A 130,694-nucleotide genomic window follows, 5' to 3' on the forward strand; every position below is an offset into this window, starting at 1 on the left:
GGGTCGAGAAAAGTCAGTTGTCGGTCCCTTTAAGCATCGCTTTAGGTTGCAGTGGCCGGTGATTTAAGATGAAATGTTTAGGCCTTGAGCGGTCTGGTTCTTGCGCACCAGAAATTCGAGGTTAGAAGAAATAAGCTCTGTGCACAACTGGTTATAATGGTCGTCTTCACTTTCCCCACCTTTATCGTGGATTGTGAAATGAAAACCACCATTCTAGCGCAATACGGGCGCTTTGTAGAAGGTAGTAGCGGACGCTCTGCCCACCCGGCGCCGGCACTCAAAGACAATGAAACGCTGCGCGCGCCGAAAGCGTGTGGCATTCCGTCGCCGCCGTCGAAGGTCCCCGCCGCATCACCGCTCGCATCCCTCTCCCACCTGTCTCCCTCTCTCTGCGCAGCGCCCGCCACCAAGCGCAGCAGACGCTCTCCCCACCCGCTTCCCACCCTACCGCCTTCATGAAAGCCAGCAGCGAGATCAGGCGCATAGTCGTTTGCGTCCCATTTCTTAGGAGCTTCGTTCATCGGTTGTATTCGTACTCGGAACGACAGCTCGTTTTGTTGTTGCACTTATTTGGAACACATGATTTCGGTTTGACGGTTATTTTTGGGACATAACTTTTTGGCGTGGCATTTGTTTTGGGAGATGAAAAATGAAACAGTAAATCCTTCGAATACGGGGTGTGCCTGCCTCGAGCGCCACCCCGTGTTCGAAAGAATTTTTCATCTCCTCAAGATTCCATCTTCCCCTGAACACTTAACCTATTTGGATTTATTTTGGGAGGCACCTTTCAGGTGCGACAGATATTTGGGGACGCACGTTTTTGTCCGTATGTCTGACTCTCATTTTCGGAGGCTAAAGTGCATACGTGGTTACGTTAGTAAAGTAAAGCTCTTGATTATAGGAGATCGCTTCACCACGTCTGTGCTTGATGTCCCGTACAGTACAGGCTCATTGTACAGGTGCGTGACATTTTACATACGGTTCTTGCTATATCTCAAGCTTACATCAGGTCTTCTATCAAAGCGCTGGAGCCTGTGAGATACATTACAACGGTGGCCACTGTGAAACTTGGCGAAGATAGAGCAGACCACATACTCCTAAGGACTATGCATGCTGTGCAGATAACGTGTTGCAGATTTATGTTGTGCGGACGTCGTGAAGATAAAAATATTCGACAGTGTTGCCATGAACCTCGTTAAATAGTGGCGATGTCTCCAAAGATGTAGATGTAATCTGAGGTTATTAATTTCATGAAAGCGCTAAGTTGCTCTTGATTGGTAGCATAAAAGATATTTCCATACTAGGCGGTTTTGGAATGCGGGAGACGGGACCGTTATATGCTTTCAGAGCATACGTTCGTCACACCAACTTTGTCTCTTTTTGCATTTTTTTTTCTTTTCAGACTCTCCAAGCTAGCAGCTGCGTGCATGTAAATTAACACAGAACCCGGGCAAAGGCTCCGCAGGACGGATACGCAACGTGTTCGCCATCGGCCGATGCGCTGAAAGAGTACAAACACATCAAGTATGCACACAAAAATCTCACGAGCACTCTACACAAGTATAACACGCGCCACACGTAACAAGCACGACTCCACGGACCACGAGACAAAATAAAAACACGATCGTAAAGCATGTCTTGCAAGTTACTACACCGTGCGTGTATTAACTGACCATGACTAAGCATTATTTTGCAATGCTAAAAATTCGTAAAATTTATAAAAGTTACGGTGTGTACTCGTGAACATTTCCGGGACGACTGCTGTAAGCGCTTGACGGGACACTGCGCATGCGCACCTTGAAGCTTCCATTCTTGCAGCGGGAGCAGCGCCATGTGTGTGTTCGTGTGTATTACTCGTGTCACCTTCGATAAGCACTACAACGTTATTCCAAGATGTCAAGCTAACAGGCCCGCATTGCGGAACTAATTGGAACAGCGAGTTGCTGAAGGGACGACTCTCTGTCGAGTCTGTTATGAGTGACGCCCTTAATGGACTAGTCTTCGGAAACATCCGCATCTCTGCAGAGTTGTCTAGGACCAGTGGTATAGGCAGAAATTTATTTCAGTGGGGTCACGCTCTTAAACCGAAGTGGAGACCGCGCAGGCAAGTGTGGTCGAGTGTCATGTTGTGCACTGTGTCCCACCAGATCAGATGAAAGAACTTTATTGAATGCCCTGCGAATTGGTGGGATGGGCCCCAGAGTTGTTGCTCCAGGTCCGCGCTGAGCAACGCAATCTCCCAGCGCGAGCGGAGGCTGTCGCTGTTTGAGGCTGCATCACGGTTATTGTTTAGTATGCCTGGAAACCCCCGTAGGATATGCTCTAGGGTGGCTCTATATACGCAATGTCTGCGCTTGTCTGTCGTGTATAAAATCTGGGTGCATTATGTACATAAGAGCTGAACTCGGGTAGGATCAGCTTTGTAGCTGCCACCATTCGGCAGACTGTTTCTTGCTTAATTTTGGGTGAGGCAGAAAGAAATTTCGGGAGGGGCACGTGACCGGTGGGCCACCCCGTGACGGCGCCACTGCCTAGGACTAAAGCTTGTTTAGTTTTTTTTATTGACCGGGAAGGGACCTGCAAATCTAGCAACAATCTCACGGATGCGTACGCGCAACTTGTTAGAACTATCCTTCAAGGTTGAACGGGTATACTATCACACTGTTTATAGCAGGTCATGCTGGAGTGCACGTGTCACGCACACGCTATACTATCACTACAAAAATGCGTATGGCAACGCATCAGCAAAAAAAAAAAAAAATGAAGAAGAAGGAAAGAAACATTGTCCCTAAGTTCCAGACGTGAATAATTTTGTCTTTTCAGAATGTCACGTGACACGTCAAGCGTGCTTCTCAATCCACAGGTATCACATCGGCTTTACTGCCACACCTTGTTTTTTTTTAATTTATTGGGCACATTACTCTGCGCACGAAGGGCGCATGGAAGACCGTCTGTCGCCTTACTTGGGCCGCTCTTCGTGCGACACTACACGCGGGTACAGCGAGAAGGAACACAGAAATAGGCAATGTACAGTACACAAAAATATACTTCATGTTCATTTTCATGAAAATGCCGAGAACATGCTCTTCTCAACCGTGCCACTCGCATAGGTGGAGCCTGGCGCTGCGGCACGCTCTCACATGCACCGACTGCCGAGTGCGTCAAGACTTAGTACTGGAACAAGAGTCCGGCGTGTATAACGGAAAGTGAGCGGCGCTTCGCAATCTGCGAGGGCATCGCGCCTTCTCTCTCGCCTTCCTTCGGCCAGCGGTCAGTTCCTGGGCGTGGCCAGGTGAGACAGAAACCGAAGGCGCGCGGCCTTGTTGCCGGTATGCGCGCAGTCCCTGGCCTTTTTGTTTTCATTTATTTGTTATTTTTTAATGAACGGCGTCCGCTGGGTACCTTGGCTGGCGACAGCCAACGCGCTGGCCCCGATTGCGGACGTCGACAACGAGGCGGCAGTACGCGTGTTCTGGCACGTAGGGTATACAGGCAACCACAGCGAGGTCCTTATATGCCGAGACTGTTTCTTCGGTTCCTGTAGATATCTGCTCGTCGAACGTATGAGCCCCGGGCGACTATACGGACGGAGCTCAAGGAGAATTATGCGACCACGCCACTGATAATGTATGTCCCTCTATGCACCCCCCCTTTTCTTTTCGTTTCTGTACCCCAACTTTCTTTCTTCCGATTCGACAACTTTGGCTGAGCAACGTGCGGTACATGATAGACAAGATCTAACGTAAACACCTCAGTAGTCTACAAGACGGTGAAACTAGAAGTTTTATCTTCTAGTTGACGAGGGGAATGTCCATTATGTAAGATCTAATTGTGGTGTCAATAAACGCAATAATAAAGTTTCAGATTATGCGTTAAACATCAATTTCTATTTTTTGAATATTAATGAGGTGTTCACCTTAAATCTGGATGACCTTGTACAAGAAGCCCAGAGTATAGGTTGGCTTGCGTGGCACTTACGTCACTCGTTACGCGTGCTGGTCCACTAAACCTGGGAATAATATGTGCGGCTGCGAGGTTTTCTGCATGTTTTGCGAGAAATCTCGAGGCCTTCGTGAGCCGGGGTCTTGCATAATTAACGCACGTTGCGTGACTGTTACCAAATCCCCGAAGGATAGCCATCCTTCGAGGCACCTAGAATTCTGCACGTGCTACGTGGATGTCGTCACGGATGTCGTTATTTATGGAATATGACGTCAGTGGAGTCTTACGTTGACAAATAAGCCCGCGTTCCTGCTGTGATGTATCTCTATACAGATAACGAAAGAGGGAATGCGTCAACGGCTCGTTTATTTGTTCGACACAACATAATTAAACCAACGGACAATGAAGCCCAAGGGAGGCATAGTGGACATTATTTGTAGCTTTTAACTGTACGGGAGTAATTGTGACAAAAATTGAAAGGAATTATAGCACCACCCAAAACTGTCGCCTGCCTCCCCCCTCTCCCCCCCCCCCCCCCCCATCAAATAAGACTCCTGGCGCCACCACTGTCTATCGTAACAAAGCAGACTGTGGATGCAGACCAGTTGGTGATCAAGATTAGGTAAAGTAACCGCAAAAACACATGTGGCATACGTGTTCCGTGTGGTTCTTGCAGTTACGTTTCCTAATCATCAATCACCAACTGTGTCGCGTGTGCTTTTGCGCTTGGCTTTCCTAATGGCGAATCACCAAGTCGCCTACACCGGCAGTCTTCTAAGTTACACTACTTCAAATGTACGCTCTTTTATGTGTACTCCTTCTTGGTGTCTCTTTCTGTGTCCCTTGTATTTTCGCCGTTACTTTTCCTATCGTCGTCAAATTTGTTCCCTCGCCCTCTCTCCTTCTCTCTCTCTCTTAAGCATCGCCCCTTATTGACACCAGATGGCGACACTTAACAGAGTAAATCAGTCACCTTTGGTCTTCCCTCTCCTATGTCTCTCCTTCCTGCTCGAATTATTTTTTCTCCCTCCTCCGTTCGCTCTTGTTTTGCAAGATGCGGGAGCAGCAGCCGCGGCGGCGAGTCGGGGCTCGTGCGAAGGCCATCGCAGGCGGCAATCAGCTGCTCCGCAAACCTCGTGTGTTCGAGTTGGAGCGAGAGAGCGAGTCGGTGCGCCGTTCTTTGCGCGAGCGATTAATCCGCCCTCCAGCTGGGTACGATCCGGGCGACCTACTCCCAGGAAAACCTTCGCTGTGATAAATGTATGCATTAAGATAATCCCCCTCCCCCCAACTCCAATCTCCTCGTGCGTCGGGAACCCTGCAGTTCCAGCCGCCATAAATAAGAGCTGCGCACAAAACAAGCCTGTGTTTGAAGTAACTCGCGCTGGTTATTATTGCAGTCGCATATATTGTGCTTTGAAAATTCGAGCCGTTGTATATGCGGGAAAAAGACAAGCATTCATTGTTTTTATTCAGTTCGGCTGTATATCGCTCCGCAACTCTTGTGCACACTCGGCGTTAAAAGTTTACAGACCACTAGGTCTGAGAAAACTAAATTTCTCAGCAATTTTTTTACTGTGTCCGGTCGAACTGCACAGTACGTGTGGTTAGCGCGTTTTAGAAGAAGCTAGAAGTCTGAGTTCAAGTCTGCCTGCCGAAGAAGTAGGAATGTTCATCTTTTTCTTACGCCTCGTGTGCCTTAAAATTTTGACGCCGACTGTACATCCGGCAGCAGAAGCCTATAGGACATGTGCTTTAGGCAAGTGAGAATTTCTAGTAGCACTTCTAATTTAATGGTCAACTGAGTAAAGGAGGCAAGAACTACTAGAGGATGAAACATGTCCGCCGCGGTGGTACAGTGGTTACGGTGCTTGACTGCTTATCCGAAGTTCGCGGGATCGAACGCAGGCCGCGGCGGTCGCATTTCCATGGAGGCGAGATGCTAGAGATGCCCGTGTACCTAAATTTAGGTGTACGGTAAAGAACCCAAGGTGGTCGAAATTTCCGGAGCCCTCCCCTACGGCGTCCCTCATGATATCGTGGGTATGGGTCGTAAAACCCCGACAATCACGATTTAGTTGCTGGGCTGGTTGATTCATAATAGGAAACTGCAGAGCCCAGATTAGGTACGGTATGTACAAGAAGACACAGGACAGCACAGGACAGCATTTTTCCTGTGCTTTGCGTGTTCTTCTATGTCATGTACCTAATTAGCACTCTCCAGTTACCGAAGCTGTATATTGCAATGGCAAAACCAAAATTCGCCCGTTCTGTGCACGCAAGCAAACTCCTAGCGCGTATGTGCCGAAGAAATTGGGCAAACCCCATTACTCACCGCTGGTCCACTAACATTTAGAACGAAACACACGGGCAGCAACCACCAATTAAGGTTTCTGGACAGAAGTGACCAATAACTGCGAACGACTTTAATGAACCGTCGGGATTAAACCAGTGATCAACACTGGGGCCGCACGTTTCAGCATCGTTGGCTTATCGTCTGCACAGAGTGCTTGGGCGGTAATAATTTGTTGATTACGATAGAGAAAGAAAAAAGTTAAGAGAGGACACTCCGCGAAATCTGGCCTCAGGAAGTACGTCACGACTACGTAACGAACTAGTGCTCTCACCAAACGCCAAAGGACGCAAGCGCGAAAAAAGAAGTAAGTTGTCATCAATCCAACAGAATTGTTTTTACAAAATAATAATTTTACGCCCAAAGTTGGCAGGTTCTTTAAACATAAAAACAATTTACTCAACACACCTTACTTGGTTATTTTCATTCAGCCGTACTGTCATAAACACCATCTCAAAGCGACAAACCCATGCATGACAGCGGGAAGGTTTCGTCCGCGTCGGCTGCGTCGGTGTTTTCGTGTGTGAGGCAACAGGTGAGGCACGTTTGCAAGAGAAGCTTGTAGAATGAGATGTTGTTGGGATAGTTGGGTCATTCATTCAGAAAGAGGTTACAACTGCGCGAATAAGACACCACGTAAGTAACATAGAAGCCCGCACACACACACACGTTGCTCTTCGTGTGTGTGCGTGTTTCTGACCTGGTGTCTTATTCGCGCAGTTATAACCTTTTTCTGAAGGTTGTAAGGACGGCGAGGTTCGCTAAAAAAAAAATCGCAGCATATCCACGGAGTGAATGATGATGAGTGGGCGAAGCTGCGGAGGTTCATCGGTAAACCGTGAATCTTCCGTGAATTCTGCCCAGTACATCATCACCGACGTGAGATCGGGCGAGTTTATACTAAAGGTTCGATGAGTTATGACGACTTGCAGCTTACTTTAATTTTACATGTACGCTGTGAATTTTCATTGTTTAGAAAACCATTGCTTTAGAAAACATCTGGCGTCTTTCGTTAAGCAGCTGGCGTCTTTTCGTTTTGCTTTAGAAACATCTGGCGTTCTTTCGTTTTGCTTTTACAAAACATCTGGCGTCTTTCGTTGGTTTATTTCATCAATCAACGGCGTTTTGAACAAAATTTTTATTGTTTAATCACGCACAGGAGAAATCTCACCAGGCACTACCTTGGAGGTAAACAATGGCTTCTAATGGGAATGAGAGACAGAAGAAGTCGGCTTTTAACTAACACTTACACTTCTACTAACGTTTCCTACTGGAACATGCCAATGGCTGCTAATGGGGAATGAGAGACAGAAGAATTCGGCTTTTAGTTAACGCGCACGCTGCGAATTTTTTATTGTTCAACAACGCACAGGAAAAATCTCCCACCGGCACCACCTTGGAGGTCAAAGCGTAAGACTGGTTACGCACTACGACTACGACTACGAGGGACGAATGGGTGCCGCCTTAAGGAGCTTCGCCCCTAAAAACAGTTTGCGGCTCTATGCGGCAGCTAGACGTGAACATTGTGCAACGTATGCGTCAAGCCAAGGCGACGCGTGCTGCATGCGTCTGCCACCGATGCGAGCGTCTCTGCGCTGAGCTCGGTGCGAAACATTGAGGAGCGTTCGCTGGTCCTCGCATGCTTCACGGCGCGTTTCCCGAAGCCTCGGACCACGAATAAATCCTGGCTTTTCTGGTATATTGTGTCCTGTGGTTTCTGTACCCTCTTTTTTTTCAGTGCTATATTTCGGTGAAACGCAGTCGTGACTCGCGACTTGATTGTTATGTGTATTTGACTTCTTCCTTCTTCAACTTTGTGCGCTGGGTTTTTGCCAGAGATCCTTACGGCCCAGTGTGTCATACTTCACCAGCTTCTGCCAACTCTAGCGATGTGTGCGTTGTCTGTGTTCTCTCTGTATTTGTTACAATTTATTTGTAAGCCGAGATGCATTTGTTGTCTGCCTTGCATTTCTGTGCGGTGCTGTTCTCATTTTGTGCTTTTTATATGCTCAGCGTCTACCTTGCCTTCTAATAAAAACACTGCGGATACGCTGTGTCTTTGACTGATATATAGATTGACCGCTTGTTCCAAAAGAAAAACACAAGCGCGATAAATGAAGCCGTAGTGAATTATGATTTCCTGCATCTCTTTCTATTATAACTTAAATGAAATAAAAATTACGTCACGACATCAATTCGCACGAACAATTGAACTATACAAAATAGGGAATCGCTAATTGAAAACGACAAACAATAGCTTTGCCATTTGGGCGAAGAAATAAGTAACTTTCGCCATAGCCAAACGTCAGTTACGCAGAGTAATTCAAAATTCGCGCCAGTGAAACCGAAACAGGAAGCGCAGGCCACTTGCTCTCACCAACCACCAGGTGCGCTAGGGTCGATTGGGTCGCTGGGGTCTATGGGAGTGTCCACTCTTAACTTTTTTTTCTTTCTCTATGACGATAGTGTGAACGCACCGGGACGGCTTATTGCCCTCCTATAGTAGAGTTTATATGTAGTACTCTAAAGCATTCACAATTTGTTATAAACCTTAGCGCCGGATATTCGAGCGACAGCAGCCCGCAACTCCCTCATTGAGTAACACAGAGTACTCTAAATCACATTGCCAGGATTCGGGGACGTATGTACGCGGCGTGATCTCTCGGCGGCATCGACGGCGTCCTGCCGTAACTGAATGGGAACTAGGCGAAAAAAAAATATCTGAGGAAAAAAGCTGGTTACCAAGAAGGACTCGCGGTTTTATACGGAAGAGACCCACTGGAATGTTTTGGCGAAATTGCCGTATCGCTCTACAAGGCTTGTGGCTTCCCAAGACAGTTGAACACCGCCCATTAGAAACACATGGTGCCGCACTGTAGAGTATTACACGTTCAGGGAAGCCACGCGATTTTTAGTGCGACACTGCAATTTTACCAGAATGTTCCAGTGGTCCTCTGCTGTACAAAACCAGAAGTCCTTTTTTGGTAACTAGCTTTTTCGTCAGATATGATTTTTTCCCCTCATATTTCTCCTTCAGCTACGGCCAGCCGCCGCTTCCACCGGTGAGAGATGTCACTATGTGCACATGTCCCCAAATCTTATTCTTTTATTCCTCAAAACATATTCTATTAAAAATTGCTAAATTGGCGGTTAGCTGCGTACGGAAAGCAATGAGTACTGCATGATTTCTTACAGAGTCTATGTTCTCAGGCTAAGCAGGAACTCAGATTTTTCGCGTGTGTTGTCCCGACAACTTTTGTAGCTGGCCCTACGCAATAATCGCATAAAGCACACTGTGAACTTCGGATTCTGTAACGCAGTGGCAACGACTAACGAAATAATCACAAGACAACACAAAATCTCCCTGTCGCTATCTCGGCGGAGCTTGGCACGTCGATTACACATCGACACCAATATAGAATGATTAGCACGCAGTTTCCAGGAATACTCGATTGAATAGTAAGTACAATGCAAGCAGAAAGTAAGTGAGTGAGTTATCAGTGTCCGTTATGCGAGTATGTAAGCCTGACTGAAGCCTGTGTTGATAGTGGAGAGCACTTATATTTTGTAACCAGAGTATTTCGCAACTTCAGCTTGTCCAGTTTCACGCGAAGGTGGCTACGTTCCGTGACCTCGGACGAGTTGCCGACGATCTCGCGTGCTCCGTTTTCTTCGAGTCTCAAGGACTGGACGCAGAACAAGCTGCTGTGCTATTTGGATTGTATCCAGTTTGGCACCTAGCGTTGCATTAGCACCACAAGTTAGAAGCCTGTGCTAGGAGACGCGATTTTTCGCATTCAGACATCACGCCTGAGAATGAGACGAAGATTGGTGAGCTTAAGTGCAGATGCGGTAAAACCAATCTAGTACCTCTAAAATAAGTGGGACGAACTAAGACAAACACAAAGAACGAAGACGGACGAGCCGTTCGTCTAGCCTCTTCGATTGAACTACAGACGCTTAAATCTAAGATTATTATGAACACAAACTCCACCAACAGCCGTCACTGCCCTCCCCCCCCCCCCCCCCTCCAGAGACAATTTATGTAGATCTGCCATCTATCTGAAGCGCTTCCCCAACTATTATCGGGAGAGCTTTTCGCGTGCTACAGGTAGTTGGTGTTCCCATACAGACGCATGTTCGTGTCGCTTGCTTTAAAGCGAAAACTTGAACGCCCTGGCAAATTTCATCAGAGATTCTGACATCACAGCCAAACGTCATATTTCAGGTATTATATACACAACTAATGAAACCGACGGACAGTTAAGCCAAGGAGCGCATAGGGGGTATTATTTGTGGTTTCTTAGCTGTATTGTTGTGATTCTCACTTAAACTGAAAGAAATTAAAGCGGGCGAAAAATCACCCTTTCCGTCGGTGGCATCGGAACCCACAACTTTCGAATTGCCCGTCCAGGGAGCACCATCCGTTGTAGCTCAAGTGGTAGAGCATCGGACGTGTATTCGACATGTAATTCGATGGAGAAATAATTAGCGGGACGACAGAATGGTGCGCTCTGTCAGCTGATTCTTGTAGTCCATCAGGCCATCAGAGCACCATCCTGTTGTTCCCTTTTCTTCCTATCTCCTTCATCTGTGCTGCTTATTTAATAATGTCATCACAACACTCGTGATAAAGTTCGTTTTTCATCCATCCATCCCAACAACTCGCCAAGGTGTCCCTACTTGTACGACAGCTCTCACCGCTCCGGGGTATTCAGTCATTTTTCTTGAATTGTGACCTAAATGCACCCCACCGTGACAGGTCTACTTGAACCTTAGCTAACATAAATATGTATACATTAACAATTTCATTGACATCTTGAGAAAGTACAATGCGTTTGCCAAACGCTCGGGCCAAACGTTAGGAATCTCACTGCATCGTGGTTGCCTGACTGCAGCTAGTGGGTGACTGAAGATAGCGCTGGGTGACAGGTGCAAAAAATAGCTATCGCCAACCTCCTTGCAAGTTAAGCCACCTAATAGTGGCGTCTAAAGTGCATGCGTTGATCTTGGCGGTAACAGTGATGTAGCAACAGCAAGCAAAATGATGAGTCACCTAAAGGTATAGTTAGTAATGTTTCTGACTACGCCGAAAGAATCTTTTTTTCTGTAATCCTCCCTCGTCATGTCGACTTGTACTCAGTCGCGCATACCGTCACTATCCAAGTGTTAAACGCCTAAAAGTGCTGCCACATTTTACTTATATATATAGTCTATTTTACGGACGGGTTTCGGTGCCTCCATATTGGGCTGTTAACCTTGCCGTTTTGTATCTTGAACAACTAAACAAACAGTGCTAAGGTGGACCTATACACATGTAAACGTTTGTGTTGGGGCATTCGACGTCTCCTGACCTCATAAATTCACGGCACAATGTACAAAAATAAGAAAACGTTCGTTTAACAACCCTAGGTGGTGGCGCCCATACTTTTTACGTAAAGTCATCTATAGAAAGAAAAGCGTAACCACACTGGTTACGCCACCGCACTTCAAGTTGACTCTTTGAACTATAAGTTTGTGGTTACACAAAACAATGTCACCTCCTCGCAATAGTGATCCCGATGCTCGCATTCCTGCGGAAGTCGTAAGCTCCGGATGTTCCATGACGAAGCGCAGTTTTCTACTTTTTTTCGGTTTGTGCATGTGACTAAGGCATTAATAAAATGTTTTTTTTTTAATTTTAAATCTGCCTCCTAGGATGGCTAAGGCAAGCCTTAACAATAGAAAAAAACAAGTTGCGTGCAGCGCAGATAGGCTCGGCCTTTAGCAGTCGAAGTGACACTCCTGGGATCTCTTGTTCTGGTTGTACCGGTTGTGCGGCGGGCTTCGCCACGGGACCCACACACCGCCGAACAGTCCCGGGTCGGCATCCGAGTCTCCCATCTTTTCGTTCTCCCAGGGAACGTAGCTGTCGCCGTATATTATGGTCTGCTTCATCTTCATCAAGATCTGCGCAAGTGAGAGGGGTCGGAAGGTCATGTCGTAGTTTTTTTTTATGGGCTAACAACATTGCTGCGTAACTGGCATGGCCAAATTCCGAATGGGCGGATCCACCTACCGTTGAGATGCCATGTACAGTCGGCAACAAATTAATACGGACAACGCGGGCGCGAGCTCCATAATATTTTGTGGCCCCACTGTACCTTAACAAAGCTATGGGAAGGACTATTGAACAGGGTTGTAAGGTCGACAATGTGGAAAGTACCTGAACAATATCGAAAAGTAACAAGAAAAGTAGCCAGATTTCACCAGAGGCAGGAACGTAGCCAACAGACGAGTCACATTCCAGGAATGGATTGAATCTGCTTTGTTGTTTTCCTGTGAGGACGTTATCACACGGAAAGCTGCGTTTAGTAAGTTCTGGAAGTTAGCAAAAAAAAAAAAAAACATTATAGAACACGTACACATGACGTAAACCTGAATGAAAGCAAACAGCGCTTTAAATGACAAGCTACATGACCAAATTTTCGCCATTCACGAAGACATCATCCCAGAATTAGAATCACAGCTGCAGTTCAGGCACAGATGTTTCAGTACATTTTTTTGCAATAATTTCTGGAGGGAGATCAAGGCTGAAGCTGGTAAAGTTCCTCAGCCGCACTTGTGAACATTATCCTTAGAAGCAATACTGGGAGGTCATCAGATATTCTGTGTCAAAGGTTAGTTACGGCGAAGCTTGTCACTGAGGAAACTTGCTTAGCCTCTGCGTGTGACTCGGCAGAACAAGCATCTTCATTTCCCTCACGGTATTTCAAAAAGTAGCCAAGAACCAGCCAATTAGCGCAGGCAAAATTTTTCCCTCCAACAACCTGAAAAAGTAGCCGATATACTGGACAAGGGTGTCAATGCAGGCTAGTTGGTATTTCATTGCAGGTTTTTGGGTGTAGCGCCTGTCATCTTCTTTCTTACCAATTCGTACGCGGCGCTACACCCAAAAACCTGCAAAGTAGCCGAATTGGCGCAAAATAGCCACATCTGGCAACCCTGCCACTGAGGCGTGCAGTAAAAATAAACGATACCGTACGATAAGATAACACGCTAGAGTTTCGTAGCTGCAGTAGCACTACTGTCTCAGAAGTGCGCCGTATCACGTGATCTGGCAAAATTTTCTACTTTCGCATGAGATGCCTCAGGTGAGATGATGTGCTGCGACTCCCTTGTATGCTTACGACGTCCAATGTGTGACCAACATGTAAAACGTTGAAAGCTTCTTTTTTTCTGGTTACGTTTGCCGAGTGTAAAAGGTGCACATGCTTACAGCGGGATGTTTGTCGACGATATTATCTTGCTCGCAAGGGTCCTTGGCCAAATCAAACAGGCACGGTCCTCGTCCCACGTGACAGCCAAAGGGCTTCGCGATGGGTGTGCAGTTTAGCAACGAGCCCCGTCGTGTGGGGTCTGTCAATTTGAAGCCGCTGCCATGAAAGCGTTGAAGGGCCTGCGTATGACAGTTTCTGCTTTATGTGGATCACTGCAAATTTCGCGGTTTATTTTTTTATAACAAAACTATCGCAATGGGTACACTACAGTAGTTAGAACGAAACAAAGCACCCCAATGCGATGGCCAGACACAGGTAAAAAATGAAAAATACAGGATGTGGATTCCGTCCTTTGAGAAACCACAGGCATAGGCGTGCGCATAGGAGGGGGGGGGGGGGAAGGGGCAACCGCCCTGCCAACTTACCCAAGGGGCGGGTGGGGGGGGGGGGCGAAATCTGCTCTATACTTTCACTCAATCTGACCTGTTCTGGCATTGTTTAAAGAGAATGGTTATGGTCACGCAGGTTTTTGACGAAAATGGCAGCCGATGGCCCTCTATATGTTGCATTCCAGCAGCTATTTGCTTCCCATCTTTACTCCTGGAAAGTCAAGGACCAAAGGCAGGCGCACGTCATCGTTTCAATTTCACTTTTAGGGGCGAAGCTCCTTAAGGCGGCACCCGTTCGTCCCTCGTAGTCGTCGTGGTCGTAGTAGTGAGTAACAAGTCTTACGCTTTGACCTCCAAGGTGGTGCCGGTGGGAGATTTCTCCTGTGCGTTGTTGAACAATAAAAAATTCGCAGCGTGCGCGTTAACTAAAAGCCGAATTCTTCTGTCTCTCATTCCCCATTAGCAGCCATTGGCATGTTCCAGTAGGAAACGTTAGTAGAAGTAGAAGTGTAAGTGTTAGCTAAAAGCCGACTTCTTCTGTCTCTCATTGCCATTAGCAGCCATTGTTTACCTCCAAGGTAGTGCCTGGTGAGATTTCTCCTGTGCGTGATTAAACAATAAAAATTTTGTTCAAAACGCCGTTGATTGATGAAATAAACCAACGAAAGACGCCAGATGTTTTGTAAAAGCAGAACGAAAGAACGCCATATGTTTTTCTTAAAGTGTAGTAGTAGTAGTTCTATGTAGCCACCTCGCCCGATCGTCAACGGGCGAGGTGGACCGGCAACGGCGCGAGGACCCTGCCGTACGAGAGTTAAATCACACTAAAAGACATACTTTGCGGGCGATACACTCTAGTGAGCTTTCAACTTTTCGTCTTAATGTACATGATAAAGAAATTATTTCTACGAAAAACGCAAGGCACACCTTGAGCAATATGTTTGGTTTTGGGATGCTAAATGGAACCATGAGGCGATGCGAAGCCGGAGCACTTGCACGATCGCGTTCCGTTGGCTTTCGTTGGGCATGCTACCGACCTCGCGTCGTGGAACGCGCGTCCTGTCTTCCCTCTAGCCTTGCCTTTAATTCGCACAGGGCGAGCGGGGAATGCGGTCGCTCTTGGCGCTCTTTCGCTCGGTAGCGGACTTCTTCCTTGCATTTCACCGATCACAAGTGATAATGAAGGGACCACGTAAACCAACAGTACAATAAAAGTTTGATGTTTAATATATACACGATGTTTCACACTCTTTATATTATGTACTAGACGCATTTCACGGAAGAGTTTCACGGTTTACAGATGATTCCCTCCGTAGCTTCGCCCCACTCATCATCATTCACCCCGTGGATATGCTGTGATTTTTTTTTCATCGATAGTTAAGTATGTTGCCGTTTGGACTCGACAACGCCCCTGATGGGGAACCTTGCGCGCGCCTATGACCACAGGGACGTAACTGTAGCCGGATACAACATTAGGAGACCGCGGCATTTTCTCTGCAAAGGTGTATGCAAACAGGCGCGCACTAATGGACGCGTGCTCCAGACTGACGTCATGAGTCGGACGGCCGGTGACCCCGCCTACGGAGAACATTGCCAAGTGCATGAGCGGGACTAATTCCTTAGTCACAAAGGCGATCGGCTCCGCACTGCGGGCTCCTGGGCGAGGCCTTTCCGGGCTTCTTAAGTTGCATCCGACTACAGTGGTGCTGGTGCTACCTGTTGTGAAACACAGGCAAGGGAGACAGCGCGATGTGTTTAGGTAGGCCCGAAGCACGGGCAATAGTCAAGATGGCGACCAGCTGCACTCGGCGTTCGGACATCGGGCCATTTTTGTCTTCCTTTGCCCCTTTGTCATTGCGGGTGTGTCTCCAGGGTATATTGTATTGAAACACTATACTCAGTGGCAGAAGCAAAGTTTCGGGTGCCGATAAATACACCTGGCGAGCGGACAGAAGCAGGACTTGAGCCTGGCGTCGCTGCGCGACGTTGCGCGTTGCCTGGCGCGCGAGATCAGGGAACGTCGACTTCTTTCATGCTAACTCGTTATCTTCGGTAGCGCTTCGCAGCAAAACATTTAAGTGCCTGTCACGGAGGATGACCTCGAAAATACGCCTCCGTGCAAAACCAGTGGGTCGAGACGATCGGCGCGTTTTCAACACGCTGGCGGAGGGCCGTCAAGCAGTAGTTGTTCCATAAGTGTTTACAATGATAACTGACACCAATCAAATAAGGTGTGTGACCGGGCTAGTTGGTATTCCATATTGACGTGAACAGCGCGTGTAATACACAAGGACGAAGAAACGACGAGCGCTAGTCCTCGTCGTTTCTTCGTCCTTGTGTATTACACGCGCTGTTCACGTCAATACCAATCAAATAGTGTCATTAATAAATGAAGATTGTATTAAATGAAGCTCGACTGCTAACCCGAAGGTCGCGGGATCGAATCCCAGCCGCGGCGGTCGCATTTCGATGGAGACGAAATGCTAGAGGCCCGTGTGTTGGATGATGTGAGTGCACGTTAAACAAGACCAGATAGTCAATATTGCCGGAGCTCTCCACTACGGCGTCCCTCATAATTATATCGTAGTTTTGGGAAGTTAAACCCCATAAATGAAATTACTACCTTGTAGGCCTCGCTGGCAGAGATGCGTTTCTCGAAATCTGACGATTGCTTCGGCTCGAGTCCCACAACGGGGAACCACGTCGACTTTCTCTCCCAGCTGAGGCTGCTATGCTTGGCGATGAAGCCCTTGTAGTCGCCGAGGTGGATCACGAAATTTTGGCGCGCTAGGTCGAACCTGTGCGTGATGCACTTCCTGGGCGAGGCGAGGTTTTTGCTGATGGTCGGCCACTGGTTGTACGAGTCGAAGTTGGCCACTTCTCCTAATGTCTTGGCATCTCCGCCTGCCCGAGATGGAGTCAGTCAGTCAGTCAGTCAGTCAGTCAGTCAGTCAGTCAGTCAGTCAGTCAGTCAGTCAGTCAGTCAGTCAGTCAGTCAGTCAGTCAGTCAGTCAGTCAGTCAGTCAGTCAGTCAGTCAGTCAGTCAGTCAGTCAGTCAGTCAGTCAGTCAGTCAGTCAGTCAGTCAGTCAGTCAGTCAGTCAGTCAGTCAGTCAGTCAGTCAGCAGTCAGTCAGTCAGTCAGTCAGTCAGTCAGTCAGTCAGTCAGTCAGTCAGTCAGTCAGTCATCAGTCAGTCAGTCAGTCAGTCAGTCAGTCAGTCAGTCAGTCAGTCAGTCAGTCAGTCAGTCAGTCAGTCAGTCAGTCAGTCAGTCAGTCAGTCAGTCAGTCAGTCAGTCAGTCAGTCAGTCAGTCAGTCAGTCAGTCAGTCAGTCAGTCAGTCAGTCAGTCAGTCAGTCAGTCAGTCAGTCAGTCAGTCAGTCAGTCAGTCAGTCAGTCAGTCAGTCAGTCAGTCAGTCATCAGTCAGTCAGTCAGTCAGTCAGTCAGTCAGTCAGTCAGTCAGTCAGTCAGTCAGTCAGTCAGTCAGTCAGTCAGTCAGTCAGTCAGTCAGTCAGTCAGAGTCAGTCAGTCAGTCAGTCAGTCAGTCATCAGTCAGTCAGTCAGTCAGTCAGTCAGTCAGTCAGTCAGTCAGTCAGTCAGTCAGTCAGTCAGTCAGTCAGTCAGTCAGTCAGTCAGTCAGTCAGTCAGTCAGTCAGTCAGTCAGTCAGTCAGTCAGTCAGTCAGTCAGTCAGTCAGTCAGTCAGTCAGTCAGTCAGTCAGTCAGTCAGTCAGTCAGTCAGTCAGTCAGTCAGTCAGTCAGTCTCAGTCAGCCAGCCCAGCCAGCCAGCCAGCCAGCCAGCCAGCCAGCCAGCCAGCCACCAGCCAGCCAGTCAGTCAGTCAGTCAGTCAGTCAGTCAGTCAGTCAGTCAATCAATCAATCAATCATCATCAATCTCATGATTATTCAGTCAGTAAGTCTGTCGCGCAGCCAACCAGTCGAACGATAATAATTAATTAACCACATCATCCCAACGTGAAAAGGAAAGATGCAAGCACTCGCGGTAGTGTTGCTCTGGGGTAAAAGCAAAACGCTGCTATTCTCCCTGCAGGCCTCGAAGGAAAAACAAAAGACTGCTTTTTTGTTAAATGCAGCTTTTTAATAAAGTGCAATGAAAGCGACGGCATCTTCTTTAAACCACTCAATGAATATGAATAACATATTAATATTGTTTAAGGGCAATTTTGTATATACATGTACCTCAAAACAAATCCATTTAAATCGATCCTGCAAGTTCGAATAAAATATCTTAAGCATGCGGTAAGTTCCCTCATTTCACGGTGATTCACAGTGTTCTTACGTAAGCATTACTTTGTGTTACCGGAGAGCTGCTTTCCGAGTATCCTAGTTAATAAGTCGCAGAATTTCGGTTAGATTTCACGTTCAGAGATATAATTATCTAATACAGTTTCCGTACGTGCAATAAAGTTGACAAAACTCACTGAATAGTTTAAATTTCTTGATGTATTTTTCTGCTTCGCATACGCAACGCTTCTCAATTAAGTTGGTCAACGGGAACCGCCGTTTGCGTTTTGTAATAGCCAAAAATCACAAGCACTGCTCGAAGGTATGCGTTGCACACGACGATGGTCAAAATCGACAAAGAAGCAGCAACATTCCAGAGCGTGACCGACATTGCCCGTTGTATTATGTTGACTGCTGGGGAGCTATGGTGGAACTGTATATCTAGTGGACATAGCCACTTCGGACTGGCGTCATCAGGGCGCGTACAGTTGCAGTAAAAGAAGTCGCAAATCGTGACGTAATCGCGCAGGTTCGTTAAACGGGAGGCCGCGTTAAGTCTAAATCGAAGGGCTAGCGCGATCACACAGTCAGAGTAAGTGCACGGCCTCCGAAATTTGCGCGGCTAAGAAGAACGAATCTCAGGAGGCTGCGTTCGCCGCATTGAAGAGCATTCTGTTTCTCTCAGTAGTGTCGAGAGTTGTGGAAACTCTGCGACGTCAAAATCACGTTGCGGAAGAAGAACCGGAAACAGGGGGCGCGCTGATCGCCCAGCTCCGGCCAATCGACGGGCGCCGTAAGGGACAGTTCACTAAATGGACAGTCAGCTGCCCTTATAAGGAGCAAAGTTATCTGCGGTAGCGCGAACTGCGAAAACCAGGGGCGTAACCAGAAATATTTTTTGGGGGGCGGGGGGCGGGGAGGGGGGTTCAACCATACTTTATGTTCGTGTGTGGGTTTGTATGTGTGCGTGTACATATACGCAAGAAAAATTCAAGATTTTCGGTGAGGTTTGAACCCCCCCCCCCTTGGCTACGCCCCAGGCGAAAACCTATATGCCTGCTATTATACCACCGTACTCTCAGACAAGCCTCGGCTGGTAGTTCGTCCTTCCGAAACGAGTAAAGCGTCCCAGCCCAACAGAAAATGACGCAGCGCTGCTCAAGAGCTGCTGCCGATTATATCTACTAACAAGCGACCACTTCTACTATAGGGCGGCGCTACAAGATCCAACTTTCCCGATTCGAAGTGGAGCGTTGCGTGGAGGGACGTTTCAGAATATGCTCTACATGGGCCCCAATACGTATACTTGATCAGACGACATTAGGCAGTTTTCGAATAGCGTACGCTAAGTTACCGTTAGCGTTTGCGGCCCGCTATTTCCGTTACTTACCGGGAGCCCGCAAGCGGTCAGCGCATGACGCATGCAATGTTGCGCGAAAAGCCAACGCAAAGGTTTGTGTACGCTGTTCTAAAACTGACTATTATTACTAGTTTTATGGCGAGGCTGCCTTAGTCAACCCTGTGTTGTTGAAGTCGTTGGCGTATCGCCGGTCAGGTGACCTGAGGGACGAGAGTGTGGCTCGGCAAAAAAAGCAGCGCTGCGGCGAAAGGGGCCTGGCGGAAAGGAGGAAAGACTGTGCCTCGCCGAGAGGAGTAGGTCACCTAGGAACTCTGTGAAGTATACAGAAAGGAACCAGTGGAACTGGCGGTAGCTCTTGCTTCAATGTCTCGCCTACATAGTTGACGCGGGGGCATTCACAAATACCGTACTGCAAGTTCCCCGCCTTGAAAAGCATCGACCGATAACCACATGCCTAGTTTAGCAGGAACAAAAGAATCATCAAAGTAGTAACTTATAGAAATCTTAACAATAAAGGCGGAACTGCGAAGGTCCGAGTGAAAGGGGGCAACATCTTCGCTATTCGACTGTTTTCCCGGTGTGAAACTGGCAGTACTTTTTTCTAAATCATCATACTGTTCCCTATTGATATCGGCGCTACCGCAAGGAGCAGCGATGACGCAGCGAAAAACGACGAGTCACTGGCGGCCGATTCTTTTATATACTCGAGCCCGTGTCGGGCAGCGATGAGTGACTTGCCGCCGACAATTGTTTCAGCTTTTTTATAGTGCACACGTACTGTCGCGATGTAAAGGAGCGCGAACAGCGGAAAGCGTGGCTTTCGGCCCAAATCAACTCCTCCATGCCTTGGCTGTCGGTAGGCGAATCTGTGCTTTCAGCCGGCTTCACCATAGCGCTAGAATCTTGGCCCGGCTGGCGGCGCTATCACAGTGTGTGCGTTCCGAGTGGCAGGCATGACTGGCAGATCACGAGCACACGCGGTTCTAGCGCTGCGGTGACGCCGGCTGAAAGCACAGATTCATTTAGCGACAGCCAAGGCATGGGGAAGTTGAACTGTGCCGAAAGCCGTGCTCTCCGCTGTTAGCGCTTCTTTTCATCGCGATAGTGCTCTCCGACGTGATCACCAAGAGGCCCGCGCATTTCAACCGCTGCTCCGACCGCGTACCGGCAACGTGCACGAGCGTGGGCAGCCAGTCGGTGACGTGCATCAGTTGCGTGGACACCCGCGGCGTCCTGTCCTTCATGACGGGGCTCCATATGAACGCGGGCACCCGGATGCCGCCTTCGAAGTACGTTCCCCGGGTTCCACGCAGGGGCCAGTTGAAGGACCAGTTGCTGCCGTCGTCGTCCCCGTCCGGAAGACCACCGCTAGACGACATAAAGACGAGCACCGTGTCGTTGAGCATGGTGCGATTCTGGAGCGCGGCAAATACTTTGCCCACGGAGGTGTCGACTTCGGCCAGGGCCCCTGTTTAGCCACGAAACCCGCACATGAGCTGAGGTACGCATTGCACGATGCAACACCACTTCTTAATTAGCGATAAACACTGGCGAAGGTGGGTGCTTGAATGATATTGTTGATAAGGGGACAACGTCATAAAGTGGCACGACCATTGAAGAGTATGTGTGAGCTAGAGGAAAGCATTGCGCTTACGCGTGGTGTTCTAGCACGTTATTCTCTTTCGTGTGAATTTTTACAGGAAAACTGTGTTTGCCTAACACGTGTCGTGGCAGTATAGTAGGCGCCCGCTGACACGCCAATGGCTGAGCCCGCAGGTTACACGATCTCGCTTCGACCAATCAGGTGTAATAATATTATCGGGGATTTTAAATGCCAAAACCACGATATGATTATGAGGCACGGCGTATTGGAGGGCTCCGGAAATTTCGCCCATTTTGTGTTCTTCAAGGGACACAAAAGAGTAAAACAATTTTTGTCATTTTAGTAAACTGCTCTTTCACTATACCAAAAACACCACGCTTACTGCGAGAAGACGCTTAGTAAGCGAGAAAACGCGCAAAAACAAAATGTGGATGGCGGCGCCACCTTGAAGTTTCCGCACCATTCGCCGTGACGTCACATGTTTTGACGGCGCCTACTGTGAACCACGTTGTCCCTAATCGGTAAAAATGAAGTACACTGTCCTCTGATGGGGACATAGACTTAACATACCAAGTTTGGGGTAATTTTGTTGAGCCGATGGCGCCAAAACACGATAAATACACTTTGAAATCCGTGACGTCACGCGGGGAGGTTTCGGCGCGAAATTTAAAAATGAAACTATGAACCTGATTTTCTCCTCTATCAATGTCGTTAATTTTCTCCTCTATTAATGTCGTCTAATGTCGTTAATTTCGCCACCTATGGTGGCGAAGTTGACATTAGAGTTCTCAGAGCACAATTTATCGATCTAAACCGATTCATTGTTTCTTTTAGTGTCCCTTTAACGTGCACTGACATCGCACAGTACACGGGCTCTTGGCATCTCGCCTGCATCGAAATTCGACAACGGCGGCCGAGATCGAAACCGCGACTTTAGGGTCAGCAGCCGAGCACTGTAATCACTTCATCACCGAGGCGGACAAAGCAGGACAATTGTAGTGTATGTGTGAGCCAGATGGAGGCATTCCGCTTAGGCGTGATATTACAAGCACGTTATCCTCATTCGTTGTGAATTTTCAGTAGTGAGATTCATTTGCGGGTAACTGTCTTCTGCTGTTGAGTAGAGTTAAAGCGGAAAATTGAAAACAGAAGGACACCGATGCAAACACGTAGAAGTACATTTTTTACGTTGCTTTGCGCGCTTTTCCGCGTCCGTATCTCTCTCCCGAGCCGTCGGGAGCTTATATCTGTGGCCGCGCAATCGCCAGAGTAATGCTTTCGACAGCAGACAGTTCGCCACTAGACGGCGCAGACGGCATTTTCTTCACGCGCTGGTGTGGTCTGTATCATTTGTGGCCGACTGTACTGTGCTCAGCAATTGTACTAGGATAGTGCGCCCGTGTAGCGCTGTGATCAAACGATAACCTAGAGGCAAAGATTGATCGAATACGACGCGATAGCACGAACATGAAAGCTATTGTTTTTCAGCGTGCCATGTGTCTTATTAGAAGGAAGTGAAGTTTCGCGCTTTCCGCGCTTTATTTCCCGTCCCCAAACAGAGGATCGCGTCGGCCACACTTCGCAGTAATTAAGGAGATTGTTACTCAACAGGTTTCGACCGTCGCCCAAGCACTGCCGAGATGCTTGCCGTCATTGCTCGACCTTTCTTTCATGATGATTGGGCATGATCTCGAAATCACCGAACGCCGACACTGCGGACACAACTGCTTGGTAAGTGTGCGTCTGCATTACGTTTACTTTGATCTAACAGCAGTCTTGCTGCGCTACTTTTAGGCGCCCCCCCCCCCCCCTCACACCCCCCAACGCCTCAAGGGAGGTGCCAAATCTACCCCGTGCCTTCACTCACTTGCGTCCTTTCCGTCATTGCTTAAAGTGCCGGCTCACGGCCATGCTTTGGTCTTGATGACAATGGCGGTCGAGGGCCCCTGATGTCGCATCTTAAGAAATGTTTAGTTCCTGACTTTACCCCTGGAAAACCATGGTCTAAAGGCAGGACGCTGCGAGAAGCAGATCATCGCTTCATTTTCATTGTTTCATCTATTACGGAGCTCGTTTTCTTTCGGACTCTACCACTGGTGGGATAAAAGGGGGAAGGAGCTCTGCTCAATCTTTCCTCCACCTCCCCCCCCCCCCCGCCCTTCCTCCGCTCTCCCCCAGCTGGAAACCCTGCGCACGCCCATGTATATAGTATAGTAAAGAAGAAATCAAATCCCTTAAGTTATCTTTCGCGTAGACCCCGACGCTTGCCGGATTGATAGGTTCGCCTATTACCTGGGCATGCGCAGATAAGTTTTCGTGCCTTCTTTCTTTTCCGCCGTTGTGCGCTTCTTCAGTTGTTTGTCGGCGCTAGTGGTGTCTTGACTTCTTTCTTGTGTCTGTGTTTGCACGCCCTGTCTTGTAGAATGAATACTTACCAACAAGCTCAGCTCTAGGTTATTCTAAAGTATAGTATGTGCTTGCACGAACATATCAGGGCGCAGGAACTCCTACGAAATAAAATTCTAGCTACGCCTCTGCGCCTTGTGGTCAATTGCCGTGGGCAAAGTGCTGCAAGGGAAGAGCTCCCTTACCGGCCAGCAGGACTCTTTTTCGGTGTGCAATGCTCGCAAATGTTTCGAGGTGCTCAGGCGGGCATTGAACAGAGCCGTAGTCGTTGGCCGCCTGGACGCCTTGGTGGGCGATGAGCATAAACAAGGGCTGTAACAAAAAAAAATACAAATTTAAGCTCGTGTCGATGGCAGAGAAAAAAAAAACACAGCAAAATGGGCGAAAAAATAGTGGAAAGAAAACGGTAGAAGACATTTCAGATATTAGCATTGTTGGAATGGAAATGCTTTATCATTGTAAAACTGAAAGTTGGGCGAGTTCATTCAAATTCATCGCGACATTTCAGCGCACACAAAAAACAAGGACGTAGTGTACGCACTTATGAGCGAGCGCTTACAAGCGTTCCACCAAGGCGTTTGACTGGGGCTAGTTGGTACATTGTCAAAATGGATAAAAAAAATCAGCGGGAAACACAAGGCGCAATGGAAAGAAAACGACGAGACAGACTGGCACACACAACTGTTCAAAAGCACGCTTTAAAGGCCGACGTACGCCCGCCGGCAACCACCTTGCGCATGCGCGAACAACCATGCGTCGCATAATACGAAATCTTAAGTAGCTATCACAGCGTTTGCAAAACTAATTTCTTTACCAGACCGGTGCAACGACGTGTCGTTGACGCAGTTGCTTCCCCGCTTCTTAATGTATAACGCTTCCAAAATTTCCCTGTGGGCCTTTGTCAATTCCCGACCTAAAATGCTAGTGCTCTCAAACGCAGGAGTGTGCACCCACACTGCCTACAAAATGGCTTAGCAGATGAGCACCGTCGTTCGCGGGAAGGGGGGCCTTGTGTTCCCTGACACGATCATCAAGACAAAGGCCCGTTTCCTTTGTACCCTACACTGTGTCCTATTCTTTCGTGCGCGCCGAAATTTCGCGATGTTATAGCGCAAGCCTTCGTCGCAATCTTGGAAGTCAAATAACAAAAACGGTCTGACAGGTGATTAGACACGCGACGTATACATCGAGAGGCAATTTATACATTTTATAATTTGTTTATATTTACCGCATAATACAAGCCCTAGAGGGGCCCACAAGTGGTAGGCGAAAAGAGAACGAAGAAAGTAAACATAGGAGTAGACACTGTACAGATATGCGGTAAGGTGCGCAATTTTGTACAGTTTGTATTGCACAAAAATCCGCCCCTGTGCGCACGCCTGTGGGTATAAACATCACACCGCCTGTCACACGGAGTGATGACCACGGGAGTGGAAGACGGTGCCATGGACCCGGCCTGTTTTCGATAAAGCTCACCTTCGTCTTGTCGTGTTGAGCAATGATTTCCGTGGCCCTTTCGGTGAACACGCGGGTCGCGTACGTTCCCGTCTTGTTCCACAGCACCTCTCGATTGAGGCGCAGGTCGTAGCCGTGAAAGTTTTTGTACTTACGCTGGCAAAAAAAAAAAATCCATAGAAAGCTCTATTGACGAATAGATCTGTGCTCGCCACGAATCAAATGCGTTTGATTTAGAAACATTTATTCTAGAGACATGCAGTGATCTGCGAAAATGAACCCTATGTAAGTGAAGTTGGAATTTTGATCACAGCAATGATTTATTTCGTGTGCCTCCTTCAATACACAGACCATTTTGAAGCGTGACGAGAGACCCTACGCGCTTGATCACATGTGGTACATCCTTAAAGGTGTTCTATTACACCTGAGGAACAGGTCAATAAAATGTATTCGCGATTCGTGCGATGTTAGGGCCAATCAGATGTAAGTTACAGCCGCACTTCTCGAAGCAAGATGTGAGACTGCGCTAGTACGGTGATCCGTTTGCAAGAACGAGCGCATCAGCGAACAACGGACGAACAAGAAAGAGGATGAAAACGCATGTCCTTCCTAGCTCCCTTTTTATTCGTTGTGCGTTGCGGTGTACAGTGGTCACGGATGGAAACGCGAGATTAAAATCTTCAGTATAACGACAGATATGTGCCATTTCTCGAGCTAACGTTGGCTCTGATGCAGCGGTTCGAACCAAAATTACGCCGCTATGATACGAACTGTTGAGGATGGAAACGAAAGCGTGAGAATTGGTTAGCCCTCAGTTGTCACGTTTCGATCCGTGGGTACTGTAGAGTCCCATAGTATCGCAATGAAGTGTCAGGTGATGCGTAGTTAGCTGTGTATCACTAGTTTATTTTAGCCGTAGAGTCGCACGTATTTGTCTATGGGATAAACGAATCGACGGTACTCACATCCGATGACACGTGCGTCCAATAGTCCCCCGGTCCGCTCCACTTTGCGAAGGCCGTGTCGAAACCTCGATTTTCGGGCGTGAACTCGTCCTTGAAGAAGCCCAGGCTCCACTGTTCCAGCGCATTACGAACGAAAAAAAAAAGGCATCGATGACAACCTAATCATTACTTCAAGTTGGAAGATTTCTGTCGAAGATTCTATAAATTCGATGCTATACCAATTGAGCCTCAATTTGTAGAGCACCGGACTTGTCATCCGAAGGTTGTAGGTTTGGTCCCTAGCGACGGCAAGTTGTCTTTTCGTCGGCTCTAATTTCTTTACATTTATATCGTCATTACAACTCTACAATTAAGACTACAAATAATGTCACCTGTACCTTCTTTCCCTTCATTGTCTGTTCGATTAAATGACATGTCATTGTGTTTTAAATTAGTCGGAGTGTTCATTGTTCCCATTCCGGCTATTGTCTACCCTACAGGAGTAGCTTAAAGTTAAAGCTTTGAATGTACTGGGAAAAGATGTGTATGATCACTCATAGCTGAAACTATACGAAGCTCATAACAACACATACTCATCAGTGGCATTCCTGCGTATATACAAAATGTAGTTTTCTGGGGGACCGAACGTTGTAAATTGGCGAAAAAGAGAAGTTACTGATTTCACAGGGACCGGCATCAATTACGCAAGTTGTAACTCGTGCTCGAACCCCGGCAGCTGGAAATTCAAACGTTCAGACCATAGCCCAATCTTACTTGCTCACGGGCTGCTGTCTCGGTACTACCTCACAATCTGTGACGTTTACCGAAGAAAAATGTGCGTCGCGGTGTAGGGTTGCTCTTTGTATATGAATTGCGCCATTTTGTTGAAGATTTATACGTGACTGGGCGCGTGTACACCAAGAATGGCCGAGCTGCACAGCGCTGGGACCAAAGGGAAACGTGAGGGAAGTTTCCGTCGTACGTTCAACTAAACGTGACACAATAATACGGACTCACGACTCCGACGAAGTGCGTAGCGTAGCCCAATTTTTTCAGAAAGATCGGGAGAGTGGTGAACAGTGTGGGGAGAGCCGTCGGTTGAGAGGGATGTATCGTTTTTGTTATACCTGCGGGGACAAAAAAAAAATCAGCCAATTCCACGCCGCGAGAACCGTTGTATATAGCAAGGCAGTAATGATGGCGATTATGATGATGATGGCTTTCTATACAAAAAGTCATTATCATCACCATTTCGAACATCAAGATCATCATTCTGTTTTATTGATTTTAAGAAAAATCATCATTATCATCATCATCATCAGAAGAAGAACAATGAAAGCATCGTAACCATTATCATCATCATAAGTTTGAGCATCGTCACCATCTCCAGCACCGTTTCATTTTACTTACTGGAATAAAATTATCATCATCGCTTTGTATTCTTTATTTCCTTATTCACTGTCCCCTCTGTCACCTAACCTGCGTGACACGTACTACTGCTGCTGCTGCTGCTGCTACTACTACTACGACTACTACTACTACAACTACTACTACTACTACTACTACTACTACGACGACGACAGCACAGGGTAGGCTAAGGCATCTTCGCTGTAAAAACGTATTTTGCAAATTGTGGTCCTCACAACCATCGCAACGAAATGGCTTAAATGTAAAAACAATATCGCGCTATTCAACAACGTTTACAGTCCGAGTAGCGCAGACGAAAAATAGTGCTCAACATAGACTGAACGTATCGGCAAGGTGAACTAAATACTAAGTACACGTGTTTGTCAGCGCGAAGAAGGTTAAAGACAAGACCGCCTCTGAACTCATAGGCTCAAGGTTGAGCCGGTCTAGGGTGCTTGTTATACGAAGCATGCTTCGTATCATGGCTTAGTAGCGCAAATACATCGGCCAAGCTCGTACATAATTGGAAGTGCGTCGAGCCGCTAAATAACACAAGGCCTACAGTAAACATGAACGAGCTAGCCCCTTCCAGGCTATTGTGAAAGTCCCCATGCAGCATGGAGCCGACGTTTCAAAAAGTCGTCTTGGTCATCATAAAAACCATAGCCGTGCGCACACGGGGTAGAGTGGGAGCAGCTCGGTCGCCTAATTACATCTGATTGGTCAAAACGGTATCACATGACCTGCCGGCTCAGCCATTAGCGTTTCAGCGAATGCCTACCACTACTACAACGTCTTCTACTACTACTACTACTACTACGGCACATGTTAGGCAAAGACAGCTTCACTGCAAGACAGCAGTATTGCGAAAGTCGAAATTGGGATGGCGCGTTTCGCCTTTATGACTACATGATGACATCAATCAATCAACGGCGGATAGCATGGCGGAACTAGCGTTGCATACCTGCTCGGAAAGGGTACACCCCGGTGAGAAGACCAATCCTCGATGCCGTGCCAGATGGGAGGGTGTAGTACTTGTTCAGGATGACACCGTCCGCCGCCAAAGCATCTAGGTTGGGTGTTCGCATCTGGCGCGAACCATGGAAGCCGACATCAGCCCAACCCTAAACGAGGCAATTCAGCGTAAATGCGACAGAATGACATATTAATTATATTGCGTCTGAAAAACAAAACAAAACAACACCGTGATTCACTCCCCTTCATTTTGTACTTACAATGACGTACTGTTACTTCAGTACTCGTGTTACTAAAACGTAAAAACGGGCGAGGCATCTGACTTCCCCACTCTGCAATTACTAACCACGAAATTTCCAACGGTCGGATCCGCATGGGCGCTAAGCGCGACGGCGTGCAACTGATTCCATTTCCACTGCGTCGTTGAGTTCAATCTAATCATTGACCAATGTCAGCCTTCGTGCGTCTACGCAGGTTTTCAGACTTCAAGAGCATCTCTAAAATCTGCCTAACGTTTACAGTAGAGCTGCAACACATTTTTGAAGCTTGAAGTACTTCTGCGCAACGAATTCAGCATAGTAGTCTAGGACACTCCTCCGAGTGCTTGCTACTTGGGCCTGACATGTAAGTTCATGGGAATTATTAGTGCATTATTTCAACCATCATCGATCTCATCTATGGAGTTGCATGACAGGCGAACAGCTCTGGCTGTCATTACAGAAACCTTATCTTTATACATTTGTGGAGGGAACACCGTCATAAGCACACGCATTTCTCGATAGTCTCGCTCGTGCGTTGCCTGCAGTGCAAGTATTGATTAAAGACGTGACGGCTATACCCACGGTCACTTACTACATGGCATAGAAGAAAGTCTTCTCGCAAACTCACCAAACCTTCTGCCATGATGACCACAATGTGCGGCTTCGGCTGTGCCACGGCCAGCAGAGGCCAAGGCAGCACGAACAGCGCCAACGCGACGCATATGTTCAGCACCATGGTCGTCTCTTCGCGGGCAAACCTCTGTTATAGATGCGTTACAGCCTGTTCACGTGTCTTTCGCAGTCGGCGGCACCACCGCACATCATCACTGGGACACTGAGTACTTGAAGCCGCAGTGGGACATGGCCCATCACACTCGTGACACCCGTGGCAGGTCTTTTCCTACGCTGGCCTTGCGATACTTGCTTCCGTGTCCTTCTTGATAGGAGGCATACTTGGGAGATTTTGGGCAGGTGCGTTACGTCAACCGATTTGAACGGGAAGGTACGCGGCAATTTAGTCTTACAACACAATTTCTCATATTTGGTCTTGTCGTCTTGTGACGCCACGCTACGCCATGTTGACTTTGGTTGCTACCCGACAATGATGATAACGTCACAGATTGTGGCACGTACCCTCTAAGAGCGTTGGCATAAAAACTTCATTTCGTGCGCCACGCGTTATCGAAACACACTTTTAGAATGCAATAAATAAAACAAAAAGATTAAATAAGAGTGGTTGCAAAATTAGAGATGACTGACCTTTAGTCTATTTCAATGTAAGTCAGAGGAAGCTGGAGCGTAAATCTTTCTTATTTTCAGGGAATGTATACTGTCTGGTGAGTGAGCCCTTCAAGGTAATCCATTCAATAAGTGAGGTATTGGGATTGCTGGTTTTGCGTGATAAGAAAATTGCGCTACAGTTACAGGCACAACAGAAGTTAGGGAGGACACGAGTTACGAAGTGGACACAAGAGCAATCGTGTCTTGCGCTTGTCGTGTAGACTTCGTAACGAGTGTCCTCCATAAATTCTTTTACCCCTTTAACTGTTATCGCAGTTTTTTAACTATTCAATAACAGCTTGGGATTAGTTCGTCCTGAAGAATATTTTAATGCGCGGTCATGTTTCTGAAGGAGTATAAACGGTGTCAAGTATAGGCAAACAACGATACTACATACAGATCACACCACTTACGCAGCTTCGCAAATTTTACTCCGCTTGTGTTTAACTATATGCTGTATGAAAGCGCGTATGTTGTCAAGAAATATCGGCTCTAATTGGACCTCCTGGCAAGAGTTTCCACACATTCGACAGAAAAAAATTGTAGTGTTCCAAAGGAAAGCAGTGCTGCCTTGAAATCATAGTAATTGAACAATGACTATAAGAATAGATATTTCAGCAATATAATTGCAAACAAACACTCATGGAGTGCAAAAATAAAGTTAACGGTTGAGCAAACACATGATTACTGTTTTTGAAAGCGTGAGGCCTCAAAGGAACATTCTTAGAAATGGTGAAAGGACCATGTCCTTGGGCATATCGATATCAACGCGGAAAGAGATGGCCTTCTTCGCGTCGGCCGATAAACTGTAGTCACCATCGGCAAAAGCACGCGAAAATCCGAAAAAGTAAAAACGTTATTCAGGATTGAGCCTTATACTCGTCTAAGTCCCTTAAGTGTCGGCTCCTTTTAACAGCAGAGCTGCTTATGCTCGGTTTACCACAGTATAGCGTTCGCAAAAACTATCGTGCTGCTGCGCTGTCTCTTCGTCCTCTTCTTCATCTTCTACTTCGCTCCCAGAACACGTGCGCCCGGCGCGCGCTCCCAAAAATAGAGATAGAAAAAGAAAAACAGATGAAGACAGAAAAAGATGGATAGAAAGGAAGCGAGAAGTAGAAATAGAGAGAGAAAGAAATAAAAAGGAAGTGGAGTGGAACGTGACGTGAGATCACGTAACAGTACACACGTGACATGTTCCCGCCAAAATCACATAACATTAGTCACGTGACATGTTCCCGCAAAGCCCATGTCGTTTAAGCGGGCCAAAGACACGGTCTTGGGAGGGCCGCTTCTACCACGGGAGAACGAACACTAGCTCCATTGTTGCCTACAGCCTTGCGCCACTAGTCCATAGTCCGCCAATTAGTTTTTCAGAAGAAACTGCGTCTATCGGTCAGTAAGCGCTACGGTTGACTAATGTACTCCGCCTGAATCCGCACGTGGAGCGTCCCACGTCAATATCACGTGTCCTACGCATCTGCAGTCTCCTCGTAAGACGCATGCGCATAATGCAGAGGGAGGAATCACCATCAGAAGAAACTTGCCACCGCATGAAGTTTCATGTAGAACCACGCTATCATTTGCTAATTTTTTTTACATACAACTTCGTTTTATCGGCCATCCGCACTGCGAGGAACGGGATGTTCCCGAGGCAACAGAACACGGCCAGTGTGTCTGTCCACGACGGGCTTAGCGAGACAATCACAGGCACACTATTTGTCGCAACTTATCCGTCAACATTTATCTTAAAAGGTTCTATTTCGACCTTCGTCAGACCCTTGCCGTCGGGATTATATCGTCAAGGTTCTCGTGAAATCCTTGCACGACAGCGGTCCGGATATGGCACATTGAAAAGTCGGCGACAGCTTAAATCTATTGTACTATCTTCAGCTCGATCATAGTATTCTCCTTGTCTCTCTACCTGTTTACACATACTTTTCCCCAACGCCTAACAGCAGGTCAGAAGTTTGTAGCAGGCCAGCAACTAAGCTTTTCTAACTAATCTTTTCTAATAATACCGTGGCTTGTGCTTGTAGTTTCATACCCGGAGAAATGTAGCCCGACTTTGACGAAGACGGGGCACACATAGACACAGACGAGACGCAGGTGGCACTCGTTAGTGTCCATCTGTGTCTTCTGTCTTCGTGTAGGTCGCGCAGCGTGAGAGCGAGTAAACTTTACTGCAATTACAAATGCCTCCCCTACTTATAACTTCTACTGTAACCCTTACTCAATCTTTTACTCATCTACAAACTTCTACTCTAACCTCTACTTACTTCTAATACGCCTGCCATCCACTGAAGTCAAATGTCAGCTTTCCAGAACAAAAAGAAAAAGAAAAAACGCCAGGCCTGCTCTGAAACCACAGCACAGTCACCGCGAAAGCTGGAAGAGTGGCGTTTCTAGAGCCCGTTAAGCTCTCTTGGGGCTACAATACAAGTACACTAGAAAGGTACCCACTACGCCATAAATCACAATTTTTGTGAAGTTGGGAAGCACCTACTATGCCATTATTCGTCATTCTGCGGAGAAGCGAGGCACAGCTACACGTCTGTAAGGCATTATGTGCACTTTGTTGACGCGACGACTGATGACGATGAAGAATTATGGCTCAGCCCTTAGTAATGGGTTGGAATCTTTAAACGGCCCACCAGTTATGTAATTTGCATTGGGTGACGCCCGGTCGCTATTTCCCTATCCCATCATGCTGTATAACATACGTTGACGTGGGAGAGAGAGGGGGTGTCGAAGAACTTTACTGAGACCCCGAGGAAATGGATCATCCGCTTATGGGCTTCCTTGGCAACCAATACAAGTGCACTTGCGAGGAACCCACTACGCTATAAATCGTAGTTTTTGAGAAGTAGGGCAGCAGGCACTGTGCCATTTTTCGTCGTTCTACGGAGAGCGTTGGTACCTGCTAAACGCATGTAAGGCATTATGCGCACTTTGTTGATGTTGTGCCTGATGACGATGAAGAATTATGGCAGAGCCCTTTGTAATGGGTTGGAAGCATTCAACAACCTACTCGTTGCGCAATTCGCATTGTGTGACGCCTGGTTACAGAATTCACGTTGTGCGACTCTTGGTGCTTATTTTACTCTTCTACCACGCTATATTATATATGTTAATGTGGTTTCTTCCCGACATGAAGCCTGTATAGGACCTTTTCGCTAAGCTGTTTCAAGCACCGGCATTGCTCAGAGGTTGAATACTGGGTTCCCACGCAGAGGGCCCAGGTTCGAACCTCACTCCATCCTGGAATTTTTTTCTTATTTCGTTTTTTTTTTCTTATTTCCAGCGATACTGGTTACGGACACCGGCGGCGGCGGCGGCGGCGGACAACTACGGCGCCAAAAACGGCCGGTGAAATAATCTCATAACAGCTTTCGCTGTAAAACTTGCAGGGTCCCTTGCGCATTCGCCTAAGACAACTCGAAGGCGAATGCCATCTTTTGCATTTCAGTTGATTTACTAATCGCACCAATCTCGCAGAGCTTTCTGCGCCTAACGTGGTTTTGCACTGCCTCCACGATCGGTGGCACTGCAGGCTTTCTGCACCTCACCTGGTTTTGCACTGCCTCCGGGATCTAACCACCTTTGAACGACCGCGACGATTTCATCTCATGACGGCATCATGTGACGTGATGGAAACGTCGTCGCATGACAATTTTTTTGCATCACTCGTGCTGACACCGATGGTCCGTTTTCGCGTTTGATGAGGCATCGGAGGATTTCGCCGCAGAAAGCCGATTTTTTATTAGAAAGGACAACATACAGCAATATTCTGCGGCTGCACTATGAAATGATTACGATACGCAATTCAAGATCAAACTGCCACATATACTGACTACGTTTTGTAAGAAATTCAGAAAAAGATTTGGTGAATAGATTTGCGCGCTAATTATCTTAAACGGCGTTATACGGCTACTTGTTTGAAGTTTGAACATAAGGTATACCTGCCTTTATGAAAACCTCGTGCTTTTCACAACTTTCAACATATGAGAAAGCATGGATTCTAAATATGCCGTGATATGAATTGCTTACAATCTTTGCCGTACTGCTTTTTCAAACTGCATGATAAACATATCTGCTTCTTACGTAATTAATTTTATTGCATATTTCGAATACGTGCTGCTTTAAATTGGTGTAAGAGGCGGCGTACTTGTACAAAATTTTATCAGCATCAATTTATGGGGATTATTGGAGTGTTGTGAATCGAATGCATTTTTCACAAGTACTGCAGCACAGTGAACACATGTGCTGTGTGCCTTGTTTTAAAGAAACGCAATGTACTGGGAAATATTCATAATAACAGTGTCATTGCCATGTTTTACGTAGCGAACATTAGACTCCAAACCAGTTAGTATGTCATAGACATTGGGCTTTCTAGGCCTGGACTCACTCGTCGAAGGAATGCAACCGTGATTAGGCAGTTGTTCTTGGAAAGATGGAAGCTTAAAGATGAAAAATCCTTCAACAAGTCACGTCACAGGAGCCAACGTTTGGACAAGCAGACTTGTATCTGTCATGGCAGCAAACTCTTTTGTCAGGCTACTGTAAAGCAGTCTCAGCACCTCACGGGGTGTTGCACTTCCTCTGGAATCGGCCCACCTTTGACCAGGCCGCGATGTCGTGTGATGACGCCATCATGCTACGCCATGCGTTGTAAAAGCAGCAACTATCAAGCGGTTGCTGACTTGGCAAAGACAAGTCTTGTTTCTCTATATTACATGTACTTTTTACGCTTACCTAACTTGAGAATTTCCTGAAGCCGTAGTCGCAAAGCACTGCATTTGTAATAGATATTTTTGTTTTATTTCCCCTCCGCCATCGCTTGGGGGAAATCGCCGCGGAGGATGGTTATGCTTATACGGGCCCTGGCATTTTTAGAATGTTCTGCGTTTGTTTGACAAAAAACAAATAGCCGCCTACGTTTCGGTTTTTGCAAACCAAAAATTTATTGTCCATCTGTACAACTTTATTTCCCTTCAAACAACATCCTCACGTAACAAATATATTAGTCTTCAAGAAGCACCACAAGAAAAGCGCCGCTCACTTCTTCTTCCTCCTGCGAAGCAGCTCAATGTACTTCACCTCCCAGCCAGGCTCCTCGTCCAGGCCGTTGCCGTAAGCGATGGTCTGACCCAGACCGAGACCGGAAGCGAAGAGCTTCTTGTAACTGAGATCGAGCGACAGCGGGTCGACGACAGCCGCGGCTGGAGCAGCATGGTGGTAAACGGCTGTAGCCGGGGCAGCGTGATGGAACACTGCCGGTGCGGCATGATGGACGGCAACGGTGGCCGGCGCCGCGTGATGGACCACAGCGGGCTGCTCCTGGACTACGGTCACGGGGGCGGCCTGCTGCACGACGGCCGCCGGGGCGTGGTGAACGAGAGTCTTCACGTGGGGAACGGAGGCGGGGGCCTGCAGCAGGGCGGGTGCCCCCAGGGTGTGTCCCAAGCCAAAGCCGGCTCCGAACGTGGACACTGGAGCCGACACGGCGGCCGTCTTGTAGGCGACGACCTGAGGAGCGGCGGCGGCGACGTGCTGCACAACAGCTGGTGCCGGAGCGTGGGCTACAGGAACGGCGGGCGCTGCTGGAGCGGCGAATGCCGGAGTAGCGGGGATGATGTGCTTAACGTGATGGACGGCGGGAGCGGCTTGGTGGAGCACGGCGGCTGCAGCAGGGGCGGCGAAAGTGTGGCCGAACCCGAGACCCGCCCCAAACGTGGCCAGCGGAGCCGCGAGAGCGGCTTGGCGGTAGGCGACTACACTGGGCGCTGCATGGAGGACGGGAGCCTGCTGGACAAATGTCGCTGGAGCAGCGGCGTGCACTTGCTGGACCACTGGAGCGTGGTGAACGACCGCGGCAGGTGCGGCCGCCGGAGCGGAGATGATGTGCTTGATGTGAGGTACCGCGGGAGCGGCTAGTGTGTGGCCCAAACCAAGACCCGCGCCGTAGGTGGCGAGCGGAGCACCCAGGGCAGCGGTGCGGTAGGCGACTAGGTTCGCTGCCGGAGCGGCGTGGACTAGAGCGGGCGCTGCAGCGAATGCTGGAGCAGCGGCGGCGACTGCCGGAGCGGACACGAAATGTTTCACGTGGTGGACGACGGGAGCGGGCTGCACAACGGCTGGAGCTGAAGCCACTGCCGGCGCAGCGTAGACGGCTGGTGCAGGCGCTGGAGCGGATACGATGTGCTTAACATGAGGCACGGCGGCTGTCAAGGCGGGAGCGTGGTGGACTACAGCTGGCGCGGGGGCGAACGTGTGCCCGAATCCGAGACCTGCCCCGAAGGTAGCTAGTGGAGCGGACAGGGCGGCAGTACGGTACGCGACAGCTGGACCTGCATGCTGAACTACAGCTGGAGCTGCGTGGTGAATGACTGCAGGTGCAGCGGCAACCGTGACGCGGGGCGCAGAGAATACAGGTGCGTGCTGAACGAAAGTGGCGGCTGGTGCTGGAGCCGACACGAACTGCTTTACGTGTACGGCAGCAGGTGCTGCCGCAAAGGCAGGTGCGGCAAGCGTGTGGCCGAAACCGAGACCCGCTCCGAATGTTGCCAAAGGTGCTGCCAGAGCAGCGGCACGGTATGCGACGGCGGGAGCGGCGTGGTGTACAACAGCCGGAGCAGGAGCGGCTACACGCGGAACACTGAACACGGGTGCCGCGGGGGCGTGGTGAACAACGGCAGCTGGCGCGGGAGCGACCACGACTTGCCTCACGGGTGGAGCCTGGTGATATACAGCCGCGGCCGGGGCGGGAGCGCTCACGAATTGCTTAACGTGAACAGGACCCTGCGCGAAGAGTGGCGCGGCAGGTGCAGCTAGGGTGTGGCCCAGACCGAGCCCAGCCCCGAACGTCGCCATTGGAGCACCAAGAGCGGCCGCCCTGTAGGCGAAGGTAGGAGCTGCGTGGTGGACAATAGTTGGAGCTGGCGCAGCAACAGTTACACGTGGTGCAGCGAATACAGGTGCGGCTGGGGCTGCGAATGTGGGAGCTGCGTGGTGAACAACCGCGGGCGCGGGAGCAGACACGAACTGCTTAACATGCACGGGCGCTGGGGCTGCGAACGCTGGAGCAGCGAGGGTGTGACCGAAGCCGAGACCCGCTCCAAACGTCGCTACAGGAGCGGCAAGTGCAGCAGTACGGTAAGCGACGGCAGGAGCAGCGTGATGGACAACCGCTGGCGCTGGCGCGGCGACAGTTACACGCGGCGCAGCGAATACAGGTGCTGCTGGGGCTGCGAATGTGGGTGCTGCGTGGTGAACAACCGCGGGGGTGGGAGCAGATACGAACTGCTTTACATGCACGGCAGCAGGGGCGGCAAACGATGGAGCAGCGAGTGTGTGGCCGAAGCCGAGACCCGCTCCAAACATCGCCAAAGGAGCGGCAAGTGCAGCAGTACGGTAGGCGACGGCAGGGGCAGCGTGATGGACAACAGCTGGCGCTGGCGCGGCGACAGTTACGCGTGGTGCAGCAAATACAGGTGCGGAAGGGGCTGTGAATGTGGGTGCTGCGTGGTGAACAACCGCAGGCGCGGGAGCAGACACGAACTGCTTAACATGCACGGGTGCAGGGGCGGCGAAGGATGGAGCAGCGAGTGTGTGGCCGAAGCCAAGACCCGCTCCAAACGTCGCTACAGGAGCGGCAAGTGCAGCAGTGCGGTAAGCGACGGCGGGGGCAGCGTGGTGGACAACCGCTGGCGCTGGCGCGGCGACAGTTACGCGTGGTGCAGCAAATACAGGTGCGGCAGGGACTGTGAATGTGGGTGCTGCGTGGTGAACAACCGCTGGCGCCGGCGCGGTGACAGTAACACGTGGTGCAGCGAATACTGGTGCGGCTGGGGCTGCAAATGCGGGCGCTGCGTGGTGAACAACCGCAGGCGCGGGAGCAGACACGAACTGCTTAACATGCACGGGTGCAGGGGCGGCAAAGGATGGAGCAGCGAGTGTGTGACCGAAGCCAAGACCCGCTCCAAACGTCGCTACAGGTGCGGCAAGTGCAGCAGTGCGGTAAGCGACGGCGGGGGCAGCGTGATGGACAACCGCTGGCGCTGGAGCGGAGACAGTTACACGCGGTGCGGCGAACACAGGTGCAGCTGGGGCTGCGAATGTGGGTGCTGCGTGGTGAACTACCGCGGGAGTGGGAGCAGACACGAACTGCTTAACATGCACGGGCGCCGGGGCGGCGAATGATGGAGCGGCGAGTGTGTGGCCGAAGCCGAGACCTGCTCCAAACATCGCCAAAGGAGCGGCAAGTGCAGCAGTACGGTAAGCGACGGCAGGGGCAGCGTGATGAACAACTGCTGGCGCTGGCGCGGCGACAGTTACGCGTGGTGCAGCAAATATAGGTGCGGCAGGGGCTGTGAATGTGGGTGCTGCGTGGTGAACAACCGCAGGCGCGGGAGCAGACACGAACTGCTTAACATGCACGGGCGCAGGGGCGGCAAAGGATGGAGCAGCGAGTGTGTGGCCGAAGCCGAGACCCGCTCCAAACGTCGCTACAGGAGCGGCAAGTGCAGCAGTACGGTAGGCGATGGCGGGGGCAGCGTGATGGACAACCGCTGGCGCTGGAGCGGCGAAAGTTACACGCGGCGCAGCGAATACAGGTGCGGCTGGGGCTGCGAATGTGGGTGCTGCGTGGTGAACAACCGCGGGCGCGGGAGCAGACACGAACTGCTTAACATGCACGGGCGCTGGGGCGGCGAATGATGGAGCGGCGAGTGTGTGGCCGAAGCCGAGACCTGCTCCAAACGTCGCTGCAGGAGCGGCAAGTGCAGCAGTACGGTAGGCGACGGCCGGGGCAGCGTGATGGACAACCGCTGGTGCTGGCGCGGCGACAGTTACACGCGGAGCCGCGAATACAGGTGCGGCTGGGGCTGCGAATGTGGGTGCTGCGTGGTGAACAACCGCCGGCGCGGGAGCAGACACGAACTGCTTAACATGCACGGGCGCCGGGGCGGCGAATGATGGAGCGGCGAGTGTGTGGCCGAAGCCGAGACCTGCTCCAAACGTCGCTACAGGAGCGGCAAGTGCAGCAGTACGGTAAGCGACGGCGGGGGCAACGTGGTGGGCAACCGCTGGCGCTGGAGCGGCGAAAGTTACACGCGGTGCAGCGAATACAGGTGCGGCTGGGGCTGCGAATGTGGGTGCTGCATGGTGAACTACCGCGGGCGCGGGAGCAGACACGAACTGCTTAACATGCACGGGCGCAGGGGCGGCAAAGGATGGAGCAGCGAGTGTGTGGCCGAAGCCGAGACCCGCTCCAAACGTCGCTACAGGAGCGGCAAGTGCAGCAGTACGGTAGGCGACGGCGGGGGCAGCGTGATGGACAACCGCTGGCGCTGGAGCGGCGAAAGTTACACGCGGCGCAGCGAATACAGGTGCGGCTGGGGCTGCGAATGTGGGTGCTGCGTGGTGAACAACCGCGGGCGCGGGAGCAGACACGAACTGCTTAACATGCACGGGCGCTGGGGCGGCGAATGATGGAGCGGCGAGTGTGTGGCCGAAGCCGAGACCTGCTCCAAACGTCGCTACAGGAGCGGCAAGTGCAGCAGTACGGTAGGCGACGGCCGGGGCAGCGTGATGGACAACCGCTGGTGCTGGCGCGGCGACAGTTACACGCGGAGCCGCGAATACAGGTGCGGCTGGGGCTGCGAATGTGGGTGCTGCGTGGTGAACAACCGCCGGCGCGGGAGCAGACACGAACTGCTTAACATGCACGGGCGCCGGGGCGGCGAATGATGGAGCGGCGAGTGTGTGGCCGAAGCCGAGACCTGCTCCAAACGTCGCTACAGGAGCGGCAAGTGCAGCAGTACGGTAAGCGACGGCGGGGGCAGCGTGGTGGGCAACCGCTGGCGCTGGAGCGGCGAAAGTTACACGCGGTGCAGCGAATACAGGTGCGGCTGGGGCTGCGAATGTGGGTGCTGCATGGTGAACTACCGCGGGCGCGGGAGCAGACACGAACTGCTTAACATGCACGGGCGCAGGGGCGGCAAAGGATGGAGCAGCGAGTGTGTGGCCGAAGCCGAGACCCGCTCCAAACGTTGCTACAGGAGCGGCCAGTGCAGCAGTACGGTAAGTGACTGCGGGGGCAGCGTGATGGACAACGGCTGGCGCGGGTGCGGCGAGAGTTACACGCGGTGCAGCGAATACAGGTGCAGCGTGGTGAACAATCGCGGGCGCGGGAGCAGGCACGAACTGCTTAACATGCACGGGCGCAGGGGCGGCAAAGGATGGAGCAGCGAGTGTGTGGCCGAAGCCGAGACCCGCTCCAAACGTTGCTACAGGAGCGGCCAGTGCAGCAGTACGGTAAGTGACTGCGGGGGCCGCGTGATGGACAACTGCTGGCGCTGGCGCGGCGACAGTTACACGCGGCGCGGCGAATACAGGTGCGGCTGGGGCTGCGAATGTGGGTGCTGCGTGGTGAACAACCGCTCGCGCTGGCGCGGCGACGGTTACACGTGGTGCAGCGAATACAGGCGCGGCTGGGGCTGCGAATGTTGGTGCTGCATGGTGGACAACCGCTGGGGCGGGAGCAGATACGAACTGCTTAAAATGCACGGGTGCTGCGGCGGTGAATGATGGAGCGGCTAGTGTGTGACCGAAGCCAAGACCTGCTCCAAACGTCGCTACAGGAGCGGCAAGTGCAGCAGCACGGTAAGCGATGGCGGGGGCCGCGTGATGGACAACTGCTGGCGCTGGCGCAGCGAGAGTTACACGCGGCGCAGCAAATACAGGTGCGGCTGGGGCTGCGAATGTGGGTGCTGCGTGGTGAACAACCGCTCGCGCTGGCGCGGCGACGGTTACACGTGGTGCAGCAAATACAGGCGCGGCTGGGGCTGCGAATGTTGGTGCTGCACGGTGGACAACCGCTGGGGCGGGAGCAGACACGAACTGCTTAAAATGCACGGGTGCTGCAGCGGTGAATGATGGAGCGGCTAGTGTGTGACCGAAGCCAAGACCTGCTCCAAACGTCGCTACAGGAGCGGCAATTGCAGCAGTACGGTAAGCGATGGCGGGGGCCGCGTGATGGACAACTGCTGGCGCTGGAGCGGCGACAGTTACACGCGGCGCAGCGAATACAGGTGCGGCTGGGGCTGCGAATATGGGTGCTGCGTGGTGAACAACCGCGGGTGCGGGAGCAGACACGAACTGCTTAACATGCACGGGCGCAGGGGCGGCAAAAGATGGAGCAGCGAGTGTGTGGCCGAAGCCGAGACCTGCTCCAAACGTCGCTACAGGAGCGGCAAGTGCAGCAGTACGGTAAGCGACGGCGGGGGCAGCGTGATGGACAACCGCTGGCGCGGGGACAGTTACACGCGGTGCAGCGAATACAGGTGCCGCTGGGGCTGGGAAAGTTGGTGCTGCGTGGTGAACAACCGCAGGCGCGGGAGCAGACACGAACTGTTTAACATGCACGGGCGCTGGGGCGGCAAAAGATGGAGCAGCGAGTGTGTGTCCGAAACCGAGACCCGCTCCAAAGGTCGCCACTGGAGCTGCGAGGGCAGCACTGCGGTAAGCAACAGCGGGAGCAGCGTGGTGGAACACAGCTGGTGTTGGTGCGGCCACTGTGACACGCGGAGTGGCAAATACAGGCGCGGCCGGTGCGGCTACTGTGAAACGAGGAGCAGTGAATGCGGGAGCTGCGTGGTGAACAACTGCTGGCGTGGGCGTGGGCACGAATTGTTTAACGTGTACGGGCGCTGGCGCGGCGAAAGCTGGAGCAGCGAGTGTGTGACCGAAGCCAAGACCCGCTCCAAAGGTCGCTACTGGAGCGGCAAGGGCAGCACTGCGGTAAGCGACAGCGGGAGCATGGTGATGCACAACAGCCGGTGCTGGTGCAGCTACTGTGACGCGCGGTGCAGCGAATACCGGAGCAGCTTGTTGAACAACGGTGGGGGCTGGAGCAGCTACCGAAAATCTGGGAACGGCGAACGCTGGGGCTGTGTGATGGACAACAGTCGGCGCTGGGGCCGACACGAACTGCTTAACATGCACTTGCGCCGGAGCGGCAACTGCAGGAGCAGCTAGTGTGTGACCGAAACCGAGGCCAGCGCCGAAGGTTGCTAGAGGAGCGGCAACAGCAGCGGTGCGGTACGCAACAGCGGGAGCGGCGTGCTGCACTACAGTGGGTGTGGGAAGGGCAAGTGGACGGAAAGTGGGTGGGGCCGGAGCCGCAACACTAACAGCTGGCGCAGCTTGTTGAAGGACTGCAGGAGCGGCGAGTGTGTGACCGAAACCGAGGCCAGCTCCAAAGGTTGCCACTGGGGCTGCAACCGCTGCGGTGCGATAGGCGACCGCTGGTGCAGCGTGCTGAACAACGGTCGCAGCGGGTGCGGGTGCAGATACAAACTGTTTATAGTGAACAGGCGCATGCGCAGCCACGGTTACGCGAGGAGCAGCGAATGCTTGAACAGCTGGCTGGACTAGTGCGGGCGCTGGTGCCGCGACCGTTACTCTAGGAGCAGCGTGAACGAACGCAGGCGCCGTTTGAGCAGCCACTGCGAAAGGCCTCACGCTAACGGCCGGAGCTTGCTGTACGAAAGTTGTGGCTGCTGGAGCCACTGCAGTCGCCGACAAGAGCTGCTTGACGTGCACCTGTGCCGGAGCTGCGGCGATAGTGTGGCCGAATCCAAGTCCCGCTCCGAAAGTGGCCACAGGAGCAGCTACAGCAGCAGCGCGATAGGAAACTGCCGGACCAGCGACGGCTACTTGGCGGAAACCGAACGCCGGTTGTTGAGCTGCCGCAAGGGTCACGCGAGGAGCGCTAAACACTGGCGCAGCGTGTTGAACGACGGCAGGAGCTGGCGCTTGGACGATATGCTTGATGTGGACGGGCGCTTGCTGAACGACGGCAGGAGCTGGCGCTTGGACGATATGCTTGATGTGGACGGGCGCTTGCTGAACGACGGCAGGAGCTGGCGCTTGGACGATATGCTTGATGTGGACGGGCGCTTGCTGAACCACAGCCGGAGCTGGTGCCTGCACGGCAAACTGTCTGACGAGCGGTGCCGATTGAACGAAGGTCGCAGGAGCTGGCGCCGGAGCCGAGAATATTTGCTTGACGTGTACCGGAGCCTGATGCACGACAGCCGGAGCAGGCACAGCTACCTGTCGGAGGACTGGAGCTTGTTGAACAAATGTTGGCGCTGGTGCAGCGAAAGTGACCTGTCTCACGGGTGCCTGTTGCACGAAAGTGGGCGCCGGAGCCGATACGATGTGCTTGACGTGTACGGGTGCCTGCTGGACAACTGCCGGGGCAGGAGCAGCAGCTACGAACTGCCTGAGTGGCAGCTGCGCCGCGGCCGCTGGAACGATGTGCTTCACGTGGACGCCACCTCCTGGCGCGGGTCCGATCAGGGTCTGTCCCACGGCCGGGAAGGGAGCTTGTGCCGCGTAGGAGACCGGCTGCGCTACGCTGACTCTAACAGGAGCCTGCTGCACGAAAGCCGGTCGCACCTGAGTCACGGCTGGCGCATGGCTGAAGAACGTGGCCGCCGGTGCCGCGCCTCCCAGGAGACTGCGGAAGGCGACATGTGCCGGCTGTTGGTAAGTGACGGCTGCAGCCGGGGCAGCGGCTACGGACACTGCAGGTCTCGCTACTGCGACGGGCGCTGCTTGTTGCACGTACGTGGCAGCGGGAGCGGGCCTGTATGCGAGGTTAGCCGGATACGCTGTTCCGACGGCTACTCCGGTGGGTTCGGCAGGCTGGAGAATGGCGGCGCCGCCACCGTGCAGGAAGCCCGCGAAGGCACTGCTGGCCAGGCCCAAAAGTATGGCGATGCACTGCGTAGATGATTGCACGGTTAGCGTTCCCTGTAATGGACCGCAGCAGTTCTGGGAAACCGACGGCTATCGCACGTATAGTCTAGAGTATAAGTTTAGAGACCAGCTGGTTCCATAAATATTTTTTTCTCCGCAGCCTGAGCATGTTTAGTTGAATTTGTGTGGTGGAAACGCTTTGTAAATGTAATCCATTAAAGCAATCCTGCACTGTGGATCTTTGCTAGGAAAAATTTGTATTGTTCGCTGGTGGCAAGGTCCCTAATCTTTCGCTCGCGACATTACAACCCGCTAAAATGCTCCAGACCTTAGGATCATCCATTCTTCTCATTCCTACTATATCAACGGCAACTATTGTGAGGTACCTGTGCAATAAATACGCATCAAATAACAGAGAGACGAGGTAGTTGGTAAGTAATCATTCTAAAGCATGCAAACACGGACACAAGAAAGAAGTGACGACGCCAATAAGTCGCGGCCAAGTGGTTTTGCGGCTTCTTTCTTGTGTCCGTGTTTGCACGCCCTGTCATTTTAGAGGTACGTATCATTTCAGAAGATTGTTATATATTCATAAATGCCTATTAAAGAAGTGTAAACAGAGAACTATGCATAACAAAGACTGAGGACATTTCTGTACATTAGCCTACCGATTTCAAAGACGGCCATACCATCTTTGGCGTGTTAACTTTAAATTGTTGGTATATGATGCCACGTGGTGAAGAAAGCAGCTGCCAGCCGCGTCAGCACATGATGGCACTTACTATCCACTTAAAACAAACATGTCAAGAGGTTTGGTTGTGTGGCGATTGGTAAATGGACAGTCAGGGTGAACGTTAGCAAATGGGGGAAAGGAGAACATCAAGAGGCAGAAAGAGCTAAATCGACATGAAGGTGATCGGTTTCGCTTTCGTTGTTTCTGTTTCTTGGTTATTCTTTTTCCCCGTTGGCTCGTGTATTGTTCTAGCATAAACAAGCCAAGGATGAAGAGGTCGCTTTTAACAAAGACAGAACCACCTGTCGTAACGTATTAGCCATCTTACCTTGTTCATACAACTTTTATTTTATATTGTGAGAAAGTGCAATCGCTAAACAATTTCCTGGCAATGCATCTATCCCAGAGATGCGTAATGGGGTTAGCTGTTTGTCTCGCAATTCCTACTTAAATTAACCATTGACTTAACAGTTGACTAATGGGCCAGGTGACTTATTGTAAGGGAACATTTGAAGGCCGTTATACGATTATTTCATGGCAGTTTACCGACATGGAAATAGTTGTCATGGCTCGCAACAGATCCCGGCCAATATCACCCAGAAAACCGAAACTGAATTGCCGAGAGCCCAATCGACCGCTTGCAAGCGATGTCACAGAAGCAGCTTCTTGAAGTACTGGTACTCCAAAATGGCGGCTATGATGACGTCAAGGCAGCATAATCACGTTTCGTTTAATCTGCTTCTACGCGACAACGACGCGGCCGGAACGTTATTCTTTCTATGCACGAATAACGAAAAAACCTGCACGCGAGGTACTGACAACGCTAACGTGACATCACAAACTTCGCGATACTCGAATATGGTGGCTAGATGGGGAGGTGTGCGAAACGGCGCGCCGTGGAGAGAGCGGACCTTCAGGACGCTGCGGCGGCGCTGCTGTCGGCACGGAGATGCGAAAGACGCGCCACTCCGCTGCGAAATAGCGGACATCGCACGTTCTGTAATCGAGCTATCTGCCAGAAATTTGTAAGATCAGTGGCAGCGCGCATGTCGTACAGTTCATCTTCCACTAAATACACTTTCACGTCGACATCATGCGAGGTAAAAAAAAACATACGGTCGCCTTCTTCTCCGTGTGTTAGACAACGGTGAAACCAGGGTGGTTTGAACCCTGCCGTAACTTTCAATTTCGCATGAGTATTTATACACGCATAGTATACACGCACGGACCAGTGGCGTAGCAGGCGCTGGCACACCGGGCCCGTGCCCCGCCCCCCCCCCCCCGAATTTTTTTCTGCCGTGGGATACGGAGCACAAAATGACGCTCGACCACATCTGCCTGCCCGGTACGCACATCATTCAAGGAGGTGCCTCCCCTCTGGCACGGACAAGGTCCCAGGAAAAGGTTTCTGGCTGCACCACTGGTGTTAGACAAGCTGGTTCTGTACACTAGGGATGTTCCTTGAAAATATTATAACAGGGCGAGAACGCCTTTTAGCCATTAAAGTGGTGAGTGCATGCAATTCTCATAAAATTGAATTCTGGCAAGGATTGGCTGCCTTACCTTTCAAAGTACACAACGAGCAACATGCTCGCTTGGAAGAGCTCAGGACAGGGCCATGCTTAAAATGAACATTTATTCAAAAATCTATAAATCTTTAGCAAAGTACAAGTACATAACATGAAAAAAAAATATTTACAAATTCACATAATGCACAAAATTTTAACTGGTACAACTGGAAGAATGTAGCAAAACATCACATTTATGAGGTAAGACTTCACATTCGCAGTAAGGAATGTTGAATGCTTCTGGGCAGCAGAACTTCTTAATTATCAACTCTTCGAGTTCACATAAAATAAGGCAAAATGGAACTTCATATTTATACAAACACTGAAATGTTCACAAGACAAATGCATTCCATCATGTTGTTCGCCTCATCTTAAGGTGCTTCATCTTGTCTCTTTTAGCCTGTCTTGATGCGTTCTCATCTGCCACTAGAAAATGAAGCCTAGTTATCACATAAAATCTGATCACTTCATTTGTAATCTATACATTGTATTGTGCGTAGCCAACCGTTTTAAGCTTGTTAATAGAGAGGCAGGAGATGAGATCTCTTATGCTGTTGCTCTTCAGCTTATTAAAGCTAAAGCAGTACGTAAAGGCATCTTCCATTTTCAAAACCAGCTCAGTCCTCCTCTACATCAGTCCTCCTCTATCCATGTGATTTGTTAAACATGACTATCTCGGACGCGGGCCCTGGCTGTCCCCTTGTAGCAACAACTCTGCACAGTCACCACATTTGGTTTTCTTTAGCATTCTTCGAGCTACATACTCACAAACATAGTATGTTACACGCGAGTCACTTTTTTCCCCAACCAAATCACGGTGGTCTGGAAGGGCATCGCATGCATTTAACATCTCATGGACCTCAATGAGCTGCCATACATCTAAAAGATCATCAACCTTGTTTTGCACAAATTTTAGGTCGCAACTGTTGCTCGGACCCAAAAGGCTATTTAACAGGCCCTCTGAAACATTGCCACGCGAGGGAGACCGTGCCAAGGTCTGAAAACTGAGGCAACCATTCGACGCTGCTGTTTTCCTTTTCGGTGGGAGCTTCTTCGTAAGGTACAACGGAACATTCGGGAAAACAGTCCGTATGGCGTCGGGAGTCAGACAGGGACGGTCTCGGCGAATTTGTACGGTTTCACCATTGATCACATGTTTGTACGTCCGAACGATAAATCGCTCATCTAAATGCGCTTCGCAAACGACACAGTTTTTCTCCAGTGACTTGTCTGCACGCGGGATCAAGCGCTCCCAAGCCTTGCTTCGTTCGTCGTCTTCAGGAGCGGTGAAAAGGGACGCCGTGTTAGCTTGCTTTCTGGCGGAAACATACCCAGCAGTGCATCCTGGAGCAAAGCAGTGTCTCTATCTCTTTTCAATCACCATAGCTGTAACGAGCACGGCCACATTGCAAAAAGAAATCACTGAAGGCAGCGGCAGCACGGCAGCATTTCGCTAAAACAGACGTGTTCCCCGATGCACCACGAGCATGAAGGCATCTCCGTGGCGACAAGCGCGCCACCTAGCAGCGTCATGGAGCACTGGCGCGCCTCCTCTCGCAGCGCAGGCTGCCCGATGCTGACACCTCCCCATCTAGCCACCATAACTCGAACATGGCGGTACTCCAACATGGCGGTGTCAGTGGCGTCAACGTGCATCATCTATAGTCGAGCAGCTGCCATGACTTTTTGCACCCGATATCATCGCCAGAGCATGAAACGAACGAAATGGTTACTTCAGTACGACTGCGCAACAAAAAAGGCACGGAGAACAGATAAGACTCAAATAATAATAATAATAATAATAATAATAATAATAATAATAATAATAATAATAATAATAGCTTCTTTATATCTATGAATGATGGAGGAGATTGCAGGTAAAAGTCGCTTGAGATACAAGCAGCTTGAGAGAGGCCCGCAGTAACCTTCACAATGCAGGCAGGCATATGACGCATATTAATACTACAAAGTGTTTGCTCAGTGCTCGTGCAGAAGTTATTCGCAACTCAATATCTAATTTATGAAATGAATATAAAAGGATTGGCAATGTGTGTGATATTTCCTGCATAGCAAGTTTGTCCGCGCAGGGACAACCTTCTAGTTTTGTTTAACTGGCGGTATATGACTGTGTGTTTTTATCAAGATTCGATAACTCTTCATAGCTTCCTCATTCGGACGCTAGCTTCACGCGGGTGCATTGGTGAGACTTCAGCAGCTCCGCGACTATTGCCTTGCTAATCGCGTCGTAGTCACGCTCTTCCCTTTCGGCTTTGCTGGTGATATTCCCTGAAACAGATTTCACTGTATCAGTGGCGTCTCGTTTCCTGCATACCCAAAAATGGTTACAAACTGCTCCATAGGCATCAACTATTTCATAATGGCCAATAATGTTGTTTCCAAGCTTAAGATTCATCTAGTTCCATAATGAAAGTTCAGCACACAGAAACGACATAGGGATAAAGAGAACACAGGATGAAGTGCTGTCATCCAACAAATAGCTTTAATCGAAAAGAATCTAGGAATACATAGCCTCGTAGTGCACAAATGTGTGCCGACTCACCACAAAGTGTACTGTCATTCAATGCACTGATTTTTTCTACTAAAGCTGGAAGTCGGCACTTCGTCCTGTCTTGTCCTTTTCCGTGTTTGATTTCAGTGTGCTGAAGTTTCATTATGGAACCGCACCAACACACCCAATTGTGTACCCTAACAAGTTGTCTGGTTCACTCACATAGTTGTTAGCTGATCTGGTTGATACCCAGAGTCACTTTTGTATATAATTCTCTGTTGCGAAAGCAATGAACACCGATGTGTTTAATTTCTTTTTCACCATATATCTGACGAAATTTGGAAAAAACATCTCGTAATACGTCCCGTATAAATAAACATTTTTTTTTCTGTACACTACTAGGAATTAAAAGTATACGGCAAGTTAATTTGCACGTTACTGACGTCTTTCCTGTCTGACTCTCGCCACTCTGCGCATACCCGGACTACTGTTCGTTATGAAATAGCTGCTCTCTGTTTCCAACGTCATTCCCATTACAGCAAGAGTGGGCATTGATGGTAACAGAAGTCTTCTGCGTACTAACGCAATATAAAATGACATTTAAAAAATTAGCGCGGCTTGCAATAAGTCACGTAAGGCTGGTTCACAGCACAGCCGGTGGGCACTTAGCTGGTCCTTGCTTGGCTTGGCTTTTAATCTCTCAACTCTCTTTCCCACCCCTTCCTATACTTTACTACGCATGGCTATGCTTGCTGTCCTTTTTTCTATCTTTTTTTTTTGTGTCTGTTTCTTTCCACCACTTTCTCTCTCTGTGTGTTTCTTTTTGTGTATTTCTATCTTTTTCGTTCTTTCTTCCTCTCCATTTTTTTCCTTTCTTTCTAGGTCTCTCTTTCTCTTTATGTAGGCGTTCTCTCGCCTTCTTTTGCTCTTTCTTCCCTCTCTTTTTATCTGTTTCTCTCTTTCTTTTTTCTATATCTTTCTATCTCGCTCTCCACTCCTGATTTCCCTTCTCCTCATCCTTACTTCACTTTTCCACCCCCGTGCTGTACTATACTACACAAGGTTATGCTATGCTCTGCTAGCATGCCTGGATAGCCGGACGCTCGCCTCAGAACGTGGGTACGCGGGTTTGAATCTCGCCCCGCCAAGAAATTTTTTTTTGGCCAAGAATGTCTCTCTTTCTCTTTCTATCTGTTTCTTTCTCTCTATCTTTCTCTTTCTCTCTCTCTGTGATAGTTCTCTGGCCCATCAGCGTTAGTGCATCCAATGCTTTGCAAATCGGCGCGCGTGTTCTGGGAGCGAAGCACAAGAGGAAGAGGACGAAGTGAGCGCGTGTACGGTTCGTGATGATGATAATTTTCCATCTACGACACACGGCAAACGAGCATAACAGCTTTGCTGTAAACGAGCAGATACATGCGAGGCAGTCTGAGAAACTAGTGTGCATAGAATACATTAAGATAGGAAAGACATGCATGCATGCATCTTCTATCCGTCATTGTTTTTTCCGTAATGCTAGACACCCAACCGAAAACAATTTCATTTCGAATGCTGCGTCTTTGTCTTCGTGCAAAGAATCATGCCAGCGTTATGTTTACAATGCGCTCATATGTAGAGGCCCATAATACTGAAGTCCCGTCAAAGAGTAGTAAATCTGTCATTACTTATGGGTCATTCCACGCCAAACGTCCCAGACATTGCGCTCGACCCTCTCCAATTGTATTGTAAAAAATTGTGGACGTTCATATCAGTGCACTATTACAGCGAAAGATTATTTCACCGGCCGTTTTTGGTGCCGTAGTTGTCCGCCGCCGCCGCCGCCGCCGGTGTCCGTAACCAGTATCGCTCGAAATAAGAAAAAAAACGAAATAAGAAAAAATTCCAGGATGGAACGAGGTTCGAACCTGGGCCCTCTGCGTGGGAGCCCAGTATTCAACCTCTGAGCCATGCCGGTGCTTGAAACTGCTTTGCAAGAAGTTCCTATACAGGCTTCATCTCGGGAAGGAACCACATTAGCATATGCAATATAGCGTGGTAGAAGAGTAAAATAAGCACCAAGCGTCGCACAACGCGATTTCTGTAACCAGGCGTCAAACAATGCGAATTGCGCAACGAGTAGGTTGTTGAATGCTTCGAACCCATTACAAAGAGCTCTGCCATAATTCTTCATCGTCATCAGGCACAGCATCAATAAAGTGCGCATAATGCCTTACATGCGTTTAGCAGGTACCACGGCTGTCTGTAGAATGACGAAAAATGGCACAGTGCCTGGTGCCCTGCTTCTAAAAAATTACAATGATTTATAGCGTAGTGGGTTCCTCGCAAGTGCACTTGTATTGGTTGCCAAGGAAGCCCATAAGCGCATGATCCATTTCCTCGGGGTCTCAGTAAAATTGCAATGATTTATAGCGTAGTGGGTTCTTCGCAAGTGCACTTGTATTGGTTGCCAAGGAAGCCCATAAGCGCATGATCCATTTCCTCGGGGTCTCAGTAAAGTTCTTCCCCCCCCCCCCCCCCTCCGTCTCTCTCCCACGTCAACGTATGTTATACAGCATGACGGGCGAGGGAAATAGCGACCGGGCGTCACCGAATGCAAATTACATAACTGGTGGGCCGTTTAAACCTTCCAACCCATTACACAGGGCTGAGCCATAATTCTTCATCGTCGTCAGTCGTCGCGTCAACAAAGTGCACATAATGCCTTACAGACCTGTAGCTGGTGCCTCGCTTCTCCGCCGGATGACGAATAATGGCTTAGTAGGTGCTTCCCATCTTCACAAAAATTGTGATTTATGGCGTAGTGGGTACCGTTCTAGTGTACTTGTATTGTAGCCCCAAGAGAGCTTACAACGGGCACTAGAAACGCCGCTCTTCCAGCTTTCGCTGTGACTGTGCTGCGGTATCAGCGCAGGCCTGGCGTTTTTTTGCCCTCGGAAAGTATTTTGTGGAAAAAAAAAAATTTTCTTGTCTGTTACAGTGATTTGAATTTTGCCGTAGTGGGTGAAACATAGGTTGCGAAAAAATATTCTAAAAAATACAATACTTAACGGAACGCCTTAAATATCTGCTGTTTATTTGAAAAGGAATGGCACTATCTTATTATCACCCATTGACGACCACTACTTTGTCTCACTATGTGCTTTGTGGTGAAGCAATGCTGCAATTTTGCGCCCATTTTGATTATTTTTTACAAATTCTATGAATATTACAGACAAAATAGGACTATATCACATGGCTGGATAGTTGGCAGTAAGCGTGTCAAAAAGTATTGAAGTCGTTGACCAAGTAGTTTCGTAGTGGAAGGGGCGCAAACATTGAAAAATGTGTGAAATGCTCCACGTTCAGGCACATGTAGAGTGGTGATGCAGTCCAAGTAAAAATGCACGCTTGGTCTCGTTGGGAAGAGTAAACAAAGGAGATTTATTTGTGAAAGTTTCATCGGAGTGGTTTTTTGTTTTTGGCGAGAAACAAAGTTTTATGTTGAGCGTTCGCGGCGTGCCTGGGCGCGGGCCCGTAAGTCCGCTTCACTGCGTCGCCACTGTTCCTTGGGGCAACGGAAGTATGCAGCGCCCACGCGGGTGGCACGATCGTGTGCTGCTGTGAGTTTTCACGTTTCGACACGCATTCTTCGGCTTTCCGCAGTGCCGCCGACGAAGTGTCAGGGAAAACGAGCGATGGTTCGTTTAAAACATATTATTATATAATCAAAGTGGCTAACAGGCACAGGGAATACACTTATAATTCCTTTTTATGGGCAGCTAGCTTGAACGTGGCTCGCGCCATTCGTGCCTCGGAGCCGAATGGTGCTACGTATTCTTACGCTCGGATCTTCGACAGAGGTGAACTTTGCTCCCGTGATCGCGTCGCCGAGCGAGCACGCGGCACTCGAAGGTTCGTCTTTCGGCCGCATCCCTTGGCAGCGCGTAAGATAAACATTGCGAATGTTGAGTATACTGCTATCGTGTCATATTTTAGACGGAGAGCCTGTACAACGGAAACCGAAAGCGATAAATATACAAAAGGACGGAGCCGCCTTTAAGGCGGCTTCGTCCTTTTAAATGTCTATCCCCTTCGCTTAGTAATCGCAAGGCGATTACTAAGATGAAAGCATCGCATGCAGCGTCTTCCAGAAAGTTGAGCTCTCAGCAAGGTTTGAGTCTACAATCTCAGTCAAAGGTACGCGCACGTTTCACCTTTTCGTGCCATCATCACTCACCACTCTTAATGCCGGGCTCACCACCTACTCAGCAACACAGGCATTTCAAGTGGCGAAGACCATACGTCGGCAACGGAAGTAAGAACTGCAACCTCCGCAGAGATCGAAAACACAACCCAAGCTCTGCGCCTGTTGTACGTGTGCATGCAGTGACGTGGCAATGAAATCGTGCTCTGCTCCGACTACTAACCGGCAGCCTTTAGTGCCCTTCCGAAACATTCTGCCAGCCATATACACTGTTTGCAAGTTTTCAGCAACGTGAAAACTCATAGCAGCACACGATCGTGCCACCCGCGTGGGCGCTGCATACTTCCGTTGCCCCAAGGAACAGTGGCGGCGCAGTGAAGCGGACTTACGTGCCCGCGCCCAAGCACGCCGCGAACGCTCAACATAAATTTTTGTTTCTCGCCAAAAACAAAAAACACTCCGATGAAACTTTCACAAATAAATCTCCTTTGTTTACTCTTCCCAACGAGACCAAGCGTGCATTTTTACGTGGACTGCATCACCACTCTACATGTGCCTTAACGTGGAGCATTTCACACATTTTTCAATGTTTGCGCCCCTTCCACTTCGAAACTACTCCGTCATCGACTTCAATACTTTTTTGACACGCTTACTGCCAACTATCCAGCCATGTGATATAGTCCTATTTTGTCTGTAATATTCGTAGAAGTTTTAAAAAATAATCAAAATTGGCGCAGAATTGCAGCATTGCTTCACCACAAAGCACATCGTGAGACAAAGTAGTGGTCGTCAATGGGCGATAATAAGATAGTGCCATTCCTTTTCAAGTAAACAGCAGATATTTAAGGCGTTCCGTAAAGTATTGTATTTTTTAGAGTATTTTTTCGCAGCCTATGTTTCACCCACTACGGCAAAATTCAAATCACTGTAACAGACAAGAAATTTTTTTTTTCCAAGAAATACTTCCCGAGGGTTTATAGTGCACTGATATGAACGTCCACAATTTTTTACAATACAATTGGAGAGGGTCGAGTGCAATGTCTGGGACGTTTGGCGTGGAATGACCCTTATCTAAGTGGCAAATATCGTAGATAGTGATCTTGCTTCTCCGCCTAAAACTGTTTTCATGCATAGGTACACTGCCCAAAACGACCCTATAATTTCATTCAACACAACGATACTTCACGAGAAAAAGAAGGAGGGGGAGATATTGACAACATGCAGTAAAGATAACTAGACGGGAGTCTCCGGTTTGCTACCCGGTAGTGCGATGTAGAACCCTTTTGAAAATGTGAAATTTGATGATGTCATGAAGGCGTGTGTTTGCGTCTGCTTTCCTCGCTTACTGAAAACTATTTTTCCCACTGCCATTACCGTGATAATGATAATCGAGACAAAAAACCTACTTGTTTTGTTGTTCTTACCATCTGTGCAGTCTTTACGTAGTGTTTCGGCACACGCCCCGCCACGGTGGTCTAGTGGTTATGGCGCTCGGCTGCTGACCCGAAGGTCGCGGGATCGAATCCCGGCCGCGGCGGCTGCATTTTCGATGGAGGCGAAAATGTTTGAGGCCCGTGTGCTTAGATTTAGGTGCACGTAAAAGAACCCCAGGTGGTCGAAATTTCCGGAGCCCTCCACTACGGCGTCTCTCATAATCAGATCGTGGTTTTGGGACGTTAAACCCCAGATAATATTATTATTATTTGTTTCGGCACACGCATGCGCACGAAGCCTCAACGCTCACTGCGGCATACTTTTCAGCGAACTGATTCTCAGATGTTTTCACTCAGCATCGCTGTTGATAGTAACACAGTCGCCACGTATGCTCTAATGTTGTAAAAATGTCGGATTTGGTAACCGTACCACATCGAAAGAGTCCTCGAAAATTAACGCTGAGATGTTTTGCCAGCTTTCACTCTCACTTGTCAGAGTGCTAAGGAGTGCTCAGGCAAGGGGGGCGGGGGGGGGGTCAGCCAAGTACCTAATCATCTAAAGGCGGCGCAATGTCTTCCCCATAAGGTGGTGTCCTAACCGTCACTCTTTAAAGTGCAGGCTTACAGCTATGCACGTTTTGCAAAATAATGGCGGCCGGTAGCAACTGGGGTTGTTTTCATCCCAACAACTGTTTACTTCCCATGTTTACCAACGCAAAACCAGAGACTCAAGGCAGGCCGTCGTGACAAGCACGTCATCGCTTCATTTTCATTTCTGCATCCATTGAGAAGCCGGTTTCCTTTCGGACTCGACCACTGAACGGGGGAGGGGGGGACGCCGCATTGAATATATGCCCCCCCCCCCCCCCCCCCCCCCGCATTTGAGAACCTTATTAACGCAGGTCGGTTTATTATGCCAAAAAATTGTTTTCATAAAAAGCCAATTACGGCTATTCCTTTCTTGAGTGTGATTAAAGAACCCATATGGATCCCAAAACTTCTCTGTGTTTTTGACGTTGACACGGTCAGTGACCGCAAACTCCTCACCATCATCACGTTAACTGGTCAGACAGACTTCCGTCGAACACCCAGACTACGTTACAAAGCGTTACAACGTCGCATGACGCCTCTAAAATGCTCTACGTTTGAAGCCCAGGGAGCGCCTTCTTTCTTGACTTCGCTTCCCTCCCTGCATGTGCTATATCCTCCTTGCAGTTAAATTCTTTAGAACACATGTGGACAATGCCAGTACTGAACGTAGCGCCCCTAAGGACGACTGTGGTTTATGCAACCAGACACCGCACATCGAATGTGTTGCTAAGCGGAATCGTAGCCTTAAGCCTTGAAAGGCACACCTCATATCTATGAATTGACAAACTTACAGCAATTAGAAATAAACTATGTCATTCCTTTTTCATGCTTAAGTGATGTATAGTGTCCTAAAAATGGAATCATCGAGCAAGAACCAACATTAGTGACAATATGGCGTCGTCAGCTAGACCTTTCTGGCAGCCGATGACGAGGCCGCGTTTTGAAACCTTAGGCTGTAGACTGTCACGTCCTTCGTTCACCATTTGTTAACTTATTTTTTCCAACGTTCTGACCGTGCCGGGCAATTAAGACAGAAGCCGGGGTTCATCAGTGTTAGCAAGAGAAGAGCCAGTAACACCGATCTGCGTCTCGTGATATGCGCTGCATGCCCTTTGCGTACTATTATCTGGTCGGAGCCTTACTACGCTGCCACGCCAAAAGACGATAGTCGTGAATTTCCGGAAACATTCCATTCCAGAAAGAAAGATATTCAAGGCCACGTGAAACCTTCGGATTCTCCATCGACCAAAATTATCTTGGTATTCGATTTCGACGTGTAGATTTGAACGCGACCTGTAGTAGTAGTTGCCTAGAGTACGGAAACGAATGCTTGCCTACAGTCAGTGCCCTCCATATTACCGAATTGCTACTAATGAGACAAAAGTATTGACCTAGTATCCACCATCTCGGTCACCTTATTGATGAGCCGGAGTCGAAGCTAAGCAACGTATCTGCAACAAGAAGGTGAAAACACGACGGAATGCCCAAACAAGAAGACAACTTGCATGAAGGTCAAATAAGAAAGGATGTTCACATTTTGTCCTTTCGTCACTCATACCAATAATTAACCGTTAGCTGTCGATCTGCGCAGATAGGCACCGCCTTTCTTTGATAACCGATGTATGACGTTTATCAAATAAACAAATAATGATAATTGTTGGGTTTTACATCCCGAAACCTCATTATTATTAGGAGGGACGCCGTAGTGGAGGGTTTCGGAAATTTCGACCCCCTGGGGCTCTTCAGCGCGCACCTCAATCTAAGCACACGGGCCTCTAGCATTTTGCCGCCATCCAAATGCGGCCGCCGTGGCCTGGATTCAATCCCGAGACCTTCGGGTCAGCAGTCGAGCACAATAACTACCAGACCATCGCGGCAGGTTTCTGACAAATCTACAGCACGCCGAGCTCCGATGGAACCTCGCGCGGACGGTGCTTGCACATCAGGGAAGTCAAGATCACGTGGCCGCTGGTCACGCTGAAGACAACGTCGACGCCGCAGAGTAATCCATCGGGAAGCCAGAATCGTCCAATCGCGGAGTGCGTCTTGAAGAAAGCGGCGACGTGGGGCTGATTTGCCGGTGCACCATCGAAATCGCTTTCGGGAGGAAGCGTCATTAGAGCAATTAGTGCATAGCATCGGGGTGTGTCCCCAGTACTCACGAGGGCCTGCATCCTGAAGTGTGACGGCTGGTTTCCCCCCTTGTCCCAACCGTTGTGGCACTTTTCAAAGAAGATGGCCTCTGATCCCTGGCACCCGTTCACATTTATATACCGGCTTGAAAATCAGTTCCCGAGATCGAAACTCCTCTCCATGTACCTCGCCCGCGGAACGACCGAACGAAGGAAGCCTCTTGGTAACGACGGTCTCTTCTTCTTCTATCGGTCGCCCCCCCCCCCCCCATTCCTACGCCACACAAAACACCCCCGTGCTTGCCCTTCTCCATCCCCTCCTCCTCTTTTGCGGCCCCTCCTTCCACCCCGCACGAACTACGATGTCTCGGGAAATGATCACCTCGGCGACGAAAAGTTTTTGTCGCATCGTCCTCAACATCGCGAGGCAGAGACGTCGCCGGCGTGCGTCGCGCGCATCCCCCTCCTCTGCCCGATGCCGCCGGCGGCGGCGGCTAATCCGATGAGCGCAGATGTATACTGCAAAGATAAGCCACGGTTCGTGGAGAGATGTGCGCCGTTCGACTCTCAAGGAGTCGCGAGCGGGAGAGGCTGAGGATGGCTAGGAGAGGGAACAGGTACACGACCCGCAATGCCGGGAAACTTAATTCGGCAATTCGAAACCCTTCCAGGAGGGTCCCGCTAGTAAACGGATGCATCCAGATTCGCATCCTCCCTCTAAACGGTGCTCTATGCTCTCAGAGACGATGTTGTTTGTCGTCGGAATTCGAATTCAGTTCAGATGAGAGAGAGGGAGAAAGTAAGTGAGACGTACACGGGAAAGGAAGAGCAGGCTCTCTCGCTTTCACTGTTTAGTTCTTGTATATATTATTTATTTATTTTTGATCGGAAGAAAGTGTACAACGGCTCCTCGTTGCTCGCCCCGAAGAAGGCACCTTGAAGATCTTGCTCGCTACGCGGGGTGAGGTGTCATCGAAGCTAAGGAGGGCAGGGAAGTTGTAAAGGCGGGTAAGCTGGCTAACAACCCCGGCACGGCGGCGGCGACCTTGGCTTTAAAGCGGAATCCAGGTTAAAGAGCACGGCGGCAAAACGTCTTCACACTCTGCCCCCGACACCGCCGGGCAGAACCTCCGGTGCCCCAGGAACCACAGATGGCTGATTGCGAGTATGAAGCTACGAAACAACGTTTTGGGTTGACATCTAGATCACTGCGTACGGCTGGTTCTAAGGAATGGATGGCGTCGCCCTCGAGAAAGATGATTCTCTTGCTTTCCATTGTTCGATACCGAAAATTTAAAGCATTTTTTGTAAGCGCTTCTCGCCTCTGCTCTTTTCATCGCCCCTGTGAGTAATCGCCCTTGCGCAACTCAGACACGCTAGAATGAGGTCGTCGTTCCGTTGCGTTGTTCGTTCGTGCAATGCAGGAAGCTTGCCCGATAGCGTAGCTTATACTGAACTGCGGTGAGCGGGCCTTCAGGGACGGATCGCGTTCTGATAAGAGCTTACTGGAAGCTGGTTTAGCAGGGGCGTGTTTCTGACATGGCGAACTACCAGTAGGAGAGATAAGGCTGTAATTCCATATTCTCCTTTTGTTTGCGTTGTTTCTTTGCTCGTTAACCTTTGCAGTAGAAACTAAAGTTGCGCCGCAGCTAACATAAAGCACTGTCGATGGAGGCATGAAATAGTCTCAACAGCTACCAGAATAAAACTTCAGCTACTCCCCGAAGCATCCCTTGGTTGCCCACTTGTACTTCAATTCTCGCTAGGAATTCGTCCTTCTGTGAACAGTGTATCTTGTTTGAAATGTGTTATGTATCTTTAATTATATGATCGTGATTTCTGCGTGATAGGTGGGTAGATAAGATTCAGAAGTTCGTAGGTATAACGTGGCAGCAGAATGCACAGGACAGGGTTGATTGGCGGAACATGGGAGAGGCCTTTGCCCTGCAGTGGGTGTAGACAGGCTGCTGCTGCTGATGATGATGATTGCTAACAAAGACAGCACAAGTGGGGGGGGGGTACACAGCCGGCGGCTGACCCCCCCCCCCCTCCCACCTCCAGAAGATTGGGAACTCCTCACTGTTGCACAAAAGGAAAGTACCGTATCGAATAGCAGTTGTTTCCGGCACACTTCAGACTGCATAGAAATGATCTAGCCGACGCAACAGTAAAATAGTCCTAAATGACGTCAGACTCACCTCCACATCACTCTCAAGCCCAGGCTGCAATACCTTTCCCTCAAGTCATTGGAAGACAGAGCCCATGATTGGGGGCAACTCGAAAAATCACCCAAATCTTCTTTAAAATTTGGATTTTTATAGGAAATTCTAAGTGCCGTGTCACACCCAAAGTAGCTATGCGAATGCCAGAAGGCGAAGTGTTGTTGCCTTTACGATGAAATATTGGCATCCCATCGCACGCGGCACCCGCCAGTCTGATATAAAGCATAAACGTTTTGCATGTTACAAACATGATTGTGAACGGCACGCGTTGCTCTCTGCAGTTATTCCAATTATTGTATCGTTCAGTAACGTCCAGTGCTAGGTGTTAAACATCGAGCGGTCGAAGGCCCAGCTGACAAGTTCAAGCCTTGAAGACCGGCGACGACTACTGAACAGGGCCAAGCTGTCAGCTCAGGCCCACGGCATCCTGGACTTGGGACGCCGCCCACTTTGAACGACTCTCTCGTCGGCTCTCTATTTCGAATAAAGTTTATTCCTCCTCCTAGTTCAGTAACGTGTTACGGGATTTCACATCAACGAAACAAGCCATATATGTTTACTGTAATTCTTAATCGACACTTCTGGGCTGCATGCTGCGGGCAGGCCACTTAGATCCTTTCGTGCGCTAGCCGGTCATCTAACGCTGGACCTGCGAATTTCGCCCACGTTTGAAAACCCATGCACCTTGGATCCTAATCTCCAACTACGTATCACGTCGAATATATCACGATGTGACTCTGCCCTGCTGGTCCTTATATAACTTAGACTGGCATCAAACGCCTATTCATATACAATTGTAATGGTTGATAGCCCGTTGTTCTAATTCTGGGGTCAGCTTCCCCACCCCCGGTGTAGAGTAGCAGGTTAGAGCATACTATCGCTCAGGCCGACCTCTCTGCCTTTCTATAAATAAACCTCTATCTCTCTCTAAGGGGTGCAGCGAGACAATCGCCCACCTTCTCTGCGAGTGAACCCGCTATAACTTCGAATGAGCAACTCGTTTAGCCGTTCTAGGCCATTTAGACAACCACCCTCTCACAGAAAAAAAAAATTACAGCATATCCACGGGTGAATGATGAAGAGCTTGGGCGAAGCTCCTGAAGTAATCATGGTTACACCGTGAAATGTTCAGTGGTTTCGCCCAGCAGTAATCAAAGCGATACGCCGCTTTGATTACTGCACGCCATCTAGCGTGCAGGGTGCCGCTGCTTTTTTTTTCTTTTTTCTTTCTTTTCTTTTTTTCCTTTTTCTTCTTCTTTTTCTTTTTTTCTTCTGTTTTTGCACACATATTGCACACATCGCTATGGGACAGCGCCATCTAGTATATCGTCACCCAACTGCAGTTTACATGCATCTCTATGGGACAGCGCCATCTATTGAATGATAGGGGAGACGCGACGGCGGGGGCACGCCGCATGAAGCGACGACAGACCAGGTGATGCTATAAGGAGCTTCGCCCCTAAAAAAATCCTAGAGCGTTAGCATGCCCGGTCCTCAACGTCAGCAGATATGAGGTCACTGCTGCAGTCTCTTCGAGAAACCGGACCGAATGAAAAATTGTTACTGTTCAGACAATGTTGGTGTGTAGTACATGGACGGTGCTCTTGTCATGACTTTGTACTGACGTCAGACTGCTTTACAGCGAAGGTGTGTACCTCTAAAGGCGCGTTCACACTGAGACATTCGGCGGCCAGAGCGCGCGGAATCCGCTTCGGCGGCAGCGAGATCCGCCGGAAAAGCCCATTCCGCGTCGATCGGTCCTGGACCGATTTTTGCGGCAGCTGCCGCCGGATTCCTTCACCGCGAACCAATCGGAACGCGAGTCGAACATTCGAAAAATGGCGGCGCGCTTGTGATATCGCAGTCGTCGAAGCCCGCAGCAACAGCGAAGTCTTTCCCTGTAGCTCTCGACAACTGCCAAGTGTTGTCGCGATTAGCATCTTTGCAATACATCATCGCGATCTTGCAAAACGGGTAGCAGTACCTCGGCTCGACCAAGCTTCTCGTGTCTTGCAAATCAGGACGAACCAACCACAAGTGCTTGCGTCGTTTCTTTTGTTCGGCGAATGCATGTTTATCCTCGTCAGACATCGCCAGGAAGTTGCTTTGCAGCAGGCCCAGCGGTTCGACGATCCTGCTCCTGTTTATGCGCTTCACCATAACGAAACCCGTACACAACGCCGAGCGCGTCGATGCCAGCGTTCCTTCGCGCGAAGGGACGATGACAACTAGACGCCCTAGTTTCGGCGGTGCGGTTGCTAAGCGGTGTGAACAATGTTGACTTTCGGCGGCGCGTGAATTCCGGTCGCTGTGGCCGGCGGATTCCCCAGTGTGAATGAGCCATAAAGCGGAACAGTTTCTTGTGCGTAGACTAAAAACGGAACGCCAGGCCCCTGAACCACCAAAAGACGCTCGCGCTTGCGTGCTCCGCTGCTAGCAGATGCGCGCGTTCCTTGCGTTTTCACCTCGGACGCTGAGGAAGGGCATTCGGATAGGTGGACAGACGAGCCAGCGAACGCGTTCGCTGTAGACTCGTGCACAACTGCAACGCCACAACTTAATTTCGACCTCTGGGTGGTTTAGGGGCCCTTTAACAAATGCAGGCGTATTTTTTTTTTGCAATCGGGCATATAGCATAGAGCTCAGTATTCGTTTCAATAAAGAAAACAACAAAACAAGCATCAAAACCACATGCTGGATGATAAGGCGCCTGTGAACAATGGGAACACCCTTCCCCGCGTTCTCACTCAAGATTAGGTTGCAGCTACTTCGCACTCCACAGGAGGGCTTCGAATGACGTCAAATGGCCCTTCCTTTTCCCGCGTGTGTTTCCCGCTTTCATATATAAAAGGCAGACCTGTCTAGCAACTCATTCTGTTCATTCTAAGAGTGCGATGGGTAGACCCCGGAAGTTAGACACCAGAATAAAATGAATAAAATGCTGTAGGAAAGGAACAAATTTGTCTTGCTTAAAATGGTCGCGGAACCAATCACGGTCAACCACAGCGACCACAAAGCGATTATCCTGGCCGCGGCGGTCGCATTTCAATGGACGCGAAATGCTAGAAGCCCGTGTACTTAGATTTAGACACACGTTAAAGAACCGAAGGCTGTCGAAATTTCCGAAGCACTGCATTACGGCGCGCCTCGTAATCATTTCGTGGATTTGACAGAAAGTGTTTTATTATTATTGTATCCCACGTCCCTACTCTTTGAGCAGAGTATCGGGTAAGAAGACGTTGCCTCACATCAACCCCTTCGCGTTTCATGAATAATTTGTGTGTTCCTTGTGTTTTCATGCCTATCAGCATTTGTTTCTTGATAGCTAGGTTTAATATCCGGGCAAGTGCCCAGTGACCGTTGTGTGATCACCTTGATGAACTCTTCTGTAAAGCGCGGACGTTTCGTGTGGGTATCATTTACGAGGTGTGAACAATATTGTCACATAGATTAGTAATGCGAATGTTCATAACAGTCTAAATTTCTTACTGTTTATGGTTACTGACAATTTCACGATGCAAACTATTATGTAAGGGAAGAGCAGTATGATCGGAGTCACACCGAGTGGCCAACCTCTCCCTAAACACATTTAACAAGAAAATCCTGCTCGCCACTTTTATGCGTTAGAGAGAAGTAGCTATTCGTGTTCATCGTGGACGCGGATAGATTAAACAACCTGTCCACGCAATCATGTAATGCAGACAGCTCACAAAACACACCTTACTGCTTAACTCTTGAGCTACGCTTCGATTCAGCGCTCGTCCTGAAGAGATATACGTCTCAAACACCTTGAAAGCAACTCCTAGTTCGAACTGCTTTCTTTTATTCCCGTAACCGAGGCTTTTAGACTTAAAACAATGAAGCTCGACCTTCGCTTAACTATACACGCCAGCTCAGCGCACGGTCTGCATACAAAAAAGCAACGCCGCTTCGCCCACAAATGGCATCAGCGTTGTCTGTTAGTCCCGCTGCAGCGCTATCGAGGGTGCACCATTTAAGTGCGCCGGTGACCTCTTTGTCCACGGGTTATAAAAACTAACCGCGACCAAATAACAGCCCTACGAGACGGCATCTCCTCGCGCCAGTTACCGTTCCTACGGAAGGAGGCAGCAAGGGCAATTGGCAACGCTCGTGCAAAGCACGGCACTGCGCCCCCGGCAAAACGCGTGCCAGACGTCTTCGCGTTAGAGCTGCTCTTTAACTGATGCCTCTTTCCCAGATAGAGGGCAAACCCGACCGTCAGAAAACAGGCGCCTTACCTATACCTCGGCACGTTCGAATCCGGCATTGAAATAGCATCGCTTATACAACTGCGCAGCGCTGAAGTTAATACAAAACGGCTGGGCGGGGCCGGTTGTCTTGTGTGGCACGACTTCTTGCCAAACAAGGCGCACGTTCAGGGGAAGATGGCGGCTGTTCTTGTTGATATGTACTTGCTGTCATGCGCAATATGGTTCTGTAACTAGGTACTATATGAGGGCACGTCGTTCTGCTAATAAAAATGTTGATAGTTCGCGGTCCGTTTGTGCCCCCATGTTCTTGTCTAGTCTTCTACGCGCAACAGTTTGCGAGCTAGTGGTCTGGTCTTCTTCAAGGCAGCAGCAGGTGACAATTGCTGCCTTGAAGAAAAAAAAATCACAGCATACCCACGGGGTGAATGATGATGAGCGGGGCGAAGCTCCGGAGGGAATCATCGGTAAACCGTGAAACTCTTCCGTGAAATTCGCCTAGTACATCATATAAAGAGTGTGAAAGATCGTGTATATATTAAACATCAAACTTTTATTGTGCTGTTGATTTACGTGGTCTCTTCATTATCACCGCTTTGTGATCGGTGAAATGCAAGGAAAGTGTCCGCTCCCGAGCGAAAGAGAAAGCGCGCCAAGAGCGACCGCGTTCCCCGCTCGCCCTGTGAGAATTAGCGCCAAGGCTAGAGGGAAGACACGACGCGCGTAGCGTTCCTCTTCGCGTTCCACGACGCGAGGTCGGTAGCATGCCCAGCGAAAGCCAACGGAAGGCGATCGTATAAGTGCTCCGGCTTCGCATCGCCTCATGTACAGTGTACTTTTAGAAAGGGCAGTGAAGCGGGCGGAGGCACCGACCCATAGGGGCAGGTGACGCCGCCGCTGGCGAACGAAGCGGCGGCGCTGCAGTCGCCCACTCTTGAAGGCGGGTGCCTCGTACTGCCGGCTCCTTGGTTGGAACGCGCTTGTTTGGAAGTGATTCTCCCGCTTTTCTCTCAATGTGTGATGCTATACCGTGTGAATGGCTCCTAAAAAACAACGCTTGAATCATTTCTTCCCTCCTGGATGCAGCACAGCGTACTCTCGAAACAAACAAACGGCGAAGCTTTCGTTGTTTAAAGCGCCCGCAGACCCAGAGCGAAGAAGCGATTGGGAACGTTATTTGCTATTGAACGTTATTCAGTGGACGCAAACTTCATAGCGAGAGTGTTATGGATGTGTTGCACATGATTCATCATGCTTCCCCATTGCAAGTCGGCTGCGAAATTCACGCTAAGAGCCTATAACAGTACGCAGTTTTGGGTTTTACGTTACTATGCGACTGTACTTTTTGTGAAAGGCGGGAATAAGTCCAATCTGCTGAGGAAACAATTTTGCCAAGCACCTCAAACTAAGCAGGCTAAACTAACTCCATGGCAACTCTCATCAGCATGCATTATATACTTCTGCCTTCCTCACCTGCTGTTATTTCTGAGATTTTCTGAGCTTTACCTTGCCAGCTGTGAAGATTTGCTGAAACAAAGCAAGCGGCTTCCCTTTTGCACAATAATTCAGTCGTTTTTCTACCCATTTCTATGGTAATGCTCTCATTGCATTAGTGTGAAAAACAATTTCATACATCAATGCTCTGTGCCCTGCCTCATGTGTGTGCTCACATTCTGATGCATTGTCTGTGATGCATTGTTATATATTAATTCACAGATTACAGAGGCCATGACCTTGTGTCCATTTTGTGAAATGACGTAGCTCGTTTAACTGATCGCCGAAGCCTGCACGGTCACTATAAATAAAATAGGCTGCTTTGCCAGTTTAAGGAAGTTCCCACTTGGCTTTCTGCATCAGTGCTGTGCTAGACCTCTTTTTCAGCTTGCTTGCCTTGTGTTTCGGGCATGATTTCTGTACGTGAATTTCAGTGTCCTCTTGAAAATAAATTGTTGCTGTGGGCGTATATGACTGTTCAAATTCGTACACGAATGTTTTATTACAGCTGTTTCAGCAACGAGTGCAGCTGATTCTGCGTGACGTTGTTCATTTGCGCGATCTTTTTTTTTTCATTTTTTTTCAGGCCTTGTGCAAAGAGAACGAGCGCACCATGTGACTGTTTAGTTTAAACTTACTTTCATAGTTGTGGCGACTAGTTACGTTTAATTACCCTCGCACACGGCTTCCCTATTGCGATTACCCAAGATCCGAATGTACTCGCTCTCTATCAGAGATTCGTCTGCGCTTTAAATTTCTGTGAGCTAAACAAACTCGATCCTGATTGCTGAAACGGTTGAAAATGTTCTAATGGAACTCAACTGCGATGGAAAGTGCCCGTGTTTTCAAGAGCGTGGCTCTATTCAAGCAGCGAGTACTTTCTCAAAATGAGTTTGCATCTGTGGGAAAACCAATCTGTCTTGTAGTTTCTGGTCCTTAGCAGATAATACAGACTAAATAAGCGAAGTGCTTACGCGCAAACATCTGAACCACAGACATATCGCGCGCCAAGCACAAGCGAACGTCGCAGTGGTTGCTACGTTTCGCGTGCTCCTCTTCAACATACATGGGAGGCCTGGGTTGCGAATCTGGGCGAAACCACCTCCTCGTGGGCAACTCTCCTTAAGGGGTATTCAGACGGGGTAGGAATGCTCGGGGGAGACGGGGGGATTGCGTATCACGTGACCGCGACGTCACGGATTAGCGAGTGGGCGTGACCCCCCCGCGCCTCCTCGGAGGAGACGGGGACGTTTTCCCCGAAAGGACAAACGATCCCCCTGCGGTGGGGGATGTGGCGGAATTTCGGGCTCTTCTTTGGCCACATTGTTGCACTTGCTCCTGCAGAGAGCGGCAGTGGGTGTCCAGTCTGCAGCTGGATGGTCGTTTGCAGCTCGTCGTCAGCAGCTCGTCAAACGGGTGGTGCAAGCCACCAGAGTAGTCTAGTAACACTGGTCTCCCCCTCCGTTTGCCTCGTCCGTGTGAGTGGGGGGCATTTGTGGAGACTTCTCCTCGCGAGCTGACGTCACTAGGCTCCGCCTTTACCCCCCGAGCATTTCTCCTCCGTCTGAATACCCCTTTAACCACATACTAACCATCCTAGGGGAGGTCAGTACAGCCTCACCCTAGAGCCCAGACCCGGACTTGGGTTTCGAAAATAAAAGTTTTTCTCTCTCTCTCTCTCTTCAAGATTGGTCGATCGCAGCATAGCGTTTCCTACAATACTTACTAGAGGGAACTCTGGCGCTAGTGTCTATGGGAGCTGCAATGCATCGCGCTTCAGCCAGCATGGCAATCATGGGTAGTACACGGATTTGTCTAAACTTCGTTCTTTCGGCTCCGTTTGGCTCCGCGTCGCCTGCATCCGCTTTGTCGCAAAACGAAGTTCAGCAAAAATCAGCAGTTTCACTTCACCACTTTTAACTTCTTTAGGCTCACCGATTCAAATCTGGTCACGAAGTTCACAACGATCCATTCTTTTATCCGAAAGAAAACCAAAACATAGCAATAAACAAAGCCACAAGTGCGTTCGAAGCCCACAAGCATGAAGACTAGGCAAATCCGTGTACTACCCATCATTCCCATGGTGGCTGAACGATCGCAGCGCCAGAGTTCCCTCTAGGTCATTTTAGGAAACTCTATGGATCGCAGTGCCGCCGCTGCTGGCGACGCCGCCGGAGTCACGCGGAGGCTGCCGCCCGCTTCACTGCCCCTTCTAGCACACTGTACCTCATGGTCCCATTTAGCGTCCCAAAACCAAACATCTTGCTCAAGGTGCGCTTTGCGTTTTTCGTAGAAATAATTTCTTTATCATGTGCATTAAGACGAAAAGTTTAAAGCTCACTAGAGTATATCGCCCGCAAAGTATGTCTTTTAGTGTGATTGAACTCTCGTATGGCAGGGTCCTCGCGTCGTTGCCGATCGGCGCGCGTGCCCGTTGTCCATCCACCTCGCCCGTTGCCGATCGGGCGAGGTGGCTGCATACTACTACTACAGAGGAGGGAACGACCCATACACTAAGGAGCTTCGCCCCTAAAAACACCACTTGTCGAAACGCTGGGCTCCGGCGACACCTCGTGTTTCAAAAATATTCACGTCTTCTCGCCGATATTCGCTCGGAGGTGGCACCCAGAGTGTGCCGGGACAAGCCACGCGTGTGTTTTTCACGCGATTCGTTATAGTCTACAATGACAGCTCCAAGGCGATATTGCGAACACCATGAAATGAAATATGAAAGACTTATTTCCCCGCGCCCCCCGGGCCCAGCAACGCTTAAACGTTGATCGCCCTCGGGGCACTCCATCGCGTCCTTAAACCTGTCGGCGCTTTTGAAACTCATATCTCGTTTATTCTTCGGGATCGTAGATGGTGCATGCCTGCGGGGCACGCGTGAACGATCGCGGCTCAACAGCGCGAAGTCTTGTGGCGCATGCAGGCACAGTTTGGAATAAATCTGCCACGAGATATGCAGGGAGAGGCGGGCCTATTTGGTTTTGTTACGAAACACGCGTTTTCGACAAGAAAGAAAAAGAGAAAGATTACTCGCGTTTGCGTCGGCAGATTCTTGCTCCGATTGGCGCTTTCGTGCTCATGTTTTTCCGAGGTGTGAAAACGCGTGTAGAATTTGCATTCGATATTGTTTTTCTTCTCTGTGGTCCCTCTGCCCCCGCTCATGCCGGCATGGCTCCATTGGCTTTCTGTGGAGTGCATGTGGGGTCTTTCTGGACCTTACTTTTGCACAGTGTGAAAAATAAACATTCGGGACATTTTTCCTCGGAATTATTGGCATTTACCGGCGATACTTCACAAGCGACCAAGGATGTGCGCGACATTTTTATAAGTTTTCAGTCATTTCAGCACCGCTGCCTCCCCAGTCAAGCCTGCCTGCGCGATCCCGATTGTGCTGCTGAATTAGTACATAGCGTATGAGTGAAGAGACAAACGCCTTCGGTAGAGGAGTTCAAGGCTTTAATACGGCAGAAAACTCATCCTTCATCTGCGGTTATACAGGCAAGCCAGAACGGGTCTCGAGCATCTGCGCCGCTCGTGAACGCAGCAACTTGTTCCTCGGGAGTTGCAACAATGACGGGGTACGTTCAAATATAAAATCTGGTTTTCTGTCTGTAACACAGGCCTCCGTCTCTCTACTGCCTCCTCGGTTGAGAAGACGTAGACTCCTGCTTCCATAGGTGTGTGCACAGGGCAGGCAAGATATGGGGTTGGGGGGGGGGGGGGGAGGGAGGGGTAATCATATAAAGGGGGCACCAAGTCTATTTTAACCAGTAAAGCTTTATATACCATTGCTTAATTGCAGACTTATGGCGACGCACGCTTTCGGCGATAATGGTGGCCTAGGACCCCTCATTTTGCATTCCATGAGCTGTGTATTTCCCTCATTTACTCTCAAAAAGCCGGTGTCCAAAGGCAGGTCGTGGTAAGGAGGACGTCATCGCTTCGTTCTCATTTTTGTATCCATTGCGAAGCTTCTTTTTTGGGCTCGACCAACGGAAGGGAGGGGCGCTGTGGTGAAGTTTGCCCCTCCTCCTTCCTAATAGAGAACTCTGCACACGCCTATGCTGCTGGTATGAAAGCCTAGAGTGTTACCTAGAAAACAGCGGCAGCTAGTTTGAAGACGACTAATTAGAATAACGACGCTGCGGCAACTTAGTCACGGTTGGAACACCGTGTCCTCGGTATATAGGCCAGCGCGTAATCCTTTCTGCCACTTTCTTCTGCCAAGTAGACATCATTGCCACATACCTTCCAACAGTATGCACCACTGTAGACGCTATCAAATGCTAACACTAGTTCGAGAGGTGGACAAGAAAACGAGGGGCAAAGAGAAGACACACAAAGATGTCGCTCGTTTTGTCTTCAGCTGCTTGAACAAGAGAGAGAGAAAATAATAGAAGAAAGGCAGGGAGGTTAACCAGGGCTGAGCCCGGTAGGCTACCCTGAACTGGGGAAGGGGAAAGGGAGCGAACGTTATAGAGCAGGAGAGAAAATGTTAGCTATGAGCCAACCATGTTTAACAACGTTTTGCCATAAAGTAGCATTACAAGTCCTATCACCTACATGGTATATTCGTTCGTAACGATTCCTAGAGTACAAGAGGCGCACCGGTCGAGACCAGGCGGGACAAGGCTAAATCTCGTCATGTGGTTGTATTCTACAATAGCTGTCTGTTTGCACCAATCAGAGAGAGCCCCCTCAGCCGATCAGATTGCGAAAGATGGCGATTTTGTCAGTACTGCAAAATTTCATTGTCCACACTCCACAGTAGTCCTCAGGGGCGTAGTAAGAAATTTTTTTCTTGGGGGAGGTGGAAGGGGGGTGCAATCAACTTTTATATATGTTCGTGCGTGTGTTTGTATGTGTGCATGTACGCATAATCATGCAAAGCTAAAAACTTTCAGGGGTTTGAACTCCCAGCATACCTCCCCCCCCCCTCCGGCTACACCTGTAGTGGCACTACTACTGGTCTTCGTGAAATCATGCGCAGTACCTACAAGGAAAGAAAAAGCTCCGGCATGGTTTGTGTCAGAAGGCGAAGAGCAGCTCTATCCAAATGGCTTGTGTTGTCTTTGAAAACACTGAGAATGCCACGGTGCTCCTGCAGAACAATGAAAAGAAGCTACAATGCAGTGCTAAAATAAGCGCGTAACCCTGTGTACTTGCAGAAATGGTCTGAGCTGGAAATTTGGCGCTTAGACGCAATGGTAGACAGAGAAACAAAGAACTGAATCGTTTGCTGTACATTTGTCACACTCTTCGTGTCTATTACATGTAATTTGTTTCCCGCGTGAGACCATCTAGGTCAAGCGTCATCATCTGCGTGTACCCTAAATATTACAGGCTAGGGGTTTGCCGTTCACTAATTTAGGGGAACCAAAGATGACTGCAATTGCTTATAGTTTCTCTAGTTCGAGCCTTAGATCTTCTCCTCGTGGCATCACCTAAGCTATCAGGCCGTAGATAAGGAAAGGTAGACACTGTTCCCTGCTTTCTCTCATATGTATCGTGCTCAGACAGAAGAAAACACCCTAAAGTTAATAGTTGTTGATGTTTTACGCCCCCAATCCACGACATGATTATGACGGACGCAGTAGTGGAGGGCTCGGGAAATTTGGACCACCTGGAGTTCTTTAACGCGCATCTAAATATGAGTAAACGGACCTCTGGCTTTTCGCCGCCATCGAAATGTGGCCGCTGCGGCCTGGATTAGAACGCCATGACACTACCCATGAACGCCGTGGGTACTGTCATGAACGCCATGACGACATGATGACATGACAGGGCAGTAGAACGCCATGATCGCTTAACCGCAGCGGTGGGTAGCACCTTCACGTTCGCAGGATAGACCGAGTGAGGACCTCTCCTACCTTTACAGTTCACCTTCTCAAAGCCAAGCCTTATACAAGACCTGCAACACGACACGTGTTGTGCCGAAACGTTGCGGCCTTATGCAATGTGACGGCGAGGAATCACTTTGTTTCGTCTCACGTCCTGCTTGGTTTAATCTTCTATCTAGACGGCAAATTTACGAGCTCGACGTTTTTTCGAGGGCCCTCAACTACACGTGGCACGTATACACTTGGACGTCCGCATATCTTCCGCGGAACGTTCTGTCTTTCGTGTAATACTCGGACCGTTTATACGCGTAAGCCGCCGTGCTTTCGTCTTCGTTCTCGGTCGAATGCCCCGATCTTGCCCACGGATCGCTCGGTAGCTTCCCGACCCACGCGAGCCGATGCAAACGCCACTGGCGAGGGACGCTGCGGCGTGATCTAGTGCAGGAGAGCGGGAAAGGCGCGAAGGTGAACGGCGTCGTAGCCGAAACGTCGGCGGCAAAAAACGCACCGGCCCAGCCAGGTGTAACACACGGGGCGAAATGCGGGGCGGTTCGTCGCTTCGAGAGTTTCGGAAGTTTTGACGCTGCGCGTGTCTGGAATACACCGATCCCTCAGAGCTTGCGTGCTCGGCGGCCTATGCGGTCTACAGCATCTTGGAATGCAGGTGTCGCTCTTGGTATTGTAATCGACTTTCTGATTGCGAGCTGAGCTGCTTCAACCTATGGAACGTATCCGATCAGGAAAGAGGTAGCAAGTGGGTGGTGTCACAACTTTTTCGTCCGTGAGAGGGCAACCCCCAGAGGATACATGAGAACATGGCCTGCTAATTGGAACCGTTTTACGGGTGGTAGTTTTACTCGTGTCAAGGAAGAGAAGCAGGGGAGAGAGGAAATGCAAGGATGTTTAACCAGTTTAGAATAGCTGCTCTTTGTGACGACTGCGTTAGTGAGGAGTCGCAGGAGAGCAGCGCGAAAGACAAGGACAGAAAATTAACAAATACAACCACACATACACCGCTGTTGTGGTTGTATGTGTGTCTTTTCTGCCCTTGTCTTTCACGCCGTTGCTCTGCGATATTTTCAACCAACTAGCCGAGAAGTTCATCCTTCAAGGTGCCGAGGAGACTTTACAGCGCATTTTCTCTGACTGTCCTCGCTACGCTGTACAAACGATCACTCGCAGTCGCTTCAGCTCGTCTTGATCGCAGACCGATGTCGCTAGCAGCCATCCTGGAATGTCGTCCTGAAAGGTCATCGAGGATCAAGGCAACGAAGGCAATCCTAAAAACTTTATGGGCAACAGAATTGCACGAGCGGCTGTAGACTGATAGTGATGGCGCATACCACACAACACTGACTGACTGTGACGATATTCGCTCTCTCTCACTTTCTTTGCTTTTCTCACTTTTAAAGTCCCCCGTCCTTTTCACTCATGTGAAAATTTCAGACTACTTACCCGAAAGCAACGCGAGGACAAGGAACGCCATTTGCTGCCAAGTAACGATGATTCATGACGTCAACAAGGATTGACGGACTATCTGACTGACCGACCGAGCACCTACATCGCTCGTTCATTGATTGACTCATTAACACACCGACGTCCATCCTTAGCCTGTCGCAGGTTTGAACTCTCTCAGGTCGCACTGGCAGGTGTGAACATCGGTCGCCTTGAGCCGCTTGTTGATGGTCAGTTGCAAATGGTCGCGCAACCGATGCTAGCAGCAAGTTTGAATGAGCCGTTAATGTATCTTCCTAATTTAGTTGATTCGTCTATTCTACAAGCATCGGATCACATTCCGACATAACAACATGTGTGGGACCTATGGGAGGAGGCAGACAGCTTATGCGAAATTCCCAAAATATTTTGCCACGGAAGAAATCTGCACGTCAGCCGAGAGATCTGTTTGACACCGAGTTGTGCACGTCCTGAGAGAATCGTCATAATCATCATTAACGTTTTCAATGCCCAGTACAGGACTGATACATCTCCGAATGATATCTACTTTAGCCCATCTTGTGCAAGCAGTTTCTGTTTTACGCCAGCGAAATTTCGTCTCTACGCCGGAATCGCTTCTCTCCTTATCTACATTTGCCGTAGCTTGGTTAACCATTTTTCATGAAATACGCATTAAACAGAAGGTGTGTGATAGCAAAACAACCCTTCATGGGTAGTCATTTAGACAGCTACAGGGTTGCAATCTCCTCAGTGGAGCCTGCGGGCTAGTCTTCAACGTGATGGACATTGGCGTATCCATAGTTCTAGATTAGGGGGAGCAATGATTCACCGCAGAGACCCTTCCCCCCTACCCCCTTGGTCGAGCTCGAAAGAAAACAAGTTTTCCAACGAATGCAAAGATGAAGATGAAAGCGAGGAAGGGCTCTTCACAACGGTCTGCCTTTGTACCCCGGCTTTCCGGAGGTAAAGATAAACGTTTCTTGAATTGCAACGTCAGTGGTCCTCGGCCACCAGTAGTGGCAATAACCTGCATGGGCATAACCGTAACCTTAAAACTAACGGGACAGGTCCAACTAAGTAAAGGTACAGGGCAGACTTGGCGCCCCCCTTAATTGATTGGGGGGGGGGGGGTCCTGTCTCGCCGCTCCCGTGCATATGCCCATGGTGGTATACTTGCACATGCAGCTGCCAGGGTTTCAGTGTGCGTTCGCTGGTCTTTGATGATTACACGTCTGACAGGGTCGACAGAAAAGCGCAGTTCCATGTATCAAAGAGCGCGTGCACATCAAGAAAAAACGCATTCGACTTTCTTGTCGTCTCGAGAAAGTAGCAGTGCTCCCTCATTCACTTGCTCAACTATTCATTCAAGTTTAAAGCGAGCGAAGTGGAAATCGGAACGTCAGTGACGATATCTTGCGAAATGAAGAAATAAACTATTCGCGACAGTGTTGCAATGTTTTCTCAGCCCCCAACAGAATCCTGAGCAGGCATTAAGCAACACGAATAAGTTCCCTTATCACTTCGTTTTTTTCGCAAGTTCATTTGCATGGTCGTTTTCTCGAGAGTTTACGGGATGTGGCACAATAGCGCGACAAAGTCGCGAATGCTCGCGCGAGTAAACCTTCGCTCCACATTGCCTTAGGTTCTATCTAAGCTCATCACCCGCCTTCAGCCACCTTGATCACTGCGGCTCTTATTTAAATTACGACACTGCCGCAATACGATCCTCCAATGCTGTACGTGCGCATTCACTCATTGCGCGTGTGGAGTGTATACAATGCATCAATGCTTCACCGCAGACAATCGAGATCTCTCCTAGAAGACAAAAGACGGGCTACGCCCCAAAGCAAGGCAAGCCGTCTCTCGTTTCTGGTGTATTTTGTTTCAATTTCGTTTTCTTGCGTTTTTTTTGACGCACTCGGGGAACCTCTGAATGCTGAGCGAACAGACTTTGGGAGAGAAGTAGCTGAGATCGAGGATGGGGCGCCGCGACTCTGGTAACGGCGCACAACTCTCTCTCTTACTTGCGATACGTCCCCGACATCTCGCCTTCCCCCTTCACCTCCTTTCCCAACAGCTACCTTCTTTGTTGTATAGATCGTCGAACGACCCTCAGCGTCCTTGATGCGCAGCCGAAGCCGAGCCAGGACGTTTCGGAGCATATTGTGCGCCCTCGCATGCGACTCCTTGTTGATGTGTGGCACGTACTCCCGCCGCCGCCGCAGCAGCAGCACCGCGGGCACGCGTTCGCATTACAAATAGAAGTATGTGCGGGGCTGCGCGTGTAGTCCCGTTGCAGGCGTCCCTCTCCGCGCTCATTTCCTTCTTTCCCTTCGTTTTCGTTCCGGTGCCCACGTGAACGCCGAGAAATTCGGTTAAAGCAATATTCGCTTGATCCTAAGGCGAGATAAGATAAGTGGTCGTAACGAGTATTCTTGTTCTTATTTTTTTACCTTTCCACATCCAGTGCCCACTGAAACAGGTCGTCCCATTCCATACTTTTCCCCCCGGTGTCAACACAAGCTCGCGGTATACAGAAAGATATCGGGCGACATTATGTTATCTTCGTTAATTCTCTGTGGTGTCCTTGCCTCCTAGTTCCAGCGTTGCTGTCGGGGATGGCATTCTTGTTGGTGTCTTTTTCTCGGTCGACCTCTTTTTCAATTTTAACGTCCATGTGCCGTTATCCTTCAAAGGATATCGCTATCTTGGAGAAAGTATAATTGTATTTCTCGGATAGCATTATGAATAGGCGTCCGTGAGGAAAACGCTCACATTACCTGAAGGAATCGGATGAAAGGATGCGCCTTCGCAGACATTTCGGATAATGGTTGGAGATTCGCTACGGACGTGCAAATATTTGCCTGTCTACGCAAATTTCTTACTAAACATCTCTAAAACGTATAAATACGAGGCAACACTCGTAGCTGGGGGTGTTGGTACATACTCACGAGGGAACAGGAGCACGAGCTAAGACAATGACAGAGAAAGTGAACGGAATGAGTGCTGACAAATTAAGTCTTTATTTGAGGCATAGCATGTAGTTCCTTGCCCATGTGCATCGAAGAACGTTGCCTATAAGCAATTATCTGGAAGCATACTATATCAAGAAGAGAGGAGAATATTGTGTCAGTGACACGTGCATGTTTCTATGCGAGAAAGAAATGTACTTTCTAGACAAATGCTTATAGGTAATGTGCCTCGCTGCGCATGGGCATGAAAAGATATATATGTGGATGTTCTGCCTCAAATAAAAACTTGTCAGTACCGTCCTCTTTCTGTGTTCGTTAGCTCGCGCCTCCAGTAGAGGCCGAAACGTCTCATGACAGCATATGGAGGGTGAACAATTTATGTATAGATTGGTTTCACTGGCGTCAGAACCTATTCAATTGCACACGTTAGCGGCATTCTGGTGACGCCGCTTTGCATGCTAGGTCCGACGTCTGAAGCGCGGCTAAGGCTGCAACCAAGGTTCTCGCTTTATCAACGCGATGGCTTTCGTTTTCTGTTCGCATAGTCATACACCCTCTTAACGCATGCGTAAGCCTCTTATTCAGTGAGATACCTGGAGAAGAGGACGCAGTATACGAAAAGGTGGTCGCGAAGAAGGTTAGAGTGTAGTTATTGGTAGAGCGCAACGGGTAAAGAGAAAGAATGCCTCGCTGTGCTGCCGGAAAGCTAATTTGGCAGTGACTGCGCACCCAGCCTGCGTCTGCAAAAGCAGATCGGAAAGCACGTGACCTCTTCCACCGGAAATGACGCCGGTGAAAAAAAATTGGCCGCGTATCTGCGTGCTTCGCTGCAAATGTCGTGTAAAGACGATAGAAGAGGCGCTGCGTGAGATATGAACGCCATCTGGCAATACGTCGGGAAACGTGAATACTGTGTTGCGGGCTGGTAGTCCCGGCGCAGCAGCAGCCAAGACCGGCGGGGACGCCAGCCAGCCCGAACACGCAGATTGGCGCGAAGCGGCGAAGACGAAGAAACGTCCGCACTCAACGAGTACTCTCCACACACTCTTTTATATTCACGTCGCCTGGGTAAAGCAGGAATGCCAGAGCGGCGCCCCATGGCACTCGTACAGTGCAATACTGAACTGAAACCGAAACACAACAATGAGCTCGCGCAAAGGCCACGGAGGAAGCCAAGTTTCGGCGCAGTCGCATTTTCAGCGCAGCTTAAGAAACTAGGGTCTCTAGAATTACGTATCTATGTATTTTCTATTAAAGGAACACACCACCTAATACTTACCTAGTGATGCAGCGCCTCATATATGCGTAATGTTTGCTTTTTGATCAACCATGTAGACAAGTATGAACCTTATGAGCCGTTCACAATGGCTGGCCCTTGTGCAAGTGGTTCAACTTTGGCCGAGTGGCTGAATCGAGGGACGTGCCGACAAACTGAAAGACAGACAGAAAGACAGACCAAAATTTCTGCGTTTAAGTTCCCCAAGAAAGACTATCGTCTTTAAAAAAAAAGAATTAAGGCAGCTTCGCGCTAGTGCCAACCCTGAAGGAAGTGTGGAGCTGGGCGCCCTGCCCTTTCTCTCTTCAGTTTTATCTTTCATTTTCTTCTTCTCTCTGTTCTTTCTGTCTGTATTCCTCTGTTTATTCCTATTTATTTATTTCTCTCTATGTATTTCTCTCTTTCTTGCTCTTTATATCATTCTTTCTCTTTCTTCCCTTTCTATCTCTCTCTTTCTCCCTTACTTGCTCTTTCTATCTCTCTGTCTCCCTTTCTTTCTCTCTGTTTCTCTCTTCCTCATTCTCTCTATGCCATGCGTTACTCTCTCCCCTCCTCCTTTCCGTCCTCCTCACTTTCCTTTCCCACCCCATTGCTATACTATACTATACACGGCTATTCTATGTTGTGCTAGCGTGCCTGGATATCCGAGTGGTTAGGATGCTAGCCTACAGATCGTGGGCACGCGGGTTTGAATCCCGCCTCGCCTAGAATTTTTTTCGCCAAGAAATTTTCTGTTTCACTTTCTGCCTCTCTATTTCTCTTTCTCTCTTTCCATCTCCCGTACTCGTTCTCTCGCCCATCACAGTTATTGCATCCCACGCCGGTATAATCGGTGCACGTGTTCTGAGCGAAGCGGAAGTTGAAGAAGTGGACGAAGAGGAAGAAGAGGTCGAGGAGAGCGCGTCCCATTTCACGATGATGATCATTTCTGTTCGCCCGTCACGGACCAACGGCTAGCTCAAACAGCTCCGCAGTGAAAACTTGGCGAGCGCTCTGCTATGAAAAAATCACACCATCTCCCGCTAAAGGGGACCTGAGGCGATGCGAAGCAGCGTTTCGCCATGTGGAGCCCGCGTTTCAGAGGGGGAGTGGAGAGAGGCAAAGGGGAGAGGAGAAGTGGAGAGGGAAGATGAGAGGGGGAGGGGAGAGAGGGAAATGGGAGATGGAGAGTTGAGAGGATGAGGGGAAAAGGGAGAGCGGAGAGGGTAGTGGAGAGGGTGAAAGGGGAAAGGGGATGGAGAGGGAGAGGAGGTGTGTGGAGAGGGCTTGCGCATGCGCAGTAAAGGTGGTCACGGCGCACACCATCACCACCACTACCGGATTGAACTCCGCTATAAGATGCTTCACATCTAAAAACAACCACTTACAGCCGCCGGGGGAAACCCCGCAACAGCAGCGGAAGTACGTACTCGAAGGGGAGACTGTTCGGCGCACTCTGTAACAAAAAAGAAAAAAAAAACACGGCATATCCACGAAGTGAATCATAATTTGGGAGCTGGCTCGGATACTTTGGACTCCTTTAATGCAACACTAACGAAAAAAAAAAAACGGTTCTAGCCAGACGCGCCTGCGAGGTGTCCAGGCTCTTCGTGAACGAAGCCAATCCGAATCCGACATATACCAGCATTCCCAAAGCGTCGCAGCGCTAGTTTTCCCTCTAGGTAATACTAGGAAACTCTATTTAAGGGGGGTTATTTTACATGTTCGTATGAGAAAGCTGCATATTTAGGCCGATACTACGAACATCTTTATCACAAAAATTGCAACATGGACAGAGGTATACACAACATACACAGGCGCGGGTTTGGTAGTTCAGCACCGGTCCTGTGTATCCGTATTCCTCGTGTCTTCGTGTTTTAACATGCAGATACCCAGACGCTGTGTATGTGTGTATTCCTGTTGCAATTTCTGTGCTAAATAGGTTCGTAGTATGGAATACCAACTAGCCCGAACCAACGCCCTGCTCTTTACGTCGATAAACGTAATGCGACGGCTACATCGCTCTCCCGGCGTTAACTTCTTCACCTCACGCCTGGTTGTGAGTTAACCAGGCCCAATCCCGGAATTTCGATCGCAGCAATCGACAACCTTCGCACTTATCTTTCTGGAGGACGGCCTCTCGTGTTCTTTATACAGCGCAACTGCTTACGGGATTTCGGGCTGAATATACATCGATGCATTCCGAGTTGATACATGGAAACACTTTGTGCTTTCTTTTTCATAAAAGGAAAGATCGAAAGAAGGAAATAATGGTAATTCTTGGAAGGCGGAGGCGCGTCGAATGCATTCTTAATCTAGTCGATGAGACGATACGAAAAGAAAGCTCTTGCGGGTATTCTCCTGTCTTGCTTTCAGGGACGGACTCGCGAATAAAAACAAGGGACGCGCTATACCGAAAGGATCGAGTGGATTCGTGATATACAGAAAAATACGAATACTTTAGAGCAATGGCATAGTCAACGGGGGAAGTTGGGGCGTTTATCTTTCGCCTGAATTTTTTTTTACCTTTAATATTGTATGTGTATGTAACACGCACGCATACAAACGCACGCACGAGCATATATAAAGGTGCGTTGAATGAACCCCCCCCCCCTACCCCGCGAAGGAAAAAAAAATCCTGGCTACGCCTCTGCTTTAGAGGTTACAGCACATTTTGACGTTTAAGACATCGTTAACACTATATTGATCTTTCATACATTTTCACACTTCATATACTGTAGCAATTTGCTGAGTAATCTGCCAGACAACGCTGAAGCGCTTTGAAGTAGCGCAGAACACTGCACTACGAACCCTCTTTTTTATAAGCAATACGGACTCAGTTTCATAAGCTTATAGATAACTAAACATATAACCCATTGCATCTTGTGTAAAATATCGTGCCTTATAAAAACTTTCGCAAAACTCTGGTCAGTGCCAGTCAATAGCGTTAACATATCAAAAACACACGTATTAACTACGTTGTATCTTGACTACACCATCATGCATATTTACATAAGCATTTTAACTATGGATTATACTCATTTTTCTATATTGTCGTGAACCTGTGCAACACTTATCATTGTACTATCACATCATTCTAGTATCACACAGTTTTTATTATATAAGCGGCTTATTTGCGTGCCTCTACATAGCTCACAATACTAACCATATTAACGCAAAAGAAAATATTACCCGCGCAACTGTAACAAATCTATTATAATGCAGTTAAACCTTTCTATCCCAGCGTTCACATATGGGGACAAAACGTATCAGTGAAGTGGGATGGGGCTAGCCAACGCATTGCCTTAAAAATCGATTTGAGATGTTAGCATTACTTCAGCATTTCATAAAATCATCTTCATGTGTCAACTTCTGTGAAAAAATAGCAGTAAGAGCGCACAAAGCAATTGCGTTCTTACGAATTCCCCTATATATATGTGTATGCCTGCATTTTTTTTATAAGTTCACTCTAAATTCCTGAGAGCTTTTTCTATTATTCGGCTTTATTCGAGAAAAGGAAGGGTTTATCTTGTTTTGTGTGAGTTTTGTTGCACTGTGAGCGACAAAAGATTTGTGAGTTGTCGCCGCGGCGTACACGTTTGTGGACGCCAGGCATACCGAGTTCGTGTAAGAAGCTGGTAGAACGCCGCATGGTAGTAAGACCCTCTTCGTTGCCGTGCGGCTCTGCACAAAACATTGTCTGTAATATAGCTAAATATGCCTTTTAGAAGTTATGTTGAGAATTTATTTGCTTTGTTCAGGACGTAGATTAAGTGATGAAAACATACGTACCATAATTTTCCAGCTGAGTAGCGGAAGCAAATGTTCCGATTAGGAGAGCACTGATAATTAGCGCGTTGAAGCAGAGCCGTCAACAAGCAAACGCCTCTTGAAAGGGCCCCTCACCAGGTGACCTAACGAATTTTAGTTAGACATTGCAAGTTGTTGCGAGCCCAATAAAGAGCATTTTGCCACAAGAATTTTTCTAATCGGTCGGTTAGAAGCTGAGAAAAACAATAATTTGTAGCGGCGCGAAACCATGATGCGAGGAGGCGAGCTGCAAACCCTTGCCCCTCGCCCCGTGTAGCCTTCGCAAGCCAAATCCCTTCCCTGCCCTCTTCGGCACGCGAGCAGAAGGATCACATAACGCATACGCATGAACACGTCATGCGCACAAAATGTCACGAGCGCATGACGTGCCCGAACCAGCCCGAGCCCCCGAGACGCGAGCGGTGTTGTGGCGGCGTTCTCTGCGCTTCATCTCTGCAAGTTATGCCGAATGCGCCCTCGCCGATCACTTGGCTTTTAACCTATTACTGAGCACGAGAGCTGCAACATTTGTACGGACGCGAGACTAGCGGTGTGCCGCATGAACGTCTAGTTAGACGCGGGAGGATAAATGAGCCTAATGAGCGCTGGAACGCGGTAGAAAATTAGTTTCCTTGCAAAGTGTGGCGTCTGCACGATGCGCAAAGCGCGAGACCACGAACGCGTGCGAAACGGAGGTAGATTAGTCTCGAATCTCGCTGCGATTCGCAGTAAAAATTAAAAAAAGAAAACGCATACATTTCGTTTGTGTGTTTTATTATTGCTCTCAAGTTTTATTAATCCATTCAAGCAACAAATTACACAAACTACACGTCGTGTCAAATAATTATCGCAGTGTCACGCGCTACTGTTGGCGACGTCAGAGCACAGTCGTCTACGTAGAGGAGCGACGTCACAGCACTACCATCTACGTAGGGCCATTCTCTCATGTACGTCATCCCCTCATTCTCTGGGCGCGCGGACGCGAGAAGAAGGGAAAGCAGCGTTCAGCATGAAATTTGACCCATTTACGCGGCGCGTAGCGTTGCAAATTTTGGCAGACGTAATCGTGAACGCCCAGTGCATGCATTGCGCTCGTTAGCTCAAAATTGTCAAACCTGGTGAGGGGCCCTTTGAACAATGCTACAGCTGATGATGACAGCATTCAATTTGAACGTAACCGCGAACGCATTGGTAATGACGATCAACAGCGACAAAGATGATGACGAACACGTTGAAGTAGAGCTGTGGGCAAGCAAATGGGCCTTGGATGCTGATAAATACGGTGATGATGAAAACGTTGAACATGAAGGTTAACGCGTCGATGATGGCGATAATGAATGATGATGATGAAAGTGTTGAATCAGAGCCGTTAACAAGCGGCCGCGTGAACGTTTATGATGATGATAATAATAATGATGAACGCGTTGAACTGATGATGAAGGCGTTAGTTATGGTAAGTAGTCATGTTGATAATGAATAATGCTTTGAAACAGAGCCGTCGGCAAGCGAAGTTCCCGTCTACTATGAAGAAGAATGATGGAGCGCTCTGAGCGTCCACATATGTGGATACTTGTTTTCTCCTAGAACTAAAGCCAAATGTTCCGGGTTTTCGGTTTATTCCTACTTTCGTATGTATTGTTATTCCATATACGCAAAAAAAAATATTTACTTGCGCGACTAGATTGGCTGTGCGATACGAAGGGTTAAAACTCGATCTAACGAAACCCGATTGTACGAATTTCCCTGCCTAGGAAGAAATTTCCATTACACGGCAGGTACCCATAGGGTTCAATGTTGTCATGAACTCGAATTAAGGAAGCTTTCGTCGCATTCAAATTGATTTAAGGAAGTTTTTCTGGAAACAGGTGAGCGAAAATACATTGAATTCTTTCCAGTTTTTACGCAGACGGGTTTTCTTCGGACGTGCACCATAACTCTATCGCGTTAAATCATCTAGACACTCTAGTCACTACACTAGTTTTATTTTGACGAGGCTACACTCCACATTCGATAGCGCTTTTGCATGTCAAATGGCGCTTGACGGTATAGTGGTTTGTTGTCTCTGCAAATACACTCACAGGAACACGGTGGTTGCTTTCGTTATTGAATGGTTTATGCGACAGATGGCACTGCTCGACTCCTTGGAACTTTCTTGATCTGCCTGCTCGCACATTAACTGCATTCCTGCTCCCTGTCTTTGAATATCGGCAGCTTGACGTAGCTTCACGTGACCGTCTCCCGCGCCTGCATCGCCCGGGCATGCGAGGAATTCATGTTCAGGCTGCCCTCGCGGACTTTTCACGCGCGCAGGCTTGTATTGCATAAATAAAATACCGCGGTAACATTGAGGCGACGGTAGGTTAGAATTTTACATTTAAATTCATCGAAAAATTCCTTCCTCAATTTTACGAACTTCCCCATTTAACGAAGTAATTAGAGCGCCCCAATCACTTCGTTAAATCGAGTTTCAACCGTACTTGCATTTCTTCACTTCTTTTTAAGAAACGGAGCCCTTCCAGAACCCTTCGAAGGGTTCTGGGGCCTGGCCTCTATAAAAATGCGTCGTTATATGTATGCAAAACAAGTACTGATTGATTGATTGATTGATTGATTGATTGATTGATTGATTGATTGATTGATTGATTGATTGATTGATTGATTGATTGATTGATTGACTGGTGGCGTCGTCATAGCTGTTCGTGAAGCCACTCATTTCTCCACTCGACGCGCTATAGTGGTGCGGTGTTTTTTAGTAGTGCAGGGCGCAATTGAACAACGAGCCTCTGATATTCAATTTATTTGTTGCTGAGTATCAAAAATACTATTTTTTTATTGGCTGCTAATACAGGGATTGGTGTGTAAGTGCATTAGTGTAAACCGTACATGAAATTGCGCTGCTTCCGAATACTTGTGCCTGGGACATATTGTCGAAAGCAGCTCCTGTGCTCCTGGAACACTCTCCCGCCCGGGGTTTCTGACATATTATCTTTGCCTCAGTTATTTCATTTGTTTTTCAAGAATTCGCTGTGTTCAGCCCTATGTTTGCATGTCTCAACTTTATTTGAATTGCTGGGCTGAAAATGAATGATTTCTTTGTGTACTTCCGTGCTGCGTTTAGGATAACAAAATAGAGCTTCTTTTACAGTCGCTGCACATAATCGTTTCATTAGACAGCCGTAAAACTTTATACTCAGTACAGGCTAATGTGAACATCGGTCAAATTTACGCTTTTGCCCGATAGGTTGTTGCCCCGTCGGCTTCTCAAAAAAGCCCATGACCCATCCCCATCGGCTGTTTTCAAAAGCGTATGTCCTGATCTGCTGTGCAAAGATTGTTTTTTTTTTGGTAAGAACACACATTTCAACAAAAGTTCCGAGTGATACTCATTTCTGGACATTCGTGGTATTTAAGACAGCTCAAACAGCCGTTTTTGGCGAACGAAACAACTGAAACTGCCTCATAATCTGAAGCACTAACCAAAACCTGTTTTTTGAATGACTGGAGCAGTATCAACGGAGGCAACTTTTTCATCCGTTTTATTTATCACGTACTCTGAGATCTCGCGCACGCAGCCTTCAGAGGACTTTTATCTGCTATTCTTCATCAAAGTGCAGCCGCAGTTCCAACGAAAACGCTCATATCCATCTTCTTGCATGCGGCAGGTCGAAATAAATACCGCTCAGCTTCGTTTGTCACAACCGTAGATAGCTTCGGGACGTCTCCTGGTCTTCCTCGGTTGAAGGGAAACAAGCGTAACACTTCACTTCTTCTTAGCGGGGCTGATGACCTTGACGTGAGGTGCTCCGGCACCATAGACGCTGTAGGTACCGTAGCCCAGACCACTTCCCAGGCCTCCTCCAAGACCCCCTCCGGAGACCAGTGTCCTGTATTGGAGACCATGTCCAACGAGGCCAGCGTGCGTAGCGCCGAGTCCAGCGCCAGTCACATAGGCGGTGGCCGGTGCTGCCGCATGGTGAACCACGGTCGGTGCACCAGAGTAGGCTGCGTAGCCGGTGCGAAGTCCTCCAAGACCGTAGCTAACAGTCGCAGGAGCCGCCGCCGTAGTCGTGTATCCTCCCAGAACGGGTGCGGAGTAGGAGACGGTGCGGTACTGCTGGCTCAAGGCGGGCGAGGCGATGGTGTGGCCGAGACCGATGCCGGCGCCGTACATGGACACGGGAGCGGCGTAGGCGGCGGTGCGGTAGGCGATGCCCGGCGTGCCAGTGGTGTAGGACACAGCGGGAGAACTGACCGTGTGCCCGATGCCGTATCCGGCCCCGTACGTTGTCAGAGGAGCCCGAAGCGCCGCTGTGCGGTAAGACGTGGTGTAGGCGGGCGCCGTTGCGTAGCCCAGGGTTGCCGGCCGGACGGAAGTGACGGCTGGAGCCGTGGTATAGCTGACGGCTGGTCTAACTGCCGCGACGGCTGGGGCAGCGGTGTAGCTGAGGGAGACAGCAGGCCTCACTGCTTGGGTGGTGGTGTAACTGACGGCGGGTCTTACGGCGGCCACAGCCGGGGCGGCAGCAAAGCTGACTGCGGGCCTGACCGCGGTGACGGCTGGAGAGACCGAATAGCTGACGGCGGCAGGTCTCACGGCTGCGACAGCGGGTGTGGCGTGATGAACGGTTGTCACGGAGCCTCCCGGAGTGGAGTAGCTCACTGCGGGTCTCACAGCAGCGTAGCCGGGAGAGAAGAGTGACTGACCGAACGTAGTACCAAGTCCCAGACCAGTGCCGAACGTGGAGACGGGCGCTTGGAGCGCGGCAGTACGGTAGGACGTGGTGACGGCTGGTCCGGTGGAGTAACTGACTGCGGGGCCGGTGGTGTAGCTCAGAGCGGGTCCGGTAGAGTAACTCACAGCTGGCCTCACAGCAGCAACAGCAGGGGCAGTGGAGACGGTGACGGCGGGCCTAACGGCGGTGACGGCAGGCGCTGTCGTGTAGGTGACGGCTGGTCTCACGGCCGTTACTGCAGGCGCTGTGTAACTAACGGAAGCTGGGCGTACGGCAGTCAAAGCTGGACCAGTAGCGAAGCTCACGGCAGGCCTGACGGCAGCAACGGCTGGGGCGGCGTAACTGACCCTACCGAGAGTCGAGTAACCCGCGGGTGCTGCGGTCACCGTGTGTCCGAAGCCGAGGCCAGCCCCGAAAGTGGCGACCGGCGCGGCGACCGCAGCCGTCCGGTAAGCTGTGACGGCAGGCGCCGTAGCGTAGCTCACGGCAGGCCTGACGGCCACGGCGGGGGCGGCGTGGTGTACGGTCGTCACGGAGGCGGGAGCGGAGTAGCTCACGGCCGCTGGTGCGGCGGAAACCAGGGGCGCCGAGTAGGACAAGCGGCTCACTTGAGAGACGGCCGGAGCGGATAGCGTTGTGACGCCGCCGCCGCCGTAGCGGAGCCCGCCGTAGCTCAGGCCAGCGCCGTATCCGAGACCAGTTCCGTATCCGAGACCGTATCCCCGGTAAGACACGGCGGGGGCCTGCTGGTAGTACGTGGTGGTAGCAGGAGCGGCGCTTACGACTCTCTGGCTGACGCCGTAGCCGAGGCTGCCTCCGTATCCGAGACTGCCGCCGTATCCGACTCTAGTCACTGCGGGAGCCGCCACTGTATAAGCGGCGGGCCGCACGGATGCTAACGCTGGTGCATGGTGGACAACGCTGGTGGTAACGGCGGGTGCTCCGGCAGTGTAAGAATAAGCCGGTCGCAAGGTAGCTGCGGCCCCGGCGTTTTGCAGGGTAACGACTCCCGGGGCACCGTGCAATGAGACACCGGCGCCATGAAGGTATGCGGCAAAGGTGCTGCTTAGCAGGCCTAGAAGGACTGGTACTACCTGGATGAAAAGGTGAATGCACAGAGTTAGAGTAGTGACGGAATAGTGTCGCTGGCAGCAATCAACGATGAACGCATTGGTAAATAAAAACGCATTCATTTCGCTAGGGTGAGATTTCAATCATACGGGGTCTTCACACAGCAACATCTGCCGCAGAGTTTTCGCAACCTTCTTCTGGCCCGACATATAGCAAGTTCCATTTTTGCACAGTGTACTTTTCACAACCCTTGGGAAACAATACTCTAAATAAACAGTCTGTAGCGTTATCAGTATGAGATTTTATAAAAAAACTCGCTTTACTCTAATACGACAATCCCAAACCAGCTGTACATATACAGTATATTAGGTCACGCTTTGACGACACGTATCGTCCTCTCTCGATTAAGGGCTGCTGCAGCATTATTTCGTGAAATATATTACCAGCGTTTATAATTTGTTCGTTTTTGCTTTTGTGATGCTTTTAGGCAGTCGGTCTTATGCTTCTATTCTCCCATTCAATAAACTAAATCCCTTGAATCCACAACTACCAAGTCCGAGACAAATGTAAGATGAGATCGTAATTGGGGTCGGTTGGTGAAACACAGTTTTAAAGAGAAGCCCGGGACTGAATAACTATACGCGATCTTTTTCAATTTATCAGTTACCGAATTCCAAGCATAGCATAACGATATAAAGGTGTAACCTCATATTTCCGGGGATTGATGCTTATAAGAGGTTCACATTATTAAATGCCAAATGATTGAATGTCAAAAGTTTACGCGTCAAATCCACCAAATAATTATGAGGTGTGCCCTAGTGGGTGATATCGCAATAATTTTCACCAATGGCAGTTTAACGACCACCACCGTGTCTGGGGTACGAGCCCTCGTCCTCGCGCTTACAAACGCGGCGTCATAGCTACTAAGCCACTGGGGTTGGATGACACCAGATTTGGCGTCGTAATGCTTGGCAGTGCGATAAATTTTCCATTTACAACTACTATCACGAGATGCCGCGAATCACATTGATCGTCTGCATGATCAAATACCCAGGCATTAAACCTTTCATAGTGGTAAACCTGCGGTTTTCTTTTTCTTCGGTGGTCAGTAGATTGGCTTTCACCAGCGACGCCTAAATAACGCTTTCCTAAATCTTTGATGACTAGTTTTCCTGAGGGCCCTAAAGCACTTGCAGCATCTCACTCAGCGTTATCGCAAGCGGGTACAAGCTTGTACTATCCGTCCAACCAGAACACGTTATCGTACAGATCGTTCTTTAACTTTGCATGTCGTGTTCCACATAATTAACCTTATTTCGCCCTTCTGGACAACTGCAGACCTTGAGAACGGATCCAGATATGCCCTCCACGCCGATGCCCTAACGTCCCTTGACTGTCGTACAACCAGCGAATAAATGGCTCAAAGAACTACAGTCTAAGCGACAGTACCAGTTTAATACACATAAAGAAAACACACCACCCGCTGCGGACAGCCACCAAAGCCAGCCCGGCTCTGCATGTTTACCAGCCAGGCATATCCCTCTCATAAAAAATGAAAAACCGGCCATCAAGGACCCACAAAGCCGTGGAGAGCTGTACCCTCCGGGCCCCGTCGGACGTGCATCCCATAATACTCACGAGACATTGCATCTTTTCTTGCTTAGGCTTGATCCAAACCTTCGGATCGTTTTTCGAATGTCTTCCGAGGCAAAAGCAAGAATCCGTGTAGAGGCGGCTTGCAATGGTTTCTAATGCTAATTATAATCCGAATAGTAATACTACGCCACTTGCAACGTCTAACACGACATTCCAGCAAGCATTGACAACCTTGTTCTGTCTTTTTAACCGCGCAATGTAGTCAATGACACCGTTCTTTAACTTTGAATACAGTGTTCGACACCATTAACCTTGTCGCCCCCTTTCTGACCAACTGCACACCTTGAGGTACTGGTCTGGAAGCGTCCTCCAACCGGATGCTCTACCATTCCTTGACTATTATCACCCAATCAATAAATGTTTAAACTATAAAGTCTAAGCGACAGTGGACTTTAGACATACGAGCCGCCAAAGGAGCCAGGCTTTGCATGTTTACCACCCAGGCATATCCTTCAGATTAAAAAATATGAGAAAACCGGTCATCAAGGACAACGACGCTGAGGAGAGGTGAACCCCGCGGCCTGGTCGCACGTGCGTTACATAACACTCACGAGAAATTGCATCTTTTCTTGCTTAGGCTTGATCCCGGACTAACTTTTTTAATGTCCTCCGAGGCCTTATATTAATGTCCTTCTTATACTAATGCTAATTCTACTACTATTACTACACAACTTGCAGCGTCTAACTCGCCACTCCCGCAAGCACGGACAGCCTTGTTCTAACCACTTAACAACTCGACTTTAACTTTGAATGCTCTGTTTGAGATCATTAACCTTATCCCTCCATTCTGGTCAACTGCAGACCTTGAGGTACTAGTCTGGAAGCGCCCTCCTACTCGATGCACTACTCTTCCTTGACTGCCCTACAACCAGCGAATAAATTAATTATAGAACTGCAGTTTAAGAGACAGTAGACTGTAAACATCCGAGCCGCCAAAGCAGTCCGGCTTTGCATTTTTACCAGTCAGGCATATCCTTCTGATTAAATGAAATATGAAAAACCGGTCATCAAGGACCTACGACGCCGGCGAGAGCTGTAGCCTTCGGGACCCCGTCGCACGTGCATCCCATAATACTCACGAGAAATTGCATCTTGTTTAGGCCTGATCCCGAACTTGTCGTTTTTGAATGTCCTCCGACGTGAAAGAGCAAGAATCCGTATGCAGGCGGCCGGCGGTGGGTTTCAGATGGTAAGCGGAGGGATGAGTTCTTTCTGCGTGTTTCTGCGGCCAGGGTCTGGCTTGGACGACGCTCTTATATACCCTTCCTGTGGCGGTGACGCGGAGGCGTCCCCTCTGACGACGCGTCCGACACACTTTCTCAAAGACCCTGCCGCCGGACGTCCTCCCTCTCAATGCAAGATGCACTTGGACGTGTCTTCCGAAGGAAGATGAACGCGCTGCGCGCAGTCTCACTCTTCTCTCTCAACTCTTGCGAGTGAGATAAGCGTTTTGCTCAGGCTGCGTGTGCGTGTGTTTATGCGCGTCTGTCTGTTTGACTGCGAGAGAGATGGCTGCTCCTATGGTAATCGAACACCCCACGCCACCCCCCGCACCGCTGCCGCCGACACTGGAGTTTCGCTCGAAAATTGAGAAGCCTCAGAAGCGAGGGAGTGTGTGTGTGTGTGTGCGTGCGTGTGTGTGTGTGTCAGTGCCAGAAGTATATTTCGACACTCCTTTAATTCCGCGTGCTCGGTCCCCTCTCCGATGCAGGCTTAGCCGGACGTTTTGGTCGGGTGAGAAGGTTAAGGGAACACAAGCGTGAGACCTGACCGACGATTCGTGGAAAATGATGGTTTCAGTCTTTCTTTCTCTCTTCCGACTTGGCGCGTACCCGAGCAATACAACGGCCAAGCAAACCAAACCATTCGAGTTGTTGCGTGGACGCGGCGTGTCGTCTATGACAACGAGCCGCGGCTTTATTGCACGTGGAGGTGGTTTACGTTATGCCCGAAAAGAACAAGCTCGCTTTCGCGCATCTTCTATTCACGCAACGCTGCATCCCATCTTTCGGTATTACGCACAACTTTTGACCGACTTCCGGGGGGTCTTCTTGGGCTAGCAAGGCAGGATGAAGCGGGTGGGGGTAAGGGGAAGAGTTTTAGAGTAGATGGTCTACAAGGTCATGCATGCTGTTCGATCGGATTTCGTGGTTCGGTTGGACACGGCACGGCTCATTTACACAGTGGCTGTTTAGGCGGGCTTCTCGGTCGGGAACGTGCTCTGCATCGCGGAGTGCGAGGGTCACTTTTTGAATCATCGGAAGCGGTCGTAACGGTATCGGTCGGCTTCTGCTTGCTTCGGCCGGCGTGAGCATTTTTCTTTCGCATGCGATTTGGCATACGCCCTGATGAATATGCCCAAGAGAGTACCAGCTTCTGGACCCCATCTGGGAAGGACTGCACCCCCCCCCCCCTTTCCCGCCGCCTACTCAACGTACATTCAAGGTCGCTGTGGTTATGTTTTCCCGGCCATCTCACGACTGTCCTGAGGTATACATAACCTATTTTAGGCGTTGCCTTGGGCGTACTTGACCGTCACGTCACGATCGTTTTTATACCGCAGCAGAAGCGCGCGTTTGGTCACTTGCCAGTATGTAGCACAACGTTTTTGAACGAGTCTCGAGAACTCGGTGTGCTGACAGGAAGCTACCAGTCTTAGTAAAGATCGTCTCCTTGCATGTCTGCCGTAGTTAAAAGGAACGATCAACCAGTATTTATGGTACCTCTTCTCTTCAGCGTAGTGGAAAGCTTACCGGTCAGCGTCTAATAACGGAATGGTAACGCGGAAAACACCGCGAATCATTTATAATAAAAAAATGTATATGCGGCGACAAGGAAGCCGTATACACACAACACATGCTGCAAACAGTGGGAGGTGAGCGCGACGGCCATTTGTTTGAGCACGGTGATTTGCTGGACATGCGTTCACACCGCGCGCATGCGCCGTAGTGCGCATGAAATCATCAGAGTGCGTACAGCACAGTGAGTGACTCCATAATCAAGCTTCAAAGCTCTTCCGCTGGGCTGCGCTACATACCGGTTTTTGGTGACGTTTAAACGCTATTTAACAATATAAATTCTACTCAGATCGCGAAGGGAAGGCTTCAGTCAGTCACTATAATTGACGGTGTTTTCATTTCCGCTAGGATCTAATCATACCTCCTGGTCAGTTGTCGGTTCCTTTAACGGATGGCTTCACCGTCGGCACGAATGATGGAAGGCCCTACGTTGAACAAATAATGTCATGAGTTAAGACGCGTACTGTTGTCGCGGTTGGGCTAGCATAATTTCCGATGTGTCTGCGCTGTTGGAAGCAACCGAACTACGCAGGTGCGCTGTACACAAAGAACTTACCCGCAGGGGTAAATATTTTTCGTTGGCTTGTCTGTATGAATTGCAAAGTAAGGGAAGCTGGAATAACCTTGCTCGTTGCATACCAAGGTAAATTCAAACATTCAATATTCCGTTAGCGAACAAGGAAGAACGGATAAACGCATTTCTAGGTCTTCAATCACGAGTATATTATTGGAACTGCTTTTGTGTTTGTATGCCATCCCTTTTCAGTCATTCTGAATGCACGACGCAGTCTTCGTAATGTCCATACAATTTTCGCCACCATCGTCGTGGCACATCGTTTATCGCACATCTAGTTTCGGTCTCAGATATCGCAGCATATCCTCAAGGATATAGGCAAAGGAAGGGTTGCGCAATCTTTAGTTCACCTGGCAGGTGTTTTGAAAGCATAGGGGTTATCATGGCGGCACTTTGCCACTTCACAGTTGATAAGCGGAGCGACCGAGCCAATAATAATGCTTGTTATGCTACCCCTGACGCCACGTAACAATCATTCTGCTCATCTTTATTTCATCCTCGTTCGTATTTTTGAATCCCCCATCGACAAAGTCGCGTACTCTCATCGTCTTCAATTCCGTGGTGGCCTTTGCAACAAGTCATTCCGAAATTCACTCACCGAATTGCAGCGACCCTCAAGCATGGTGCTTTTGCGCGGTTTTGTACAAATTACACTTTCCTAACTATCAGTGGCGTAGCCAGGGGGGGGGGGGGCACACCGGGCATGTGCCCCCCCCCCCCCCCACCCGAAATTCCTTTTTTGCCATGGCATACAGAGTTCAAAATGACACTCGATCACATTTGCCTGCCCGACACCCACTTCAGACGAAGGAGATCCCCCCCCCCCGAAAAAAATTTTGGCTACGCCCCTGCTAACTACGTTATGTCCTTTATGTCGTACCGCTTATAGCCCATGTCTTGCTCGATGATATTTCATGTCTAACAATGAAGGGTACCGTCTTAGCAGTTAATGATCAACATGACTGTGTAAACAATTGCCACGTTATGCGCTCATAAAGCTTGAGTATAAGCTTCATTTGAAAGTAGGAGCATGACACCCGGTACTCGCATTGGCTCAAGCCTGCGCGAGAAAGGAAAAGTCTGGGCGCGTAACATTGGCCGTTTGAAATTTCCCGAGAACGCATTCCCACTGCAAGTGCAGTTTCGAAGTGGCCGGTATGCTATCAATTATCATACTTTGAATCAGCGAAGTAGCCACTACGCAGCCGTAAGGCAATACGCGCAGCGGCACACTTTGCTGATGCTGTTGCTGGTGATGACGATTAATTATGCCTGAGATCTTCCTAAAGCGCGGGCCTTTAAACAACCCGCTGGCTCCGCAATTCACATGGCGTGACGCCTGGTGCAATTCCACCCATCTGCCACGCAATATTGCACGTGTTAACGGGGCTCCTCTCCTTGCACGACATTATGGCTCTACAGACAGACAGACAGACAACGAACTTTATTGGATCCTGAGGAGTTACGACCCCCTAACGGGAGGCCGTTGTAACTGCTGGCCGCGCCCACGTAGAGGACAGAACAGAGTTTTTTTTTTTTTTTTTCAAAGAAGTTTGCAGCACTGCTGCGGCTGTGTGGTAAAACATCTTCCTGCCTCGCAGATTTCCTGAGTTAGATTCCCATTCAAACACAAATATTTTATTTATTAAATGCGAAGCATTTCTTAGCGAACCTCTGGCACTTTGAGCGTTTCTATCTACGTATCTATCTATCTAGCCGCTTACGTCTGGGTGCTCTCATGATCGCCTCCTTAACTTGGTGTTGACCAAAATTTGCATGGGAGGGTAAGAGGATTTGACGAATATGATTGCCGGGTCATGACATGAATAACGTTAAAATCCTGTCGCCTACGTCGTCAAACCCTTTCCACTAGACACGTGTGGCACATACCCGTTTACTACAGGCCGCACTGTGGAGGTATGCGCCACAGGTGATTGACAGTTTATATCACCCAGGAACGGCAACAACAGACATTGGTAACTTAAATGCTAGAGCGTTAAGGAAAACCAACATCGGCTGCGTTTACTCAACGAATCGAAAGAATGAAAATTAGGATCCCAGCAGGAATCGAACCCAAGCATTCTGCATGGCAATCAGGTATTCTACCACTGAGCCACGCCAGGTCTGGTTTGAAACTGGTTTGGAAAAACAGCCTACGCAGGCGTAATATCGGTGCAACGTCAATTGTGGTTGTGGTGCTGGCTATCTAATTTTACAAGAAAGCAATGAACACTACATGTTACTCCTACGATGTGTACTCCTACGATAAAGGCCTCATATCAGATTAACGTCTGTAGTTCCATTGTTGGCTCCGCTTTTATAGCAGTCTAATAAACATTACGTTTGTATTCCTATGATTCAGCAAGCTATATTGAAGCATTGCTCGACCCCGGAGGAATACATTAACGAAAGTTACATATGATATCCACATCACCGCACCCTAAAGTGCACTTAGTCCGCCAGAACGACGCAGTGTCCCCTTCATTTCTTACGAGGCTGGGCGATGGCCTCATGTTGACCGAGGATGATGCCAGATTGATTGACAGCCGCTTTGTAGACTAGGCTACGTAGGCCACATACGCCCTGGTAGTCTACAAATACGACAAACACCATCCATTGATGTTGGTCTACGTAGCACTATCCAGGCTTACCAGCCTCGACGGCCTATACCTCACCAACGCGAAGGGTGGCTTCAGGTTCCGACATGTCGCTGGCTCTGTCGACAGACAATCTGTCGACGAAATGACCGAGGCATCCACGAATTCCAACAGCTCTACTATACCACATACTTCACTACACATGGACCCCTCGTCACCCCGATCACGACGGGATCCTATAACAAGTCATGACCAGCTGCTGGTGCTCACTGATCACGGTGATGATGCCCTTGTTCAAGGACTGCCAAGAACTTCTTGCACACATGCACACGTGTTCGTGAAACGTGCGTGCGTTCTCGAAACACGTACGAGCACTCGATATTAGCTTACCGCTTCTGGTGTTGGTAATACCCACGTTGCTATTGGCAGCGTTACCCAACCGTAAACAACTGGTTATATAACACATATGCGGCTCTTCAACATATATATGTGTGCGTATAAAATGTATACAAATCTTTAGCGTCATTTTGTAACGTGTCCCTCAGTAAAAAAGTTACGCCACAGTCACCTACCCGCCGCAAGCTTCGCATAACATCGACTCCCACGGTACGTGGGATCTGCCGAATTTTTACAGCAGAGCTGTTATGGTCGAGGTTTTCCGGTGCATCATACATGCAAAATAATCATCATCATGAACGGGCCCGCGCTCAATCGCGTCACCACGATCCGAAGGCAAGCGTTGTAACCACTAGGCTATCCAGGCACGCTAGCAGAGCCTAGCATAGCCTTGTATAGTACAGAATAGCAAGGGGGTGGGAGATGCAAGTGAGAGCGAGGAGGAGGGGAGAACGAGTGCAGACAAAGAAAGAGATATAGAAACAAAGAGGAGAGAGAAATAGTTAGAAAAAAGCGAAGAAAGAGAGAAAAGGATACTAGGCGAGAGAACTGCTACAGAGAGAGAGAGAGACAGAAAGAAATAGACATAGAAAGAAAGAGAAAGAGGAAAATAGAGAGAAAGAAAGGAAAGAAAGAGGTAGAAAGAAACAGGCACAGTAAAGATAGAAAAAAAAGTCACAGTTTCTCGCAAGGGCGAAGCAATGAATGCGATAGCAAGAAAAGCGGCCCGTGATGGACGCGCTGCGACTACCGTGCGTCCATCACTACCCGGCAGCTACTAGACAGTTTTAATTTCACGTACGTAGGGACGTCTCCTACGCAAACGTCAAAAGTACACGTACGTTACGTGCAGGACATCTTAAAACGCTTTTAGCTACACGCACGCGACGCGCGGTGAGAGCTACCACGTAGCTCGATCTGCTGAGAATCCTGAACACTGCGGTAGTTTGTTCGAGCGCCCGCGCGAGCAGACAGCGGAAGGGCAAGGTTCTCGCTGCGCAAATATAAGAAGAAGCGAGAGAGCTGGCCGACGCCTTTAAGTGCGCCCGCGCGCTCCTAGCGCCATCTCGCTGGTAATGAAGAAACGCTTATAAGCGCCTCCGTCTCGGAGGACTGCAAACGGTAAAGGGTGTGTATATAACGCTCGCCGTTAGCTGCCAGAGGGATGTGCGCTTTGTGGAGTAGTGCTTAGCGCACCGCGCTGCGAATTCAGAGATCGCTGGTTCGATTCCGCGCTTCGGAAGCATTTGTCTAATTTATTTTTCTTTGGGATATTGATGTATATATACATACATATACGCAGCATGACGGCGGCGACGGAGACGGCAAAAATCAGCCGAGACTGTCCATATAATTGCTATCGCAATAAAAGAGAGCAAGCATAGCCATGTATGGTATAGCAAGCGGTGGGAAAGAGACAGGTGAGAGGGTAATAGTTTAGCCAAACCAGGACCAGCTAGCTGCCCACCAGCTTTGCTGTGAGCCAGCCATCCGCGACTTAGTGCAAGCTGCGTTAAATTTTTTGCATCTACCTCGGCTGTTCGCTCACTCCAACGACGCGCACACCGACGCCGACGCCAATGCCGGAATTTCAGCGACACGGCCGGCCTCTTTAATGCGATCGTGTTAATACAGAAGAAACACAATGCGACACGCGAGTCATAGTCCTTCATAGGAAAGAAATCGAGAAAAACTTTTTCTCTCTCTACCTCTTAAATCGTCGTTGATCCTCAAACGACCAACATACAGAAACGAGCTACCGGTTGCCAGAAACCCGACAACACAATTCGCGCTTTCCGTGCATTTGCTGAGTCTAAAGTCTCTTCGTGCGCTACTGCCTCCGTGTACCATCTTCGCTCGCGTCTTCATGGTCACCGGGTCCAGTGATTAATGTGTGGCAATGCATCATCATTCTCCTCGCGTAAGCGATAGCCTGCGGTGCCTGCTTGTGGCTCGGCACGTGCGCGACGTAGTGTCCGGTGCATACTGCGTAGCGTAATCTATGAACCGCTTAAGTCAATTCATCATCCATACACACGTGTCGGCGACGGCGGAACTGGTCCGACGTTCGGCTTCCAATGCCAAGCGCTTCTTTGGCGCAGGCACTACATGGTCGATGACAATTACAGGTAGCAGGACATGTCTGGGTTGAATTTTTTGGAACTAATGTGACTAAATCTATTAATTCAAGAAGATCAAACACCATGCCGCTTAGTTTTTATAACACCTAGTATGTCCGTTCTTATATCTGTATTTAAAATCTTCCCTGTTACTGGTTCCCTTTTCCATTACTAAGTTTATATCAGAATTCTAATACTCAATCCTTGGGAGCCTGAAGAACTACACGTTACGCTCTGTGAAGCAAAAAAGATTTTTGAGAATAATTGCAAATGTACCAACTGTGCATCCTTCTGAAGAGCTATTTAGAAGATTCAAAATATTAAAAACACAAGACATATACGTGTACAGATTGCTCCGTGAATATCGAATACATTGCGAGCACCAGGATTCTCTTTTCCTGGGATTAGTAAAGTTGCGTCCGAAAGAACCATCATATAATATACGAACAACCGGGACATGGGATGTTCCACATTGTCGAACTGGTTACGGTCGGCAAATGGCTCGTAATAAGCTTCCGCGTTTATTAAATGATTACAACAATAAACAAATTGATATTCGCGATGTAAAATTGTCTGAATTGTATGATTTTTTCTTAACTTAAGCCCTTCGTCTAAAATTGTTTGACTTTATGTAAATAAACACTTAAGCTGTCACTAATGCAATACTATAGTAGTGAGGAAGTGTTGTGTTGGTCCATCACGCAGATCTAAACAGGATGTATGAAAATGCAGGACGTTCTGTAAAGGGTAACTAACAATCGATGTACATTTTGGTGGTTCATTTCCATTCATATTTTGCTGAACATGACTCATTACAAATCTTTGTGTTAACAGTGTCAAGAACATGCTTGTAACTGAGCTGCTGTCTTTGTACGGGGGCGAAGGACTCCCTCAAGCCATTCAAATGGCTTTTCCCTTCGCCTCCGATCACATGTATTGTGATGAATCAATAAAATCAAATCAAATCAAATCAAGTTTCTTCTTAGTAGTTAAGGGAAGACTTCTCTCTCAGGGTACCGGAAAATAATGTTGAAAGTTGATAACGGTACTTAATGCTTATGCTTCACATTAAATATATTGAAATGATAAACTGCGCTGCTCAACGTATCCGTAAACTCAGTTTCCATATTTTTAATGCAACCGCATATACACGCACCTGTCTATAAAGATGTTAAAGCATCCAGGTTTACTCTAGATTCTTTTTTCCTGCCTGCACCTTATTTAACTACATTTGTGACAGTTCAAATATACTTTTCTGTGACTCGTTTCCTGTTTTTTGTAGATTTTTATTATCTTCTTCCATCTATTTTCTTCTTTTCCTTTTACCTGTCCTTCTGGCTGCGTCAAGTTAACGTAATAATCATATAATCGTGCGGTAAAGGTTACTGTTGTAGATCACTGATATGCTCACTATTCGTTGCACCTTGAATCTAGGTAATTTCGCGTATTTGCACTCGATGTACCTTATGACAGGATACACCTTATGGATATACCTTATGACAGGTCCTTGCGAGCTTTCGGCTATTGAGCCGCGCAGTGTTTACGAGGCGAATGCCTCCCGCGTGAACAAAGTTGGCGCCCCGTGGAGCTTCTTCAGTGTTCTGGCAAATGCCTGCCTGAAAGCTCTTGTTTCGCAGAGCGGGAAGCTGCGTCAACTGTGGTCGGAAATCAAACGATCGCCCTTGTGATCATTGGATGAACTTTAGAAGCCATTGGACGAGCACGCCTGGTAACATTGCTTTCCCCTTTAAAAGAGGCCGAAGCACTGCACCACATTGAAAGTAGACCGACAAAAAGAGTTTCATAAGTCTTACAATTTTGGGTATTGGTCGAGGTAGTAGAAGCGATAAGTTACTGGGTTGCAGTAGGTGTTTGACTGGAATGGCCTTTGAGCTACTTTTTAGAACGACTTAAGCAATTCGTGCGCTAGCGGGTACACTGCCCTGGCTAACGTCTGATACCTGCAAACATTGCAAGCAAACCGCAGACTTATTTCGCATTATGTGGTCGTGCCCAGCAGCAAGCTATAAAATTAGGAGATAACACTGAGCTCTGGGAGGCTGGGCTGCGCAGCTCTGACCCTTACCTGCAGATCAGCGTTATCAAGAGAGCAGAAGATGCCACCCGGGCCCGTGGCCGGCTATCCACGAAGCTATCCACCCGAAAATATTGGTTTAGTAATAAAGTTTCTACTTACCCACTCACTACAAGTTGATCCTATTTCAATGATAGCGTTGGCACGCTGCTAGTTATTATTCAAATCAACAGTAGCAAGACCACCCCAGCTTGATCGTAGGGTGGATCTATAGACTATTTCATCGTTCTCTGCTAGACTTTCTGTGCGAATCAAATTTCTGCGCGTGTCTTTGCCACCGTGCTTCACTATGCCTAAGGGCAAGCTATCAAAATTTAGAAGAAAAAAAAACTACAGGTGGCTTCTATTTTCCCGTATCAAGCGCTCTAGATCAAATATGCAAAATATTTCTTTCTCCAGCGCTTGTAGACTTCAAGAACACATTCATGGCAAGCGCAAATTTTTCATTTTTCGCATTCTATGCGAGCGGACTGCCTTCCTTTATTCCACTTCACGGGGAGCAAAGGTTTCGTTCGATCATAGAAAAGTACGAACCAATAGAGTTTCCCATTCGTTCATTGTCTAACCTGAAGCCGAGTCAATGATTTCGCGAACTACATTACGCCAGGCAGCGTGTTTGTTTGCATACTGCCGAGTATTTCGTATCTATCGTTCCAGGAGCAACCGAATGCGACACGACATTTCCATTTGCATTCCCGAAGAAAGTAGGTGGCATTGTAAAGCGAAAAAGAAGGAAAGAGCGTAAATTGTTTATCGAAACTCGGCTTTCCGTTTAATCCGGCGGGACCTTATCGCACGTGCTTCTAGAAACCACGCAGAGACGCTCGTACTTTTTATCGAAAGAGTCCGTGATTGAAACCGCCATTCGTGGGTAATCGGAAAGACCGATGCCCCTCTATACATGCGAGAAGCCGTAGGCTTATGGCGCTTTGCAAAGAGATGCGCCGGCTTATGGATCATACGTTGTGGGTTGCTTTCCCGCGGGAGCACCGGGACGCGGTTCTAGAAGACGCCGCATTCGAGACCTTTTTTTGACGATCGTAATCTCCAACTCGTTGCTCTTTCTTTTGCTTTTTTTTTCGGAGCGTCCTTTCGGAACTTGCTGCCAAGCGTCTGCTGCGTGGTCCAGTTCTTGCTCAAGGTCGAATGAGTTTCCGCAGACCTTACGTACACCGCTGCGATGCCACGGGTGAATGAATGAATTCTCGCTTACTAAGCCTGCATAACCAGCGCGCATGTATGCGCAGTTGCAGCGCGTGCGCGGCACTGGCGAGGAATATTAACGCAATAGGTTTTTGCGAAGATTCCTGTCAGATCTCGTGCGGTTATCGGAAGAGCAATGCTGTTTTCTAAGCGATCCTGCGGCGTCGTATATTTTCTTTGCAACCTTGCTTTAAATGTGATACTTTGCAGAATACTCATCAAAGCAAGGAGATGTTTATTTCGCTGTGCGATGTCAGTGCCCGTTAAAGATCACCTGATCCTTGAAATTTACGGAACCCTCCGCTACTGCAAGCCTCATAATCATATTGTGGTTTTGGCACTTAAATTCTGCAGATATTATTATTATTTCGCGATACACAGGAAATAAGGTAAATATTGCGGAACGCGCGTAGAGAGAGTAATTATACAAAATTTACGCATTCTATTGGAGTACACAAATGAAACAGTTGGGCACCTATACGAAGGTCGACCACCTGACCCAACGCGCAGGGCGCACGGTCTCACGGTCCGTTGCACCGACCGCTCTTGGACTTCATCCAGAAAACAGACTTATATCTTGTTATTTAATTTAAGCCGTGCACTCTATGAAAAAAAAAAGGAGTATCTGTTACTCTGTTCGGTGTGTCCTGGCTTGCCACGCACGCGACTCCCTTTAAAGAGACACTGTTTAACTCTCTTGTGGGCCCCACAACTCTCCGACGAGAGAATTATCACAAAAAACATTGTCCACGTGGCCTTTTTAAGATATCCATATACGTGGCAAGTCAGGAGTGAGAAAAAAACAATCAAGGGACTCTTTTTTTATTTTCTTTAGGGTGTAGCACATGCTGACGTCGGTAAAAATAAAGTAAAAAATAAGAAAAATGCAATATTTGTTAAGGAAGCGGTAATAGTAAAAAAAAAAGAAACTGTTAAAAAATAGCCCCTCAAGACAAAAAGACGGTAATAAACAATGCAATCAACGCTGACTTAATCGTAAAGCATGCAGAAGTTTTCAGTGAAGCGGTAAACAAATAAAATGTATTAAGCCGATAGCGTTTTGCAGAAATTGCGACGTTGGTTGTGAGCGAAACTTTGAGGTAGGTGCAAATAAATAATAAAAATATTCGGTTTGAGCGGGAATCGAACCCAGGCATTTTGCGCGGCAGGCAGGCGTTCCAACACAGAACCCCGCCATTTTCTTGTTTCTTTCGTGCTATTTACTAGAAATGTGCGTAATGCATATAAATAGCGAAGAAAATGCTAAAGGCCGCGTGGAGTCTACAAGACAACTGTCGTTACACAAAAACAAGTTTCAAATAGCATGGTGTTTAAAATGGTGTTAGAGCAGTGCACATCATGAACAGTGGATACCAATCTGGCGGAAACCGTAGTTGTTCGTAAAATTATTTTACGTGTAGAGCCCTATGTATGAAGTGTGTCCAGTGAAAAATTAAGAGCAACCGTTGCATAACATGACCAAGACAAAAATAGTCAATACGCACATAAATCTACACTTCGCCATTAAAACAAAACAAAGATTAAATGCGCTAGTAATGGCCAAGAATGCCGCTGTCTTCAAGAAAAATGTTCAATGATTTTAAAGCACACTTCTGCAAATCTCTTGTTGGCCACAGGCCCAACAGTTTCCTTAAACTCAGTGGTCTGCGGTCTAATGTCATTAACGATTATTTAAGTCGCCATCTTGGTGCGTCGTGCTGTGGGCATTCTAGAAGGAGGTGATGTATGTCTTCATCTACGAATCCACAATCAAATTCAAGAGTTTCAGCGCGGCCAATTCTGTGTAAAAATTGCTTGGTGTAGGCAGTGCCTAGCCTTATTAGGTGAATAAGGGTTTCCGCACTTCTGTCTAAAGATAACGGAATTTCAAATTCGATTATATGTGATTGTTGAATATGTTGTTTTGACTTTTATGTTATGTCTTGACTGTTACGCTAAGTTGTATATTGTACGTACTATGGGTTAATTGTGATTAGAAATGTGGACCCTATGTACTTTATGCTTATGAACCCTATTTACTTTATGTTATGGACCCTATGTAGTCCACGAGCTAAGGAGAAGCCGGCGCTTTCTTTGTGCGCCAACATCCCCTTACATCATGTCAAAAAAAAGTGTGAAATGTGATGATACCACTGGTGCCGCATGCCTCTCAACAGGCGCGTTTTCCATAAACTCTGCATATCCATTCGTAAGATCGTGTCAACGGGCCCAGAATTGCTTTTTTTTGTAACGGTTTCCGAAAAAAAAAAGTTAAGGCAGCTTAGCTCTAGTGGTGCCAAGCCTGAAGGAAGTCCAGAGCTGGGCGGCCTTCCTTGTTACTCTTTATTTTTTCCTCTCTTTCTTTCTATCTCTTTTTATCTGTTTTTCTCTCTTTTTTGTATCGGCGTATTTATATTTCTTTCTCTTTCTCGCTCTTTCTATCTTTCTGTTTCTTTCCTTTCTTTCTCTTTCTCTCTCTCTCTCTAGTTATTGCTTCCTCTTTCTTTCTATTGCTTTCTCTATATCTCTATTTCTTTCTCTCTTTCTTTCTCTCGCTATTTTTTGGGGTCTGTTTCTTTCTATCTCCTTGGTTGTCTATTTCGTTTTCTGTCTGTGTATTCTTTATGAATTTATTCGATTTATTTTCATCTATTTTTTTATTTCTATCTATTTCTTTCTCTCCCTACTCATTGTCTCCCCTTTGCAGTTTTTGCATCCAACGCCGGACAAATGGGCGCACGTGTTCAGGGTGCGAAGCAGGAGATGAAGAAGAGGATGAAGAGAGTGCGTGCCGGTTCATGATAATGGTAATTTTTATTCTCGCCTAACGGTCTTTCTCCGACCTTAAACAGTTCCGCTGCTACAAAACCCTATACGAATGTCATGTGTTGCGAGGAGGCTCCTTACCGCACATAATATCGTGGCAGAAGCGTAGAATCGAGCCAGGCGCCAAAACATCCGAATAGCACAACGAGTGGTTCGTTTAAAGGCCCACCCATTACAGAGTGCTTAGACATATTTATTAATCATCAAGAGCAAAAGCACCAACAAAGTGAATAGCTGCGTAGGTTCACGTGTTACCTTACGGACGCATAGTGGGTGCTTCACCAAATCGCAAAAGCAAGAACTACGGTGTATTGCACACTTCGCAACTGTACTTGCAGTAGGAATTCTGGGATAATTTTAAACAGCCTATGTAACTCGTACAGACGTACGTTTCCTTGCGGCACAGATGAGGGGTCCACCGAGAACCGAATTCACGTAACCATTGAGAAGGCGATACGAACACGGTCCGATTACCCTATCGCGTTCTACTCTTGAGGCGAAGCTCATGCGTCCTTTAACTTTTTATGGACGTAAACACTCCATACGCAGGAGGGCTGAGCAGTACATTCAGTCAAATAATATACAGGTGTTTTTTAGACAATACATATTTCTTATAAAAATGCTGTGACAGTCATGTTGTCATTTTCATAGATGATTTCTACGTCGAGGCGGAGATACTTCATCTCTGGCTAAATTTCATTGAAAGGAAAATTAAGAAACACTTGTTAACCAATATATGCCCAAACTAAGAAAAAATGACAAAACAAATATTTTGTTGTCACAAAAAGTGTACTTCTGCCCTCAAAAGAAAGCACAAGTTCTTTATTTACTGCCCGATAAACGCAACACTGTTTTTCAAGCCGTCCTATACATATAGGACACTGGGCATTAGGAGTGCTATGTGCGGGTGTGGTAAGCCTTGAAACATTTCACGTGCACACCAACATTGCACTTCTTTCTCTCCATAACGTCATTCACACAAAGCACGCGCTTGCCCGGAGAAAGCGGTCGGCGCGTGGCAGCATGAAGAGCAAGCAATGTCTAGGCTTGCACACGTTGAGAATAAGGCCTGCTTGATGTGCTGTAGTTGGCGCTAGTCATCAGCTAAAGAAATAGCGATGTTAGAGTGCACCAAAGAAGCGTCCTCTATGTAGGACACTGGGAATATATGGGTTTGAATTCACATTTTATTATCAACTTAAGGGCAGCTTTTTATGCGGGCATGTTCTAGAGCGTCGCTATTTACGGCATACTTATTTTTTTTGAAATTTATAAAGAAGGCGCGTAATTTGAAATATTCATAATAGATCAGAGTCCCTGATGCCGAAACCGAGGCCAATACAAAACGGCGGCTGACTGCGTGTCATCAACTGCTCTTGATGATAAGGCGGGAATACGACGAAGAATACGGCCACCTGCTATAGATTACATTGCGGATGGGTTTCGGTGCTGCCATATTGGGCTGTTAACCTTGCCTTTTGTATCTTATCTATTTCGTTACCGTGGGAAAATAGGCCACATTTTGTATGTTTTAGTAATAATTTTTTTATTATAAATAGTGTGATATATGCAGCGTAGTATTATATATCAATATAAAGCTAAGCGATTGTACTTTTTATTAGCATTGCTTTAAAAAGTTAATATTAGGGTGGAATGTGCAACAATATTTATGAAAGCAAGATTTATTGAACATTGCATAAAACATATTTAATGATGTGCTCTCATAATAAAATCAAAAACTAAAATAATCTGAAATATAAAAAATATTTGCTGAAAAGCTTTCTGTATTAGAGGACAGTTTGAATGGCCTAGCTCAAAAAGCGTACGAGTTATCAATTTTTTTGTTTGCCCAGTGAAAGCTGCAAGATTCCATCAGCTTACACGGTTATATCTTTTTCCTCTAAAAATATTCGAACCACAGTAATGCAATAAACAAAATTAGGAAGAGGAATAAATTTGCTATTGATCCATAGTATTTCAGCAAATTATGTTAAATAACAGTACAGAAAAAGCTCAGACACTAACAGGTAGCACTGAACTCGTCACAAAAAAACCTTTGTGTGGCTTCACCACACACAACAAAATTATTCTAAACTTGCAATCTACAAAAAAGTCTTCACATTTAAATGTATGACACTATCGAAATAGGCGTAACCATGTCTTACAGCTCTAAAATGTAAAAACACATTTTTTTCGAAGGTAGGCCTGCCACTGGGCAAAACAGGCGTTACAAGTGGCATTTGTCCGGTCGTTAAGTTCTTGTCCTCATAGCACTTTTTCTATTTTCTCCGCTTCGTCAATCGGTAGGTTTTGTTCTGAATGTACTTCTTTTGGGTAGGTGTAGTCGTGGAAGCTCGACGATGCCCGTATAGATCAGCAGGCAAATGAAATTCATCATCTCTGCGGCCGTGACAATTTCCCAAGAACCATCCTCCTCGGCATGAGACTGCTTCTACGGGATTTGCAACCACGCATACTTATTTTTGTGAACGGAAATTTTGTTTATTACTCTCGCTGTGAAAAAGATGCCCAAAACGACGATTTTATTTGTCACACATATTGCTTCACTGCCCAACACTACTCTGAGATCACGGCTGGGTACCCTTCTTGGACTGGACATCACCCTATGCAGGTTGAAGTTGGTGTCACCAAAGCTTCACCACCTACTGGTGAGACACAACAAATAGAAGATATAAACGTGCCAACATCCTCACATTTCAACAGGCATAAAAACATTTATATGCCAGAAAGAGAAACGTGCTCACCAACAGGTGACTACGATCCGGGCTCGTTCTACGGTTTTTATCATCCGAACTATATTTCTATGATTTGATATCATCCTAAGAGTCACTTCTGCTACGAACAGCAAAAAATGGCGCTTGCGGGAGCAACAGAATTGTAAAAGATATTTCCGAGCAGGTCTCGCTACCGGGTCATCTGCCATCTTCGCGAACAAACCAAGCGAACCGCTACCTTTGTGTCGCTGTTAAAAATAGCCACCACTCAGGAAATGAAATCAACTACACAGGAAAGAAACATTAGGGCTTACAGAATGTGCTAGATGCTGAAACTAGTTCTAGGATTACACGTACATTTAATTTCTCGCTAGGCGCGTTCGGGTCAACGGATGATCCATGTTCTTTTGGCGTGGTAAGGAACAATGCTATGGTGGACGAATACGCATGAAAACAGTTGGGTTGGTGCATTCTACGTTTCATGACCTTATCAATTCACGTCGCGATGTACAAAAATAGAAGCAAAAACATTCGTTTAACAGCCCAGGATGGCGGCGCTTATCAGTTTCAATAATAATAATAATAATAATAATAATAATAATAATAATAATAATAATAATAATAATAATAATAATAATAATAATAATATCTGGAGTTTAACGTCCCAAAACGACGATATGATTATGAGGGACGCCGTAGTGGAGGGCTCCGGGAATTTCGACTACCCGGGGCCCTTTAACGTGCACCTAAATGTAAGTACCTTATAGGTTTTAAGTAAAATCGTCTATATACCGGTCTGCACCAAATACCGCTGTTTATCCGTTCATCCACTAGTGTGTGTGTGTGTGTGTGTGTGTGTGTGTGTGTGTGTGTGTGTGTGTGTGTGTGTCACACAAAATAACGATACAGCTAAATAGGAACAAGAAAACTGTACTGCTCTTTGCGGCGCGTTCGCGCTACACAGCAGGCGCTACAATTCAAGTCGTGATCTGTGCCATACGTTGCGCGGGTCGTAAAACCTGACGCGTAGCGGAAGCCAACAAGCGTTACCCTTTCCACTTTATTTTTCACAGTGTCACATGAGTGTCGATCGAATTGGGGTTTGAGCCTTTTTGCCACGTGTTCCCGTGTTCCCACTCATACTGCTCAGTATAGCCCACTGTGCACGCAGCTAATCTACGAGTCCGATACCTGATCAGCCACCAGTTCTGGACTCGATTGCGTTTCTCGGCTGGCGACACGGTACGCTATCAACCAGGGCCGCACTATACTAAGGGCCACACATTTGGACGACACTTCGGGCCCCGACACCTCAACTGTGGGCACGTCACGCTCACTCATGCTTGTGCAGGTCATATTGAACGGTACTTTGCTCTATACTTTCAGAAAAAAAAGGACTCTCTTGACTCTTTCTTGCTACATATGTGACTCTCACATGCATAAAGCTCTTTAGAGAGACACATTAACTGTCTTTAGGAGAGGGATTGGACTCACGACTCTCCAAAATAGAGTAAAACGTGTCTCTCTAAAGAGCGCTGTACACGTGGGAGTCACAGATATGCAGCCAGAAACAGTCAAGGAACTCCTTTTTTTTTCTTAGAGTGTAGGAAGATCAGTCAGTCGGTCGGTAAGTTGGTTAATCATATTCCGCCTTGTGGAGCGGAAGCAGTAATGGCCATGGCGCGCCAACCACAAGATACTTGCCCTTTCCGCGGTGACGACTTGCTCGCCCTATTACTTTTGAAACGTTATTGATTCGAGCATTCCATGATTCGGGATGCAGAGAGCCAGGATCAAAAAGCCTCTTCACAGGCTTGGCTAGGACCGCGACCCCATACAAAATATTAGCAATATTGTGATACATTGAAGCGTACGTTTCCTAACGTTGCTACAAATCTACGATGCATTTTGCTGTTTAACTGGGGGTCATGTTGAGACAGTAACCCTGGTCCTGTTACAAATCCACGAGGAAGCAAACGCAATTTTTTACATCGAACATGGTTAAATTCTGCTGAATTGTTACGGTGTAGGTATTCTCAAATCCATCCATAAAGTCCTATAGGCTTATATTGGCGTATAAATGTGACCCCAAACAGTTAAGCCGACGTGCGTTAGGGCTGGTAGCCAGAGCATCCGCTGAGCATGATTTCGAGAGTAGAGTAAGTCCAGGGATTTGGTCAGTCGAGGCTCCTGAGCACTCTCTGAGATGCCGACAGAGTGTGTGGATGGCCTCTGTACAAGCACGACGCACGACGGGTAGTGGCATAGAGTGGCTATCACGTGATACGGAATGGACAAAACCTGTGATAAAGGTGGAGGCGAGAAACGTGGCGACGGGAAGCGTGATTCATGAGCTCTAACTTAAATTATTGTGTAGAATGAGCAATAGGAGGAGAATAAAGATAAAAGAAAGGCAGTGAGGTCAACCATGGCTGAACCGGTGGGCTACCCTGCACTGGAGAAGGAGGTTAAGGGAACTAAAGGTCGACGTAGCTTTTCCGCGTTTGATATCACACACGATGAATCAATCCGGTATCCTTAAGAAAACGCAGCAGCGCTTTCATTGCCTTTCGCAACAGTGATGGGCAGTCCCATGGTCCGAATATCTTCTCGACAGTGAAAGCGTTTCCGTCCAGGTGATTTAGAGCAGCACAGAGGTGAACCCTGTCGTTTGCGTAGGTCGGGCAGCAACACGGGCACTAACACTAGCTCAATAGTTTCTTCGACAGCACAGTCACTGCACTCGGCGCTGTCGGCCATCATCTCGATCTTAAATGCGTAGGAGTTGGGGAATCCTACACCCAGACGTAGACAGCACAACACTGTATCTTCCTGCCAAAGACCCGGTGTAGAAAGGCTAGTGTTATACCAATAATCTTAAACATCAGTCGGCTCGCCTTGACTAAGCAATGATGTCATGTCATGGCGTCGTCATGTGACGTCACGATATGTGACGCCTCAGTCACATATGATGACGTCACATATTTTGGCGATCTGTGACGTCATAATCGCGTCATGACGTGATGATCATTTTTTGCATCCCGGTTTGACGCCGCCGACGTGGGACGCCGACGCAGGACGCCAGTCAATTTTCGCCTTTGATGAGGCATCTACGACATTGGCCTTAATATTTTTCCGAATTGCTTTAAACGTCCACTTCTATGAGGTGTTGAATACTGCTGAGGTGTTGAGCGTACTGATGAGCATACTGATGTGGACGACCCCGCACACTGGAGAATAAAACTGCTTTGATTTGATTCAGACAAACCCAGAAGTACCTCCTGCTGAATTTCTGGACTGCTCTGGTCTCGTCTGCGTTCTTTTTAATCTGCGAGTGTGCATGCCTGCTCTGCTGCTGAAATTCGCTGCCATGAAAACAACGGACTGGCCTGAATCGGTGGTGAATGCGGTATCGCTCGAGCGAGCCGTTTCTCTGGTTGGTCACGTGATCACGATCGTATCGCGTTCGCATTCTAAAGCGTGGGGTTTGTACGCGCATACTGGAGAAGCCGTTGCGCTTGCGGCGAGTCTCTGGCACTACTGCATACGTTCACTCCATCAATGCCTCAATCGGCTTAACGGTGGTGCCGCCATCTGTGGCTCAGAAGGCGAAAAGAATACTCAGAACGAGGTGCACCGTTTCGCGCTTCCGCCGAGAGATGGCCGTTGCTAGGTGCGCAGAAGTACCATTTCTTTTCGTACTTTGTGCTGTTTAACACACCCCTTTTAATTAATGTTAGCGAAATTCTCAGGGCACTAGTGAATCATCTTCGACTTGTGGGTTGAAAGAGCGCGAAATGACCTGAAGGATTGGATCAAGTGATGTAAGGAGGAAGAATCTAGTAATGGAGACATATGATGACGTCCCTTTATGACTTCATCGGACGACATCTTCACTTAGTAAAAGGTGTGCCGATCCCAGAGGTACTGCAAGACCGCTTGAGGTGCAGAACGCTTCAGAAGGGGCTGACCAATGCAATCGACTGAATAGGTCCTATTTAATGAGCATCTCGGGAAAGCATGCGCTGTCACTGCTGCTTTCCTTAGCGTTGACTAAAGTAATGCCATTTCTTTTTTTATTGTACGGCCTATGAATTGCATGCTAAAAGTTAATGGCCTAAAAAATTCCGGCGTACCTTACGCATTCAGGGAATCGATTTCATGCGAAGCAACCAGTGACTAGCTGTCTATGCCGCTTTCTTTCGTATTTTTTTTTTCTTTGAGCTAAGCGTTACAAGGTGGATTGACGTCCTCGCGTAAATTGAGTAGTTGTGGGCACATCGAGGGCTTACCGGGCACGTCCAGTGCACTGGCGTCTAAAAAGATTTTTTTATGGTCTGACGTGCCATCCGCACTCACGTTATAGCAGAGTCTTCAGTTTTAAATAAAGGAAGTGTAAAACAGAAAAATTTCGGGGTTCGGGGGGTGGGGGTACAAACCACCCCCGCCCCCTTCGCTACACCTGTGATGATGTCCATATCATGAGCAGTGGTGGTTGGCTTAATCCTGGGGGCTCGAACAACGCTTCACTAAAATCTGCTGAGTCATAGGAGTACATATCTAATGTTTATTACACTGTTATAAAAGCGGACATGTAGCCAGCTCTGAAAGCACAATTTACGTTGCCCCGACATTACGACTGTATATGGTCTTCTTGCAAGGCAGTTTCAAGCACTGGCGGGGATGTGTGGTAGAAAACTTGATTACCATGCAGAATCTCTGGGGCCGATTCCAGCTTCAACCATGATTTTTCTTCTTTGCGTCCATCGCTAGTTTTCGCTTGCCGACAACGCCTCCAGCGCGCTGGCAACGAATTATCTGCGACACTGGCTCCCTAAGGCATTGGCGTTAAAATTTCCCAAGTCTGTTCTTGTCGTTCTTGGGTCGATATTGACTGTAAATCACATGTGGCGCATGCCCGCATTCCACAGGTCATGTCATGCGGGTATGCGCCGCAAGAGATTCAGAGGGGTTTCGTGCCGTACGGACGGGAATGACACGTTATTCATGTCATGACATGTTAAACGCGTTTTAGAACGGAGCTGTTAAACGGGCCATGACACGGTCGCCCAAACATTTGTGGTTTTCCGCGAAAACTTGTAGTAGGGGGTCTATTATGCCTATACAGATTTCAAAAGTGGGCCGTAAAAGGATATTTCAGTGCAAAACAAGCTGTAGAAGTCGCCGGCTGTAATCCCCGCCCACCGCCGGCGACCGCCATTTTGCGATGGCGCGTGTGACGTCATGTGCACCTCGGAACGGAGCCTTCGTCTTCTACCAAAGTTTCAGCCGCTGCAATTTCAGTGCCAAGCTGAAGAAAACTAAAATATCTCGATATCACGTGCAGCTGACCACAGAACAATATCGTTCGCCGCAATGCAGACACTTGCACTGCTAGCTGCTTGTTACGTCACGGCTCGCGAGTTCACCAGTGTTGCCTGACTCTCTGGCCGCTCGCGTGTTTATAAAAATATTCGTGCTCGACCAAATGCGCTAAAATTTCGCCAGCCTATTTGTGAAAGTACAAGGATTAATCCATATAACACTGATTATGATCGAAAATTGGGTGTCATGGCCCCTTTAAGCTTTTCGTGGTGCAGTGCAGAGTAGACAGCAAACCATCATCATGAATTGGCACGCACTCTCTTCTTCCAGGTCGCTCTATTCATCTTCTGATTCGCTCCAAGAACACGTGTGCTAATTTGTCCGCCGTGGGATGCAGTAACAATGATGGCCGAGAGAACAAGTACAAAGAAGGGACGGAAAGAAAGAGATAGAAAAAAACTTTCTTCATCAAAATTTCTTCGCCAAAGTCACAAATATTCAAATTTATTGTGACAGTATTAACAAAGTTGCAGGTTTGTGCCAAATAATGCACACTATGCAGATGAGCAAGCGATACTGCTCCCATGGTTGAAAAACAAAATCTCATTGATTGCAGTCATTTTAGCGTGATGTGTCGAATAAAGCAAATCAATCGTTTCCTGTGTTCAGGTTTTTCCCTTAAGGGAAAAACCTGAACCCGTCCATGCACTAAGTAGGCCGTCCATGCACTAAGTAGTGCATGGACGGCCGACGTCTATGTGCGAAATGGCTGCTTACACGCTTGCCTGTTCGCATGATGCCGCCTTGCTATAATTTCCTGCCCGAAATACCAACCACTGACTTGCATTTGGGAGTGTCATTTGCAGCAAAAACCGAAAAGCTAAATATCAACCTGCATTGGTCAGACCTCACATATTTTTTTTTCATGTACCCATGGAAATAATGTAGAAAAAAGTTGCCGGGAACTGTTGCTAGCACCTCAGACTTTCGTGAAGCACCTCAACGCGTACCACCACAACGTATATCCTGCATAACAGAGCTGTGCTGCATGATCTCAGAGACTGTGCTTTGTTTATATTTGCATTGTACGGCACAACGCAGATGGCAGCATATTGCGCATTTCCTCACTGAAATGCATAGTGCGCCAAATATGGCACACACCAATTTTTGGCTGTATACCATAGTGGAAAAAACAATTGATAAAATTAATACCGAGCACAAATTTTAAGGCCACAAGATGTACCGGAACAATTTTTCATGCTTCTTCAGGGGAAGAATGGTTCCGAAAAAAATAGCAACCGCTGTTCTCCGCGTGCCAAACTTCTATGTGCACTGTGAAATCTATTTCACGACTGTTTTTCATACTGCTACAGGGATATCAGCACTTTTTAATATTCAGTGCGCATAACTATGGAAATTACTCTGGCAGTGTGACATTCGCAATTGTGTCTCTTGCACCCGCAATAAAAAATGTTAATTGGCATGGGCCAAATATGGGACGCCATGCAATAGAGGGTTAAGTAGACAGCACTATCACAGAAAGAGATCAGTGTCTATAAGTTTGGCTATCATTTTTAAAGTTGCGCTGTGTTAGGTGTTATAGGTGTGTGTTTGCCTTGAGCGCTTGGTACGAATATAGTCACCGACTGCACCAGCGCCGCAGTAAGCACTAATGTAGAGTTGCGCATGTTGCTGCAACTCTAAACGTGAGTTTTTTTGTTTTTTTTTTCACGCCTGTTGGAATCTGAGAGTAAAGATTCCTCCTCCTCTTTACCATTCACACTGACACAATATATTAACTGCGGAATGAGTTGGATTAGATCCAGGATCGAATTTAGGGAAAGCAAAAGAAGAGGAAAGACGGAGATAATAACCAGAAAATCCTAACTTGCTATGCCTGAATGAATGCTATACCTCATAGAGATAGTAAAAATATGGCCAAAAGCCAAAGCGAACTGCGCTCACGTTATTTCACCAAGATTAGTCAGCAGCTAGTCTGGCATTATTAAATGCGAAGCATTTCTTAGCCAACTTCTGCGACTTTGAGCGTATCTATCTATCTATCTATCTATCTATCTATCTATCTATCTATCTATCTATCTATCTATCTATCTATCTATCTATCTATCTATCTATCTATCTATCTATCTATCTATCTATCTATCTATCTATCTATCTATCTATCTATCTATCTATCTATCTATCTATCTATCTATCTATCTATCTATCTATCTATCTATCTATCTATCTATCTATCTATCTATCTATCTATCTATCTATCTATCTATCTATCTATCTATCTATCTATCTATCTATCCGCCTACGACTTTGTGCTCTCCTGGTCGTTTCGTTAACGGAATGCATACCAAAATCGATATTGCATAACATCGCTGTATGACGAATATAAGCAGCAGGTCCTAACATGAAAATCATGGTATGCATGTCGTGAACAGCATGATTTACATGTCACGCTCATCGTGCACTCGCGGCTTGTTCGTTAGCTTGGTATACTCCAAAATAGTATTTCGTGACGTGACTGTAAACGAACATAAATGACAGGTGGTAAGATGAAAATGATGACATGCATGTCGTGTAGGGCATGATTTACATGTCACCGCTCATGGTACGTTCGCGGCCTTTCGCTAGCTCACCCCAATATTGGTGCAGCGCGACGCGACTGTATGATGAACACTAATGGCAGGTGGTGACATGACAATCATGACGCGCATTTCATGTACAGCCTGATTTACATGCCACGCTCATGGTGCGCATGCGGCCGTTTACGTAACTTGATATACAGCATAACTGGTATTGCATGACGTGACTGCATGACGAACATAAATGACAGGTCCTAACACGCAAATCATAACACGCTTGCTTTGTACGGCATGAGTTACACGACTCTGTCGTGGGAGCTTCAGGCTGTTTTGTTAACTCGATATACACCAAAATTGGTATGGCACGACATGAGTGCGTGACGAACATAAATGACAGGTCATGCACTGTATATGCCAGAATATACGTTTCATTATATAATAGATTGTACATGCATGCATGCATGACAAATATGTGATATATACTGAACTAGATGGCATCACATGAATCACTTCATTTTCCTCAAAGAGAAACAAGGTGATGTATGGAGCTCTTTTGTGGCTGCTTCGCATTACATCGATTCGAACAGTGCGTGGGATCTGTCGGATCTTTTATTCTAGGAAAGAGATATTACCATGACGTAACCGACAGCTAACAAGTTAAAGAAAGGTGATTACACATTGTGTATTGCTTCCAGCGGCACCCACCAGCGGAATTGAGCGTTATGCTTTCATTACTATAAATAGCACTAACAAAGTTTGGCGTAGCTTGCGCTGGAGACGCAATGCTAGAGACAGCGGAACTGATGGGCACCTGGCAGGCCTTGCTGTTGCCGTTTGGCTAAGTTTTGCTAATTTTCTCTTTTTTTCCGCCTTTATTTCTTTATATTTGCTTTATTCCCTCTGTTTTTGGTGTATGAATTTTTGTTTCTGTGTATTTCTAGGTGTCTATTTCTCGCTCTCGCTCTCTCTCTTTTGCTATTTCTTTCTCTTTCATGGTCTTTGTGTCTTTCTTCCCTACTTTCTCTCTCTCTCTCTCTCTCTGTATTTCTCGCTTCCTATTTCTTTCTATCTCTTTCTCTCGGTCTCCCTTTCTTTCTCTATCTTTATTTGATACAGAAAGACGACGGCGCGATGAAGAAGAGGACAAAGAGAGTGCATGCCGGTTCATGTTTTCTGTTCGGGGGCGGCGCGTGACGTTACACCGCGTGCGTCCTTGCGCACATGGTCTACGATTGACATCTTCGCTCGGCGATGTATTTCCAGTCCACGGATTACCCCTTACGACCGGCTTTAAAAGCTCCGCTGTTAAAATATTACAGGGACCCTTCTGCATTTGCCTACGACGACTCGAAGGCGAAAGCCATCTTCTTTATCTTCTCAGTCAGCGTAATGATCCTTGCCTTTGACGATGTATTGATCCTTACCTTTGACGATGCGATGGTTTCGAGAGATGATATCATCTGACGTCATGTTATTGTCATAGCGACGTCATGGTTACGTCACAAATCTTGTGATCTGAGACTTCATGATGACGTCATCGTGACGTAATATCTGATTGCATGACTTTCTGCATCGTTCATGTAGACGCCACTACCGACGGTCGCTTTTCTCGTTTCATGAGGCACCTACAGCTTTCGCCTTACAAAGATACCAGAAAGACAGAGAGGACCAACGAGCTCAGACCCTTTTGAAGCGGTTTACCGCATCCACAGATGTGCTGTGCTCGGGTAACAACATAATACCTGCGAGCCATTATTTTGATGAATAGAAATTTCCCGTTTACTTAAGAAGATTAAGGTTACCCTTGTGCGAAAGAGCAAGTGGACATATTTAATGGTACTTTAGGTACATGAAGCGATGCAGCATTCGATATGAGAGTAATAAAGTCAGATTCACTAAAGCGGAAATGACTTCTTTAGAAGCGAAACAAGGCTTTATTTTGTTTCTCTAGGGCGGGAACAACGCGTCCTAGCAGACCCCGTTGCCTGCATTGGGTCCGGGAGGCGGACAAGGGCAGCATGTTGGCTATCGTAAGCAATAAATAAGCCTGCTGCTGAGATGAGTGCCAGTGGTGGCTGCCGTTGTCCCAGACCACTCGGGTGAAGACGCTGTCCTTGAGCACGAGCGCATCGCAGCCTATTTCTTCACGTGGCTGATGATCTTGACGTGGGGAGCAGCGGCACCGTAGCCGAGGCCGGCACCTCCAACAATGGTCTTGTAGTGAACGCCGGCAGGCGCGGCGGCAAGGGTGTGGCCGAAGCCGATACCAGCGCCGTACGTAGCGACGGGAGCGGCAACAGCGGCGGTGCGGTAGGCGACAGCAGCGGGGGCGGCGTGAACGGCGACGGCGGCGGGAGCAGCGTGGTGGACAGCGACTGCGGGAGCGGCGTGGTGGACCGCTACTGCGGCCGGTGCTGCGGCGACCGCCGGGGCAGAGTAGGAGATCTGGCGCGAGTAGCCAAGACCGGCACCGTACGCGTGTCCGAAGCCGAGACCGGCACCGAACGTGGCGACCGGAGCAGCGACGGCAGCCGCGCGGTAGGCAACGGCTGGAGCGTGGTGCACGGCTACGGCTGGAGCAGCGAAGCTGACGGCGGGGCGGCTCACTGCAACAGCAGGGGCGGCGTGATGAACAACAGTGGCTGCTGGGGCAGCGGCGAAGGCGGGAGCTGCGGCGAGCGTGTGGCCAAAGCCGATGCCGGCGCCATATGTGGCAACCGGAGCGGCAACGGCAGCAGTGCGGTAGGCGACGGCTGGAGCGTGGTGGACGGCGACCGCAGCTGGCGCTGCAGCAACGGCTGGAGCGGCATAGCTTACAGCGGGGCGGGTGTAGGCTACGGCTGGGGCAGCTGCGGCGAAGGTGTGACCAAAGCCGAGTCCGGCACCAAAGGTGGCAACTGGGGCGGAGACTGCAGCAGTGCGGTAGGCGACCGCCGGAGCATGGTGGACAGCGACAGCTGGAGCGGCGGCAACTGCAGGAGCGTGGTGGACGGCGACGGCAGCTGGCGCGGCAGCAACGGCTGGAGCAGCGAAGCTTACAGCGGGGCGGCTGTAGGCGAAAGCTGGGGCACCAGCGGCGAAGCTGTGTCCGTAGCTGTGTCCGAAGCCAAGACCGGCACCAAAGGTGGCAACTGGGGCGGCAATCGCAGCAGTACGGTAGGCGACGGCTGGAGCATGGTGGACCGCGACGGCAGCTGGAGCTGCAGCAACAGCCGGTGCGTGGTGGACGGCGACGGCCGCGGGAGCGGCGGCGACTGCTGGAGCAGCAAAGCTTACAGCGGGACGGCTGTAGGCGACAGCTGGGGCAGCTGCGGCGAAGGTGTGTCCGAAGCCAAGACCGGCGCCGTACGTGGCAAGAGGAGCGGCGACGGCGGCAGTGCGGTAGGAAACGGCAGGAGCGTGGTGGACGGCAACGGCTGCTGGGGCGGCGGCGACGGCAGGTGCGGCAAAGCTCACAGCGGGACGGCTGACTGCGACAGCTGGGGCAGCAGCGGCGAAGGTGTGGCCGAATCCAAGACCGGCTCCATAAGTGGCAACTGGAGCGGCTACGGCAGCGGTGCGGTAAGAAACGGCGGGAGCGTGGTGGACGGCGACGGCAGCTGGAGCGGCGGCAACTGCTGGAGCAGCGAAGCTTACAGCTGGACGGCTGACTGCGACGGCTGGTGCAGCAGCGGCAAAAGTGTGGCCGAATCCGAGACCGGCTCCATAAGTTGCAACTGGAGCAGCGATGGCAGCAGTACGGTAGGAAACTGCGGGAGCGTGGTGGACAGCGACGGCAGCCGGAGCGGCGGCGACGGCAGGTGCGGCAAAGCTCACAGCGGGACGGCTGACTGCGACAGCTGGGGCAGCTGCAGCGAACGTGTGGCCGAATCCGAGACCAGCACCGTAGCTGGCAACTGGAGCGGCAAAGCTGACTGCGGGACGGCTAACAGCTACCGCCGGGGCAGCGTGCTGGACGTAGCTGACCGCCGGGCGGCTGACGGCAACGGCGGGTGCTGCCGCGGCGAAGCTGACGGCCGGACGGCTCACAGCGACGGCTGGAGCGGCATGCTGGACGTAGCTAACGGCCGGAGCGGCGTGCTGGACGTAGCTGACGGCCGGAGCAGCGTGCTGGACGTAGCTGACGGCGGGAGCGGCTGCGGCGTAGGCCGGGGCCGAGGCGACGAAGCGTTGGGCGAAGCCGAAGCCCAGACCTGCGGGCCTAGCGTATGTCGCGGCCACGGCAGGCGCGTGATGCACGACAGCTGCGGCCGGTGCGGCATGGTGGACGAAGGTGGCGGCAGGCGCGGCGGCCACAGCGGGTGCGGCATGGTGGACGGCCACGCCACCGACGCCACCGTGAAGGACGGAACCACTACCGCCATGTAGGAAACCGCCATAGGCGACGGAGAGGACTCCCAAGAATACTGATGCGGCCTGCCATCATGCGAAAGAAAAAGAGCAATGGCTTCGATGAGAGTGTTGGCCGCTTTCCTTGGAAGAAGTGCGCGATAAGAGAGGGCATTTGCTGATGCGTCGTGCGATGACCTGTCCTGCGTGGCTTGTTGTTTGGGGCCCCGCTATCTCAGCTTTCTAGGCGCACGTACTACGACCTGGGGATTACCGATTGGTTTGAGAACACTGCCTGCGGGTAGCAATATAATGCTGGAAATTGTTTCGGACACGCGCCAGGGCTCTTGGGTATCGCTTGGAGGGGACATTTTCATATGTCGGCCATCGGAAATGTTGTATCCTTGTAACTGATAAGTTTCGGAGATTATGACTGCGGTGGGTGGCACCTCATAACCCTCTGCTGATTTATTGAAAGAAACACTAGTTATCGCAGGAAACGTAGCTTTTATATAGCAGTCCCAGTGGTGCGTCGCTGTTTGCCTTGTATGCATGTGCAGCGACACTGATCTGCATCCTTAATTTAACCTTGTATAGTGGCGCCGTTAACCAAGTAGGAATGAAGGCGGATGCTCATTCGATTGCTTCCAATTTTTCTAAGCAAGTGCTGCTTACCGCGGACTTGAACTGTTTCAGAGTGTTGCTTGTGCTACACTGAAAAACGTGCAGCGTTCAGTGGTCGACTAATTGTTGTGTCTAGCTACCTACGCCTGCTTAGTCTATCCCTATTCCGCGTCTCTACGCCTGAATGTAAAAATTACTACAGACATACATTAAGCTATAAAGTTATGTAATAAATCGATGACCATTCTGATCTCTCCAAGAGGTCTTTTCTTTGGAGCTAAGTACATTTGTGATTCGGTAATTCCTTGCTTAATTGATACATTAGGAACCAGTCCGACAGATCTACCACGGTATGCGTTTTATGCAGTTCTGGCCTAGCACCTGTTCTTAGCTTCCTGACGATACTTCACGTCCCTTAAGTTCATTGTAGACATCTTATGACTGTCGTTACTCCCACTGACTTCGAGAGATTGCACAGAGAAAAAAAGACACATTACAGTAGACTTGGGATCTGGGGTCAGTTGGTACATATTCTTGAGGATCGAGGGCCACTGCTCTCCTCTGTCCTTCGTTCCTTTGGCTGGTTCCAATCTTCAAGCATATGTACCAACCGACCTAGATGGCTTTCATTCCATCCCAGGATTTGGGGACATTTCTACGTAGCGCCATCTCTCGGCGGCAGCAATGGCATCCTGCCATAACTGAATGGGAAATAGGCGAAAAAAATCATATCTCTTGAAAAAAGCTAGTTATCAAAAACGACTCCGGGTTCTATGCAGCAGAAGCCTACTGGAACATTTTGACAAAATTGCAGGATCACACTGCAAAGCGTGTGGCTTCCCAGGACAATTGAACACCGCCCATTAGAAACACATGGGGCCCCATTGTTAAATATTAAACGCTCTGGGAAGCCACGCGGTTTGTAGTGCGATGCTGTAATTTTACCAGAATGTTCAAATAAGTCTCTGCTGTATAGAACCGAGAGTCGTTTTTGATGACTAGCTTCTTTCGTCAGATATATTTTTTTTTTACTATTGCCCATTCAGTTACGGCAGGCCACCGCCGTCATCGACCAGAGGTGGCGCTACGTGCACATGTCCCCAAATCCTGATCATAGGCTGATTTACCTCGTGGAAGCTCTCTTATCGCTGCCCCCTTACTCATAAAGTGCTGAGTTGTAGCCACCCATGCACCGTTACCATTTACATGGTGGAAGTAACTGCTTATATTATATGTGATCGTTTACTGAGCGCCATAGTGCTAGTCATTCTACTGAGAGCACTTCGTTTCGTGCAGGAGTGGTATTCACGGTGGCATGGAAGCTAAAAGCGAAACTTTAAAGTTGAGAAACCGAAGCAAGACGAGTTACCTCCTAAGCTGAAACTTGGTAACAAATAGAAACTTCACTCAGTATTTCCTTCGGCAGTGAAAGTGAGTTAAAATTTGGCAGAACCGCGTCGTGTGCGATGTTTACATAAAAAGGATGCCTTTATCTTGTATAGTTTCCTGGATACTGAAATTGCTATAAACAAGGCACCAAGCGCCTCATTTCAAGTATTCTCTTGTAAAGCTAGCCGGTGCAGCTTTAAACTTCGCGTTGACTGGAATAACCAGCTGCCTTAATTTCACGACGACGCTATAGAAAGTATACTCCCCGATTCTGTCGTATTTGTCATGTGCTAATTCTTACGTACAAAGGTGGTTATCAGTCAAATAAAAGAACGCCATGTTAGGTGCGTAGACCAACTGCAACTCCTCGACAACGTATTCCCAACACACATTTTGAACATAGAACCCTACGAAGAGAGTTCACAAAGAGGGTGAGGACTTCAAAGAAACACCCGCTAATTGCCTTTGCTCAGCTGCAAGAAATGCAGACTTTTTCATCTTTTTAACACGAACTGCTCTACAAGAGCCCTGACGGGGTAATAATTATCTATGTAAAAGATATATAACGCTAATAGGTGTCTGTCCAAGGGCCCGTTAGTAATAGTACTACTATTTTACCACTAGTCAAATCACAACCTGCGAGTTATCTTCATAACACATGATTTCGGATTAACATAACAGGGCCGCTTGCACTTCACGATACTGATTCCTGGGTCGAGTTAATGAAGAACATGAACCATGGAATGTGATTCTAAGACGCTCCAAACTACGTCACTTGAAAGACTACCTTGTAGACTCTGTTCTACCAATGCTGGCATCACGATAAATTTTTTTCTACATTTTTTGTTCTTTCATGGGCGTTTGCAAGTAAAAGATTGCTTCTTTACATATTTCAAAATATGTCATCTAAAACACGCAGAACGACCTGATTAGTTTCAATTCTGAATCCGTTATTTTCCAAGCTAGATACCGCAACCATAGAGCTCTGCAGGAGTTTCCCTACTAAATTAGTTTTAACAAGGATAGATTATGTGAAGGTAACGGATTTTTCGTTCAGCGTTCCCCAAAACATCTCCACATTCCACGTGGCTTCAGACGCCCATGTACGTTAGCAATCCGCGTGCCCTGCGTATCGTACGAAGTTTGTAGAAGGAATAGTGTTCCACTATTCATGCAGAACCGCTAATAACTCGGCAAGTCAAAGCTTTTTTTCTTATGCGTCTCCGATCTGGTGGACGAATTTCGGAGAGGTACCTTTGTTTTGTAAAAGTTCAGCTCATATATAGCGTTAACTGTCGCTGGGAAAACAGATTTAGTACTTACGCCTCTTTCCTCAGTTTGGTTTGTTCAGCTTTCCTGTTACTGGTCGAACCATCATCCGAAGCGTGCGCCGTGGTGCTCATTTCCGAGGACCTCAGCACCAAGCTCCACGCCGAGAGGGTGATCAAAAGGCTAGGCTGGTGACCACCCCTCAATTGTGATCACTTTATCTGATCAGTAAAGTTTACACGGTCGTACTCGTACTGTCACACGTAGAGAAGTAATCATACATCTCTCATTTCGGTGCCATAGCTTTCCCTCGTTAAACTAAAGCCCTGTAGCTCTTGTATCGACATAACATCGCCGCTGTCCTATGCTAAAGATGCTTAAACATGACCAGGCGTGCGAAGGAGCTCACGGAGCATCGGTAGACCATCTGTGTACTAGACAACTGCTGGGCAGTTTCGCGGATGATGGTTTAACACCGTCATCTATGATCCAAGCAGTAGCTGCAGCAGCAGCGCATTACACGGGGCTAACGCTGACCTAACGTTCTCCAATATTGGGTCACTATTCTACCCGTCCTTGTGACCAACCGGTTTACACTGCCTCCTGTGCCTGTAGACTGGAAGTCGTTCGTCCAGTGTACTGTATTTCTGGACGCGCTTGATAACGACAAAGACACAGTGAGGCACATATGAAACCACAAACGTAAGTGCTCTAGCAACTATGGTTTGTGGTTTATTAAGTGCCTCACTGTGCCCTCGTCTTGATCAAGTGCGTCCAAAATACGGTATACTGTTCCAACTAGCCAAAAAAAACCGCACTCCTGAAGCATACGTCCAGTATAGTCCATAGTGATGGGCCGCATTGCTTCGTGAGCTCCCGCCGAGAAACGCAGCGTCGTCGTCGTATCCTCCAGTGTGTGCGACGCCAGCGCCCCCTATAGTCCAGGATGAAGAGGCGCTGTCCCACCACCCGCGGCCTCCGCCATTAGCTCCGGCAGCGTGCCGTTAATCCCGGAGTCCACGCACCACTGTTTAACCGGCAGCATACTTACGAGGACTCCCATGTTGACTGCTCGCTTGATCCGCTAACCACGGCTGTGATCTTCTTTTCTCTCCTGTGTTACGTTGTTGCTTGTTGACTTGAGAGGTGTTCTTGTTTAGGAGAGCCCGCGGCGCGTCTTTAGAGCAGCCGAGTCGCTTCCCCGACTTTTATACCCATCGCGTTCGCCATCGGCTGAAGATCGGTCGCGTCGAAACACACCGCACGGTGACTGCTACGGCGAGGACGACACACTTTCACTTTCCACCTACCGTAAAATACGAAGAAATAAGAAAGAGGGAAAAAAACGTGCGACAGATGAAGGCGACATCGTAGACAGCACGCAAGTGGAAAGGAAGATCATCGGCGTACTTGCCGCCCGCCCGCATTGTATAATCCCCGAGGTGAAGATAAAGGTGCCCGTGGAAATATCCCAAAGTACCACTTCGTCGACTATCATATACAGCGTCTCACTAATCCTCTATCTCTTTCCCTCGCTCTGTCATCTGCTTAACATCCCGACCTCACCACCTCCTCGCTAAATGCCCACAGCAGACAAGTTCGGTGCGATACTGTCCCATTCCGAAGCGTCATATAGTTGCCGATGTCGCATCCAGCCTTCCTTCTCACCGGCAAAAGGCTTTTGTCTTCTTCCGCCGTATATCAGGACGCTCATCTCTCACGTACCGATGCGCCCGTTTGCCCGCCAAACCTCTTTCCCAAGCGCCCTCACCTCGCTTTGCGATCCGTTGTTCGGTGGTCTGCTACAGCTGGCCGCTTCGATACTAGCTACCTCGGCGAGATACCCTATGCGTCTTTCCCGGAGAAATAAAGCACACAAACAAAAAACAATAACATAGAGCACCGAGCTCTATGGCTGCAACGGGGACCCTTGTGCAACTATAAAACAAGACTCCGGGATGGGCTTCATCTAGTCTTCGAGCGGGCACGAGGAGGGATGAGGAGATGGCGTCTGGCGATAGGCAGAAAGCGGTAACGGTTGCCGATGCGCCTGTAAATGTGAACCGGTTGCCGCGTTAGGCACTGCCAGCTAATAACCATAACAACGCTTTACTATCATACCGTATAGCCCAAAGAGAAATTATACTCAACCCCCACCTTCCCACCTATGATCCCCCCCCCCCCCCCGACCCATGCAAGCCCGCTTCGAAAGAAAGAAGGGGAGGAGTACAGCTGGAAATTAAACTCTTCGGAGGTCGTTCCCTATCGCGCCGCAGAAAAGGGCGCGAGGTTACGCTTGCGTGCGTGGCGCGTCGGTCGATATTGTTACACACTGTTTGGTTCTGGTTGGCGCAGTGTTCAGATAGCTGGCTCTCCCTCCCCCCCCCCCCCCCCCCGCCGGTGTGGGAGAGATAGATATGCATGCTGAAATACGCACCTAAGACGCAAAAGCGCGCAGCCTACACCACGCATGGTAGACCTTGGGCTTCGGCAAAGCCGTGAGACCACACGTTTGTCGCTCCAGCGGTTGCTTCTTTACGCAAAATTCTGCGCCCGTCTCTTCTGCTTTCTTTTGCGATTTCATCGGATGCAGCATTTCGTGTACCAGATAATAATACCTGTTCGATGTGTTTTCTGATATCCCGAGGTGTGTTGCGGTAATATTATTGCCGGTAGAGGCGACGATGAAGGCATGGCCGGTTTTTGCTTGCGTGTGCTGCCCGAATTCATTGGCGAAGGCGAGCAACGAGGCGCGACCGAGCAAAAAATAGGAGACAGGGATGTCGATTGTTAATCTGCCCGTATATCTGCCGGTGCAGGAATCTCCATCCATATCTGGACTTTCCGGGGTGAGTCGGAGGTGTAGGACACGGCTTTAAGGCAGAAGTCGATAACAGATACGCAAATTGTCTAATCCATGTCTTCTTTCTTTTTTTCCTTTATTTTACGGCGTGCTTTTTCTTCGATTTATTGTGCTGATGCCAGCCAAATCGCAAGATAATTGTGCCTGATATGCGCACAAAAAGATCGTTTTAGGATTGCTGCTTTTCTCGACATGTAATAATTCACTTCCCAGAGATAGAACGCGATACAGCTGTTTGTCTCTGACTGTGTTGTTTACCGCATGGTCTCGATGGTGGTTGCGCTTCAAGTAGGCGGCGTTAGCCTGACATACACAGCCGGCCTTTTTGTTCCGTCTGAGCCTCCTATGAGTTGATTTCAAAAAGTGCGTCACCGGGTGTTCATCAGTCCCGTGTCTCCCAAGAAAGTAAACGGTCGTTCCGTGATTAAAGCATCATCATACGTCTGAGGTTTTACGTGCCAAAACCACCATATGATTATGAGGCACGCCGCCGTAGTGGAGGGCTCCGGGAATTTCGACCATCTGGGGTTCCTTAGCATGCACTGACAAAGCACTGTACGCGGGCCTCTAGCATCTCGCCTCCATCGAAATCCAACCGAAATCACGTTGAAATTAGTCGAAATCAAGAACAAGAAATGGACAGGGGTAGGGCATGTAGCACTGGTCATTATGAGTAATCGACTGGATTCCAAGAGAAGGCAAACGCGCAAGGGGGAGACGGAAAGTTAGGTGGGTAGATCAGATTAAGAAGTTTTTGGGTATAAGGTGGCCGCAGCAAGCACCGGACCGGGTTGATTGGCGGAACATGGGAGACGCCTTTGCCCTGCAGCGGGTGTAGTCAGGCTGCTGCTGACGATGACGAAATGCCACCGCCGCGTCGGTGATCGAATCCGCGACTTTCGGGTCAGCAGCCGAGGACCGATGTCACTGTACCACCGAGGATTAAAGAAGGAAATTTCATCATCCGACCGTTTTCCCGTTATGCGTTGGTTGTCGTGATATGGCTCTTTAACCACTTCTGAAAATACCGCAGAACACAGCTGCCATGCTTTAAATTGAATTGAATTTTATTATCACAAGTACACGACATACATGAACAACGAGGATGGTAGGATAAAATCTGCATGGTAGCAGCTTGCCTAGTTCCACCTGTGCGTGCAACAAAAGCAGTGACATGAGCAGAATACTCAATACGTACATACCTTTGTAGCAACACTGGAAAAAGAAGTACAGTAAAATAAAGCAAGAGACGTAAATTTAGCAATTTCATACGCCAGGCAAAATATTTTTCGAGAGATGCATAAGAAAGGTTACATTCATAACAACAGTTGGAGTAATGTGTTTTAGGAACAAAACGTATGTTTTCATGACATTGTTTATATTTATTTAGCGCTCTGTTTACCTCAAAACGAGACAGAGATAGCGGAAGCAAAAACATGGAGGACGCTTGAGCTTTGCCTTCAAGAGTAGAACGCGATAGCGTAATCGGACCGTGTTTGTATCGCCTTCTCAGTCGTTAGCCTGGCTTCGCTTCTGGGTGGACACCTCAACCGTGGCGAAAGGAAAGCAACGTCTGTGCGCTTGTGAAGTGGGTGCTTCAAACTATCCTAGAATGCCTACTGCAAGTACGGTTGCGCAGTGCCCACTACACGACATAATCCTTCCTTTTGGGAATTGGCGAAGCACCCATTACACGTAAGGCGACAGGCGCACCTGCGCAGCTGCACACGTTGTCGATGCTGTTGCTGATCATGATAATTAAATATGCCTGTGTGCCTTGTCATTGGTGGGCCTTTAAATTAACCACTCGTTGAGCAATGCACATGTTCGGACGCTTGATGTGATTCTAGGCTTCTGCCACGCAGTGTTACGTGCGTTATGGACCCTCCTCGCACTACACGACATTCATGTAGTGTTTTTTTCTTTCGAAACAATTTCGAGCATGGACGTGACCTTGTGTTATTACACCCATTTGCCACGCAGAACTCTGGGTTCGATTCCTACTCGAACCGAAGAATTTTATTATTTCTTTATTTGCATCTATCACAAATTTTTGCTCACGAGCAAATCTGATTTTTTGCTCGCATCTAACGACGCCGACACCGACACTGGGATTTCTGTGAAACGAGCTGTTTAAAGGTGAACTCCAGCGATTTTTTCATATTCACCAATTGCAATAAAATTTTCAACATATGTTCTCTTCGGTACCCTGATGATGTGTGCGAATTTATACAACCGTAAGTCATTTGGTTTTCTGGAAAACGAACTTGTAAATTGGTAGCCAATTCGGCAATCACGCCTTTAAATTCAGGCCACCCTGTGTACGTGACCCATCGTTTCTACCCTCTCCTATACCTCGACTCGCGTATAAGAAGGACGCAGCGCGCGCTTGCTTCTTCGTTTTGCCGCGACCCATTGTCATCGATGCGGGGGGCGTCAGCTGCTTGACGCGCCGGCGGGTCCAAGTCAAAAGACGAGGCTTCCGCGCTCAGATAGTTGCACTTATCGCTGAACTCGTCGCTTCTGAGTTCAGACGAGCTGACACAGCTTGATTTCGCGTCGGAAAACATCGCCAGCTTGTTTTTCGCGCCATAGAAGGATCACGTGTGTTATGGCGCCGTGTAGTGTAGTGTATCTCGCGACGCCATCGTCTACCGAGCATGAAGCAGCTCCCTATTTCGATTTCGGTTTTGACACATCGTTTCTTGCTGATTTAAAATTATTAACGAGTCTCTCGACAAAACGAACCACCCTAGCTGTTACAGGACTGTTATACCATTTGAAAACGGCGTTATCACAATATGGTCAAAAATGCTCCGGTGTTCCCTTTAAAGGGACACTAAAGAGAAACAATGAATTGGTTTAGATTGATAAAGTGTGCTCGGAGAACTCTTGTGTAGCTTATTTCACCACCATAGGTTTATTATTACAGGAGAAAACCAAGTTCAATGTTTCATTTTCAAATTTAGCTCTGAACTTTGTAATTCGTGACGTAAAAGATTTCAGAGAGCATTTAACGTATTTTGGCACCGCTGGCTCGACGAAATTTCCACAAACTCGTTATGTCAAGTCTCTGGCCCCTTCAGAGAACAATGTACTTCGATTTAACCGATTAGGAACTACGTAGGCCTAAACAGGCGCCGTCAAAAATATGTGACGTCAGGGCAAATGGTGCGGGAATTCCAAGGTGGCGTCGCCACCTGTATTTTATTTTTGCGCGTTTTCTCGCTTATTAAGCGTCTTCTCACAGCAAGCGTGGTGTTTTTGGTATCGTGGAAGACTACTTTACTAATACGAGAAAAATCGTTTTGCTCTTTAGTGTCCCTTAAACGTTATCGCGTTAAACGGAAACAAAAGAAAGGAGCGGGGACCTTGAAGACGTCCTCGGTGCGGGCGATGCGGACGTCCAGGAGACCCTTGTCGCCTTAAAGTTATCACGTCGCGAATCTCTCTCACCGTGCGGATTTAGGCGCCTCGAGCTGGAGGATGCGATCACAGAGCATATACCGCAGACAGTGGCGGAGAAAACGCAGCACCCTCCGGATTCCATTTCGCCAGAGCACGGCGAGATCTGAACGGCGCCCATCGCTCCCGGTTCCTTAGCTCTCACGGGTCGTTCGCGCGCTCGCTCCCGTGAGTTTGCTTTACGAGGCATCCGCGATCCAAACGTGTGTTGCGTGCCAATCGAAGCCTCGCTGCATACACTTCTCTGAAGCTCGCAGCTTAACCCGCTCGAGATTGCCCCGGCGCACTTAATAAACGGTGTCTTGGGCGCCGCGTGCCTGTTGGCACGCCGCGTCCTGGGTAGAGTCACGTGTTGTCCTCAATTTTTTTTGTCCACACAGCACGTGGCTCCAGGCCAGCCTTGCCTCTGGTCGTTGGTGTCTAGGAAAATAACTGGGATGATATATACACCTAAGGGCATCAGAATTTCTCGAAATTACGTTGCCCTGCATTGGGAGTACAAGGGATACGCCACATTGAATGATGGATTTCAGTTGCGGACTTATGTCTTCAATAGTGTACAGCTAGGCACGGTCGTTACCAGTTCAGAGTCTAAAACAGGGCCAGTAAATACTATACCACGAAGCAAAAAAAAAGGTTGGGTAGTTGGTCGGTCGGTTGGTTTAACGTCCCAAAACGGATCACGCAATAAGAGACCCCTTAGTGGAGGGCTTCGGATAAATTCGACCACCTGGGCATCTCCAACGTGCATTGACATCGCGCAGTGCACGCGTGGCTCTAGAATTTCGCTTCCATCGGAATACGACCGCCACGGCCGGGATCGTTCCCGCGTCCTTCGGGTCAGTAGCTGGGCACTGTAATCACAGAGGCACCGCGGTAGTCTACAATAGGGAACAAAAATTCAGGACCCCTTCCGCTATAGCGAATGTGGGGGCAAGCGGAGCTTCACCTGTGCGTGCCTGAACTACTACTTTCTCTTTTCTCTTCTTTCTTTCTTTCTTTCTTTCTTTCTTTCTTTCTTTCTTTCTTTCTTTCTTTCTTTCTTTCTTTCTTTCATTCTTTCTTTCTTTCTTTCTTTCTTTCTTTCTTCGTTTCTTTCTTTCTTTGTTTTTTCTTTCTTTCGCATTGTGCTATGCTCCCTCGAAACTGTTTCCTTCCTCCATGCCAGGAATCGGACCTTCATCCACGTGCTTAGCAGCGCTACGGTTCAATTTCTACTGGCAACAACGACGGTCATGCGTTCATATCCAGGCAACAATGGAATGTGTCAACGCGATATGACACCTCGATAAACGGTCAGATTGACATATCAGAAACGGCTTAACTAGGGCACAATGGCGCATACAAACACACATCAACCGGCGCACCTTCGAGCACCACATTCTTGTACGCTCACCGGCCGCGGTTGTGTTTGGCTTGGGACGCCACCACCGAAATATGTTAAATACAAAAATTTCGCTTAAAAGGAATTAGCGCAGCTTGCACTAGGTCACGCGAGGTTGGGTCACAGATCCGGTGGGCACGTTTCACCTCATTGCCACGCCCACGTCTTGTTTTATTTTGATGTATTCGGGTTTGACCAGCAAAGACGGTTATCAACGATCGACACTGTCCGCAAAGCAGTGTTCGAGAAGCTTCGCGATTGTAGTAGATGGTTTTGCTAAGATTGCGCGCCGCACGCGAATGTTCCAGCTTTGTCTAGAGATAACGTCGCCACCAGCGATATCGCTGGAAAGTTCGATAGCGCCTGTACAAAAGCCGACGCGTTTGACCGCATGTCAGTTGATCGACGGTCGACGCTCTGTTCGCCGCTATCAGTGTATTGCTGTAGCTTGACTTTCAATTTCCCGGCCGCGAGTTCGGCCAAATAAACAGTTTCATCTCGGACGTGCTGACTGCTGTCTTAGTCGACGTCACGACTACGTAACATCTGGTGGAGCTGCTGCTCGTTCATGTTCCGAACGCCCCCGTCAAGCCGTGAACCCAGCCCACGCCGCGAAGAAGACACCGACACCATCAGCGACAGTCGAGCCAGCCGCAGACTGAAAGGACTACACCCCCAATACGAACCCCTACCGGACAAGACCAGGATCACAACGAAGAAGACAACAGCCACAATGACAGCCGCTGTGGCGCCTACAACGGTCGTCATGCACCAACCGAGGAGCCGCCGACATTCCGCAGATCACCATGCGAGGATCCAGAAAGCTGGCTGGAGGCATACGACCGGGTCTCCACGTTCAACAACTGGGTCTGCGACGAGAAGCTACGCCATGTCTACTTCGCCCTTGAAGATGGCGCAAGGACCTGGTTCGAGAATCGAAAGTCCACGCTAACATCATGGGACCTCTTTCACACCGGATTTCTGAACACCTTCACGAGCGTCATCCGGAAAAGAAAGGGCTGAAACCCTTCTCGAGACCCGTGTACATCTCCCCACTGAGACCACCGGACTATACACTGAAGAAAGGACTCGCCTATTTCGCCATGCTGACCCCCGCCATGTCCGAAGAAAAGAAAGTTCGCTTTATGATGCGGGGAGTGAAAGAAGAACTGTTCACCGGACTTGTGCGCAACCCGCCGAAGACGTTCTCGGAATTCGTTTCGGAGGCCACCACAATCTAAAAGGCCCTAGAAATCCGCACTAGGCAGTACAACCGTCGCATGCCGGCGACGAACTACAGGGAAGCACATGCGCTGGGTTGCGACGACCTACGTGAGACGATCAGGGCGGTCGTGCGCGAAGAGCTCCGAAGGATGTTTCCTGCATCGCAACCCCAGGTCCATTCCGTAGCCGAAGTCGTTCGCGAGGAACTTCAGCATTCGCTAGGACTTGCTGCACCGTCGCAACCTGAGCCGGAAGCGATGAGCGATGCTGCCGTTGCACGCTATGCTGTTGCCAATCCGCGCAATCACCAACACCCCGTGCCGCCGCAGTTTTGTCGCCATCTTGTTTTGGCTTATCTGTACACAATGCTTCGGCGGTGATTCAGCGCGTGCCGGTTCATGATGATGATAATTTTCTATGTACAGCACACGGCAAACTAAGAGCATAACAGCTCAGCTGTAAAGCTGTTTTGCATATAGAAATACAAAGTGGGAAAACTTGGAAGGTTGTCGAAGCGCACTGGGAGAGGTAAACAAGGTGAAACGAGACAGAGGTTCATCCGTCGTTTTCGTGCTTTCCGGCTGTTTACTGAACAAATCGTAATAATTCGAAGAGCTCAGTGTACCAGAAGGTTATACATCCGTAAGGATACCCGCGGGCCGAAAGGCCAAAGGAATTCAGTTGATTAATTCAATTCATTACTTCACTACGTCAATTAATTAAGAATACGTAAGACACGGCCATGCATAGAACACAGTGTGCGCCACTTTGTGATGGCCATGGCTCACCAAGCTCGCAAGCTGCTGGTAATGAAAGCACTACCCGCTGTGATTACCCTCTATCACAAAACACTCACATTAATTTTAAGCTATTTAGATTATAGCCTAGATAAGTGTGCCGATAGCGGAATAATACATGCGCTTAAAGGTTATACACGTGACCACTTAATTCGTCAGAGAAACCAGGAAAATAACGCTGGTATCCAAGTTACACTGGCCGTTTTTTTTTTCTTGCTTAAAGAAGGCTACCCATGATGGTCTTACCTTTCGTGAATGCCCATCGCACCCTAAATTTACATATTACCAAATATGTTTCTGTAGCAATCCCCTTTCTGTGTTCTTTCAATGGCCCAAAAGTCCAAAGTAAATGTGAAGTCACACCACAATGCCATGTCTGCCACTTCCTTTTATTTCTTTCGTCTAGTCACTGCAATCCACAAGCCGATGAGCATCATCCATTATTTACTGAGACACAGCTAGGTGCTTTTTCTTCGATTCATGTTTTATACTGGGCCAATTATAGCTATCTCGCACCAGGAGCGACGTTTATCCAGAATTTGTTGAAA

General features: G+C 48.7%; 4 protein-coding genes across 4 annotated transcripts in view; 1 reads left to right on the forward strand and 3 right to left on the reverse strand.

Annotated features, from left to right (window-relative positions):
* Positions 1-1,632, forward strand: part of LOC119400099 (glycine-rich protein) — a 9,721-nt gene extending 8,089 nt beyond the window's left edge. The window contains exon 4 of the mRNA XM_037667034.2: positions 1,403-1,632. The gene's annotated coding sequence lies outside the window, so the exon portion shown is untranslated. The remainder of the gene's footprint in view (positions 1-1,402) is intronic.
* A 10,426-nt stretch (positions 1,633-12,058) lies between these two features.
* On the reverse strand, positions 12,059-26,364 carry LOC119399096 (arylsulfatase B-like). Its single transcript, XM_049417531.1, has 8 exons — positions 26,350-26,364; positions 25,973-26,083; positions 25,029-25,163; positions 23,738-23,864; positions 20,709-21,011; positions 16,567-16,847; positions 13,554-13,733; positions 12,059-12,244 (listed from the first exon to the last, which is right to left on the reverse strand). Exons 1-8 carry the CDS (start codon positions 26,362-26,364, stop codon positions 12,059-12,061), a joined length of 1,338 nt encoding a protein of 445 aa, XP_049273488.1.
* An 8,464-nt stretch (positions 26,365-34,828) lies between these two features.
* Positions 34,829-121,596, reverse strand: LOC119400101 (uncharacterized). The gene is made up of 4 exons (XM_049417532.1): positions 121,465-121,596; positions 115,070-117,218; positions 40,842-41,099; positions 34,829-38,621 (listed from the first exon to the last, which is right to left on the reverse strand). The coding sequence occupies exons 1-4, from the start codon at positions 121,474-121,476 to the stop codon at positions 34,930-34,932; spliced, it is 6,111 nt and encodes a 2,036-aa protein (XP_049273489.1). The 5' UTR covers positions 121,477-121,596; the 3' UTR covers positions 34,829-34,929.
* On the reverse strand, positions 83,602-88,807 carry LOC119400100 (ice-structuring glycoprotein-like). The gene is made up of 2 exons (XM_037667035.2): positions 88,616-88,807; positions 83,602-85,903 (listed from the first exon to the last, which is right to left on the reverse strand). The coding sequence occupies exons 1-2, from the start codon at positions 88,625-88,627 to the stop codon at positions 83,837-83,839; spliced, it is 2,079 nt and encodes a 692-aa protein (XP_037522963.1). The 5' UTR covers positions 88,628-88,807; the 3' UTR covers positions 83,602-83,836.
* Positions 121,597-130,694: the final 9,098 nt, after the last annotated feature.

Source organism: Rhipicephalus sanguineus, chromosome 7 (genome assembly GCF_013339695.2).
Source record: "Rhipicephalus sanguineus isolate Rsan-2018 chromosome 7, BIME_Rsan_1.4, whole genome shotgun sequence".
Taxonomy (NCBI): Eukaryota; Metazoa; Arthropoda; class Arachnida; order Ixodida; family Ixodidae; genus Rhipicephalus; species Rhipicephalus sanguineus.

Coding starts and splice junctions, on each gene's coding strand:
- LOC119399096 (XM_049417531.1), bottom strand. Junction 23,865..25,028: donor CTCAACACGACAAGACGAAG/GTGAGCTTTATC, acceptor TTTTTGTTACAG/CCCTTGTTTATGCTCATCGC. Junction 21,012..23,737: donor AAAAAGAGTCCTGCTGGCCG/GTAAGGGAGCTC, acceptor GTGGCTAAACAG/GGGCCCTGGCCGAAGTCGAC.
- LOC119400101 (XM_049417532.1), bottom strand. Junction 41,100..115,069: donor CGTCGCTACGTACGGCGCTG/GTATCGGCTTCG, acceptor CGTTTGGAGCAG/GTCTCGGCTTCGGCCACACA. Junction 38,622..40,841: donor TGTAGCGACGTTTGGAGCAG/GTCTTGGCTTCG, acceptor CGTTTGGAGCAG/GTCTCGGCTTCGGCCACACA.